Here is a 142,958-nt window from a genome sequence, read left to right on the forward strand (position 1 = left end):
AGCACTATTCCTTCAAAGCTTTAAGGAAAAAATCTCTCAAACTTTTTCTATATTTGAGAAGCTCAAATATAGAAGCTGAACTGGAATCTCTTGACAAAAGGATGCAATATGGGGAGAAAACAGTTTTGGTAGAATTTTGGTTGAAAAACTTGGTTCAGGTCTGTGCTTACTTTCAGATGTGTCCAGGCAAAGTGAACAACACTGGGGACTGTAACTAGGACTCCTCAGAATTATTTCATATTCACATTCTAGTTGCACCCAAGGGCCTACTGGTAATGGAGCCCACCATAGGTTGGTCCACATGCCTTTGAAGAATAGGCAGATGAAGAAAAAAGTGAATTTTTTATTAAGGGCTTAATTTAGCTAAATTGAATTGAATCTGTGCTACCACACTGAAAACTCCAATTGGTTTCCTAAAAGTCTGATCCCCTGTAGCCCTCTAGCTGGGCTGGAAGTGCTGTTGTGTTTCCCCAGCAGAACAGGCTTTCTCTGGCTGACCAACATGCAGCTGCTATTACTTTGTATCTTTTTGGGAGCCCCTGTTTTCAAAAAGACAAACTCAGATGAGGTAATGTGCTCCCTGCTCCTCATATTGATACAGCAGAGGAAAATGCAGGCATGGTGTGATAACAAAGACCTTGAAAGAAGGGACAGAGGATGCAGTACAGAGGAGAAGAATTGGGGTGATGACAAAAGAGGTGCAGGATACCAATGTGGACATCAGCTCTGCTCACTAATGATCAGATAAAGAAATGGGGACATGAGAGCTGGACAAAACAAGTATTAAAAAAGAAGAAAAAAAAATCAATATATGTAAGAATTCTCCATGTGTAGTAAATCTGGATGCAGTGCGGACTTGCAGGCCAAAGAAAGAGGAGTGAAATATAAAATGTTGCTAAAAAATGTATAAACTCTGCTCCATACGAATCTTAGATGGAGGAGGAAGAATATATCAGCATTATGTTCTTCCCTGCAAAGAGAAAAATGGGATGTTTGCCAGGAAGCGTGGAAACTGATTTCAGCTGTATTATTACTCAGATTTTTTCCAGATAATAGTTTTTATTTTTTTCCATCTAATAATTAGGTTTAGGTAAATAATATTTCTCGATTAGACTTTTACGACTTCAATTGTACTAACAGTAAATTCCTAGGTTTGTATATAATACTTGTTTCTTTATTGTCTGTAAGAAAGGATTTGAGTGTAACTGTGCCACCCAGCAGAATCACAGAATCATTTAGGTTGGACCTTCAAGATCATTGAGTTCAACCTTTGACTGAACAACCTTGTCAACTAAACCATGATGCAAAGTGCCATATCCAATTTTTTCTAAAACACCTCTGGAGTGGTGAGTCCACCACTTCTCTGGGCAGCCCATTCTGATGCTTGACAATTCTTTCTCCATTACTTCTCCCTGTGAAAGGGACATCTTCCTGATGTCCAACCTAAACCTCCCCTGCCACAGCTTAAGGCTGTGTCCTCTCCTGTTACTGGTTGCCTGAGAGAAGAGGCTGCCCCCACATGGCTGCAACCTCTTTCAGGGAGTTGTAGAGCGTGATAAGGTCACCCCTGAGCCTCCTTTTCTCCAGGCTAAACAACCCCAGCTCCCTCAGCCACTCCTCATAGCACTCACTCTCCACATCCTTCCCCAGCTCTGTTGCCCTTCTCTGGGCACTCTCCAGCACCTCAATGTCCTCCTTGCAGTCAGGGGCCAGAAACTGGGCACAGCACTCAAGGTGCAGCATCCCCAGTGCCAAGCACAGGGGTACAATCACTGCCCTGGTCCTGCTGGCCATGCTGTTGCTGACACAGGCCAGGATGCTATTGGCCTTCCTGGGCACATGCTGGCTCATGTGGAGCCACTGTCAACCAGCACCCCCAGGTTCTTTTCCACCAGGCAGCTTTCCAGCTGCTCTTCCCCTGGCCTGTAGTGCTCCCTGAACTTGCTGTGACCAATGTGCATGACCTGGCCCTTGGCCTTGTTAGCAGGTGAGTGATAGGCGTGAAAAAAATAAAAGAAAAACAATTAATGTAAGAAGGAATAACTTCCTTAGGCCTCCACCATGAGACATTCTACTGCTCTTCCAACTTGTGGTATTCCATAAGACCAAGCTCCTCTTGTGATGTTTTCTGGAGAAGCCAGCAAGTGAGAGATACCACAGACTGCTACCAACCACAAGTCAATTGGCACAAGGGAAAATTTTCCTTTAAAGCAGGCATCAAGCAGACTTCTAAGTTTCTGCCTCTTCTAGTCCAGTCCTGAACTCAGTGCTGCATCTTTACTTCCTTAAGTAAGGAAGTAAATACTTCCTTACTTAATATGAAGAGGGATGCTGTTATGATTCCTGGAGACTTCATTTGTCCATGTAGCAGCTATGCTCAGTCTTGGCTGTACTGCAGCAACAGCTACAAAACCCAGAAATAGTTTTGTTGGTGTGACCTGTTCTGTCCCAGACCATTTTGCTAAAATAAGCAAAAAGAAAGGCAACTGGTGTAGTGTGTTTTGTACTGCTGAGCAAGGCACCTTGCTGAGACTGCTGCTCTCATTTCTCATACTGTAACCGTCTACGTTGAAAGCATTCATTGCCATTCACCTTTAGGAGTTTAATTTGCATAATCATTTTTTCTTGCAGGGCTTCAGAATTGGCTGATCTGGACTCTCCACTTCAAAATATCTTAACTGTGCTTTTCAATATGCACACAATGCTGTGAGCTAGAACAAAACGATCTTGTTGTGTTACCATAGAGACACCCAGGGTCTAGGAAGGGTTCCTGCTTGAAATCTTACTGTTAAAGGGACAAGGGCTGTTAAAATTTGATGAAGGGCTTAATCCTTGACCAGGCACTGGTATAAATCAGTGCCACCAGGGTGAAACGAACTGGCAGTCCCAATGCAGTGCTTTACAGACAACACCCTCCACTCCAACTGGCCCAAAAGGGGCTGTTGTCTTGGTAGACTCAGAGAAAAAAAATAAAAATAAAAGAGGTGGAGGGAGCAGGGGAAAGGTCTGGGAAATTAACTTGGAAATGTTGAATCACTTTATGCTTTTCCTTCATTTCCCCCCGTCTTGTTTTGATTTGAGTTCTAATTAAAAGGCTTTCCTTTGCACTTAGACAACTCAACTTTGCTTTTTAAGCATACATTTTTTAAACACCACTAAATGAAGGCAGGCATGAGGGAAGGTGCAGGGCTGACAACTCTGCTCTGGAGACTGAAGTCCTGCATTCACAATTAAAGGCAAGTGGTTGGACTATAGCTGCATTCCTGTGTTGTCCTGGAGAAAACAAGATGTGGACTGAGAGGACACTACCTTCCATGACCCTGTAGAGTTTTTAGTGTTGGTGCTGTAGTTGCCAGTTATAATGACCATTTTGTGCAGTGTAGGGAGGAGAAAATGCCTTGCTATGTACATAAAGGGAAGCAGAAGTTGGTTGTGAGTAGACTCAGCAAAAAACCTTCAGGAATTTTTGTTTACTTGGGACCACAGTGTCTGGGCTGCTTATGTGAGCATCAAAATGGTGCTTAAGAGTCCTGCTTGCCAACTTATTTAAAAACTCTGGTGCAAAGTGGAGAGAGACTCTTTACTCTGACCCATGTTAGTTAATTGGTGTTGACCCTGGAGTTAAAATCCCCAAATGAGCATTAGAAAGGGCATTGGTGAACATGTCTTGAAAATTCCACTTCTGTCATTGTCTGACAGTGGTGGGAGGTGCAGATCTGCCTTATGTTATACATGGAGCTATTTTCTAACTCTCCAACAGTGGCTGTTGATTCAATTCCATAAGACATCCTGGCTCTTAAGTCTGGTGAGGGCAGAGTTTAATCCTTCCTGCTGTCCTTAAGTCAGCTCTGATGACTTCTTCCTCTGGCTTAAATCCTGGCTCTGATGGACTCACCTGGTGACTATTTCATTATGTAGAGAATGGTAGGGTCTCTAGGAGAAGTTCTACTCTTTGTCATTTTGCTGTGAAACAAATCCTTTCTGGCCCAGGCAAACGTAAATTATGTACACCGTGCCTTGCATAGGCATCCATGTCATATTGTGCCAGTGCAGGATGTTCAGCAGAGCTAATTTTGTGCACCTCCAGGACACTATTAACTCTTCAGGTGCTCTATACTTTCAGTAAATACTGTGTGACCCATGGCTAGCACTAAGCAACAGCAAGAAATGCTGTCAATAATAGCTTGGGAACTTGCATTCCTGTCAGCAGTGATTCAGAGAATAGTCTAGACTTCTTGCAGGACAGGTGAAAGGAAGATCAGCTGGCATGGGCTCTGAGCAGCTTCCCAGCAGCCTAGAAAATGCTGCAACAAGGAGAGATTTGAGTCCGAAGTGGAGCAGGGGAAATCAGAAATGTTAGCCAGCAGGCCGTGTCAAAGTGCAAGCTTAATTTTGTTCTGATATTACTTCATTCTTATGTTGCTTCTAAACAGAAGACAACATCTGCTGCCATGTGGCTGCTGAGATTTTGTAGGAGTCACCCTTGGGATGCCATTGGCTCCCTGTGTTGAAGGACTAAGTCAGACTCAGAAGATGCTGAACATTTCTCCCATGAAAACACTGAGGAGAGGGTTGAGGTGTATTTAACAGCCATTTCAGTGTGGTGGTAATAAGAAGTACCATCGTGCTTCATAGGGGAGAAACCTTGCCCAAACTGACATTTAGGCCAGTATCATGTATCCCCCTCATCATTGCATAGGTCACCTGTCTCATCCATGGGTACATTGCACTCTGGATACCAAAGATCTGAACTCTCTCTTCCATCAGTCCAAGACAGATGCTTTGCTCAGCTGCAGAGTAACATAGACACTGCTGTGATCCCTGAGCCAAGCAACCATCTGGAACTGGAAACAGCCCTGAAGGTGTTAGAGAGATACCTACACTGCTCTATGAGCTTGGAAAACTGGTGTTTGCTGCATGTGGATCTTCCTGTCCTGTTCTCTCAAACTGTCCTGTACATCCCACGGGTTTTCACCACTAGGTGAGATATCTCTGGCCTTTGTGGGTAACTTTGTGGATTAAAAGTTATTTTTGCAAGTTTTGGATGCAGGCACCATTAGCGATATCAAAATTAAGAGAAGTGGCCATATGTCCACTGGCACAAGGATTTGAGCCTCTTGTGTTTCTGAATTCCTTATCCATTTTCAGTCCTCATTGGAAAAGCAAGTAAGTGGCTGAAAAAACATTATGTGTGGTTACTAGTTGCTAATGAACATCAGAGAGTTAAAAAATGCAGAAAACTGCAATATCTTTTATTAGACCAGCAGATGTAATAAGGAAAAAACCAGATTAGTTTTCAAGCATGGAAGCTCTTCTTTAGGTCAATGTGCCCCAAAGCATGTTGGTATTTTCAGCAACATCAGCTGATCTAGTAAAAGTTATTGCTTCTCCATAGAAGTTATTGCACCTCACATATCTTTAAACCATCACAGCCATAGCAACACTGCTACTAAACAAGATTCTCAAAGACCCATTTTGTATCGCAACTGCAGGAATACATCCACATGAGTCCTAACTTTAGTGTATTTCTTCTCAATTTTGTCATCTATTTATTTTCTGTCACAGCTGTGTGTAATAAATTTCAGCAGTTCTGAGGAAAAAAAAGGAAGAGTGATTGATTTCCATTTTCTGGGCTTTATGGGTTGTGCTACTTAGAAGAGTTGTCATTACCACCATTTGCTGGTGTTTAGTGGAAGATTTAATTCACCTACTGTAATGATTTGGGGAAATGTGTCGATGTACAATTTAGAAAGTTGTTATGTAAATGGCAGCATTATGAAATGCTTTTATATGGATGCAGCATCCCCTGTTTCCTAAGAGGGGTAGCAGCGTGTGTCTGACAGGGTACAATGGACAGTTGTTAACCATAGCAAGAACAGCATGTCCAAAGAAAGATTTAGTCAGAGCCTTGGGGACCAATTTGTTTCAAGCATGTCTGCATGGGCAGGATTTGGGGGAGTGAGTGGGAGATGAAGGATTTCAAAATGTTAAATTAAAAGCTTTGGTTTTGCAGACACCAGAACACTGGATGACTTTGGGCAGGAGAAGAGGGGAGAGAAGAGGATTTTGTAGTTGAAAAGGTTTGCTTTTACTGTGGGAACAGCCAAGGAAAACTCAGGAGATGTAAAAATATGCAAAGAATTTGTTAGATTGTTGATTATCTCAAAGTGCATTGGGATAATCCAGGGTAGGCAGAAATTGCATGAATGGGGTGCATAGAAATTTATTTATTCCTCATACTAGTGTGGAAGCGAGCACCTTGCAGTGCACTGAGCTAAATCAGCATGTCATAGGTACTACCAGCCTGGGATGAAGAAACCAGCCAGACCAGTGTGGCCATGAGGGTAGAAAGATCTAGGGGAAGCAGTGTCTCAGCCCAGCTCCCGCAGTTTTGCTATGTGGCTCCCTGCCCATGAAGCGGAGACAGCAGAGAGAGATGGCTCTTGATGTGTGGGTCAAAGTGGCCTTGGAGAAAGAAACAATGCAATGGCCTACTTCAGTGCTGAGAAGTTTGAAGGTACGCCTAATCCACCCGGGTTTCCATGGACACATCCGTTCCTGCCATCTGGCATTGAAGGAGTGTGGAAATTTGCTTGCTGTTTCAGGGCTGGTTTCTCTTAGATATTCCTATGGTCTCCCTGCGTGGCTGACATGCAAGGATAGGCCATTGCTGTGCCAGGGATCAGGTTATCCTGACCAACACATGGAGAGGGCTCACCCAAAAGCCTATGATGGCCATGCATTAGATACACAGCGCCTGCACTGGACTGCACCTGGTGCTGGACAGTGAGAGCACATCTCCCTCCTGATGCTCCTTCTTGTTCCACTATGCAGGCTTTCAAAAGCTCAAACTTTTACACTTGGGACAGAATTCCCACATAACTAGTCCTGTGGCCAATAGGAAATAAAAAAACTGTGATAGATGAGTTGACAGGGTTATCACTGTTTTTTCTTCTATTTAGTGACCTCTGTTTTGTATACACAGGTGTTCAGCAAAATAAATCCTGGGTTTTGTTTGAATTAGTTTTATTGAAAAGGTACAGACATAGTTAATTGGGTATATATTTGAAGGGCTGTCATATTTCTTCTCAGATAGGATTAAAACAGTTCAATCTGCAAACTCTATTTCGTCTGTCAAAGGGAGATAACCAATTTCACAGACTGAAGTTATTAATGATCAACTGAGTGAATTTTATCCATCTTTTTATATCTTGGAAGGACACCTCACTGAAGCTGATTTTGATCAATTTGTAAGCAATGTCACCTTCAATAAATTCCCATCTGACAATAGATAACCCAGTAACAAGCTGGGAGACAGCAAAGGTGATGTAAGACCTGACATCTATTGCAGCCCTTGAACCCAACCGCATCCCCACTGGATTTTTAGAGCCATGTTAATGCAAAAGTGAAAAAAAAAAGTAGCATCATCCTGGAAAAAAGCTTCCTTTTCAAATTTTACTCACAAAGATGTTTTTCATTGAGACATGAGAATTACATTACTTATCATAATTCTTTCAAAAGAAGAAGGTGGGAGTGGTTTCTTTCTTTCTTTCTTTTTTTTCTTTTTCTTTTATTGTTTTTCCTATCCTCGCCCAGCCTAGCATGAACAATCTTGGAAATATCTTAGCCCTTCAGTTAAAGGATCCTGTGCGTGTTCTTCTGAGCAATGTGCCCCAACTGAGTCCTGCAGTGGTTATCTGCCAGCATCTGATGCCTGGGATATGGCAAAGCACATCTCCTCTATCCATGATGTACTATTCCATCGATGCTGAGGAAGAGGTATAGATGCTTGCTGGTGGGAAAATGGACTGCTAGAGCAGTAAATATCTGTGCTCATAGCTCTAGTGTCCAACAGGCTGGAGTGTGCTGCACTCACTGGATAAATGGTTGGCATAAGCCTAATCTTTTGGGGAAGGCTCAAGGACAGCTAAAGTGGAAATTCAGAGTTCCAGGAACAGTATCTCCTCGGCCACGTCCTTTCTGTACAATCTTCAACCTATTTTTGGAAGTGGTGATAAGGTGAAGAGGGAGCCAGAGTGAGAGGACTGACTGGTGCATCTGAAGATTATTATTCCCTGTGGCTGCTCCATCCTTCTGGAGTGTAGCCACAGATTGTTCTTGCAGTTGCTGCAAGAAGCAGCTAAAGTCACTTGCTGTGTCACTGTGGTTCGTAGGTATGGTACAGTATCTGCTGCGGTGACCAGGTCTGAAAGCTGATTAAAATGCTCCCTGATCCTAGCAGCTTGTATCAGGAGGGAGTAATTTGGGTCCATTTTGGGCAGAAATGCTTCCTCTGACCACCAGGCTCTCAGTTCACATTATGCTCACTGCACTTTTTAGGAAGCACATTAATTCATTTACTGTAGAGGGTGAACTGATCTTTGCTGTTTACCTGCCAGCTGATGCACAGCAGGATGCAAGGAACAGTCCAAAGTGAGCTGGGATGGCATTTGCTAAATGCAGTGTGTCCTTATACTAAAAACCACACTTATTTCCATTAGGTCAAGACAGCTTCCAAGTCTTGGCAGATCAGGAAGGCAGTGCGGCAGTCCTAGGGAGAATATGCAATTTTTCTTGTTTTCACTTGATTTGACTTTGCATCTTTTCATTCTTGGAAGTGATCTGCAGGAGTAAGGGCAGTGACAGGCCACTGTGCCAAACATGCTCTGTGCTCTCTGCCCTTGAGTTTGCTGAAGGAGGTTATGTTTGGCAAGAAACATTCGTGGGCCTTCATTGTAAGTGAATGTGTGGACATACTCATTGTATTCCTCAAGGTGGTCATTGTGTGTATGCACAAGGATGGAGGTTTCCTGGAACTGCTTCTGATCATAAAATCATCGTTTTTCTTTGTCCTTTTGCTTGATGAAAAATGCAGCAAGTCAGCTGGAGAAAAGAGAAGCAATCTGAGAGAGTCTGAGAAAACTTCAATTCCCATATTGCCACAGAATGGGGGAACAGCTGGGCTGTTCATGGCTCTCCCTTCGATATTTTTCTGAAGTGTTATACTTCAGCTGCTTGAGCCTTTGCCAAGAGCTGGCTCCGTAATGGAGCAAAACCCTCTTTAAGTCTGCCTGCCCATGGCAGGGCTGGTGTGAAGGGTGCTTTGTTAGAGTGCTAGAGCTGTCAGAACACCTGTATCAGCAGGTTTGATGTTGGAGAACATGCAGCAGGCACCAGACCAACCTGAAAAGAGGCCAGAGGGTACATCCCCTGAGTCACCATGTGATGCCTTCTCGCCTCTCTGAGCCCCCACCTGCTGAATGAAATCCCAACCCATGTGGTAGTGAGCAATTTTGCTGCCTGATAAGGGTAGGTCAACCATTGCTCCTTCTAAACAGAGTTAGTAGTTTTATTTCAGAACCAAGATAACTGGTAAACCTGGACTGCTGGGGTGACATTTTTACCTAGTCCCCTGATAGAAGTTTGCCAAAGCTTGATGCTGTCCAAGGCAGAGCTCAACCTAGGCTAACCAAGGCTGGTGAGATGGTAGTTAGCTTTCCACATACTGTTGTTATGGGTACCAGCTTGCTTTTTTTTTCATGGTTCTTAAAGAAATTTATGTTTTTCTACCCCTGAGACTTTTCCTTGCCATCTTCACTCCTGGGTGCAGCTCTCCCCCACCCCTCTTCACAGGGGTAGTGGAGCCATGTAAAGGGTCAGAGCACCTTTTGAGGCATCTGAGGAGGCAGAAACCTGAACAGTGCTGAGCAATAGGGTAGTCTGGGCAGGGGGATGCTCCCAGGGACTGTGACTGGTGGGGGTGGGGAGAAGCATGACAAAATGGATTTGCTGCCTGCAGGACGCAAAGGCTGCATAGCTGTGCTTTGGTGGGGAGGAAACGTTGAGTGGGGGAATGAAATAATTGGACATTTGACAGAATTGTTAGAGAGTTTTCCTTGTCAAACTGCTTATTTTCACAAAGCAAAACTACCATGATCAGACTTGGACAGGGAGCTGGCTGTGCGCAAGGTGTCATTCTGTGCAAGCTTTCTGCTTGATCCTTTCCCACAAGCTCATCCTAAATTCATAAAGGGTTCCTTTCCTCCTTTTCTACCATCTACATACACACTTGATGTGTGCTGATTTTCAACTGATTAATATTTCTGTGCAGCCTTAAGAACTGCACTGACTTAAGCTTGTGACACAACTTGTTGGCGATTCCTGCGTTACACAGTATTGCAGTTCCCCAACTCCGAGAACTGCCTCACACCCTTTGGAGATACCTTGGTCGGTTTTACAGGAGTGCGGAATGCTCGTGTTTCCCAGGCTCCTGCATGGCGGAGTTAGGGTGGTTCATACCTTTGCAGTGTTTATACCGTGCGCTGCAGCGGTGACCAGTCCCATGCAGACCATCCCAAATATTTTGCTGTGCGCTGCCGCTGTCGTCTTCAATGCAGCTGTAGGCAGGTTCCGGAAAGAAGAAGCCCCCACGCTGCCGCGATGATCCGGAGGAGCGGTGGGGGTGCAGTCTCCAGCCCTGCGCTCGACCGCACCTCCACACCCTGGCCCGTGTAGCATCCCTACGGATGCAGCGGCGCCGGGTTGGCGGGGAAGGGGAGGAGGGGGGAACCCCCAATTTGCGCGGAGAGAGGAGGAGGGTGGTGGGACGTGCCGCTGCGCGCCGGGACGGTGCCGCGCGGGGGGTGACAGCCGCAGCCCGGCGGGTTGCGGGGGCGGCTCGGGGCCGCCAGGCTGCGCTCTCGGTCCGGCCGCCGCGCCTGCCGCCCTCCCCGGGCGACCGGGGCTTGGGGCACGGCGGAGCCTCGCCGCGAGCGGGCGGTCCCGGGACGGCGGCGGCACCACCGGCGGCGGCACCTGCGGCGGCGGCGGGGAAAGGCAGGGCTCGGCGGCCCGCTCCGCGCCCCTCGCCCGGCCCGGCATGACGCGGCGGCGCCCCGGCGGCGGCGGGAGGTGGGTGCCGGCAGCCCTGGCCGCGCTCCTGGCCCTGAGAGGTGAGTGCTGCACGGGCGGAGCGGGGCGCGGCACCCGGCACGGGGCATCGCCCTGCGGCCGCGGGGTCGCCGCCGCCGGTGCCACGGCGGTGCCCCGCGCGTGGGGAAGTTTTGATTGCGGTCCCGCCGGGGATGCTCGGGAATGCGGCGGCGGGCGAGTGCTTTTGCAGGCAGGCGTGGGGAAGGAGCGCTGCTCTGCTCGGCTCCTTCTGCTGCCTCTGCCGCACCATCCTTCCTACTATTCTTATATATACATATTTTATTTAATCTATTTTTTACCGTGCCGTAAAACTTGCTTGAAACTGGGCTTCACGTTAGGCTCAGTTGTCTGGGCCTAGCCCCTTGGTAAGCTCACCTGTGTGGAAAACTCTGGTCTATCCCTCAGGCCCTGAGGCAGCAGGGAACTTTCCGCAGAGATGGTGACAGGCTGCTCGGAGCCCCCTGTGTCCCCCCCATCCTCTCCTCTGCCTCCTCCTTCCAGGCACACGGCGCACCGCTTCAGCTCTAAGATACGTGCCTGCCCCCGGGGACGTGGAGACTCCAGCACCTCCCGCCCCCTATAGCCCTTCCGAAATAAGGTGTGTTCCCTGGTCTCTGTGCGGAGAGGAAACAAATTGCGTATGACAGATGCTACTCACATCACTTAGTGCATTGCCGGGGAGCACCAGGAGGTGCTGCATTAAGGGCAGCAGAAGAAACTACCAAGTGCAAGATGTTCAGGCTCATCTGTTGATCAGGTGGCAATGCCTCCTTTCAAGTAATGCTAAACTTTAGAGCAGCCTGCTCGGTTATAAGGTCTGGCCTTTAATGCAGACCCCCGCTAAGCAATTCTGCAGAGCTCAGCTCAGCAGTGAGCAGCCCACAGCTTTGAAACAGCTGGGCCACCTTCACTGCTGGGAAACTGGGAAACTTGCTGCAAGAGGTCCCTGAGACAGAGGGAGGACAGTAAGAAACGATGGGATGTCCCATGAGAGGACCAGAGATGTCTCAGCAAGGTCTAGATGAAACCTCCTCACAGTCGGGATCGGGGTGGAGTCTGCTGCTTGGGTGGCTGTGTTGGCTTGTGTGGCTGTGCCGAGCTCTCACTGCCCTGCAAGGCACAGCAGGCTTTCCCCTCTACCCAGGACTTGGTTAGAAACAAGTCTTGGGATGGATAAATGAACTTTTCACAAATGCCTCAGCCTCAAGTGCACCCTGCATTCCTGTCCTCAGAAAATGTTTGGGAGTCTGAGTCTCATGCATTAACTGGAAATTGCACCTGCTGACTTCAAAGAGATGAATTATGGAAAAAAAATAAAGTTTACTAGCATTAAGTTGAAAGAAATAATCTCAGCTTTCATACTTCACACTATTGATTTGCTTTTTTTCTTTTTCCCAATTTAGAAAGCAAGTTCAATTATTTTCAGGTTCTCAGTGCTACAGGTTTTTTTGCCTGCAGTCATTGCAAAGGTGTAAATGTCTATGGAGTTACTGGACTTGCTCCAGTTAAAGGCATATAAGTGGTGAAGTCCTTCTGTTGACATGATGTCACTGCAGAAACATACAACAGTAATCAGATATAAGGTTAAAATTGAAGGGATATTTAATCATCCTTTTAAACATTGACTCAATATTTACTTTTTTTTTTTTTTTGTTGAGGGCACACGGGGACAGTGACATTGGACAGAACTAGGTGTGAAAGCACACTTTTCCATGAAATATTTATCTGCAATAGTGTAATGGTTTTTCTTGCAATTTCCTTTAAGTCTTCATAGTTACCTGAATGAAACACCTATGTCTCAAGCTTGGCTTTTTTTTTCATTTTTTCTTAGGAAAAGTCTTTCGAAGATGGTGGTAGATGAAAATAGCTGTGGTACACAGTTATTTTTGTGGAACACAACATGGCCATATTTTTTGGTAGTTCTTGAGTTTGAAAAGAAAACACTGTAAGAGATAAGGAACAGACATACACCCAGAAAAGCTGAAATTAAATTGGGAGAGTTTTTTCTAAACAACATTTGCAGAAGATTAGTAAGTGTGTTTCTGCTCTGGGCTGCCAAGTATGGTTAGGAAGAGTGATTTTTAAATTTTTTTCCCCATTTTTGAGATTTTAGATTGGTTTAGAAGATAGAAGAAAACGAGGGGTTATATGCAAGGTGATTTCTAAATTAAAAATAAGATTTAAAAGAAGAAGGATCTGAAACTGTAAGAGTGTATAATCAGGCAAAATACTTAATGCCAAGAAAATGAAAGTTGGGGGGAAAAAAGACTTTGGAGGTCATTTCATCATTCTCACACTTTATACCTACAATAAAATAAAATTAGACTTCATAGTGAATGATTGACTTAAGTAAATTATTATAGAGCCATTTTCTTATGTTGTTTTGCAATTTGTAAAATAACAATTATCCTTTGTAACTGGTGCTAGCTGCCCATTTTCTGGGCCTATTATATCCCTGTTTAATGTCTTGGGCCAAGGGCAGCATCTATGTTTTCCCTCTAAAACATTATAAGCATAATAATTTTTTGTGGAAATAATATTTTCCAAGGAGAAATCTAGGAAAAGATAGGAGGGAATTCTCTTTAGAGCTTTGAAACCAAACCTGGGATTGCTAATCAATCCTCCTATGTCTCCAGAAATAGCATCCTGCAAATTGTCAAATGTGGTAGAAATCACACATCGGGTACAGTCAGAGTGCAGAGCTGACGTGTTTTTTAACTGCATGGTGTTTGCATCCTGTGACACAGAACTGCAACAGGTGAGATTTCAGTGTGTTACAGTCCACTGCAGACGGATCTTGCAAGAGCAGGGGGTGAGGGTGCCTGGCTGTAGTGGATTAATGCAACAGCAGGTCTACAACTCCTCACATGACTTTTTGGAGTCACCCGCCTGTCGGTCTGAGGTTCTCACAGCTGAAACTCTTTTGGCCTTGCAGCACCCTTCTCCTACCCACCCGTGCTTCCCAGCCCTGCACCAGGTCCTCAGGCCTAGAAAGGGAGTACTGTGTCAGTCCCTTGCCCTGCCATGCTTTTGCAGTGTTTTTTTGGAACAGATTGCCATTTGTGTCAAGCTGTGTGGTTTTGTGACGTGTAGATAAATCATTTTGCTCGTGACCTGACCTTGGTCCCCAGCAATAGGCACAGATGCATTAACTACTTCTTTTTGAAGTGGGCATCATTCCCTTATTTTGGAAACCAATTCTTTATCTCTGTTTCTTCAGTATTGCCTAAACTGCAATTTTCTTTTTATAAGATTCTGTTCTCTAGGGATCTCAGAGTGCCTCAGGAGCAGCTATATTTAGTTGCTCAGTAGTAATATGGATATACAAAGTATGGTATAAACAACTCCTTAACTTAGGAAACTTAGGAATTATTTTTCCTGCCTTCTTGGGGGAGTAGTGTTTTTATTCTTATACCAATAGTACAGATGGAGAAAGCAAGACTCAGAGAGACCTTGTGACCCACTGAAGGTCAGTGGATGCTGGTAGTAGTCTTGAGTGTCTTGGAACAAACTGTAACCACAGGAGGATGCTTAAATTTATGCAGCAGGTTAAGCAATAATGTAATGGTCCTCTTTAGGGATGTTCACTACTAAATTGTGGTGAGTCATCTATATTTAGCAGGATGCTACTATCATCGTGCTTTTTAAGTAAAGTGCTTTTAACACAGTTTATTTCAAGGAGAAGTGCATGCACTGAAAATCTGTTCTTTGTAGTTTCCTCCTTGTGGAGCATTAATGCTGCCTTCCCTTTTGTAAGTGTTCAGAGAAAAATTTAGCTCCTGGTTGTTTAACAGACAGCAATGTAGCAAAGACAGTTCTCTGGTTATTACTACCCTGTGTTTGCACAGTTATTTATAAACATTACCTAATTGAGAGTCTCCAAACTTACTTTGTGAGGGAAGTCAGTTTGATTTACAGCATGGAAAACTGATGTGTGCAGAGATGAAATGATTTTCTTGCTGTCAGGTAGGACATTTGCCCAGTCTCTCCTTTAGAGAAGTCGCAATTACAGGACTCCTGGTCATATGCCTCCCTACTTTATTCTTGCAACTGTTTCATGCCTTGTGCACCAGGGAGAAAGCACAACATTTTTAACTGTGCAGAGTGAACTTTTAAGTTTTTTTTGGTTTTTTTTTTCTTAAAAGTTTTCATCTCTTTGGTTTTGGAGGTCACTTGTGTCCTGGCTCCTGCCTTTTTTTTCACTGCTTGAGCTGGGCTGCTCTATTTCATCAGGATTGAGGTATTTGGCTTCATTCTAAATGGAAGTGGAAGTCAAATGCTTTGGTGGTTTTGAAAGGAAGTTTTTGAGAGAAATTCCATCTTAGGACACTGATATTTTGTCTCTTTGTGGAGTTGTATTGTTATAATACAAGGAAGTACCCTAAGCAAAAAGATATTTTGATGTGAAAAGTCAAAATTTTTCATACCAAAGATGCTTAAATTGAATGTTTCTGCATTTTTGACTTTTTTCCTCCCTGTTTTTCTTTTGAAACAAAGTTATGATTTTACAAAACATCCCATGTTTGATAAGTTTTGGTTTAGTGGAAGTAACTTCAGTAAAGCTTTAGTGGTTGCTGCTTTTTTATTCTTACAGGACATTTTAAAAGAACAGAGATAAAAACCAACTTGCAGCAATTGGTGGTACCTGTGCACAGTCTTTGCCCATTATTTTTGCCATCTTGACACATGTATGCAAACACCATGTACACGTGCACTGCTCTTGTCCTTTCCTTATTCATTGTGCTGTAGAGCATTGTACTGAAAAAGTCAAGTTTCTATTTAAGAAATACAGCAAATATTTGTTAATATTTGTTTCCCCTTTTGGAACAGTCACTGGAGAAATCAGAACAGGACTAGCAGGTTGAGCTCAGTCCCTTATTATTTGTGCATGTGCAGAGCCACAGCTCTCCTCCTGGCAGCATAGCAGTACTTGTACATTTGCATCTCTGCATGAAGCTAATTTCAAGTGTAATTTTGGTATTATGCTGATCAGATTGCTTATTTAGGGACAAAAACTTGTGCAGTTATTTTCTCATACTCTCATGAGCCAACCTAGCTATGAGAACATGAGCTTCTGCTTCACAAGCATCAGCAGGAGAAAGCCAATGTGTGAAGTCCACTTACTCCAGATACCTCTGGGCTTTGATTTTACCAGGAATGCTGAAGCCAGGAGTGTTGTTTGTGGGGAGGCAAAGACACCCTGTTTGCAATCTGTGGTGCATTTCTGCAGCAGCCTGTCTAAGCAGTCCTGGGCCAGGTCAGCCCACTGGTCTCTGCTGCCATGGCCAAATCTGGATGCTCTAATGGGAGGTGCCAAAACCTCCTCAGGAGAAACTGGTGCCAAATATTTAGCAAAGAGGAGTCTGGTGTCATGTCTGTACTACAGGTTGCCCTAGGAATAGGCTGGTGTATCCATTGCTCTGGACTTCAATGCCTACAAAACCCAAATTTCTCTTAATTTTAGGGTATGAGCACACTCCATTTCCTTGCCATAAAATGAATTAAGTCATGTATTCCTTCTACCAATGCAGAGTGAATAAAGAATCCATCTCCTCCCCTTCCTCAGGCAAGCCCCCCAGCTTGCAAAGCAGCAGATGTAAAACTTGCCCCTTGCCAGGGGCCAGGTTGAGCTGGGCTGAGTGAGCCCCCTGGGCCGTGTCCTGAGCTGGTGCCTGGCAGGGTGGGTGTGCAGTGGCCCAGGACACACTGACCCCTCAGTCTCCCGAGCAGAGGGGCTGCGGGTGGGCTGCAGGCTCAGCTCTCCCTCTGCCCAGAACATTAACAGCTCTGCCAGGAGCAAGTGGGCTGGCACACCCTCTCTGCAGGCCCACTGGGGGGATTACTTCCTAATCCCCACTAATTAGAGGTTGGCTAGTGCCTGGAAGCATGAGGGTATAGTGATGTTATGCTTTTTTCATTCTATTTTTGGGAGTTTTTTTTTGTTCTACCTGATGTATCTGTGGATGTTCCCAGTATCCTTATAAATGCATGGGCCTATGTGATTTCTACTGAGCTCTTGACTTGACTATAGCATGGGTTAATCATTCCTGGTAGTTAATTATTGTCTGTGCTTAGAATAAGTAGAAAAAGTAAAACCAGAAAAGGAAAATGACAATATTTTCCTTATGTCTGGTCATGTTTCCTGCTCTTCAGTTATGCTGAACAACCTTTCTTTTTTTCTCTTGAAAAAACAAACAAACACAAAAAGACCACAAGCAAACAAAACTCACAGAGATGTACCTGTTTCACTTCTTCATTCCCATTTGATAATTTCTTTCTATTTAACTCATCTCCAAGTTAAATTGTCCCAATTTTAACAGTGTTTGACCATTAAGTGTTTTTGATTGATGAATGATGAAACCTTTCTGTGCCTTTGGCATTTTCAAATGTGCCATGCAGAAGTAACCCCAGCAATTCCAGCTGAGGGTGCACTTTCAGTGTTCATGGTGGCATTAGGATACTTCCAGCATCCTTCTTTTCAGCCTCTGCCTTTAGACACCCTGACAGCTTGCTTGCTTCTTTGACCACCGTTGTATGTTGAACAGATGTTTTCATTGAGCCGTTCACAGTGATACCAAGATATTTTTCTCAAGCGATTACATTTGAATTAGAGCCCCATGGTATATGAGTAGTTCAGATTATTCTCTCAAGTTCTTATTACTGTCTGTTTGGTAATGTTGAATTTCATCCTGCATTATGCTGCCCACTTGCTCAGCTTTGTCAGATCCCTTGGAAGTCTCTCTCAATCTTCTTTTGTCTCAGCCAGCCCAAATCACTTTGCCAGCTTCCTGTCTCTCTTCCAGATATTAAGGAATAGATTAAACCACCCCAGAACTGGTTAGAAACCTGGGGGTAATCCCTTGTAATCAGGGCCAGAGCGAGGGCAGGGGGAGAGGGGCTCCCATGCCTCTGAGCCTGGGCACTGAGGAGTGGGGCAGCAGCTCCGGACTCAGCCTGACCTCAGCTGGCCTGAACCCCACTGGAGGCAAGGCAAGGGGAGGAGTTCCCACGCCAGGCAAGCAGGGTACAGGTCTGGCAGTGGACTGGCGTCCTGCCCAGAACAGTTTAGCAGGTGCACTTTGAAGTGACAGAAAATTAATTACTTAGTACTGTCCTTTTCCTTCCAAAATTAGAGTGGATTGCCGGGCCACAAGTTCCCCTGAGCTTGGTTTGTCCCTTATTGTGTACTTTTATGGGCTTAGGGTACTGGGCTGTTTTAAACAAGCCCTGCTGACACTTCCAGGTTAGCCTGTAGCTCCCTTATGAAGAGCCCACCAGCTTCAAGAACCACCTGACCTAGCAAGAGTTTGCTGGTCTTTGCTAGTTACAGCCACTTGAGAAATTTCTTTCTTCAACTGTTCTGCACTTCTGGACTTGTCTCTTAAATGTACTGAAGTGACTGGGTTTTGGCTTTTGCACTTGGCCTTCAGCTTTGTTTTCAGTCCTATCTACCATTTTATGAGGCAACTATTTAGACTGAATCACTTCTTGTTTCTGTTGTTTGGCCATACAATGTGTTCTCTTGCTTCTCAGCAGTTTTTTGTTTAGAGCACTGAGTACCTCCTCAGTGATGATGCTGAGATTGCTTCCACACACCACTGTACAGTGTACAGTGTAACAATTTCAGTTCCGCTGCTTTTGGAGTTATGCTGTTTTGAGCCTTTCTGCTTCTAATTGTTTTTTCTAACATGTAAGAGGCACAATGCAAAATTCAACTACTGTATTTCTCGGAGGGATGTTAAATTTGATTGTGTAGCAGTCACTGTTACTTTGTATCTTTAGATCAGTTGCAGGGCTTAAGCTTCTAAGTGTGCTGGGACAGGTTGTTCCAAGTCCTGCCTATGCTCTTTTAGACGCTGCAGAATTGTAGCCTGCTGTGACTCTTAGCTAATTCCTGCACATGTTGCTGAAGTTGCTATTTTTTTCTGTTTTCTTTGACTTTGTTCCTTTGCTCTCACTCCACACAGTGCAGTTGATATTCTTTACCTGATCAGGAGGCCATTGGGAAATACAGGTTGATTTAGTGAGAGTTTTTTTTAGTTAACTTTTCTCCCTTTTCAGCCTTAGCTATCTAGATGAGATTTGTATATCACCCATTCTGCAGTTTGATGCCTCTGCCTCTTTACCCACACTGGATTTTGAGGCAGGGTATGAGCCTGTGATGAATTCTGCAGCTGTGGGCACACAGACTGCAAGGCATGTTGGACACCGTGTTGGTTGGTATGGCTGTATAAAGAGGTTGTTGCATCATGTTGTAGGGGCTGGTTCACTGCATCGAACCTGAAGTGCTTCTTGGAGTTTTTGCTCCAATTCCACACCACCTGCTCTGACCTGTGCTCCCATGTGGTCTATCAGCATTAGCTGCACCCCAAAATGTTTGGTTTGGAGGTGATATCTCAGCAAATGCAGCCCTTCTTCTTGGTCAAAGGGTCCCTGGGATTTCCTGCATTTAGTGCATCACTCACTCTGCTGCCTCTTACTGCCTGTGCCAGTGAAGGGGGCCTGGTGCTCCCCATGACCAGGGAAGGAGACAGGGATGGGTGGAAGATGGGTTGCTTTAGTGAAGCAGAAGATGATGGAGGGCTTCTGCAGGGCATCGCTGAGTGTGTGTGTTTTCTGGGCTGCTTCCCTAACTGTGTGGTTGATCTTCACTGTTTGATGGGGTTTGTTGTCTGAACATCTCCACGGGTTGTGGAGCTGCTCGTGTGCAGACCTGCTTGGCTTTCTGGCTGTGTGAGCTAGTGACTCGGAGAGGTTGGGAGGACCTTGGCTACTTGGCAGAGGGACAGAATGGCCTCAGTCTGTCTGCACAATCGTCATGTCCTTGGCTTGTCAAGGGCAGCTCTTCCTTTTGCCCCTGAAACAGCTGCTGCGCCCTGGGCCCTTATTACGGGACTCATCCGCAATCAGCGCCTCCCTCTCTGTGCTGGAAATGCCTCGGACACAGAGAGCAGGCTTGTGCATCTCAGCTGCACAGAGCTGCAGCAAGGCTGTGCTTTGCTTGTTCTTTGGGGAATGCTCTGTGCTAGCTCTCCTGTAGCTTTTCTGCATAGTTTCATCTGTTCTCGCTGCTCTCGCCCTTATTCCCCGTGGCTGTTTTGCCTCTTTTTTTGCCTTTTTTTTTGCCTTTTTTTTTTTTTTTTTTTTTGCAAGACTTCATTTCAGCTGCCACATTGACAGCAGTTGTCTGTTTTTGCACTGAATAGGTACAGCACAGGCAGGCTTCCCCCACCCCCCGGTCCCCATCCTCCAGCCCTCCTGCACTACGTGCCCCGTCCCCCACAGGTTCACCCTCGCTGGGAGCTCCAGCCCCGAGCCAGAGGGCTCACAGCGAGGGCACTGCTGCAGGTGAAGGAGGGGAGCTGAGGCATCCCACCGCCACCGGCTTGTGTTGCATCCTAATTGCAAATAGCCCTTCCGGCGTCAGCAGTTTGTGGGAATAATTGACAGGAGGTGCCGGCGAGGTGCTGAGTCAGAGCGAGGTGTGCTTGCCAAGGCACTGCAGCAGAAGGAGTCCGATCGCCTCGTGTGGAGGGAAGCCAATGGACGGTGGGTTTCCTAGCTGCCTTTTGGGCCTCTTTCTTTCCTTTCTCTGAGGCTGCAATTCAGCAGCAGTGATGCTATGCATGTAAGGGAAAAAACAGGGGATTGGGGGAGCTCTTTATTTTTTGCTTTTCCCTTTTTTTTTTCTTTTTTTTTGGCTGAGAGCACTGGGATTAGGGGATGTGGGCTCCATTCCCACCTGCTGCCACTGGGTTTCTGTGCTGTCATTTCTGTGCTCCGAGCAAGCAGAAGGGGTAGAGAACACATGTTGGGGGATAGTGTCGAGAGAGTGGCCCTAGTGACAGATTGATGTCTCCTGGGAGAGGAAAAGCAGCATGTGACATCCTCAGCTAGGCAAGGGGGATAGCTATGCAAGCCGAAAAAGCTGCAAAATAAAATTACTGAAAAGGTGTTCTGTCCTGTCCTTCCTGAGGGTTGTTTCTTCTGCAGTGTCCTACCATTTATTTGGGGATTTGAAATTACTCATTTGATATGCAGGAAGATGAGTGCTCGTCCTATACACATCTAGCACCTGATGGACCTCCAGGTCAGGCTCATGAGAGCTTTGTCATTTATTCCTGACCTTCTTGGATATGGCTAACATCAATGTTTATACCTCAGCTGAATCTGTCCCAGAGGTCTGGATTCTTTCCTTTTTCTTGCTTCTGGGTGACTTCAGTCATCTTTGTCTTTCTCCCTCTCTGTAGCACCGGGTACCTTTTTCCTACCTTGGACTAAAGTCAGTATTTGTTTCACAGTGAACTAAATATATGTGTCTGCTGTGTGCTGCCTTTGTAGGGAGAGCATACTATTTTTGCTTTTAGTAACCACTTTGTGGAAAGTGATGAGGAGCATGAAGACAGAGGCCCATGTATTTTTCAGAACCCTTCCTATCTATGCTGTGCTCTGCCCACCCACTTTTTTAATGCTAATCTTTGTATAATCTTTCTCTTCACTGACTCAGGTAACAGCCCTGTTATCTAGATCACCATGCAGCTCATGGGGAAAACTGAGGCCCTGAGATGGGAAGTGCCTTTTCCATGGTCATGCAGGACTCCCATGGCCAATCTGGGGTTGGAGGCTGCATCTCTTGACTGCCAGCCCATGCCTTCTCCACTGGACAATGCTGCCTGGCCACTGATTTAATCAGTGGCCTGCTGGATACTTTTCATCCTGAGTTTTCGTGGCAGTGGCTCATGGGTGATTATCTATTCTGAGTCTCTAGAGAAAATCTGCAGCAACTAAATCAAATGCAGTTCTTCCCTCATCCTTGTCTTGACCATCTTCATGATGAATATTTTGCTTGGGACCCCCAGAGGGGTGGCCCTGGGGTCACAGGTGAGGGGACTGTGTGTGCAAGGTATCTGTCCTCCTCACCTCCAGCTTGCTGCCTATTCACATGCTGTCTGCAGTGTGACACTGGTGGCAATCTTAAATAATCTGTGCCTTCAGGACACTTTGGAGGAAATCTTTCCCGATTGGGTTCTGCTGCAGGATGAGCCAGGGCTAATCAGGATCAGATCAGGGATAGTTTGGGAGGCCCAGGATGGTCTGAGCTGTGACTGCCCTGCCTTCAAGTTCTGTTTCTGTGTGAGTTTTGCCCTGCATGGTGGAGATGTGCTAGCCAGGGCACTCCTACAGAGAAGAGTGAGTCTGATCCTCAGGCATTGTGAAGTATTTTCTTCATTGCTTAAGGGAACCTTGGTTTCCATTGGGTCTAATGCAGCCCTTCTTCCTTACCCACTCTCTACCCATGGTGTGGCTTCACCCTGAAAATAGAAAAAAATAGAGCATTGTCTGTTACAATTGGGATTTTATAAGATACCTATGGGAATTAAGCACACAATTCCCTCAGGTTCTTTTTAAACAGCCTAGCTGATGTGAATTTATGTTGGCAATAAGCAAGAGTGGAAGCAGTCCTGTCAGCAGAGCCACAGCTATTTTCCCTGTGTTTGATGTAGAAACTGCTGTGGTAAAGCTTATTTAGCTTTGAGGTCTGTGTGTCAGGACCTGGCACTGGAGCCTTCAAGAAGTCTCTGATGTGAGAGGACCCCATGCCCTTGCCTCCTCTGGGGGTCTTTTCAAGCACCCAGAAGGTCTGTGGAAATACCAGTGTGTAATAACACCGTGTGTTGGGACACTGCGCTGGGCTGGGCTGGACAAATGCACCTGACATCCACTGGGCCAAGGACTGAGCCTGCTCTGAGCCAGTCAGGATGATGAAACTCTACCAAACCAACTCTTCTTTCCTTTCCAAGGGGTAAAAATGTGCGTGGATGCTAAGGAGTAGCATTTAATTGCAACTCACTGCAATAGAATTTGCTTAGGAGATAATTGAGAGATTCTTCTGACAACTGCAAGAATCCTTTTTTATTCTCTTTCTCCACAACCAAAGAATGACAGCTTGTATCCGTTTTCCACAAATGGGGAAATTCATGACAATCATTGTACTTTTAATTAAAAATAAACAATTATGATATAAAATAATAAAACAACTGCTGGAGATCAAACAAGCTGAGGAATATAGCTGTCACTTAGAACAAATCAGGAACAAACAAGAAGAAAAAGCTGCCTTCATCCTTGGTTACGAGTGAGAATCCTTCCTGGGATTTTGTTTTCGTGGCTAAAATTAATTTCATAGTGTAATTTAGGTTTCTTTTTGGAATTTGCTCCTCTGGCCATATAGCCAGGGCACAGCTGGCAGCTTCTCTTGCAGCTGCAGGAGGGGAAAAGTGATTCAGGTGGGGATGCTGCTGACCCTGTGATCCAGTGCTGACCAGAGGGTCCCAGAAGGCCACTGTTGTCTCTTGTCAGTGATCTGCTTCCAGCTTCCCCTCTCCCCTTTCACCTTTATGAAAATGTTCACTGTGTGGCTTGTTGGACACAAAGGAGTGTCCACCTCTCATTGTGAATTTATGTGAAATGGGCCCAAGTTGTGGAAATTTCATTAAATTAGTGAACTATGTAAGGCTTCCATTCATTTTGGCTTCACTTGGATTATTCTCTCAGATTTGAAGAGTTTTTCAGCCTTGGAGCTCAAAATCAACTTAGAGGCTAAAATCAGACTAGGTCTCCTTAGCTTAGCTTTAAAAACAGAAATGTATTACACTCAAAATCCATTAAAGCCAAAAGGCTGTCTTAATGCATGTGTGTATATATATAATATATAATAATGCACATATAACTGTACAGTCAAAGCAGCACTGGGAAATGCATATGTTAATGATGCCTTGTTATATATCCTGTATCATTTATGGCATGAATCCTGTATCTTTTATGGCATGAATTTTATAGTCTAAGTGGTAGTAAGATTAAAGGTAGGTGAATAATTTATAGCAAATAATTTATTTAATGAATTCCTCTTCCATTTCTATTTGAAAATTGTTTGTGAACATCCTGCGGTTTCTTTGCATTTTACTTATTTGAAATTACTTACTGAATAGCTTCTACAAATGATATTTGACATGCCACATGCTCATAAGAAGGTTTGTTGTGGTTTTTTTTAACTGTTTCCTAAGAGGGAGAGCAGCATTTTAGCTCCAGGTTTGGTTGCTCAGCAATGATACAAAGTGCAAGTTCATGCCATAGTATTTCACTATCCTGACAGCTTAAAGTAATTGCTGGAATTAAGCAGTTTCTGAAATGTATAAAGAATTAGCTATTAATTTTTAATAATTTTTCAGACTGTTTGTGGGGATAGGCAAGTTCAAAACTCATTTTTGCCAGTGAGTGCTAAAATTGCTCAAAATCTGTTACTTCCTTGTACATTTACATCACTAAATTAGAATAGCTGCGGAAATGAACAGAATGCTCTAAGGTCCACAGTCAGCAGTGTGCTGTGCATATGCCTGACTTCAGGCATATTCCTGAGTAGATGCAAAAGTGGTAGAGTGGCAAATTATGAACTTCAGCATATGTTTAAGTGGTTTTCTGAATTAGGGACCAAAATAAAGAACAAAGCAAATTTATCCTTCATGAAAGTGAACATACAAGAGAATTCTGTTTCCTCAACTGCAATTACAGGGCACTGCATCTTTCAGATGGGGAGCGTGGGGGAGTGATGATGTAAATGTTGAATTAAGTTGCAATATTCCTGATTTCATCCAATACAAGGCAGTTTATTTGATGTTTCTCATACATGTCATTGTGCTTTTTTCTCCCCTTAAATATTGCATGAAATAGCATAAAGAATTAAAAACAAACAAACAAAACCTCAGCCATTAGTTTCAGTTTTTTTATTTTTGTCTTCATCTTTTAAGATTTCTCAGATTTCAGAAAATTTTCCATGTACTTTTATTGGCTTATCATCCCTCTAAGAAAAAAATATTGTGGAAATATTAAATAATGCTTGTCAAAAGTAATGCAAATAGTGCATCACAGAAAGAAGAACTTTCTCCTGGTCTGCAAGGAATAGGTGTGAGTTACTTTAGCATCTTAAAGAACAGTTGTAACAATGTCAGCTGCTGAAGGTCCACATTTTTGTGTGCAACTTTTGTGCACATTGTGGAGAGCAAGCAGCTTCTGAAGTTGCGTGAGACACCCTTCAGCTCTGTAACACAGGTGATGCTTTGTTGGCCTACCTGAAGGCACAGTTAAACAGTTGTTTTTTCGGGTCTGTGGACCAGAGAGACCTCATATTCTTCCTGTTTGTGTCTTTGGGCTGACCTGTGTGGGGTCTCTTTTGTGTAGTAGAGGGTGGAGCACGGCAGTGAGTACCTCACCTAACGTCATGAACCTTATGAAAAGGAAAGTAACATGTTTAAGGTCTTTGCTCTTCTGTCAGAGGAGGGCTTGGGTGCAGGGGATTTGTTTCCCAAGGGAACAAATACTTCTGGGCCACAGGGCCCATGGTCTTACTGAGTTGAAGTAGCTAGCAGAAGAGCACAGACAGCTCAGGAGAGGGTGGTCTGGGAAGCTGGGAAGAGAAAGAGCCATCTCTGGGTGATTGATGATGTGTGGGATGCAGCTGCAGAAACAGGCAGTGTGGGTGAGGAAGAGCGGTTGTCCCTTGTGAGAGCTAAAATGACCTCCTTGGAGCAGAGGGCCAAAGGAGTAAAGTGTTGTGTCTCATGACAGTGATCAGAAATGCACCCAAGCCATGCTGTGCGCCAAACCCCAGACCAGGCATACCACGAAGGCAAGCCTGCCAAATGTGGTCATCAATGTCCATTGGTGCTTGTATGTAAGAAACTTGCACCCATGAGAGGAGGGCTGCTTCCAAAGAGAGGGTTTCTGGACGTCTGTACACATTGCTTTCCCTTTAGGTAATGGTCTGGATCCCAGTGGAAATCAGTGGGAGAGCTTCAGCTTCATGTGATTGGGGAGGTGAGGGAATGTTTGTCAGGCAACAGAAAGGAGGGCTAGATCTGGACTAGGACTGTGTGCTGCAGGGAGGGCTGGGGTGTGCCTGGGCTGTGCATTCCCCAATCTCTATCCCTGTTGAGTGATCCATGCTCCTCACCCACCTGTCCTCCTCCATGTACTGCACTGTGATTCCAGCCCCAGGGCTGGAGAAGATTCTGTAGGAAAAGCTGGCAGTGAAATTCTGAATATTGCACCAACAGTCTTCTCTCCTGTTTCTAAGGCTTTCAGAACATTAATTGCATGAAATACATCCAAACTTATTACTCATCCTTGGCACCTTTTATGACCTCAGTGATGAATGTTAAAACATTGAAATGTTGAAATTAAAAAGCAGTCACCTGTACCAAACAAGGTAAACAGCAAAAGGTCCCAATCTGCCACGTGCTCTAACACACCACAGGGATGCCTTTAGCAGCAAAAGAAGTAGCACTGCATTAGGTTTACAAGGGCAGTGATGCTATACCCACAAGGGCTGTGACACTCATGTCTATGATAGGAATGGCATCAAGGGACTTCTTGAAGTAATTGCATCCTCAGTATTTTGGGACCAGAGCCTGGCCAGCTCAGGAAGGTGGGAGATCAAAGGCCACTTCTGAATTTAGCTCACTTTTGTAGAGCCTTGGGACAAAAATGGCAGAAGAGGTTGGTTTGAGAAGAAGTGTGGCTATGTCTCCATCCAGTGGCTAGTGCCAATGATGACGAGTTGGCATCCCACAGAAATTCAGTTTTATATGGCGCGATCTCCCAAAAGAAACGTGCCAGATGCAAGGCTACCTTCTTAAAGCTGACTTTTACAGAGGTCTAAGATGTGTCTTATCTTGTCTTGTGCCTTTCTGTGTTCTTCTGTCTTCAGTGTTATAAACATAGACTTATTAATAATATCAATAAAAATGTAATATAACAACAACAACAACAACAATAATAATAATAATTATTATTTACTATTTTTCACTCCCGTGGGAAAGACCCTGCTTATGCCAAGTGGTTCTGCTGTGACTCCAGTGGGATGGTGTACAGTTGAAGACCTAAACGGCTGTGGCCATACATCATGCTCTCTGTGTCTCTCTCACAGTCAGCCAGGACAAGTCAAAACAGGCAAAAGGAAAGAAAATAGACAAATTTCCGCATCCATAGCAGCTGGAGTGAACGCCAAACAGATGGGCTCTTCCACCCCGATTATCCTAACCTCCTAAATATAGAAATACAGGCTTTTTTTTTCTCCTTCTTTTCTATTTTTTTATAAATTTAAATTACCCGAGGGGGTGGTGTTAGCTCACGCTAGGGCAGTGCTAACGAGTGCAAATAGAAGTCATCTGCTGACAGAGTCAGATCGTGGCTTCTGCTCATGACTATCCCCCCACCCTGCCCACACACATTTTTTTTCCACTGGAAGTGTGGGGAATGATAGGGGCTGAAGCCGTCCTGTCTGTGGGGTGGGGGAATGTGAGTGTGTGCATGAAGAAGCTTTTATTTCAAATTCTGTCAGTACTTATGCAAATACACAGAGTAAATAAGCACCAAAAAATATGGTTAAGAACTACATGTCCTTGCCTCCTCCTGCAGATGGTTTGGTGAGTAGATGGGGTAGCAGTGCTTCAAGTCACTGGAGGAGTTCACAGCTATTTTGGTTATCATTGCACAAGCACACTGATAGATATGGGGTAGAAAGGTGCAGGATCTGCTTTTTTATCATGTACCAACTCGCGTTTTTTTGCAGCTTGCAGAGAGATTGGAGGGATGTCTTCTGGCAGCAGGCTGGTTGTGCCTGAACAACCTCATCCTTTTTGTTCTGCAGTAGTTGACATCAGCAAAGCAGCAGCAGGGCAGTGCTTTGTGTGATTTTTTTTTGACTTCTTTTGCTGTACTGAGGACTTGGATAGGAAAATTCTGATTTTTTTTTCCAGTGGGGAAACACACCACCTCACCAATGCTGTGTTTTCCATTCATCTTTCAGATTACTTTTGCTCTTTCTTGCCCCAGGGGCTGCATTTTGTACCTGTTATCAGGCTTTTGATCCCTGACCAGTCTTGGAGAGCAGGTGGCAGGAGGAGGTGCTGCCTGCACAGCATAGCAGAGGAGTGTGAGGCTGTGTCTGATCCCTGCCCTGTTCTACACTTGCATGGTGGAGAGTGCACACACCTGGGTCTTGCTTTCCCCACCTCTAGGAAGGGAATGAATGACAGGGGCTTGTTTCTGGACCTTTCAGGATGCTGTCAGGGAAAAACACTGTGTTGGTGCTGTATTAGTGCTATCACTGTAACCATGAACCAAGATATATAATGGGGATAAAGGTTAGGAACAAAACTGCCCTGACTTGGGGCCCAGCCAAGCAGAACTGCAATGTTTTTCCCTTGTCATTATATACAAGGGTGTGTTGTGCTCTGTGGATGTATCTGTGCTACCATCAGTACAGATATACAAATAGACCGTGTGTAAGACTTCAGAGACTCTGTGAAGAGGTTCTTTATCTTATGGGCTGCTCTCCATGTAAGGCTAGCACACAGCTTATTAAAGCTCCCAGGGCTCATTTTGCTTGTGTGCTCATGCTCTCCTGCAGAAACTCAAATAGTTGCAGCCTTAACCCCAGGTACCAGAGTGCCATACATACCGTTGGGTTCTGTAGGATTTGCATCATCCTTGGAGACTTCCCACATACAGGAGAGGTCAACAGCTTTTAGAGGATGCTGGCTGGGGAAAGCATGGAGTTTGCACTGTTGAAGAAGGTCTCTAAGAATAAGTTGATCCAGCAGCTGGGAGGTCGACAGAACTGCAGGAGATCCTGCCTTGGGGCAGAAGGATGAAGCTGCTGGTTTCCTGAGGTTGCAGTTAGCCCATGTCTCTTCAGGGTAGAGTGCTTCTCTTGTTACACTGAGGTCATGCAGAGTGGCTTGTCTGGACCGTGAAGCACACAGATGCTACAGATACTGGGTAGTGAGGTGAAAGCAAATAAATACATCTGAAAGCTTCCCCTGGAAACGGTTTGTTTTAACATGGTGGTGATCATTCCACTAAAAATAAGCCCAGCTGAGGCTGTGCTCAATATTTGCACTGTGTCCCCTAGAGCCTGGGTCAGAACAGGGCTTTGCAGCCTGGATGCAGTGGCAGACCTGTGCTAGCTTCCACACCTTTGCTTAGGACTCAGGATAAGCTCTCACAGCTACTGCATGTAGGGGATCCCAGTGAGAGGCACCTACCTGGCTTTGCAGCAGAGGAGCTTTGGCAGGATTTCTCCACTCTGATTCACGAGTGGCTCTATCAGACCTGGCTGGCACAGCACAGGGGCACTCGAGCATCTCCATGCTGTGCACTTGAGTGTTCCTGAGCAGCAGCAGCTCAGGGGTGCAGGCACACCCATGCTGGCCCTGCACCCTGCCTGCTTGGCAGAGCTGCCTCGCTCAGGCTCCCAGCCCTGCACGCTGGCTCTGTCCCTCGTGGTGGCTGTGCCCCGTCCGTGCTGCTGCAGCCAGGGCACTTGGGGCTGTGCTAACCCTCATGGAGCCACCACCACATTTCTGCACCAGGCCATGGGTAACCCACAGCCAGCTTGGATCCTCCCTAGGGACTCAAACAGCATTTTTAGGATTTAAAAATGTAATGGTACTGCAATCCGAGGCTTGTTGTGCTGCTTGTGTTTAAGGATGCCTGGTTATTTTTAGTTATGTTTTTCGCCTTTTCTTGCCTTAGTTTCACTCTTAATAAATGTTGTTAAAAGTCCCCCTGGTTGCAGTTGTTGCCCCCTGAATAGCTGGGATTTTCATGATTGTTATCCTATCTTTGCTTTGAGGCACTTCACTATTTTGCCAGGTTTGAAAGAGATTGCCTGGAACTTTCCTATCCTTGGATTCTAGCTCAGATTGGCTTTGGATGGAAAATTTTACCCTTCTTTCTCCTATTTTTGAGAATAAGTTTTGGGCGTAAATGGGTTCCTGCATATATGAAAAGGGAAATGTTTTCTTTTGTACGCTGTCTTGCACCATGTTGTGTAGCCAGGCCTTGAAATGCAGCAGAAGGATATCTGTGTGCTTTTTGTCACCTTTGAGACAATCCACATGAATTAGGTTAGATAAAGAGCCTTTGAAAAATCAAATGTGATTGTCCATGTGCTCAGCAGAGGCAACACAGAATTCATTGAGGAAAAAGCCTCAGAGTTTTCACTCCTTGCAACTTCTTTGTGTGAACTGGGATAAACCCAGAGCTCCCCTGCAGATGCCATCAGCTGTCACTAGGAGCAGGGAATGGACCCACGTCTCCCTCACCTGCTTGGGAGACTTCCTTTGTCATACTTGGAGGTGGTGGAGAAGAAAGCCGCCTTCGTCATGTCCAAGGAGAGAGGGAGCTGATCAGGAAGGTGACCAAGGCAGGGGTGCCTGCAGCCTGAGGAGCATGGTGAGAATGGGAATGCACTGAAGGGGTGGGGGGGAAGAAGGGAGGAAGCAAATCCATATGGGACTCAATGGAGAAGGATTCCCTGGGAGTGAGTCACATTAATGGGCTGCTCCCCCAAGCTTTTTCTGCTTCAGAAAGTCACCTCTCCCAGCTTCTCCTGGGGGAGACAACAATCACCCAGAGGGATTGGAACTGGGAGCCTTTATGAGAGATCCTTTGGCCTGATGAGGCTCAGAGGACACGGGGGCAGGATGAGCCTGGGCCTGGCTGTGTCACATTCCAGAGGAACTGAAAAACTAGAAGAACTGAACACCCTGAAAGCCTCCCTAGGGACTCAGCAATTCTATCTTCAGTCTGGGATTTGAGGGTATACCACAAATATAACCTACAGTCACACGTTTATTGTAAAGCCAGTAAACCAGATGATTAAATATAGGATCAGTTTCTGTCTATCCTGGAGGTTGAAAGAATCAATCAGGGAGTAACAAAAGTATGTGATTTATTTATTTATTTTTTTGTTTTAGTACATAATCAGCTATATTTTAGCAGTGCCAGTGGATATGGCAGCTGTTGCTGTTGCTTTTCTGGCAGCATCTGGGCTGAATACCTGAGCTGTGTTGATACTTGAGTGATTAGACAGTTTGTTTATAAACTACCTTGATGAAGGCTGGTACTTGCACCACAGAGGTTAAACAGGAGCTGAATTAACATAATATGAAGGTAATAATGATTAATGATTGCTACATTTGTAACAAGAAGCAGCAATGAATTTTTAAAATTGGGATAGTTTAAATTTCTGTGAAGTAGATTGCCACTTTCATCCTTTCCCTCCAGGTATATTATATTTCTGAAATGTCTCCTGTCCCTTCTGTGCTGAGCCACTGCTTACCTTGGCAGGGCCGGCAAGATGCTTTTGGGGCAGTAGTGCTCTTCCCTGCTTTTGTTATTGTTCAAAAGAGTGGAAGCTGAGGACAAAACAATCTCTTGCCTGGATGTGATGTGTATTTTGTAGCAGCTGTTTAACCCAGCCTTTTGCATAGAAATGACTCAAAGTACCTGAACTTGGGCCCCCAACCTACAGTAACTTAGCAGGCCTTTGCTCAGAATCCATAGTTCAGAGACAAGATAGATGGTGTATTTCAGGGTTTGGGCAGAGTGCCACCTGTACAGCATGAGAGCGAGTGAAGTTCCCAGAGCACCTTCCTCCTGCCTCTCACAGTGCCTGGGGCTGCAGCAGGTTGGTTGGAGGAGAGAGGTGAAGCTGCTCCAGTAGCAGTTGATGGCATGGCATTATCCCTCCCTTCCCACTCATCCATTGTGGAGAAAAGGCACTAAGGCATGTGAAACATATGCTGAGATCACCATGCTTTGTCAGCTCCAGTGAGCTGGATCCTGCTGCTCAGCGGGGTCTGTAAATACTCTTTACTGTGCAGGGAAGCTGTAGGGTCTGGCTGTCCTTGGCTGCTTGCTCCTAAAGCTTCTTACAGGCAGGTCAGTTGCAGAAGTATTTGGGAGACGTCTATTTGCTGCATGGCATTCCTGGGAGCAAGGAGGAAAATTTTCTATTTAGCTTTCCTGGTTTCTTGGTGTCAGATTTTGACAAGACACAGCACTCTGTGGTCAAGATTACTGACCACATCATGAGCAGGTGCAGGCAGACTAACTCTCAGATGGAAAGGGATTTTTTTCCTTAAATCTTTCACCAAGTGATTGTGAATTAAGAGTGAATTATTTTCAAATGGATCATGAATTTAGAGTAAATAATTTTTTTTGAGGTGTGCTGTGAAGCAATCACAGATTGTAAAAGGGACACCAGGCATTGCCTGGAGATAACTGAAATGCTTTCTCCTACAAGAATCAATGGCAGCAAGAGATCCTCCTCTCCTTTCCTGTCCTGTCCTCTAATCTCCAGGTGCTTTACTTCATGTAAGTAACTATTGAATATATGGCTGGTGTGGCTCTTAATTCTTTGGGGAATACACAGCTGGAGAGAGTGTTCATTTCTCTGCAGAACACATTAGTTTCTCCCAGTATGGAAGCGTAGCTTTTTAACCAAAGCAACCTCCCTCCCACATCAGTGAGCCTTGAAAAGATGTACTTTTGTTCTGTCTGTCCATGACATTTTATACTTTTTTTTTTTAATGGTTTAGATAAGGACTTTCTTAGCTACTAGTGGAGTTGGAGAATGACAGACTTCTGGGAAAATGAAGCTTCCCTGTATTTGTCCAAAGTTCTATTTCCAAGAATGTTCCTGTTGTCCTAAGCTAAGAAACAGAGTGAATGAGAAACATAGTGAGCAATTACTTACTAAAGTGGAGGGAGGTGGGCAGGACAAACATGTTTTATTTGTTTCTTTAATCCTTGTTTTTCACAGTTCCATTTTGAATATCTGCCCTGTGGATGACCTAGGCGGTTCCTTGCGAGCCCAATTAAAAACCAGAGTTCAGGGTATCACTTCTTTTTTCTTGAGGCCTGTGATCTTGTCCTGTGATAATTGAGCTTTGGAGCAAGTCCCAGTGAATAACTCCAACACCAAAGACAAAAAACAACACCAAACCCTAATTTTTTGTGTTTGCTCATGACCAAAATAGGAATATGCCAACTAAAGGCCACTTTTAGGTTCTACCTTTTTCCAGTGCCCTGGCTAGACAAATCATGCATGGAAAAGGGATGTCATCAAGACTGGGGAGAAGATTTTTCCCTTCCTGGTCAAGCCTGATCCAGGATGGAGACTGGGATGAGGAGAGAGAAGTTGACCTGAGATGTTTGGCTCTGTAGGACAGCTGCTATCTCCCAGGCTCTTGTTGGAGTTGTTCACCCTGGAGAAGAAAGGGCTCCAGGGGCACTTTCTAGTACCTGAAGTGGGCTACAAGGGATCTGGGGAAGGATTTTTTACAAGGGTGTGTAGTGATAGGGCAAAAGGTAATGGCTTCAAACTGAAAGAGAGTAGGTGTAGATTAGATTCTAGGAAGCAGTTCTGTACTGTGAGGGTGGAGAGGCACTGGCCCGGGCTGCCCAGAGAAGCTGTGGATGCCCCATCCCTGGAAGTGATCAAGGCCAGGTTGGATGGGACTTTGAGCAACCTGGTCTAGTGAAAGGTGTCCCTGCCCATGGCAGGGGGACTGGAACTAGATGATCTTTAATATCCCTTCCAAACAAAACCATTCTATGATTCTACCTAGAATTAATTTTGACTGACAGCAGCACAGAGTAGCAGAAGCTCAGCTGTGAAAATAAAGCCACAGGTTGGCTTGTAGAATTTCCTGTGATTGAAGTCATAATGTCTCCTCTTAATTAATTTAATTCTGGTTTAATTAATTGAGGGTTTGCCTTGATTTATTCGCTTGCTGAATTGCTCACTCAGATGGCTTGTGTGAAGAGCTGCTGCATTTCCTTGCACAGACTGGAAAGTTGTGTTATAATGTAATAATCAAACACAAATTCCTGATGATGCTGCCCCCCTCCTCTCACCTTGTTCCACTCCTCCACCAGGGGAAGAATAATTGAAGAGGAAGGAATGGATCCACAGGTTCTAATGTTTAAAGAAGAGCAAGACATTTCTTGGAACTTGATACCATTTTTGCATTGAGTTATCAGCATGTCTCTGTGCCAGTCTGCTACAAGACCATGGGCACAAGGCCTTGTTCTTTGCAGCTGCTATTCTTCCATGTGTAATGTGGCTCATTTGAGTTTGGGATGTGGTTTTGGGATCATGAGCATGTCAGATGCCCAGCCTTACTGCATGTGCTTCTCACCGGGCAAGTTACACTGGGCGCTCACCAGCAAAGGGTTTTGTTCTCCCTTGTTCTCCCCCTTCCAGCATCCACTTGTGCCGGGTATGTGCCGGAGAGCGCCTCCCCCCTCCTCCATCCTTTTCCCGATCCAAAGTCTCCCAGCGATCTTCTTGTTTGTGAGGAGCCCGCAACTCTCCTCCTCCTCCTCCTCCTCCTCCTCCCGGCTGGGAGCAAGGCCCTGATTTCCATTTGAATAGCAGCCTTTCTGCTGAGGCTTCCCCACCGCCCCGGCGAGCGAACAAGGAGCCCACTGTTCCCGGACACGGGATGTTCAGCCAGCCCTGACGGCCCCGCTGTCCTCAATGCGGCTTTTCAGCCCCTCCGCTGAAGCCCGGGGCGCCGGGCTGGTGGGGGACAGCTCCCGGCCCTGGGCAGCATGCCACTCATTTTAAGCAGTCCCAGCCTGTTCCCACTTCTGCCTTTATGGTCTAGCCGAGGCTTGTTGGGGTTGCAGCTGGTTTTCGTGCGGCACCGAGGTAATGAAAAAAGGAAGGGATAAGTCAGACTGGAGTGGTAGCAGGGGAGAGGATGAGACAGGGTCCTTTGCCAAAGGCTTGAAGGATGAGCGGGATGTGCGTGGGGGTGAGCCCATATCCTGGCCAGGGCTTCTCTCTCCTTAGCTCATACTGATGCCTCAGGTCAAAGCTGACCTGTGCCTTGCTCCTGAAGTTCCCTTCTAAAAACCACATCCTGCCATGCAGCAAGCTCTCTGGATTGGCTTTTGTTTCCAGACATGCAGGTGCACCTCCCAAACTCCAAGGTTTTGGGGTAGAGGCAGGACAGAGGAGCAACACCTGACCTGCCCTGGAACTGCTGAGAGTGGGCAAAGCCTCCTGCCCCATCCCACCACTCAGAGCCTTTGTCAAGGCTGTCTTCACAGTGAACTAATAGTGGGGTGGTTTTTTTTTGAGTTTTTGGCTAATTTTTGTTGAGTTTTCCTTCTAGATGATGCTGGTGCAGGCGTCATGATGGATTGGTCTCCACCCTCCCCCATGGGGAAGCTCCACTTCCCAGCAAGGTGTGGAATAACTTGCCCACTTCTCCTGCTGCTTTTAGCATCCAGGAGCCCTTGGTGGCATGAGAAACCCCAACTGGCAAGCCATGAAGGAGCTCCAGACACTGAGATGTCCCAGGCTGACTGTGGGTGCTGCTTTTGTGAATCAGTTTTTGGTTTTTGGTTGTTTTTTTTTCCCTCTGTGGGCAGAGGTAAGGGATTCCAGGTTTGTTTGTGTTCTTCCCCAGATAGTGTCACACTGATGACATTTAAATTCAGTGGAGCAGGCACAGAAGGGGCAGCAGCAGAGCAGGCTTCCCTCTCTGCTGCTGTAGGAAGAGCCAGCTGGAGCGTGGGGACAGTGATGAGGCCAGGCAGACCTCTGCCAAGGCTGGCAGCAAACAAAGCCCACTAAAACCGGTTACGATGTGTTAAATCGCTAGTTCACAGCAGACATGAAGGAGAAACCTTTCTCTTCTGTGTGTATGGGTAAATTGCTCAGAAGTAAAGGTAATCATTGCTTCTGGTAACACAAATTTTAATGTAGCTGCACCCTTTTTAGCTTTTTTGGTTCTTCCACTGAGTTCTGTTCATTTGTTGCTTAAGTGCTGAGTTCCTGCAGTTGTGATTTCCCTTTTTTGAAGAAGACCTTGATTCAAGCGAGCTACACCTCTCTGCAGCACATAAATGATGGAGCATATGCAGGGGTCTGGAGGTCTTGCCTTTACCCCCTCATCTTCCATCCCATCCGGGCAGCCTGATGGGACTGGTGGTGCAGGCGTGGCACTGAATCCTGCAAGCAGAGTGGGGCTCATTCAGGTTGGTGGTGGAGGCTTGGAGCAGGTCAGAGACTGTTTCTCTGCTGCCAGCAGAAGCACTGGAAATCCAGCATTCTCTACTCCCTGGGCTCTGGGGTTCGTGCCCTGAGTGGTGGTGTGAAGGATGCTGCCTTTATGTCCAACTTTTGGGAGGAGTTATTTGTGATATAAAAGGATGGAAATTACTGTGGAAAGTCAGTCGCAACTTTTTTATTAGAAGAGCACTTCTTGCTCTTTGCTGTGAGGAAGAAAAAGGGATGTTTCCAGATTTCTGTTAGTGGCTGCACGCTCTGAGGCAGTTCAGCACTTGGTGCTCTTTGAGGCTATAGGGGCTGGAGTGCTCTTATGCTCAGCACTTCAGCTGGCAGCCTCCACAGACTTCCCTAGGGAGCACCACGGATGTTCAGAGCTCTGCAGGATCAGACCTTTTATCAACATTACCAAATGATGAAGCGCAAGGCACCCAGAGAAAAATAAGTTTGAGTCCCACTGGAATTCTTGGACTCCTGTGACAATTTTCAGTATGGAAAATTCAGGCAAGTTTTAACACAGCCAACAAATTGTTGAAGACTTTCTGGGGTGCATAGATCCTGCATGAGGGGACCTTCTTACCACATAGCTTTTGAATGCTGCACTCTCTCTTACAGAGTTTGCTCTGGTGCAGCTTCTGGAACTTGTTCAGAGAGAGCAGCTCCAGTTATGTGTAAGAGATAATATGTAATTGAGCTGATATTTTTCCTTCCTTTTATTTTTTTTTAACTCAGTGGAATTTGTTGGGAACTCAAGAAGAGAAAAATACAGATGCTAGTGTTACTGTAATATAAATGTCACAGATGAATAGGTTTCTAAATTGTGACATTTAGGAAATAATATCTTGTCTTTTTTGCACTTGGAGAAGACTATAATTTCAGTGTGAATATTTCTTTGTGTTTTTGTTTTTTAAATTTATTTTTAGAAGACTGTTTTGCTGGGTATTGAGCATATAAAACCCTGAGATGATGTTGCTATGAGAACCTTCAGCATTTCATTTCCAGATTAGGAGTCTTTAGCTATGAGACTGTCACGATAGTTCAGCTCAGCTTGTTGCATTTTAGTTTTATGAATGAATCTAAACAAGGTTATCACCTGGGTGACTTGAGTGACTCTCAATTAAGTAAAAGGAAATGCAGAATTTACCCCCCAAGAAAACACAAACCCAATACTTTCTCTAAATATAAACCCCTCTAAATTCAGCTATAAATATGGTTCTGGAAACAGCTCAGTGTTTTCTCTTGACAGCTGCATTCTGAATTTACTCTTCCTCTGCTGGGAAAGGAGTATCTCTTCATGCTCATCTCTGTGCAGTTCAGCAGGACACATTCTCTAAGAAAAAAACCCTTCCCAAGATGAGCAGGCTCTTCAGCTGCACGGTGATACTTGGGTACTTTGGCTCAAGGTTATTTACTTTTCCTCCCTTTTAAATTTTTTTAAATTACTATTTTTGTGACATTGGCATCCAGTTTGCTCCATTCCCTGGGGTTTTGGGTTTTTTTTTTTGTCTTTTACATGCATAAAGAAGCAGAGCTCTGGGAGCTGTTTGTTGTGCCTCTTTTCCTTTATTGCACGACCTGCAGTGACTGCCATTGAGAGTAGGCGGTGAGGGAGAACAAACAGTTCATGCCTGTTAGGGTTTCATGATTTTGGTAGCAGTGTGCTGCTTCTTTTAGATCCAGGTATGTTTGAACAGCCAGGGAAGGAGAGGTGGGTTCCACTGGCACAGCAGGTGTATTTCTCCAGCACACCCAGGACCCTGGCAGCAGATGCTGCAGGCTGGCTCCCAGCTCACTCTGCCTGCCATGCTGGATGGGGGGACTGGGAAGCTCCCCCCAGCTGGGCTGGCACTTCCAAGTCTGCATCAGTGAAGTAAATTTTTCCATCAGAAGCCATTTCCTTCCCCACAGCACCTTCCCGTCTCTCTTGCAGGGAGGATGCTGTGGCAGCAGCCACTGCTGCATCTCAGTAAGTCTGTGCAGACAACTTGCAGCAAGTCACAGAGAAAATGCCTCCTTTCTGCAGGGGTTTAGTTAGGCTGTGAATTACATTAGCAGAGAGGGCATACTTCCCATGCATAGGGTGGGCATCAGTCAAGCTGGGCACAAAAGGGCAGGAGCTGCAGGGTGTGCAGAGAGACTGAGCTCCCCAAGATTTGCACAGGCTGAATGAAGCACAGCACTTGTAGTGGTGCACCTCCAGTGAGTGAGGTCACAGGCTGCACCACCAGAGCTGTGCTGGACCTCTAGAGAGGTGTGTGAGTGCTCTGGAATCCTCTTAGAGCTGCATCTGGTGTGGGCAGTGTGTGTGCTGCTGTGTGCACTTGTGTGGTGGTCCTGCTGTCCTACAAGGTCAAGCTGTGTTTTAACAGTGTGTGAGGAAATGTGGCATTTGAAAGGTTGCTTTGATGCTCTGAATGGGCTTCATGTTGCCCACTGAGCCTGTGCTGGAAGGCTGCTAAACATTGTGTCATCTGTCCTTGAAATTGCCTCATGAGCAAGGCAGTGGAGATACTGCTGGGCAGGAAGGGGGGACATTGGCTGAGCTGTGTTTCAGGAGGTATTTTCCTGCTCTTTTCTTTGCCATTCCTCACAAACAGTCAAAACAGGAAATGGATCCTCCCCAAAAAGTGCCCTCCTCAAAACCAGTAGCAATTGTAAGGGAGTGTGCATAACTTAAAATGTGCAGCAAAGTGCCTGGTCTGGTTTGTTCTGTGCCTGAAGGCTGAGCAAGCAGCTCTGAGTGAAATTATATACAAATGCACACACTTGTGTGCACACACACAAACACAGAGCTCTGCATTTGCCAGTAAAAGTGTAGTAACCTGCACTCTGCATATGAAAGATCATTTCTGTGCTAAAGGTCCATCATCCAGGGGGAGTTGTGCTGTCAGGAACTACAAAGGAGAGAATCATTGATATATACATTGCTGGAAAACCTGAAAGGTTGCAGAAGCAGGACTAACTGTGCTGTTTAGGCTTCTTTTTTACGTTTTTATTTATTAAAATGCTCTAGATGCAGAGTAGCTCTTCTCATTATTTATAACTGTCGCTGCTGCCTTGAAATGAAACTGCTGGCACTTTGATAAATGTGGTGAAAGCTTGTCTGGTGTCCCTGCCACTTCTCTAAAGTGCCTCCTGCGTCCTCTGCTGAATTGCTGTTTCATCAGTTTGGACAGCAGTGTTCCTCAGCAAATTGCAGTAAAAGTCTAGTTGCATCATCCCATGCTAATGGAAATGGAGCAGGAGGGAGTGACCCTGTGCCATGAGCATCCTGTAAGTGCTAGGCAGAGCAGGAACAGGAGGAAGAAGACAGCCCTGCTTCTCACTTCTCCATCCTGGTCAGTTTGGTGGGATAAAGGCTCTTCTTCAGGGTTGCTGTGAGCATATTTTTCTTTTGCCTTGTCCTGACAGCTGGGATGTCATTCCTGTTTGAATTGCCTGTGCCCAAGGGCAAAAATTAAGTTGTTCCAACCTCAGCCCCTCCTTCCCATCATCTCAATGGCCATGGTGTCAGGACAGTCAACTGGTGGGCTGTACTGGGGCTGTCCTGATAGCTAAGTGCAGGGAGCTTTTAAAAAGCTTGAAGAATGCAAATCCCCTGAGATCAGATAAGGCTAAAATGTTGACATTGAAAAATCTAGTGACCAAAACAAAGGGAGAAAGTTTGTTTTTAACAACCAACCAACCAACCAACCAACCAACAAAGAAACTAGTCAACAGCAACAAAGAAGAAGCCTCTCAAAACCTTGACTTCTCCTTTGAGCAGAGGGACTTGCTCTTAGATCATCTTGCTAAGCAGAAGCTGCACTTGTGCTGAAGCAAGCCTGTCAGGATGATGAAGCAATGGAAATCTTGTCCTACAAGGGGAGATTAGAAGAGCTGGGACTGTTTAGCCTGAGGAAAATGGTAGGGGGAGTATGAGAGTGCTCTGTAAATATGTAAGCAGGTAAACAGTGTGAAAAAGGAAGAGCTTTTAAGGCTAAGGGAAGGTGTTTGCAACAGTACAGGCTCCAATAAATCAATTGTGGTAATCTAGTCCAGGAATTAAACCACAGTTTCATTCTGTTAGGTGGGGGAAGTTTGGAGAGCAGCTTCCAAACAGAACAACTGGAACAAAACTCCCAGACAGGCTTTAAGAGGAGTCTTGATCTGTCTGTGAAGAGGATTGTATTAAGAGGGCCAGGCTCTGTGTGCCAGGAAATTCTGTTCTATGCTGCTTCCTGTATTTCTAGTTAGTCCCAGATTAACTATTCGAGCTTTTGTATGAGATGTGCATAAATAGAAATCATAGATTAAACTGAAAGGTTTGCAACTTCAAACTAATTTGTTTGGGGTGTGTGTTTTTTTGTTTTGGTTTTTGTAATTTGGTTTTTCTTTTTTTTTTTTTTTTCCCCCCATCCTTTCAGGGTGTCCTTTTGACCTGAATATGCCACAGCAGCGTTTCACCCAGTGCCCAGGTTTCCCCTTCCTTGTCCTCAAGCCATCTCACTTTTGTGCAAGCTGTTTCCACCAATGCATAGCACAACTCAGCACTTTTAGGGGCTGAAAGCTATTTACCAGCTAAGAGGGCAAGAGTACAAAACTATTTTGAGCTCTGTGACCCACCTCGGCCAATTGGATTGTGTCTGGTAATCCTATTTGGTGGAGATGGGTTCACGTAACCTGAAATAGTTTCTGGTCTTTGCCTTCACCTCCGGTGCCTACACAGCAGCAGGGCTGGGGTGCCTGTGCTGTAAGACCTGACCTCCAGAAGGGAGAAGGGCAGTTGGAGAACTTGGGCTGAAGCTCCTTTCCAGGAGGTTGTCCCATTTTCCCCACTGGTGTCCCATGGGGTGATGCCCCTGTGCCATGGTGTGAGGTTGCTCTCCACCCCTGTGGAATCAGGGATGGATGTGTCTATCTCTCACCTTCTTATTACAGCCCAGGCATCAGTCTTGGCTTGTCCCTTTGGTGAGGAGCAGTATTTTGGATTGCTACTGCAGCACTTTCATTTTTGCCTGCACTCCCGCCTCCTAATGGTCATGTGTAGCCTGGAATGGGCAGGAAGGAATTAAGTCAGATGAAGAAAAGGACGTCAGTATTCTCTTACACAATTCACTTCAAATGTGTAAAGTATTTCAAAGTAATGAAAAATCTATTGCCCAAATTAGGCCCAGAATAGATACTGCTATTTAGCCCAAACTTTCCAGACAGGATTTGAGACTCTAGGGCTTTTATTGGTGCTGTACCTAAACAGTGAACTTGCAGGATCCTTTTTTACCCCAGTTTTACTTTGAGGAAAGAATTGTGAAGTTGCACTGTCTACTTCAACTTTTTAGCTTTGTACCTTGTTGTCACTTTTAGCCCTGTTTGACATGAGTCTCCAAAATACTGCATTTGCCAGAAGTCATCAAATCATACAGCAGAATTAAGAAAGGAAACCCTGCTGAGGGAAAGGAGGTCCATAATGTGGATTTAGGCAGAGTATTAGGCATAAGAATATCCAAGCCAGCAGGCTGCAGGAATCTAAGCTTCAGTGCTGCTACTCAGGGATTCCTTGAGTATTTGGGATGGGGGTGGACGTGTAAAGCTGAATATCTCTGAGCTTGTACAGGACTACAGAGCAGGAATGTTGCTGAGTTTTGTGATAGCCAGTTATAGCTTAGCTGAGGCACTTTCTGGCCTTGGTTACTGCAACTTTCATCCCTTTGATTGATGGGGAGTACCAGGCACACTGAGCTGGGCTCACATGCCTGCCTCCTCCCTCATCAAAAAGGAACAACTGTGGGCTAATCCCCTGGGCAGCCCCAGTGGCAGTGAGAGATCCTCCCTTGAGGAGTAAGATGAGATGGTCCCTCTGGCACAGCTCCCACAGGTGCTGCTCAGCCATACCATGGGTCAGTGCTGCTTCTGGCTTGTGCCTGTGCTCCTCAAAGCTATCCCCTTTATTTCAAGGTACAAAACTTGGAATAGCAGAGGCATGTTCTCTGGAGGAATGGGAGGAATAGGAAGGCTGTCTGAGGATAAGGTGCAGTCTGGTGTGAGAATCACAGAATATTCTGAGTTGGAAGGGACCCACAAGGATCATCAAGTCCAGCTCTTAAGTGAATGACCTATACAGGGATTGAATCTGCAGCCTTTGCATTCTGGGGTTATTTTAGCACCAGGCTCTAACCAACAGAGCTGTACTCAGGGTCATTTTCCTAGCAAAAGCATAAACTGGAGGTTGTGGCGTGTTACTAAAGCCAGTGTCAGCTCAGGCGTGGGGCTTTTGTTGCCATGGGTGCTGGACCAGGCTGAGCCTGCCTCCCAATGCTGTGTGTGGTGAGCCTTTGTCTGCCCTATGATGCAGCAAAACAATTGGTAAGTGTTGTCAGAGACCAGTGTATGCAGTGCTTTGCACTGCTTTTGACAGTGCTTTTCATCATGGGCCATTGCAGATGCTGAGTTAAGCCTGGCAGCAAACCCAGGAGGTGGGCCAAGTGTGCTACAAGCTAGGGCAGGCTGGGGGAGCATGTGGAGTCACCCTTGTGGAGTCACAGGATAGGCAGAGCAGGGGCAGACTCCTGGCAGTTTCCCTTTCTTTGCAGCACTCAGACTCAGCATTCATGGCATGATGGTTTGATCACTTCAACCTGCAGCTTCTCCTCACCTGCCCTCCTGGCCTGTGCAGCAGCAGCAGCAGCTGCTGCATGGGAATGAAATGCTTTTCCTGCTACACAAATATCCAGCACTGCAAAACTAGTCTGGAGTTTCTCCCATTCCCCCCCCATCCCAGTATCCTTGTTCCTCTGTCTTTTCAGGGATCATGTGAGTTCTCCCAGAGACATTCAGCAGCGACATGTGGTTTATTGTTGCTTCTTTTTTCTGCCTTCTCACAAAGTAAAACCTTTTTCTTCTTTCAGTGTTGGCTCAGCAAGGGCATTGGATTTGGATCCAGCATGAAGATGAGCAGCCAGCATAAAACCTGGGCGAGTTTTTGGAGTAAATAATACACCCAATTCATCTCACTGTGTCATTTGCACTAGATGTCTTGGAAACCAGAGCCTCTGTTGGGCAGGCAAGCCTGCACCAACTGGAATTGAAAGGATCCTTCCAGCCTGAGTGCTGGCAGCCCTGGAGGGATTTCCTTGTAGGCTTTCTCAGTTTACCTGGACAATAGTCATAAGCTTAGCCTTTCTTGCACATGCTTTAATCTCATGTTTCAGACTGTCTGTTAGTCATCCGTAGGGTCAGGAGGGCATTTCTCTCTCTGAACAGTATGGCAGATCTGCTGCAATCTGGTGGGGTTTTTCTTCCTTCTCAATACTTTAGGGCACATTTTATTTTTCAAATTTCTGGGCACTTTTGCCTAAAAAGTTCCTGCTGATGGTGAAGGGAGAACATTGCAGGGTGTCAGTGGAGTGCTTTATGTGCATTCCTATCCCTGGGCACTCTGCAGTTAAAGCAGCACAGGACACCAAGGGGAGGGTAAAATTTCTCTTTGTGGGACCTTTTCATATCAAAATGCCCATTGCCAGGCTGCCAGAAATTATATGGTGTTTCCAGTCCTTCCTTCCTAGGGACTGGGATGCAATTCATCCAAGGACTGGCAGGGTGCTTACAGTCTGTGGTGGGGATCCAGCTTCCTTGGGGATTGCCTCCAAATTTTCCTGCATCCTACTCCAAATGTAGCCTGTCTCCTCAAGCTGCTCAGATCTAAGGGCTGCTGTCCTCCTCCTCCCTCCCTCCCTCTCTCTTCCCCCTGTGAATTTTGTCATTCACCTTATTTAGTTCAGAATTGCAGCAGAGTATTAAAAAAAAAAACAAAACTAAAAATCTATCAATAATATGTGTTTAGAAACAAGCCTCCAGGGTGTTTAATTAAAGCAAATGTGATGGGAGGCAGCCAAAATGAATGTGTGGTGTGTGTGTGTGTGCACAGACAGCTGCCATGGGGGAGCAGCACGTGTGTATGTGTGGGTGAGACAGGGAATAAAAGATCTGGTTAAATGGATCCTTTCTATCCGAGCTCCAAATATAATGTTCTTAAATGAGGAACCCATGAGAAAGCAACAATCCTCTCATGAAATATTGGAGAGGCTTGTGCCAGGAAAAGGTCAGCAGCCTGGCTCTGCAGGGCTAGCACAGCTGTAGGCTGGGGTGGCTGAGAGTTTTGGTGGGGAAGAGACATCCCAGCCAGCCCTCTCCTGGGCACAGGGGCTGGATTTTCCTTCTGGAATCAAGCTGGAAGGCTGATGGCTCTCACCTAGTTTGAAAGACACAAAAGGCAGGCTGGGAGAGGGATGTGTGGGCTTTTCTTTTATCTAGGCTTTGGTTGCTGACAGAAGTGGAAAGAGGAATAGAAACAAAGCTATGAGTTTCAACTCCTGTTTTGTCCCTGGCATCCATAAAATCTATACCTCTTTCCTTCATGAGCTAATTAGCACCTGGATATCATAAGGACCTGATTTTATTTTCTTCTTCAGTTACTTTGGAAGACACAGAGAAACCTAGGTGTATTGGGGGAAGTAATTCTGACCTACTAGACCTGACTTTTCTTTTCAAATCAGTTTCATAGAATCATCTACACATTGTGTCCAATTTTTTTCAGCTTGCGTTCTCTATTTGCCAAAAATATTTAGCTTCTTCCCTTTCACAGCCCTGCAGAGTCCCTTCTCATTTGCCTGCCTCTGCTGCCCCAGAAAAGGGAGGCAGAGGACCCTGGTGCCTGGTAGCTCTCCCTGGAGCCCTCAGGGAGAGTTGCCCTTTTCTGGGAGCTGAGGATGTAAGAGGGCCGTGTGCCTGCAGAGCTCAGTGCTGGCTGCAGTGGGTCCCGCAGCGAGCAGCTCTCCTGCTGCCAGTGGTACGGGGTGTGGGTGCCACAGCTGTGTGCAAAGCCAGCATCATTCTCCTGTGCCTGATGCCCACTTAAAAACAAGGGGGAGCGGAAAGAGGGGTTTTGTTTTCCAGCTGAAATAGCTTCAACAAGTCACGGGCCCAGTCCCTGTCAATGCAGCTGTTGTGTGTGGCCCTGGGATCAGTGAGTGGCTCTGTTGTGCTTGTGCCCCAGCAGCCATCAGGCCCACAGGGGCTCCTCTGAGCTGGGGGCTGGTGAAAACCAGAGGATGTGATGGTGGGAAAGGACTGCCACAAGGATGGTGATTTGCCATCCATTGCAAATAGCCTTGCAGCTGAGAGATGTAGCTGTGGCTGCTGCTGAGCTTCTCAGCCATAGGAGAGCAGTGAGCTGTCATGCTAGCTGAAATAAGAGGAATATTGCATCAAGGTGTTACCTAATGATGGTGGCTTTGTAGTCTATGAAGCCTGGAGTCCTGTGCCTTCTCTGAAATTCAGGTTGGTGAAAAGAATTAGGGTGGAAGGGCCCATCTAGTCCACCTGCAGGCAAGAGCAGTGCAGCCTGTAACTTTACATTAAGGACTTCCAGCTGCACTTTTGCTGTCAGGTTTGGCGACTGAACTGTCTTTCTCTGGCTTCCCAGTGAGCTCTAGACTGCCTCAATGTGTGTGGAGCCATTGAATGTGTTGTGTTGTAAGGGAGAGTGGCTGCTCTGTCGAGATCCTGGTTCAAGCTGCTCCTCCGCGATGCCAGTTCTGTGCCACAGCAGGTAATGCAGGTTCTTATCAGCTCTAATTAATGCTCCTGGCAGTGGTGACAAGTGGCCCGCAGAAGTGTGAATCTAGTTTAAGGAGACTAAGAAGCCAAAAGAAAAAAAAAGAAAGAAAGCCTTCTAATCTGATCCACTATGCTCAGGCCAAGAGATCAGCAAAATGATCAAGCAAGGAAGAGAAACAACTTCTGGCTACTAGATTTTGCATGCCTATCCAGGCCAAGTGCTGGGGGTAACTTTTAAATGATTGTAGCACACTGAACATCAATCTTGTAACAAGCTTGGATAATACCCTCTGGTGAATTAACAAGGACTGCTGATATCTAAGTGCTTTTCAGCTGTGTGTTGCCAGGAATAAGTCTCAGTTCTGGGGGGCCTGAGTCTCTCCTCAATCTGAGTTTAATTCCCTCCCATCTGCTGTCTGCATTTCCCGACGATCCTCGCCCAAGTAGGGCACAGTGTGTGTTTTGAGGGTAGTGGGGACATGCTGGGCTCTCTTGGGCAGACATTTCCCAGTCAGAGAATTTCTGCTGTGTGGGGAAATCCAGGGTCTGCTGTGGTCTTTGTCCCCCCGCACAAGCAACCGGGTGCTGCCTCAGCTGAAACATCCTGGGAGCCTCTGCTGAGGTGGCTCTGCTGGGAGGGCAAAACCGTCCAAGCTTGTGCAGTCTGGAGCAGGGGACAAAGGCAGTCTCATTCCCACCACTGCTGGGAAAAATGGGGATAATTATCTCATTATTCCTGCAGCCTCCACAGCTCCCAAAGAATGAGTAACTGGTGTGCAACAATGCCTCTGCTGTAAATAACGCCCTCAGAACATTCCACTGAAGCAGAAGATGGAGGTATAAAGCACTGTCTGCCCTCAGACCACGCTCACATTCAGCAATGGGACCTTAGTCCACTGAGCTTGTAGTTTTGGGTTGTTGTTTTTGTTTTGATTTGATTCTTTTGGAAGTGGGACAGGGAGCTGTCTGTGGGCTTTCTAATGTTTTATTTATTAAGTCAAGGGCATGGGTGCATATTCAGTTTGCAATGGTTAGAGATGTGCAAGAAGCCTGTGTCACCCTTGTCCCAGATGTGACTGGCATCTTCACTCAGAGGGCAGGAAGGGAGACTTGTGTCCTGGCTATGCCAGTGCAAATCTGGGGAGTGCCACTTATTCCTCCTGGATCTGTCAAAATGAATGTTCCTCTTTTGGCATCCAAAGTGTCCCTGAGATCCTTGTTTGGAAGGAGGCAAGACTAGGGGATAGGAATAGGAGAAGTTTTGCCAAGGTTCATGCAGCCTGCAGAGATCTAAGAGCACTGGATGTCATGACTCAGGTTTATTTTCTTTGCCTTGTTTAAAAGGTGTCCCATAAAAAGAAATAGATGCTGCCATCAGGAGCAGAGAAGTTTCTTTTGTCAAACTTCTGCATGTTTCACTGATCTATTGCTGGTTTGTGGAGGTTACTGCAGTGCTGCTGATGCCTGTCTCATTATCTGTGGGTCCCTGAAATCTCCTGGAGTACATTTGTTGTTTTTTTTCTCTACTTGTTACTCACATGAGAAATATCAGGAAGCCATCTCCCAGGTTTTCCTGGAGTGTTCCTGGAAGACTGAAAAGGTGTATCATTAAGTTTCTTCATCCTTGTCAGAAAATTGCACTGACTTTCAGGAAAGGAGATATTTTGCATAGTGTTTGTCAGGCAACTGGTTTAATTAAGTGCTAATATAAAGCAGAAGGTGAGTTTTCAATGTCCCTTTCAGTTTCCTTTCTCAAGCTTCTATTCTGTTGGTTGTGATGTGACTATTTCATTAGCTCACAGGAGATGACTTTGGCAAAATTAAGAAGCTGAGATCCAATGTTTCTAATGTGTCTTAAAAACAACCAAAGAAGCAGGTGTAAAAAAACCCCATCCATACATTAATGTTCACTTAGGCCTCAGACTATTGCCAACCCAAAAAACCAAAAATCCAACACCTAAGCATCCTTCTCCTGCAGCCCTTCTGGGAGCAAGACTGGTGTTGGCTGGCACATGAGCTTTCTCTGTGCCACCACTGTGCCCCAGCTGGGCAGAGCAAGGTGGGTGTGGGTGCTCCTTGCACAGAGGAGAGCAGAGCCAGCTGCAGGGAGCCAAGGCAGCCCCCATCACTTTGTCCCAGGCTTTGATGTTGACTTGCTACAAAATTTGAGTGTCTCCTTTTCCAGCAGATAAAACTGGGAAGGGTGACTGTTGCTCGTAGTGAAAGGAGGCAGTGTGTGAATTGGTGGGGGTTGTGCTTGTGCCTCTGTGAAGTGCTGGATGGATGTAAAATGTCTTTATTCCCTGTCTGGTCCCAAACCAAAAACCCTGTGAGGCTGTGCAGAGGAGGGATCCCTCTTCCTTGCAGGCCATCTGCAATCCTTCCTGCCAGCAGCCTCTGCTGCTCTCCCTCTGAGCCAGCAGCTCAGTGGTATGTTGGGGCTGGCTGGCTCCGGGCAAGTGGTGGCTTACACAGAGGGTGGAGCTTTCTGAAATCCTGCACCTAACCTCGGCAAGGACAGGCTGTAGCCAAGCAATAAGACTTCTCCATCTTTGCCACACCATCTGTCTTCTTCAACTTTCTGTAATCTTTCAGCTGCTGGATTAGAAATTATCACTATGCAGTGCTGGGCTGAATCCAAAGCAGGGTTCCTCCTTCAAGTGATTGAGGAGAGGAAAGCCTCGCTGAAATGTGGTGTATCTTCCCTCCTCCTCAGGGCCCTTCAGGGTCACACCTGCCCATCTTGGAACATCCTGGAATGGTAGAGCTGGATTTATGCTTTGTGTTTTGATATCTTCCCATGCCATGTGCAGGGGTAGAGGGGATAGCAGCCGTGATTTAGCAGGACAAGTGCTGGGGGAGGAACACAACTGCTAATTTCTCCTCTAGTCTGACCTTTGCTAAATAACATGCTCAATGCTGGTGCACATGTGGAAGAAGTTCTGAGTCCTGCACTTGCTCATTATCAGTCTTTCTGGAATCAAAGGAGAAATTGATCTTTCCTCTGTGTTTTTACAAGCCCAAATATTTCAAGGAGTGAGACAAAATGCTTCCTTCCTGTGTAGTGTTTCTAACATCCAAGTTATCAGTGTTGCCTTGTCAGATGTTTCCTTGCTGCTTAAAACATTGTGCCTCTTCTTTCAGCACCAAAGGCATTCTTTTCACAAGGAACACAAAATTGGGTGGTAAGGCTCAGTACAGAGTGATTGGTGCAGGATGCTGCTGGTGTCACCCAGGCACTGGAGCAGGCTTAGTGCCTTTGTGCCACAAATGCATCCAGGACTCTGGAACACAATAAGACAGCTTTCCTGCTCCTACCCCATTGCTGGTACTGCCAGTTTTGGCAGACTGAGTGCTGCTAGCTTTTTCTTGAGGTTTCCCAGTTGTATCTTTAATCTGGAAGAGTATTTAGGGATCTGTGGTTTAAGCACCTGTCATTGACACTGAGGGTATGACATCTGCCTACCTACAGAAGTGCTGCCATGCCAAGGGGCACAGCACATGCCCAGGGTCCTTCAGTTAGGAGAAGTCAGTGTGCTGGCTGGGATGGTGGGGAAGGAGGCAGTGAGCTGTCTCAGTTGGAGGACCCAGGGAGATATCTGGTTCCTCATGCCAGTCATAAGCCAGCAATATTGTATAAAAGGCTGGTGCAGCTGGTTATAGGCATTATTTTAGAATGTGTTTTATTAATGTTGAAATTTGAACCAGACGAGGAACAGCTTAGTTGGTTATTCAGTACCAGAAGGAATAGGGAGCCATTAAAATGTATCTGGGTGAGCTAAGCTGGGTGCACACAGAGACAGCACATCTCAGCAGTGAGAAGGGGTCCTTTGGTAGCAATTATTTTTCTGACAGAAGCTGCACTTTTGTTGCCTCTCCATGAGGTGCAGTGCAGAAAGGATGACTGCCTGGAGGGTGCTGCTGGGAGGCAAAGCTGTGTGCAGTTTCCTCAGGGAAGCAGCAGTTCCTTTTGTGAACCATTGCTCTGTGTGTGCCTGTGTTAATGGTGCTGAGTTGCCATCAGTGTCATATGTCCCTGCCTCCCAAAAGAACCTGCACTATGGAAAGGGAACAGAGAGGGGAAAGGAAAGATGAGAAGCAGGGGAATTACAGGCTCACAGGGAGGTGATGGGGACAATGCCTACATGAGATACTGCAGGCAGAAGTAAGCTCACTTGACCTTCTATCTGAGCCTGTGGATGAAAGCCAGCACTGGTCTGAAAGCCATGACATTGCTTCAGTGCAGCACTGGGTACAGGCTCATGCTCCTTGCATCTCAGCATGCCAGCCACAGCTGTGCAGCTTCATCCTGGCTGAATCCAAAGCACTGCTCCTCCTTCAAGTGATTCTGCCTGCAATACTCCAGGTAAATATACCCATGGCATTGCAGGTGCCACCATCTGCTTATAACTCCCCCCCTTTTCCCAAAGTGCAGCCCACCTGGAGCCACCAAGTGTGTGTTTAAGGAAGGCTACTCAGGCTGTCCCCTAAATGAGTAAAATGGCTCTAATGTGCACCAGCTGGTCCCATCACCTTCAGATGTAATTGTTTAATGTACATGTTGTACATCAGCTTAGCAACTTGACAGTCGTGCTGTGGCTCCCACAGGAATCCCAAATATCGCAATGCAACATTGCAGCATGACTGTTTCTCCTGAACTGCACCTTTAAAAAGAACAGTTAGGCTGAAGATCCCAGTTTCTGTTTCTCTGCAAGGTTGAATGTTCCCATGCTGTGGACACCTTTGCTGTCCTAACAGATGGCCTGCAGAGTGTCAGTGTTTGGGAAGTCACTTGCTGCAGTGGTTGGAGGATTAAGTTCAGAAAGGGTGGGTTTGCCCTGAGGAATGATCCCCAAAATTGCTGATTTGGAGAGTCCCTTCTATACACTGCAGTTGTTTGCACACAAACCTATCATCTATTCTCCTCCTGGGATTTGCTGTTTATATGGAGGAGAACAAATAATGATTCTTCTGCAATTTCAATGGAAGCCAGGGAGCTTTTAAACAGTCAGAGTAGCTACTGGCATTCCTGTCTCTCTGCTGAAGAAATAGGCTGACTGCTAAGAGAGATGTGAGATGTCACAGTTCCTTTTCATCCGAGGGATGAAAAACACTGTACAGGCATTTAAGCTTTACAAAATCTCCCTGCAAGGTGTAGGAGGAATTTTTTTACAGATAGAGAAACTGAGACAAAATGCCTCGCTGCTGCTTGATCCATTCATTACTGAAAGAATTGAGGACAGAAGTTGGGACACCTATTCATAGCACTGACCACAAGGTCCTCTCTCCCTGTCACCTCGGGAGGGACATAGCCCATGCAGCAGTGCTCCTGGGAGGGCTTTCAGTGTCTACTTTGGTCAGGAGACTATTTTGAAGATGTTTCCCCTCCATTCTTGCAATGACATTGCATCTGACCTGTATTTCTAACAGACATTTTGTTTCACCACTCCATTTCTATTATGTCAGCCTGCAAGACCCATCCATATGCGCTTTGCATTCCCTATCCCTCCCTGTTTTCAAACTATGCCAGTGCACTGCTTACTGGAATCATAAAAACTCTCACCTTGTTTGGGCTTTTTGTAATCCTGCTTGTGGTTCAGTGCTCCCCTTTCCATATGGCTCTGCCAGCTATGGCACAAGCAAAACCTGTCTGTGGGGGAAGGGAGCGGGCTGGGAATGCCCATCCTCTTGGGGACACGGCTGATCCTGCATGTTGTGAATGAGAGATGCTACTCTGCCCTCCCTTCCTCTTCCCTGCAGTGAGCTGACCATCTGCTTACCTTAATGGACTAGAGATTAGCCTGGGGGTTAAGTTATCAACATAATTAACCTAGATTTCTCCTCTACAGCTGAGGCAATTTTTGCTTATCTGCTGCTCAGGTGATGTTGTGAAATTCAGACGGCTCTCGAGGAACAACAGAAACTGGAGCAAGCGGAGGGGAAGACTTTCAAAGTTTGAAATTACTCTGAAGCCCCCAAGGCACAGAGATGAGAGATGATGAAGCTTGTGCAGGTTCTCAGCTATGAGAACGGTATTGAAGAGAAGTCTAATGTATTATTAATACTGCCTGTTCCCTACGTGGAGGGCTTTTCAGGTCTGTGTCTCAAACCAGGCAAGACTCATTACCTCTGTTTATGGAAATTTGTTCCTGAACACATGCAGAAAGCTAACAAATTGAAAATATTACATCCCCGTGTTTCTGTCCAGGTGACTTTTGTCGTGTACTAGTGGGACACTTCCCAGCCTGTGCTCAGTGATTCAGTGACAGGCTATCCTTCCATTCTGCAGTCATGTATCACCAGAAACTCTCTTCATGCTGGCTTAGGATGCTAGAGCTAATGTGACTCTACAGCCACGTGTGGGTGGCTTTTATGCTACATTTTCCTTGACAGTAAAAGATTGCAGTTGCCACTTCAGAGCATCCCTAGCTGCCTTTCCTGCCCTAGATTCAGGCTGCGTTTGTGGATAGTGCTATCGGACTTATGCTCAGGCAGCCTTCCTTTGCAGGGCCCCAAGTTTCAAAGGGCACCAAGTCCCTCCACACACCCCCGGGGTGATCCTGCCCGTGGCCACGGCATTCAGGCCATGTGCCTTGGCACTTGGATTCAGCTGGCCGTGGGTGGGGATCCCTTGCAGAGGCTGTGAGTGTGGGAGCGCTGTCTGACCCATCCCCGCGGGCACTTCCCGTGCCAGAGGACATGCCACTCGACCGATCATTGTAATTACCGTTCTGCAAGCTTTTAATCCCTTGGTTAAATAAAACCAACAAATGATAGTGGGAGTAGGAAACTGCAGCCGGCTGGAGGACAGCCCCGCCAGGAGCAATGAGATGTGTGAATGAACACCCGCATCCTGCCAGAGACACCTAATCTTCCTAATGGTGAAATTAGCATGCAGCTTTGGTCAGAGCCCACCCACACCTCGGTGCTCAGCTGCAGACATCTCACTGGCGCAGGGGCAGGCAAGCTAGAAGGAGTTCAAAGAATAACTGCAATGATTAGGTGCTGGAGGGGAGCCGAGGTATGAAGAAAGATTAAAGCAACCAAGAGTGATTATCATGGAAAATTGGTGATTAAGGGGGGAAACCTAACTTCCTGTAATTTGAGGGGTTTGAACTTGAGGTAGAGGAGCTGATCAGAAAGGTAGCAGGAGGTATACAAGTAGGAGTGATGTAATACAGCTCTGGGAAAGAAATGTAGGTAGAATATCAAGCGAACTCCTAATTACATTTTTTGGTCTGGCTTATGAGTGGCAATGGTAAGGATACGATTTTTTGAGATGCATATATACAGACAGAAAAATGCTGGAGGAGAGACCCTCTAGTAGTAAATTATCCTGCAACAGCAAGGGCTGGGGTGCCTGAGTCCATACATGGTTTGGTACCTTCGCCACATCTTTTTTCTTCTTTACAAATATATATATCTAGGAGGAAACAAACAGCACTAGCACTTGTGATTTTCAGTGGAGACATGTTGCAAATGTTACATTTTCCAGTAACACTTTACCCCACACTGTCAGTGTAAAATCTGTCTGCTGTCAAACTGCAGTGTGGTGTCAGTCCTCATGTCTCTTTGATAAGGTCTGGGAAGGATTTGGAGGACATTAGCAGCACCCAACGCCCCCAGGCTCTGCTTAGAGCAGCTGTCCTCGGTGAAATGGGGGGAGCCCTGGTGGGGGAGCCCTGCTGGTGCCGAGTTGTTTGGAGATAGAAACGCCTCAGACCATGCCTGTATTGATTTTGTATGTAGTGCTTGGTATGGCAAATCAGTGTGCCCATCATGCTGTTGGGCTTGTGCTCTGCTTTTCAGTTAAGGCCTAAAATTGGCAGACCTGTCTTTTTGGGTGGCAGAGACCAGTCACAGTGCAGGGAGGCTCTCCCTTATCTTGGCTGTGAAGGATTTGAGTTTCCTTATGAGGGGTTTGCAAACCCTGTCTGTGCTCTTGGAAGCATTAGAGGACCTGTGGTTGGAGCACAATGACAGGCACCTAATGTGTTTGTCCTTTGTTGTCCTGTGATTGTGCCCATGCAGAAAAGGCAGGATCACTGTCCTGACAGACAGGTTAAGCATTTACTTGAGTGTTTCTAGTGATGGCTGTGCTGCAGCTTTCTTACTAGCTGAAATGATACCCCACCACCCCTCCCAGAAAGCCTCCCTATACCCTGGGACATACATTATACTAGGGATTGCTTCCTGTCTACAGAATCATGGAATCACAGGATATGCTGAGCTGGAAGGGACCCATCACGATCATTGAGTCCAACTCCTGGCCCTGGACAGGACACCCCAAGAGTCACACCCGGTGCCTTAGAGCATTGTCCAAATGCTTCTTGAATTATGTGAGGCTGGGTGCTGTGCCCACTTCCCTGGGGAGCTGTTCCAGTGCCCAAGCACCCTCTGGGGGAAAAATATTTTCCTTGATATCCAAACTAAATCTGCCCTGACTCAGCTTCATGCCATTTCCTTGAGTCCTGTCACTGGTCACTAGAGTGAAGAGATCTGTACCTTCCCTTCTGCTTCCTCTCCTGAGGATCCCAAAGACCACCATCGGGTCTTGTCTCTTCTTGTCCAGGCTGAACAAACCAAGTGACCTCAGCCACTCCCCACAAGGCTTTCCTTCCAGACCCCTCACCATCCTTGTGGCCCTCTTTGGGACACTCTCTAATAACTTAATGACTTTCTTATATTGCAGTGCCCAAAACTGCCCCTAACACTCCAGGTGAGGCTGCCCCAGTGCAGAGCAGAGTGGGACAATCCCCTCCCTTGTCCAGCTGTGGTACTGTGCCTGATGGCCCCCAGGGCACAGTTGGCCCTCCTGCCAGGGCACTGCTCATTCAGATTCAACTTTCCATCAGCCAGGACCCCCAGGTCCCTTTTCACAGAGCTTCTCTCCAGCCACTCATTCCCCAGTCTGCACGCAGAACCAGGGCTGCCCCCTCCCAGGTGCAGACTCTGGCACTTGCTCTTCTTAAACTTCATATGGTTGATCCATGTGCTTACACATTCACCACCTCCCCCACCCTTTCCCTGCCCTGCCTCTGCAGCTGCCTGCATGCTTTCCATAGAGTTTGCAGAGTCTTTTTGTTGGCAGGAAATGTTGCTTTGAATGGGTTCCCATTGCAAGCATCTCACCTCAATGATCTCCAAAATAATGTGTTTTAGCTGCCCATGCTATCTCTAATGCACACAAATTCCTCACCTTGTACCTGATCTGTTCTCTTGCTCCTGCCTGCCTTTCTCTCCAAACCTGCAGGATGATCCCCTAACTGTGTTCCTGTTTTTCACACCAGCTGCCCAAAGGCTGTGACACCAGGTACTAGCATGGCAAACGCTGACATTGTGCCTGTGGTCTACCATGGTTCTTACCTGGGGCAGCTGCTCCCCATCTTCATCATCCTAACACAGAGTGACTCGGCTCCACTGCCCCTGCAGTAACTTGCCTCGCCATAAATTGGAGACCTTTACAGCTGAAGGTTTACCTCCAACATCTTTTTTTAGCTTGCCTGGTATAATTCTCTGCTCTGTGACTGCTTGCAGACAGCACTGCAGGTTTTATTTCCAAAGCAGGCAGCATTGTAATTAAGAGGTCCCAAAATGAACTCAGCCTTTCAATAACAAAGCATAATAAAATAAGCTCCTAACAAGACTGACAGGAGAGCAGTCAAGCTGTTTCAGCATCCATGTAGACATTTTACCTGACAGAATAATAGCCAGTTTCTTTCAGCTGTTAAATCCATTTTCTCTGTTAGGGTCTGTCAGCTGCTGTCACCTCAGGAACCACCAACAAAGGGGTGCATCCTTGTCTTTCTGGGGAGGTAACAGCACCAGCTAAGAGGTAGAAGCTTTCAGCCTGGAAAACTTCCAAACACCTCTAGAGAGGAGAATCCTGCCACTGGCAGGCACTGACTATAGAATCAGATAATGGCAACCAATGGCAACTGCAGGACTGATCCTTTGCCTCCTCCCCACAGGCAGGCAGCTCTGAACAGCTGTGGTGTATGATAGCATGTAGAAAATCAGGGTCTATAGCATTATGTTGACATGGAGAACCAAATTTTGAGACCTCCTGTCTTGAGAAACTGATCTTTCTCTCAGGCAGACTTGTATCAGCTATTTCATAGCCAATGCATACTTGCTACACACTAAAATGTTTGCTGACTTGCAGCTAGGCTGGTGTGCTGGGAGGCTCCATCTCTGTGTTATGGCTCACTCTGGTGCTGCCTGGTCCTAATTTGCTTCAGGAGATGTGATTGAGCTGCTGGTCCTGGCTCCAGCAATGCTTAATGAACCTCTCAATCAACTGGACCGGATAAAATTTGGCTGGGTCTTGTTACTGGGTCTTGCCTTCCTTGTCTGACAAGGTCTAGTGAAAAGCTGCTTGATTGTCATCATGTCATTGTCATCCTGTGTCTGTGAGAGAAGGCAGGTAATTGCCTAAAGAGCAAAGGATCCTGGAACCCTGAAAAAACCTGGACTTCTTGCCAAGGCAAAGGTAAAGACCCTTCCTTGAAGGCATTTCCAAACCCACAAGACCTTGTGGGACAGTGTGGGTACAGAACAAGAGTAGCCTTTCCCCTCTGTGTCCAATCCCTTATCAACTCAGGGAGGTACTGGCTCAGCATCCTCAGCACTGTGTGGCCACCCTGAGCAGCCTGCTTTGGTGAGGATGTGTCTGCCAGCAGGGAGCAACCCTGGACTGATTCTACACCAGGGAACAAAGCTGTGCACAGAGACAGTTCTTCTTTTCACCTGCTCCCTGCCAGGCAATGAGGCACCTCCTTGCCCGGGTCCTTCTTGCAGGGAGCAGGTTGGTGGCTTGGGTCATGCTGGAGGGAGCTGGCAGCACTGGCAGGGACTGTGAGGCCAGGGTGCAGAGCTGTGTTGTAGGACAGTGTGCTTGTGCAAGTGGCTGTCAGTCTCCTGGCATCTCCAGAGTGCTTGACAGCTGGGAACACAATGCAGACAAGGCTTATGTGAAAGGAAGTGACAGCAAGGAAATGGAAACCTCTGGAAGCATACCAGGGAGTGAAGCCTCGTCATAATATACCCCCAGGCCAGATCAGAATTACTTCAATGCAATGATTCATTATTTTTTTTCCTCTGCTTTTCTCTCAGCAAGGAGATGCTACAGATTTTGACTGGTATTGCTGAGTATGTAAAATATCATGTTGCACACTTCAAGGAGATGTTGGCCAAATAAAATATGAGTCCTGCACAGAAAAACTAGTTTGAATGTGAGTTTTCAGGACAGCAGAGCCTTGGCTTTCTGGAATCATAGTAGTTTAGAGTTTGCTTTATTTTGCAAAAGGAACCCAAATACTTTGGAGCTTCTGCTGGTCAACCACAAAGTCCAGGAAGAAGTTTTCCCTAGCACCTCCTCCCATGTAAGTTTATATTTGTTATTGGAGGGGTCTATGTCTTGTATTTTCACCAGATTTCAGACTGACTTTGGTGTAACAAGGTAGGGTGAAGTCCTCTTTTATTAGAGCCTAGATGCCATGGGGGTGTGATAGATCATGTGGTGACCATCTCTCTTTTCCTTTTTACCATACTGACAGAAAAACAGCATCTGGTATTGGTTTTCACTTTCTCCTGAGAGGGAAGAGATGGGAGTAATATCACAGTGGATATGTATGCTGGTGCCACAGCTGTCATTATGAACGTTTTGAGGCCAGTGACTGGTGATCATGTCATGACTGGGGACCAGCATTTGCCCACAGTGGAGCTATGATGGCCAAACAGCTTATTTCTTCTCTGCATTGTGATCTATATAAATCTTGTAGAGCAGAAAGTGGTTATGATCATTTATCATTTGATGAGTTTCAGCTTTGTGTCTGGCAGATACTAATGGAGAAAATGTTGTCATCCAAACCCAAGCAGCCTTCAGCTGGAGTTAAATTACAGCACTGCTGAAGTGCTCCAGATTTGAGAGAGAAAATAATAACAGGTGGGCAGATTATTAAAATACAGTGCAGACAATACCTGGAGGGTAAATATATTCAGCTTTGAAATGACAGTGAAATCTGAGGAGTGTTTTGACAGTGGAGAAGGGTGGTATACATGTGCCTTCACAGTGAGGACCCCTGGTTACACAGCTGGAGAGCTGATACTTTATTTCAGCAACTTGTTTTCCATCATAGAGGAGGGCTACTGGTACCTGATAACTCACAGGCAGCCTGGATGCATCTTCTTTTGCTGTGTTTTGCAATAGGCTTCCTGCAGCATCCCGGGAACAAGAAAAGTCTTTCTGCAAAACTCTGTGTGCTTTGAGAGGCATTGCAGAGGCTGGCTTAAACCAGCCCTGGGCTGCACAGCTTGCCCTGGGTTCCTGTGAACCACCACGTGGCTGTGACCACAAGCAACAGCAGTCCTGCCCACCCCTAATTCCTGAGGAGCAGTGTCACAGCTTCTCTGGATACAGGTGATTTCTCTGTCTGCTCAGGTGTGCTTTCTTCCCTACCTTGTGCACTGGCTCAGCTCGCCCTGGCAGCCTCTTGCCCCATGCATCATGCAAGCTTTTCACTGTCTGTCCTGAACACACTTCAGTTGTTTGTTCTGCCATACCTTTACTTCACTGCCTGGCTGGGGAAGACACAATCATGCCAATAAAACTGATAAATTGCCAAAGAGGGTGAGATACAGTTTTAGTAACTGGCATAACAGTGAATTTGCTGACCTGGCACAGGGAGGGGAAAGGGAAAGGTTTGTGAATTAATTACAGTGCTGAAGCAGTGCTGAGGAGAGCCTGGCTTTCTGCTGGAAGTGGTTCAGTTACTTGGCTGAAGATAGAGTCCAACTGCTGTACACCTGAGGAGGCTGCAAATGCACAGGGTTGAGAGTCAGGGCTGCTCAAGAGGTGGGCCTGGGTGCTGTAATCTGCATTGAGACCACCTGCAACACTCTGCCCCCCATCCATGACTTGTCACTGCTTCCCCTGTACTGGCATTTTAAATCACACCCCAGAACTGACCCTTTAGAGAGCTGCACAATTTCTGGGGCTGATGTGAAGGCAGTGTGACAAGGTGTGGGCAAAGTTGGGATGTCAGCAAAGCATGACCCAGGCTGCTTTGACTCCTGTTCCATACGAAGTCCTGGTTCTAGCTCTGCCACTGACGTGGACAAAGACAGGTCACTTCTCCATGCTATGGGCAGAGAGGGACAAACTGCTGCTGTGGTCAGTTTTGCTCACGGTATCCCCAGATGCTTTCCAGTAGTCTGGAAAAGTCTGGTGCTTGCCTTGTTTTGCAAAGCTAAAGCTGCCTCTGGAATGCCCCAGCCATGCTGTGGTGCCCTGTCCCACTTGCAGGGCTGGAGGAAGATGAAGATCAAGCATGGATCTCTCAGCCCTGCTGTTTTCTCTTCTGCCCTTCATCCCAGGCACCAGCTTGGGGAAAACTAATAGGTAAGTGTCTGTGGTGGAGCACTGAACAAAGTGGCTCCAGTTCTTCCCAGTTTTCTGAAAAATTCCAGAGGAAGATACAGAGGGTAGGCAAACTTGGTACCATAGGAAAGTTGGAGGCTCAGAGGCTCAGCAGTGGGTGTTAGTTCCAGGAGAAAGGCAAATGTTGAACAGAATCTCTAGAGATTTCAAGTTTTATGAGTCTAGAAGGGAGAGCATCTCTTTCGAAAAGTGTATTATCTCTGAAAGTAGAAAATAATTATTACTGTACCGGTGTGATAGTTACCTATCATGTTTACAAATCTTTGTTGCCAAAGGAAAAATATTTCAATACATTTTGAATACAAGTTGCCTCCTTAGGGGCCACCTTATCTCTGATATACGACTGATTACTTGGCCAGAGAAAGGTTATTGCAAGAAATAGACTTGACCTTTTAAGCATACAGCTGAGATTTCCAGCAGGAGTGAGCACCACACTTTCTAAATGAATGTTTTAGTAGGCAATGAAAGCAGAGGAGTGCAGCTAATTAAAGATGTATGTCGGAGAAAATAGATGGAATAATAAAAGGTAAACAAATATTAGAGAAGACAAACATATTGTCAAAATAGAAGTCAAAGCCAGCCAGCAGAGAGAGGGAAGAGTCCTATGTGGGACAAAAGCAGCCATTTTGAGAACTTGTGCTTAGCATTAAATTGCAAAGAAATACAAAAATAAAATGCAATTATGACTATGCAGCTGGAGGACAAAGCTATTATGATGATGAGGCAGAGCCATTGGTAACTGTATGATGAGAAAATGCAAAAAAAACTTTCAGCCATCTGGTCAAGCCTAGTACTTACACAGTTCTCCTTGCTAATGGTCCTCACATCAAGTATGTGTTGTAAGGCTGCATCCTTAGCAGTATTTTAAGACTGGATCTATAGTAATAGGACGTATGACCAGACATGCAACCAAATGCACACAAACCTCTACATTTCTCATCAGCTTTTGAGGAGACAATCGTGTCTGGTAGAGAGTTCAAATACATTTTTTCCTTATTGGTATTTGTCAAAATTTCTTTGGCTTCCAATACATCTGAACAGAATCTTCCCTGAGCTTGGTTTCTGCCTTTGCTGTGCCTCCCCTGTAAAGTGAATATAGGTTACTGAGCAAGTATTGGCTTACTATTCCTACAGTCAGATCTGTGGAAGGGCAGTGGGGGGATTAACATAGGGAGCATGTAGGCACCTGAGCGGGAATTTAGCCTTGGCTCTGGCTCATCACTCTTAATATTATTAAAAAACAGGACCTCCAATGACTAGAAGTGATCTGGTTCTCAGCTTTATCTCTGGTCTGAAAGCCAAAGTCTCCAAAAGCATGGCTCTTCTGTGGGAAGCCTGGGCTTGCAGAGAAAACAATTTGCTGGCAACTCATCTTGGGCAGCATTTTATTTTTTTCCCATGAAGGTCTCCTTTCTTTGCTATGGGCTTTTGCCTGGTCAGGCTCAGTGACTGAGGGAGCAGTGGGAGCCTAACTCTGTGAAAGCTGTTAAGAAAGGGTGGTTACAGGTTTCTTGTGTTTACAGGGATGATGGTTTTTGACATGCCTTTTGGTGCATCTCTGTTTGGGGAGGACTGAAGGAAGACCTGATGTTAGAGAAGAGGGGATTGAGTGTGGGTTGGAGCAAAGCAGTTCTCTGAACTTGAAGGTGGTGTCACCATTGTCACTGTTGTTGGGAGCTCTGGGGCAGAGCAGGGGATGATTTCAGTCACAGCATCTTCGTGCATGTCGGTGAGATGCCCATTCAGAGAGACAGGATTGCCTGGTGTGGTCTGACCTCTGTGGGCCCTGCTGAAGGAGGTGAGGCAGTGTGGTGGAGGGCTGCTCTAGACTGTGTAAGCACTTTGGATTCCAAGTGATGGTTGCTCAAAGGCAGCTGGTACAAAGGGCTGCCTGGCAGCAGACTCCCCATGACAAATGCTCACTGGCCACCACCAACTCAGGTATTCCCAGGGCTGTTGTGGAAGGAGGTTGACTGAAGTCACGTGTTCAGTGCATGGGGACCTGCCCTCAGCCTCAGCAGGTGCCCCAGGCCCCCTGGTAAGGCAGGGGCACAGCTGCTCTGAAAGGGTCACTGCCTTCTAATGCTGTCGCTGCTCTGCTGGCTGCACGCTGGGGACAGAGAGGAAGAGGAGCTAACAGTTTTTGTTGACAAAGCTGTCTTGATACCTGTGTAGATCTATAGGCAGAGTTGCCTCAGGAAAGATGAAAAATTAATGGGGACATTTTCACCCTGGCTAGCTCACATGCCATTTTAATCCTGCTGCCAACATGACAGGCGTTTCTGCCTGGGAAGAAGCACCAAGTGAAATCCAAATTGTTTGACAAGGAGCAAAACCAGCTACTGATGGGGCCTGGGGCAACAAATCAGTTTGTAAACACTCTGCTTTGAGGAAGGTCTGTACACAGATTTTGTTTGTATGGTGGCTTGGACCAAGGTCTAAAAATCTCTGAAGTGTGCACTGTCTTCAACAGAAGGCAGTCTCTGATGCAAATGGGGACAAATGGACTGGTAGTGGGGAACAGGTGAAGAAACCCGTTTTATTCCAGACTTGGTCTGTGTGCAAAATAGCACCTGTGTAATGGAAGGTATGATTTGTGTAAGTGTGCAAATCTTCTGTCTGTTCCTCTGGTTGAAGGAACCTTAGCTGGTAGGTAGCAGGCACAGTGACAGCTATTGCCAAGGGAAGTGTCATAAAAGCAATGGCTGTTGGATTTCACAGAGAAATGCTGAACAATGTGCTGAGGTCAAAATGTGGGATGAAATAGAGAATTAATTGCTTCTGGGGAGCAGGAGAAGTGTGATCTATGGGTGCAAGAAAGCTAGAGCAAGAATTAGTAAATGAATCAAGGTTTGCCCAGCCCATGTAGTTCAGGTTCCAGCACCATTTCCCACAGAGCTCTACCTGGGAGCTGTGAGGTGAGCAACCAGTGAGTGCGCCCCAGGGGTCAGGATGAGAAGGGACACGCTGCTCTTCATGTAGTCCTCCAGTAGTCACTGTGTTATCACAGCCCATTCTTTGTAAGCCAGGCAAAAGAACTTGTCCTCTTTCCAGAGAGATCAAGCCTGAAATGTAAAAATAGTCCGATTTGGACTGGAGCTTAAACCTAAAGTGATTACATGACTTCTATTAAAGCAAAAAGCAAACAAGCAGCAAACCCTATTTTCCTCTGGTGATTACATAACTCACAAATCAGATGAATGGGCAGTCTTCAAAGCCATGGCCAGAGGAAAACACCTGTACAACTTGAGCCCAGTGGCTGTGTGCTGCAGGAACTGGTGCTCTGATGGAGGCTGACCCTTGTAAGCACTCTTCTTGCCCTGCACGTACCTTGTAGCCTTCTGCTCCTTCTCTCCAAGGGCATGTGTGCCTTCTCCCAGATATATTTGGTGGCTTCATAACCTCTTCTTCAGTGTGGCATTTCTTACTGCGCTGCTGTCTCCCTGCTACAGGGTATAGAGTTGCTCTGTCAGGCACTTGGGACTTGGAGGACTGCAAATCTACTGGTTTTGCCATTGCCTGTCAGCAGCATGGGCAGCAGGGCAGCTGTGTGTTGTACTGAGAGAAGTAAGAACAGCAGAAGAGGTTGCATTTACAGACCCTGCCTACACACTGTGCATGCTGCACACACGGTGCAATGCTCCTGAAGAGCCTCACAGACATGTGATCTGAATGGCAGACCAGGATTTCTCTCCAAAGAACTTCAGTAAAAACTTGTGTACTTACTGGGGTCCTGCTGTGGGGAATTCCTATAGTACAAGGAAGTTTACTTAAGTGAGGGTTACATACCCCAAATGATGGTGTTCTTGAATCATCAGCAGCTGAGAGATAGTTGTGTGTTGTGACTTGTGCTCTGTGTGATTTCTCAGGTGCCTTTGTCCTCACTGCAGGTCATCAGTCAGTCTCTCAGCTGGAAGTTGCTGATGAGCGTGCTACATATTTTTGTAAATGCTGAGGGTGAAGGATATGGTCTTCCATCTTTTTGATACATAGCTTGAGGGCTTTGACTTTTTCCTAGCCTGAAATCCTTCTGGAAACCTGGCTTGTGTAAAGCCATCACAGAGTGGCAGATTTGAGTTGCATATCTCTCAACTCAAGACCCTCCTGGCCAGGTGTCCAGCAGGTTTCTGACCCCTCCACCTGGTAGAGTGGTGGCAGAGGGAGTGAATGATTTCCCATCAGCTTGCCTGCTGCTCTGGAAGTAAAGTGTTGATGTGGGGAACAGCATTGCAAGGTGTGTTCATTAAAGATGGATGTGGGAAAGATAGGTTTTTAGGGGGTAATGGGTATGCTGGGAATGTGTAGGTAAGGCAGGGAGTTGCAATGTCAGTAGAATTATGAGCAGGATCTGGAGGATGCCTTGCCTGCACTGCTGAATGTGTTGGGTTATGTGCAGGAGTGGAAGCAGCACTTGGGCTTTAACCCAGGCTGGTAGCAAGGACTAGGCTCACATGCCAGGTCTGAAATGTGTGTGGGGCTGGGACAACAGTCACAGAAGAGCTAAGGATTACTCTGCAGTGAAGGTACTTGTCTGGGAGGGAGGTAAGGGGCTCTGGGCTCCCATAAGCAGCTGGGTTACTGAGTCAGAGACACTGAGAAATAGAAAGCTGAGAGTCCAACATGGTGCATGTTGGGAATGGGATGAGCCCTTTGCCCTGTGCTGCTGTCCTGTTATAGGATTTCTTTCTTGCACTTCTGCCTCTTGAATTCATATCCTCAGGCTGCTTGCTTTGCTAAAAGTTATCAATATTCTCCTAAGAAAGGGGTTGGGTTGTTTCCTATCTGGGGACAGTTCACAGTCAGAACTAAGTAGAAAAAGCGGCTCCTTCATGTGAGAGCATTGGGATCCTGCTCCAAGCAAAATGACCACTGCTTCACACTGTGTAGGAAGGCCCCACTGCCAGCCCCACTTGCCTGCAGGTCACAGGGTAGAAACAGGAGAGAAAAGCATACATTAGAGACAGAGCTGGGTGCTTGAGGGTGTGGTGGGGACTCCGAGTTTGCAGCAGGTTTTCTGCAATGATTTGGAAAAGGCATTTGCAATGTTTGCTGTCTGGGGGGCAAGAAGACCTATTTGTACAAAGAGAGGTGACCTAACCCCCAAAATGTAACTGCTGGTGGAGTTAACTCCTTGACCACTATAATAATATCCAGCAAATATGTGAATGCACCAAGTCTTAACTGTCTCTAATGTATTGCTGAAGTGTGAAGAGCCTTGTTGTCTCATGCTCTGCTGCTACAGCATCCTGACAGCTCCTTTGCTTCAGAGACTTCTTGTAAAGTCATTGATAGTTACAATGGAAGGGGGGGCAGAATACAGGAAGGAACCAAACTAAAGCATATTTGATGTAAAAGCACAAGTGAACATAGATACCTTGACCCTGAGTGTGTGATTCTCATTGCATTCCATTTGCTCAAGTCTTGCATTTAGGTGCCACGGCTGCTGCCATGTCAGCCTGGTCTCATGGCCCTCAGCTGCTGCAGAGTACACTGGGTCTGCCTGATCCAGTTTGGCACCTCTGAGCCCTAACACTGGTGGTGCTTTGAAGCTGTCTGGGGAGGGAAGCTGCCTGTGGAGAGTGTCTGGTGAAATTTAGACATAATCCTGCTTCCTGTAACCCAATCCATGAAAAGGACTGTGTTTCTCCAATGGAAGGCAGTGCCAGCAAATCCTGGTGCTCAATCTAGGCACTCAACTTTGTTGTTCTTGAGGTATTTAAAGAATCCTGCATTATTGATCATGATATCCACTGGTACTGGATCCTCTACACAACTTGATTGCTTCAGCAATCTATGCTTATTGCCACATTACAAAAGTTGGTTGTTTTTTTCCTGAAGAGCTCTACCTAAAAGTGTACCCTCTCCTACCAAATGATGCATCTCATTCTCTGTGCCTGAGATGCATTGCACAAGTCATACCTTGATTGTCCTCTTCCAGGTTATTGGCAAGCTTTCTCCTTCTCCTCTTCCCTCGTATTTCTTGGCTGCTCTGTTATATATGTGAAAGTGCCTTCTGTTATGCTAGACCTGCACCGGGTAGTGGAGCTGATCCATCACTCTGCTGGGTCTGGTACATCACACACAAATTATACCCAGAGTTACCTCCCTAGAGTTTTATAGCTTTTTTCCCTTTTTTTTTTTCCCCCTTTTTCTTGTTCATGGTCTCATTGGGTTTTTCTGCATCCATGGTCTGTCCCAAGGTAATGCAGAGCAGCTGCATCAAAAGGGCTGCAATTACAGGCGAGCTCTGTCTCTCGCAGAGCAGATGTAATGTGGGATTCTTGTCTGAACCATAACGGGGTGTTATGCCATAGCCAGGGCTCCCTAAGAAAGGTGAGGAACCAAAACCAAGATCAGGCTGAACACCCCCAAGGTTCCTGGATGGAGGGCTCCAGACCACCAAACTGTCCCTTTCGCCAGTTCTTCCCAGTGTGTTAGATGTGATCAGTCTTATCATCTCTGTAATCCTGCTGCCTTGAACACTGTTCTGCCATCCTGCCTGTGCTGTGTGCCTTGTTTGTCACGGTGCTGTGCTGCACTGCAAGAGCTGCTCAGGTAGGGTAGCCCTCTGGCCTGTTCCTTGTGCTCTGCTCTAGAAATGCCTCATCTGCTCAGGCAGAGGGAAGGCTTATCTTTTTTTCCTAGTACATCAATGGTCTTGTAAAAGACTTAAGTGACTCTGTTCAGTGGTGCAGAAAAATGGATTCTGTGTTTTCTGTCTGGTGGCTCTTGCTTCTTTTTAGTTTTCTCTGAGTCTCATTCTTTCCCTGTGTCCCTCTGGTCTCCCAGTTTGTCCCACTCCAAGCCATGCATAATCAGGGGGCCTTACTCTTGCTTCTGCTTTCTCCCACTGCTTCCCTCCGTGTGTCTCCCTGCGCTTACACAGAGACATGCTGTCCTCTTGGTCACCTGCCTTCACCCAGTGTCTGGGGCAGGGTGCTTAAGGACAGTGGCTCCTTTTTCAGCCACACCTGTCCAAGGAGCCTGGCCATCTCCCAGGCTTCATCATGTTCATCTGCCAGCCCAGGGCTGCCCTCACCTCTCTTGCCCTCCAGGAGCCTTGAACAAGTCTTCCCTCCCAGCAGTGCCTCCTGGGGTGCTGTGTACATACCAGCCACCGAGTCTGTGTGGACCTGGCAGTGCTTGCACGCTCAGTTTCATTTTCCCTGTGATGTGGCTGGAACACAGGTGCCCTGTGTGAGCTGCGTTCCAGCAGTAATGCTGGCTTTGCTGGCCTGCAGCCCCTGTGGCAGGCCCAGGTTGCCCACCCCACAAACACGCCGTAGGCACTACGTGTGAGCAGTGCCTGCCAGCGCTGCTAAAGGGCTCCTGGCACGCTTGGCCTGACTTGTGTGTAGCAGTTCAGCCTGTATTTGCTGTGGTTTTTGAAATCTTTCAGGAAGGGCCGAATGAAATCAGTTGGGTTTGGCAGTGAGACTTCTCAGCCCTTCCTTCTGCTCAGAACAGGGGTGATGTCCATGTATTTTTATCCCCACTTTGATGTTGAATTCCATGTCTTTATTTGGCTCGCCGTCTTCTTCCCTCTGCCAGGACGCCTCTGGCTGTACCTGGTTATATCCAGCCCTTTGGCATCCATGCAGGGATTCTTGTGAGGGTGGTGGCCACCCCCTCGTTCTCCACCTGTTTCGAAGATTTGGGGATAGGGTGGGGGTGAGAACTTGGGTAACAGTTGCAACTGGTGGATAGAGTTAATCCCTGGAGTCTTGAGCATCTCCTGTTTTACTGGCCCGCCTGGTTTCCTGCCTCCAGCCCCTGCCCTGTTGGGGTAAGGTTACTGAAGATGGAGGGGGGTGAGAGCCATGGGGGGAGTGAGTCTATTCTGAGGAGCTGGGTTTGGTTACCACTCCAGCACATGGCATGCCAGAGACGCTTGGGTGTAGCTGGCAGGGAACGTGTGGTACTGGGGCAGGGGGCAGGAGCTGCACCATGGGAGCAGGACAGCATGGCCAAGGAGCTGCCAGGCTGCAGGACCCATCTTTCTTTACCCAGATGATTGCAGAGATTAAATGTGTCAAAGACCAGGAAGCAGTGGCACTGAAGGAACATACAGCAACTCATCTATTAACCTTAAATTATTCCTTTTCCTGAACCCCCCACTACCGTGCTTCCTTGGCAGTGAGGGAGAGGATACAGATCTGTTTTTTGCATGGATAGCCATGGTGAAATGACTCATCTGAGGATGTGGGGGGTTTGTGGCACAGGGATGACCAAAGCCTGGGTCACAGATGGCCTGGTAGATCTGTAACTTATCTGCTAGATGGTAATGTGTGTTGCAGAGATTGCTCGCAGATACAGTATTTTGGATATCTACAGATAATGATAAGGCATCATTCACATGTAAAGTGCTGTTCAACCCACTTTATAAGTCCTTCAGGTACAGAAGCTCAGTTTGGAAAAAGAGACTTCATGGCCCTAGGAGGAAGGCACAAGGCAGGGATATGATGAGTTAATGTACTCAGCTTGGGCTTGCTCTGATTTCTCTGTGCTTGCTGGTGACATATGGGTGAATGAGGACAGTGCTGCACCTAGATGTGTGTCTAATGTCACTGTGCAGTGTGTGGGCATGCCTAGAAGGAGCTTTCTTATATCAATTTGCATCTGTACCTTCCTGGTACTTACCCTTCTTTTATAAACCTTTAAAGAAAATGTTTTTTCACCTGCTGACACATAAAGAAAAAGCTCATTTGGGAAACTTGTCTGCCTGCAGGTTCTTGTCCTACATCCCACACTCCTGCAATGCTATCTTCTGCTGACATCCCCAGGATCAAGCACCACAGCACTTGCAGAGAGTGCACACTTCTTCAGGCACCTCATGCCCTGCCAAAGGATTCCACATGACCACCCCTACCCCTGCCCAAACTGTTAACACTGAGCTTCTTCCTACATCTCTTTTTACCCTTAGAAATATCCTTTGCTTTCTCCTTTCCTTCCTATTTACTTGACCAGGTACTGGCAAATGTGTGGCTTTGGGATCTGTGTGTGGTGGTTGACTCCCTGGCAGGAGAAACCGGGCAGGTTTCTCTATCTGTTGAGTTGTTACAACAGTTTGTCACAACACAAATTTACCTATCTCCTCAATGTCACAAATCTTACAGGAAAGAAACCTTGGAGATGTCTACTGCTTTGTTAAATTTTCTGACCAGCAGGTTTGAAAACGGTGTGGGTGACAAAATACTGATGTACACCCACACAAACTCTTGGTGTGATCTCAAGAAATGACATAAGTGTTATATATATAGACAGTAATCATAGCTCTTTGTCTTAAAAGCAAGACCATATCTCTAATTTGACTACCAATCAAGTTTTGTAATTTTTCTTTCTAAATTACTTGTGCATTAAATTATTAAATTACTTCTTCTAAATTACTTGTAATTTCTTTCTAAATTACTTGGTCTTTTCTGAACTCCTCTGTGGTGGATATTTAGTGGGCAGTTGTGCTTGGACCAGTGTTCTGGTCTCACTGCTGCTGTGGTCCTCTGGCTTGGTGACCCCACACATCACATCCTTACCTAGCTAGGGGCCCAGTGGGCCAGCCCCCATTCCCCAGGCACATACCCTGTGTGTGGGTGCTCCAAAGCCCATGGCAAAATATCTGTGCCTGTTTGTCCTTGTTCCCTGCCTGGCACAGCACGTGCAATTCCCATTTCAGAGGGATGTAGAAGTGCCGTATGGGAAAGCATAGCACTGTTTAATGAATAAAAAGACATTTACAAAACAACAGGGTTTGTTGTGGCTACATGCAGACTTTACACCAGACAGAGATGCCAGCATTCCTAAGAATCACAAGCAGAAAGACTATTCACAAGCACAGTCAGCTGATTAATTTATTCACTAACAATAATTTTTATGAGCAAGTAGTCTTGAAAATAGAGTATTTAGGAAATAAAATCAATAGTCCTTTTTAAGAATTCTGGATCTATTGGTGAAAGGGAAGTAAAATTGTTTCATACTATTCATTATGTGATGCTTGATAAAGTGCAGAGGAGTCATACTTTCTCAGTCTGAGCATTTTTTATATATTGCCTCAGTAACCAGAACTAGAGCTGCTGTCTTGCAGCTATTACTTATTGTGCTGTTTCAAGAGATAGGTTCAGCTCTTACTGCTTCTTTGTCGGCAGTCTATCAAAGTTTCATATTTTTTCCTCCAGATTTTTTACCTATGACATTATGTGGTTCTCCCGTGATGGTTTTTTTCCCTACAGGATGCTACTCTGATGTCTCCTGCTCTCTCAAACTGCTGTTGTTGGTTTTAAAGCTTTCCTACTTTAGCCCCTCATTCATGTTTTTACCTTTTTGTGTTCTTTTCCTCAAATACTCCACCAGTTCATCATCCAAACACATTTTATTACAGTCTCAGTCCCCATTTCTGCCTCTAGATATCTCCCTTTAAAGTTTTTGTCTGTTTGCAATGGGTTTCCTTTTCAGTCCTGATAGAGCTGCCTCCTTGTCCTCGTTTTTTTTCCAAGTCTGTGCTCTGGCATCTTACACTAACTTCTTGTACCCTGTTTTAGCTTAAGACCTCTTGGAATCATATTTTACTCTTAATGTTACCAAAGACAGTGGTTTCACGGGGTCTCTAAGTGCTGCAGTAGTACAAATGCATATTTAAAATTCATCATCCTGCTAGGGCACATTCCTGATGTCCTAACCTAGCAATTCCCTTGCTCTTATTGCGTGGGCTTTTCAAATGCTGTGATAGAGAAGTATATTGTAGTCACTTAGCAACCAGAACTGGCTTTTTGAAAGCAAAAATATTGGTTTTGTTTGTAATTTTGGTTTCTGGAACTTTAAGAATTGCGTGCCCAGGAAATCAATGCAGTGTTTGCAGGGTTGCAGAATGAAGGTGCTGTATTGGTTTATGGGCTTGTTTGCACACTTGTGTGTGTGCATGCTAACCTGCTTGCTCTCCTTGGTTATAGATGGGACAGGGTATTCTCTTGTCCTCTTCTTTTGTACCTGATTTGTGAGTGTTGCTGAACTCTGCTTAAACAGGCAGTCAGTGAGAGCTTTGGTGCTCAAAAATCTGGAAAAATCCGTTCCTCTGCTGCAATGGATTTGCAAAAGGCTGCCTCCAATGCATCCCCAGCTGTGAAAAGTTCCAACTGCCCTTTATTCAACAGCCAGCGCTTCCAGCTTTGTCCCTGGCAAACTCTGCAATGCAGCTCCAAGTGATCAATGCAAAAGATTTTGGCACAAGAAAACTAAAAGTGTGGGTACAGCACAAACCAAATTGAATTGCAAAATAAAAGAGCTCAGGCAATTCTCCTGATTGTATTATTCAGCTCCACATTTATTTAATTAAACCCAGGCATTTTCTAATTAAAACGCAGCCCCTGCAGGATTTCCCGCTTGCCGCCCCGAGGCGGGATGCGGCGGGCAGGGCTCGGGGCAGCCTGTCCCCGGAGATGGGGGTGGCCTCGTCCTGTCCTGCGGCCACGCTGCTGCGGGACAGCCGGGGGACGCCGTGCCCGAGGGGGTGCCCGCGGCCCGGCCCCGGGCTGGGACACACGCACGCATCATCCCGCTTGCAAGGCAGCGCACTGCCCTCTAATGCTGCTCCCCGGTAGTGGAGGAGGGAAGCCTCCGGAGGGTGCCCGCTGGAGGGAGGGAGGGAGGGAGCCTTGCCCAGGCTTCGGGAGAGAAGCGGATGTTTTCGGTCCCGCGGGGAGCGGGGACGAGCAGGGCACGGTTTGGAGGGACGCCCCGAGGCCAGCGGAGGTGTCAGACTCTCAATCCCTTGGCGAGCCTGCTGGCCCTGCCTTGCAGAGGAGCTGCTGTGGTGCCTTCTGTACTTACTTGACACGGGCTTTTCTTTCTGCAAGTGAACTTCTCACAAAATTTGCTGTAAAAGAGCTCCAGGTCAGAAATGTTGCCCCGGGGCTTTATTTATAGCTGTGACCTGTCTTAGGTGAGGCCATGGCTTGAGCTGCCGCAGAGGCAAGGCTGCCCTTTGTCAGTGCTGCCCTTTTTGCTCCAGAGAGGCATGTCCAAGCTGCACACTGCAGTTATGTCAGAGATGTCCAAAATTACCGTATCTTGCAGATCTTGTGGAGGGGATTTCCATCCCTTTGAGCCTATGTCTTAACAGAGGAGCAGGATTTGCTCCTTCTGCTTCCTAGAAGTGAGTGCCTGGAGGTGGGTTTGCCTTTGCTTTCTTTGCCAGGGTGCCACTGGGTACGGGCTCCGGTGGTCCTGGCAGTGGGCTCCCCTTTTGGAATCATAGTTTGCCACAGGGAAATCAAGGCACCAGGAAGTGCTGCTGTTTTAGATGCTGGCCTGTGGGATCCAGGCTGCAGCACAGCAGAGGCTCCATGGAGCCATGGTGCTGGAAAGGAAGGGCTGGAGGAAGGCTGCAGAGGTGGGTGGTGTGGGGTGACCTCCCTGTGGCACAGGAAGGAGAGGGTGTGGGGCAGAAAGCTTCTGCCAATTAATGGAGTTCACTGTTTTCCTGACCTGAGGGCAACTGGGTACAAAGCTTGGCTGGGAATGGCTCATCATAAGACTGTCATCAGTTGGTTTAAGTCAATACCAATTACAAGGTTATTAATTAAAAAAATGTGACTGCTGTGAATAATGATCGTAACCCTTTATTTTCCAGATAGTCACATTTTGAATGAATTAGAGCTCTCTACATGCACTGACTGATAAAGGCTCTCCTCCATTAAACATGTGTTTTAAATGTCATAATAGCATCTTTTTAAGTGTTAGGATTGATGTTTTTTTCTTCAGGATTGTGATTTTCCAGCCTTGAGGAATCTTCTTTGACTCAAGAGTCCCTATTCATGCATCTTCTGCTGTCTAAGAAAACATAAAAGTTCCTTCAAATACATGAAAGGGTGAATGTTCAATCAGGATTGAAACCCGCCTGGTGTCATCTCTTATCTCCAAAAAAGTTTTCTGGCATTCCACTAAGTGTTCCCATGCTTTGATCTGTGGGAAAGAGATACTAGGGTAGTCACCATCCTTTACTGGCACTGAGGTCAGAGCTTGCTGCTCATGTTATTGCATATGAGTCCTATTCTGGGGTCAACCTCCAAACTTCTGGCTGCCACATCCTGGAGGATGGAGCTTGGGGCTGACTGCTCCACATGAGGACTGATGTGTTTGCTCAAGCAAGGCTACACCTCTGGGAGTTTCCAGAGTGGCCTGCTGGACCCTTTTTTTGTGTTCACAGAGGGGCTCAGCCTCCAGGGGAAGAGAGGAGTAGAGGGAGACAGTGAGAGAGCTACCTGTACACTGTCTCATCTTGTGAAGCAGCTGGTGTTGCCTTATTTCTGCTCTGCACCTGAGGCTCAAGAACAAAGAGCTGCCTGGCTTTGGTTTGTGGTTCATCAGCCAAACTTAGGGACAGCTCCAAAGTGAGCTGTCCCCTACCTCCAAACCTCCACTCTCCCTACACCTCTAAGGCAAGCTCTGAGCCTTACAGTGCCACTCAGCTGTGTCTGGAAAATGCTGTCCCCACCCTTGCTGACACACTACTTGATGGATTTGGGGGCATGAATCCTTCTCAGGGACGCACGTAGCCCTGGCTCCATCACCGCTGGGCAGGACAGATGTGAATCCACGTGCATCAGTGACGCAGGCAAACTGGATTTGGCCAGCTGCCGGGGCTTTGAATGTTCTTTTTGGGGGAGGGAGGGAGGGAGGGAGAGAGGGAGGGAGGGAGGGAGGGAGGACAGGGAAGGGGAAAACCTGCCCCCTGCCTGCTTCTGGTACTGAGGTGCCTGGGGAGGGAGCAGGGGCTGTAAGCAGAGGAGGAGCCAGAGCAGGGCTGCTGCTGTGCCAGGAGATCCTTTCCTCATTTGATGGCAGAGACATAATATTGTAGGGCCAAAGCACAGGAGCCGGCTGGAGCTGTCTGTCCTTTTTCTGCATCCAATGGATTTGCGTGCATCTGGGGGTGATGCTTTGTTTTTCCACCCTGTGTTTTTTAGTAATAATCCCCTCCAAGGTTACAGAGATATCATTTGTCAGGCAAGCCAACAGAGCTCTTTCTTACTATGGGATTACATAAGAGAACACAGGCTTTATTACCATTTTAGGACGTATTAGCATTGTGGATTATTTCCATAGAGACTGAGCGCAGTGGCAGCTTTCACTCAGGGTTCCCTCATCCTTCCTCCCCCCAACATTTTACTTTTAAAAAATGATATCCATTAGTGAAAAAACAAGCAGGAAGCATCCTATGAAGCCTGGTCCATGATCAGTGTTGTATGTAGGGGGCTGACACAAGTGCCAAGAATGCATTGCAAGACTGCTCTCAGAAAGAGGGATTTCAAGGAGACGATGCAGAGCAGCAAGAAAGCAGACATGCCTTCTTCATTCCTGCTTGTCTGTGTGCCTCCATGTGAGGCTAGGGAGGGCTGCTGCCCCTGCCTTGGTCATTCTTTGCCTGTGGAATCATGGCAGGTTAACTCAATGCTTCATGTCTCAATTGAACAGTCTGTAAAATGGGGAGGTTAATTATGCTGGGGCATCCTGTTGGCCATGGTAATGCACGAGACTATGATTTATCCACAGCATCATTTCTGTGACAAAAGCCAGTCCTGGAACAGCTGTCTCACACTGGCTGTGAGTCTTTTGAGCTGCCAGTAGAGTAGGAAAAGAGTGTGGAGCATCGCTGTAAATAAATGCAACAGCACATTCCTTCCTTGGAAAAGCATCTGGCTATACTTTTAAGTCCTGCATTTCTGATGCATGCTGTAACCAGACTGTGGGGGTATCTCCTCTACAGATGGACTAGCAGGGGATATTTTAGGTCTTTTCTCTTTTCCTCAAAACTTATGGAGAACAGAGATGTTCTTCTTGAGCAAGTCTAAGGGATCACTGAACTGTAAAATTTGGAAACTGATTTCTTCCTCTTCGATGTGCCTCTGCTACAGCAAAAGTGTTGGCACATCTCATGGCCTGGCAGACATGGTAGTGGGAAATTTCTGGCCTTCTTATGTGCTGGAAGTGTCTGTTACATGAGGGGGCTTGTCATGAACCTTAAACTGCATCGTGCAAAGCTGATAGACACAAGTGCCAAGGCAGATGCCAGCTCACTTGTCAGTAACTGGTCTCCATGTCTGAAAGCAGTCTTTTGTTTCACTTCTTCCTGGTCTTTTCAGGGATCATAAGTCATCTAATTAGTGTTTCTTCTCCTGATGCTGCTCATATATAACCAGTAACATGGAAGTTTTACTAGACTTGAGCAACCCCCAATTTAGGGAACACCTGCAGTGTTTGCACTGCAATAATATGTCATAACTGTCCCCCAGGGCCAGTCTTACAAGATAGCAATCAGAGAGCTTACTTGTGTCCAGGAAAGAGGCTGCTGCTCTGTTTCTTGGATGCTTCTGTTCAGATCCATGCTCTAGTGTGTCTGTGTGCACGCCTCTTCCCTACCAGTGGGAAGTGAAACCAGTGGGATCTGGGTTGCAAATGAACTCCAGTGACAGAACAGGTCTCTGTGGAAGAGGTGCTTTCTACAGGAGAAGCAAGAACTAAATAAAAATTCACTGAGGATCAGTCATTCTTGAGGATCAGTCATTTCTGAGTGACTTGCTGAAGAAAGGCAGGGAATTTGAGGTTGTTGGAGATGTGTGGGAATGTCCTGTTTGGTTCTATGATGGCTGCTGTAGAAACTCACATGAGTTCCTGGACAGGCACATACTAGACAGTTAAAGGAAACCAGGCTTCAGATATTCTGCTCAAGAAGCTTTTGGTTCCTCTTTAGAAGAATAAGTTTACCAGAGCATTGAGAAAGTAGATGTCCTGTTGTGACCCTGGCAATTGTGTTGTTTCAGTGCTTTATCAGCACAGTGCATCCTTACCTGGGATGTTACTCTGAAAACCTTGATATTTACCTGTAGGCTAATTGCACCAGAGTTTTGGCTTCTTATCTGTCATTTCAAAGAATTAGTTATATTTCTTGCCATTAATAAATATGCTCTTTGCTGCTGTAGAGAAATGTGTCCAAGAGAGGAAAAAGAAATAAAGTGAAGTTCTCATTTTTGTGACCTGCTTAGATTTACCAACTTTTTTTTTTACCAACTTTACTTTTTTTCACCAACTTTACCAACTGTTCTCTCATGGACCAGTCTCATGTTTTCTTCTCAACAAAAGGACCTAAAGACCCTTTAAAGCCCTCAGGGGACACAAGTTTCTAGCTAATGAATTGTAGCTGTGTAAGTAACAGGATGCTTTGCTCACACAAAGTAGAAGAAGTTTGGATCTTTAAAGATTTTTAGTTGGACTCTTCATCCAGTCATAGGACACTTGTTGGCCAACTGAAAGTGTCCTATAATCTTTACTTTCTATAGAAGAGACCAGGTGTGATGTTTGAAAGACTGAGTCTCTCTGTTAGCGTTTGGAAACATATAACCACAAAAATGATCATATGTCAGTGCTTTTATTAAGAGCTTTGGGTGTCAGGAGTATTCAACTCAAATCTGACTCCGACCATACATCCGAGATGAACATGTTTTTATATTCTATCGTTATATAACTTTCTTGTTAATTATTAAACTTATATTGTTCTATTGTATACATAGATTTCAGTCAAGCATGGCTTCTCATGGTTCCCCCTTAAATTTCTAACATAGTTTCTCATGATTCTTCTTATGATTATACAATAATTATATTTAGTTACTAAACAATCATCACATCTAACAATTATAGCATTTATCATACTGCTTACGCAGGTGCAACACAAAGCCTAACATTTCAGAGTCTATTTTAACATTTTCCCAGGTCCCCACTATCATCTCAGTCCTTAGAGAAGTGCATTTACAGAAATGTTTTGTAATATAAGATGTCTTATCCTGGCCAAAGTGGGCTATTACAGCAGACCCCAGCAAGGCAAAATTGCTTGTGGGAAACAGCCTAAGGAAAAACTGTTTTGGCTGGAATAAAAATCCCTGTGTGTTCTACTCTGAACTGGTATGGCCTCGCCTTGAATATTGTGTGCAGTTTTGGGCACCACAATATAAGAAGGATGCTAAGCTGTTAGAAAGTGTCCAAAGGAGGGCAATGAGGATGGAGAAGGGCCTTGAGGGGAAGCTGTATGAGGAGGGGCTGAGGTCACTTGGGCTGTTCAACATAGAGAAGAGGAGACTGAGGGGAGAGCTCACTGCAGTTACAGCTTCCTTGTGAGGGTGAGAGGAGGGCAGACACTGATCTCTTCTCTATGGTGACCAGTGACAGGACCCAAGGGAATGGCCTGAAGTTGTGTCAGGGGGAGGTTTAGTCTGGATATTAGAAGAAGGTTCTTTCCCCAGAAGGTGTTTGGGCACTGGAACGGACTCCCCAAAGAAGTGGTTACAGCACCAAGCCTGTCAGAGTTCAAGAAGTGTTGGTGGCTGGAGACTTTACCCAGAGATCTGACTTCCCCTCAAATGAAAACAAGACAGAGTTTTCTTAGGTGAAATTTGCTACAGTTCAGAAAAGAATTGTTCTAGGATGTTCCTATCAGCCTGTGGAAATCACTAGGGAATCCCTTAAGTATCAGATCCTAGACATGCTGCTCTGCAGGGCTTAGGGCAAGCGCTTTTCTTCATGGCAGCAACACCAGCACCCATACACTGCAACACCTTGGTGTGATTCTTGAAGGTTTTAGGTATTTGTGGATGGACTGCAAGGGTTTGTGCCTTAGACTGATGACTGACAGAGCAAACCTGCAGGCCTATGCAAGCAGTGGGGCTGGCTGCATTTCTCATGTGAACAACATGTGCTCTTCCAGGAGCCTCAGGGAAGGGCACACATCTGAACTGGGCTCTCTGTGGGAATGATTAGTATCTGTTTATCACAGCTACCATCAAAGCAGAGTAGCAGATAAATAAAATGGAGAAGAACCTTCTTTCTACCACAGCTCCAGGAGTTCCTTCACCTCATATTTGCTCATTCGTGTGGCACAAATCAATTTTCCTTGATGCTTAGCTGGGTTGCATCTGCAGAACAGCACGGAGATGAGCAGGCATCGCTTGTGTCTCTTGTGGTCCTCAAACGCTCTTTGAGCTAAGTTCTGGCTGCAGATTCTCCAGTGTCTGCAGCTGCTGAAGATGCAGGAGACATCCATCTCAAACCTTACTACCCAGTGTCTTGCCTAAGGCACCTAACTTCGGTGCAGTGGGAAACCTGTGAAAATGTTTGTCAGTGGTGGAGGGTGATCCTTGGGGTAGTCCCATTAACCTCCATCGTTCTGTCCTGCCCAGGAGCCCCGTGCACACAAACTGCTGCCTTGGGAGCCACAGGTGTAACTTAATTCTTGCTTCTCTTTGTTTTTGTTTGATAAATCCCTCACCAAAGTAAGTGTGCATGAGGACTTGGGGTATGTTAGATGGGCTGCATTTAGGCTGTTTCCTGTGTGGAAATAGCACAGTAAAGCTGATGTGTCCTAGCTGCAAGCAGCCTTGCGTAGCGTAGCATGTGGACAGAATTGTTCTTTTTTATAAGTCATCAGACTGTGCCTGCACAGGGCTCTAAAAAGACTATGATAACAGCTTAATTTCTCTTTTTCTGCTCTCATGGTTTTAGGGGATTAAAAAAGAAAGAATTAGTTGAGGGGCACCTGGTCATGCAACAGTCCTGTGGTGTGTTGGTATGACCCCTGTGTGAATCATGATATACTCTGAAAATTTAAAGAAGCTTACCCAAAATGAAATTCCTTATCTACTGACTTTGTGTGGTCCTGCCTTCAGTTCCAGAATGGGAGACCTCTCAGGGACCATAGCAACCACTGTGGAGCAATTTTGCTTATCTTCTCTAAAGAATGGCGGGTGTGATATTAAATTCCTTGTGCCTGCATTGTATTGAACCCCCAGTGTTCTTAAAAGTTGCCTTTCTTAGATACCTGTCCTTATTTAGTGTTTTATTGAGCATTGTATGTATGGTGCATTTGTACTTGCCACACCCCTAAGAGGTGCTTCATTGCTTCATGCTTCACTCTGTCAAATAAAGATAATTATTCATCTTTAGGCATATTATAGGGTATTTGGTAGTCTGAATTTCACTCTGCATGGGCTTGCCTCTGTGTTGAGATCTTCTGAACTGTGCCTGATTTGATTCCTTGGGAAGGCAGTGTGATTGCTCTTCCAAGTGACTTCCAGAGTCACGTATATTGCTTGTAGGACAGAAAGAAGGAACCTGAAGATGAACCTTCAGTCTGAGAAAAATACCCTAATTTCAGAGTTATCCTCTGTTTCCAGGAACACTGACACCAACATTTCAATTTGTGGAACCCAGTTACTCTTGCAGCAAGAAGAAAAATACCCTTTGACTTATAAATTGAGCACACTTAATGGGGAGCAGCACTGGAGTAGTGATTATTAATAATTATTTGCATAACAATAGCCTTTCTTCCACAGATCTCACAAAGCTGGGCAAACATGAATTAATTCAACCTTGAACTACCCACAAGGGAGGATGAAAAGTATCATTATCCACATGAACAGTTTCTCTGCATGATTTTACTAATTATAGTATAGCACTTAGGTGTTGTTATATGTGCCATGTAAGAAGGTAAATAACATTTTACAGAGAGAACCAAAGGCATTTCTCACCCAATCAGACTCTTTCCAGCACTCACACTGTATTTTCTCCAGCAATGGGCAGAATTATTTTGGCAGAAGGTGAAGGAAATGGGCAGCATAGGCAGAGCTATAAATAGGTGAAATGCCTTGCTTATGCCCTGCAGGAGTGGGCCTTTCAAAGAACTGGATCAAGATAGTAACTCAAGTTGCACACCCTGTACCATACCAGAGCAGCTTCCACCTTCCTCTGTCACTTGGAGGGATCTCATTCCTGATCCTAGCAAGGCAGTGCAATGCAACCCTCCCAAAAAGGCTGTGCTGTTCCATTAGCACTGCCTTAAGATTTAACCAGGTTGGTCCAATGAGGTGTGGGAGCACCTTCTGCTTTATGATGCTTTGAGTGTTAGGGAAGCAGCTACTGCCTCAAAGCCCTGGGGAAGTGCCACTGAAATATTTCCAGCTACCTGGGAGCCTGTGGGTATTCCTCCTTCCTGGCATCCGAGACTTCCAGCAAGGCCTTTGCTGTGCTTTTTTCCTGCTAAGCTCATGGAAAATAGCTGGCTCTAGGTTTTCCTGAGGACAGCCCAGCAACTGGGCATGGCGGCGTCTGAAATAAATATAGTTTTGGAGGAGAGTTCATTTCCCCTGAATTAATGCAGCCTGACACAGAGCGCAGGAGCATGTGCCATCTGGTCAGATCTGCCTTGATTTTCTGAACAAGGGGGAGGGTAACCAATACTTTTATGAACTGTGCTTGCTGCACAGGCGAAAACAGTAATCCCCTAGGTACTGAAAATGAGACATGCTAATCTGAAATTAAAATGGGTAAACGCGCACAGGCCCGGTAAGGTGGTGAAGATCAAAACCTTGTTCTCTTTTTATCTTGAGAAGCCCCAGGCACAGCCATGTAGCCCACCAATTTAAAATTAGGTGGTGGGGTAGCACGCTGCTCTTGTGGGGTCAAGCTTGTTCCCTGCACACACAGGGTGTAATGTAATTTCCTTCCTCATCCCATGATGTTTGTATGTTCTCTGCAGAGATTTCACTCCTTTATTACCTGTCCATGCCGCTGCTCCACCCCGGGCCTGTTTTACATTGCCTTCTGGTGCTGCTATATAAATTGGGCTGGAATATGTCCCTCTCATTCCTCCTCAGCTAGAGAGCAGACATTTAATTCTACTCTAGCCTGCAGTCCTGCCGAGTGTGTAATGAAATGGCCAGGTTTGGTGGATTCTCCATGGGAGGGAGTCAGCAACAGTCCAGCGGTGTGTTGTACTGCAAGCTGGGATGCTGGAGGAGATCCTCATCTCCTTCCTTGTGCTGCCATAGGAGCAGGGCTTGTGTGTTCATGAGCCATGGGCGAGGATTCTGTGCAAGCTGCTGCAAAGTTCAAGGCAGCCATGTGTGCCCTGCAGCGATGGCTACGAAGTCATGGCTGGCTGTGACTTTGGTACAGGACGGGCTCCTAAGGCCAGCTGTGCTGGCCTTAATTTGGCAGATAATGGCTGAGTAACCCAGAGGCATCTGTAAGGCAGGAAAACAAAGTGTTTGTCTTGTTTTCCTAACAAAATTGTGCCCTGGCTATGTGCCTTTCAGACTTTCAGCCATCACCCTGCAGTACAAAATAATGATGAGGGCTCTGAAGCTGTTCTGCAGATCAGGTGAGGCTGGCCTGCGGTGCCACCAAGAGCAAAGAGGACAGCAGGGATGTGGCAAAAAAACTGCTTTCACATGCAGCAAAGCACTGAGGGAATCTGTCAAGGTGCAGAGAGAGATGCAGGTAATAACATCCTTTACCTGCCTGAGGTTTGTAGTGCCTGCACTGCTTAAGGATAAAACCTGTCATCCTTTCACATATGCTTGGGATGAAACAGTTATGGGCTAACAGAGACCAAAACAGAGGCAAAATTGGGGTGCAGAAACAGCAGAGGTGGTCATTGCGGTTTTTTCTGGGGGTGTTTGCACACATTCATGGCCAAAGCCTCTGTAAACCTGGAATTCATGTCACCAAAATACAGCCTTGTGCCTCCCACCTAAGGGGTCATTTTGTCTGCTGCAATTAGGTCTTCCCTTGGAGCTGTGGGTACAGAGCACACAGAGCCAGCGTGCACTGCTTGGTGTTGGGGCCAGCCCCAGTTCATGTGGATGTGAGGGCTGCAGGAAGGGGAAAAATTGGAGGTGTGTTTTCTGTGTGGTTAGTTCAAGGAGAATATTGTAGCTCTTTTGGCCAGGAAAGATGTGTGAGGAGAGGACATTTTCCTGTGGTAGCTTGGTTGTCCTTTTTCCCTGATGAAAAGCAGTAGCAGTACCTTGATGTATTCCTTCCATTCTAAGACGTAGTAAAACTTGCCTGGCTTTTTAGGGGAAGCTGCATTGCAATGTTTGGGTAAAATATGCTATCAAAGAGGGTGAAGCTTTATCTGGCCTGCAAAATCCAGTTAAAGGGTCAAGATTGAGGTTTAACTCGTGACAGAGAGATTCTGGCTCAGAACTTTCCATTGGTTTCAGGAGTGCTGGACTCTGATCATCTGTGCAAGGGGCCTGTTTCTATTAAGATACTGTATTTGTTTCTCTCCTGTCCCCCTCCATCTTTTCTCCTGGAAAGAAGATACCTCCAAAATCAGGGAACTTAACTCTTCTCTTTCACTTTCTTTTTCCTTTAGCTCTCAACCTTGTTTTTTTTTTTTCTGGACCGGAATGCCCAATACAATCATGCAAAGGTCTTTTATTTATGTTTGGCTGGGAGCTGACCAGATGCCCCAGCCTGTGAAATAATCACCATCTGTTGATTGTAATTGCAAGGCAAAAGCCAAAAGCCTGGAAGGTTTTTTCAATGATGTATTCAAAGAACTGCAGCTTGACTTTTCTGAATAAAAACAAAAGCTTGTGCTTTAGGTCAGACCTTTTTTTTTTTTTTTTAATACTTCCCCACATGGTGAATGCCTATGAATAGCTCTGCTACTCATTCCCTCCTTATCAGAAGCAATTTGGCTTTGAGCTTTCTGGGTTTTTTCACTGCTGTCTGAGAAGGTGGCATCATTGCTGTGCCCTGGTGCATTGTGCCCCTCATCTGCAGCTCGGCACTTTGATGGGGAGCACGCTTGTCTGAGGTCCTCCACACACTGAGTTTCTTCTCTCCCTTTTTTTATCTCTCTGACATCCTGCCATTCTCACATCAGTCAAAGCTGTCTCTAGGGAAGAAGGACAATGCCGAATACTGCAGGTGCAGTGAGAATCAATAATTCATTTAATCATAAATTAATAAATGATGATGCTGCTTGGGGAGAAGGGGAGGAAAAGAATGAACATTAATAAAGTGGTTTCCAGATCAATTCCACAACTCTGAGACACTGAAGGAAGGCTCCAGAGGGCCTGAACTTGGTAATTGTCAAGATCTGTAGGAGTCCCTCAGTACCATCATTGCTGTTGCTTGGGTTTAATTCAGCGATACGCCTGCTGTCTGCCCCCTCTCCTGCGGAATTTGGAGGCTGCAGAACTTCGGTATTCGCAGGATGCAGAGCAAAATGCCTCTGGGTGGGGCAAGTGAGCCGTATAGAAGTTTTTCTGCCTGCTGGATGAAAGCTTTGCAGTTCCTCAAGTGCTTCCGCCAGGCATTGAGAGGAAGGCAGATCTTCACTCCTAGCCCCCCAAGAGCTGAGCTTGCTTCTCTGGGACCACGGGGTGCAACTGAGTGCTGTTCCCACCGGGTGACCTGGGAATACTCAATGCTGTGCTGCATCTGGCCTTGCCCAAAATACATGGTGGTGAATACATATGTGCATCCCATCTGCTTGACACTGCGGCATATGAAGGCAGGGCAAGCCAGGATTTAGCCATCAGAAAATGAGGAATAAATTTAATAAGGATGTTGAGTGTATTAACCTCCAGAAGACACCTCTCAAACAGGCAATGCCTATTTGTTCCACTAAGTGGGCAAAGACTTCCCAAAGCACTCCATTCTGTAGTATTGGGCATAACAGGCAGCCAAATTTGTCACAAGCTGCCACCAAGCTCACGTTTTTCTCCGGTGGACTCTGTCCTTCCCTGTGCCTGCAGTAGTGCAGACCTTTAGCAGCAGCTCAGCTGAAGGCCCTCAGGGCTGCTGAGCACTATTACTCTTGTTTTCTCCTTCATTGGCTCTTAAGTAACATCTGACACGGGGGTTGGATTTGGCTTTTTGAAAATACCTATGAGCCCAAGGATGTTTCTCATGCATTAAGTGCTCTGTCGGTCTTCCTGCAGTTTGAGCTGACTTAAATTTCTATGAGAGATGAAAATGTTTATTTTTGTCAATGTCCAGAAGAGGTCAGGTCTGTTTATGCAGTGCTTAGAGAAATTCAGGAACAGTGTCCCTCTCCCAGCCCTTCCTATGGTCAGCAGGCATCTGGAAACATGAACTCCCTAGGGGCAGGAGGTTTTTACTATGTATTTGTATGTCACTGTACTAGTAATGGTAATGAATAGTGGAATTAGAGCCTCAGTATCTCTTTTATGTAACCATGCATGTTGCTAATGGGCATTAGATTAGCCAGAGCTGCTCAAACACCCAGCAAGGCTGCTTGCCTCAGTTTGAATTTTGCCCAGTGCTTGAGTGCTGGGTAAAGTGTCTGCTTTTCCTAGAAGGAAGGAACAAATTGATGCAGCCGAGGGTGCTGTTGTAGCTTGGGAGCTGGGATCTCAGACAGAACACCCCCCTTGGTGCACTGCCATGAGGGACGGAGGAGGAGGGCTCAGCCAAACAACACACCCCCTCCGAAGCCCTGCCTACAGGGGCCGTGCAAAGACTGGGGGATAGAGAAAGGATCTCCAGAATGCTCTCTCTGGATGCAGTAGTATCTATTTTCTTTCTGTGCTCCTTCTTTCCATTTTGTTGAGTTATTTCTGATTTAAACTGATTCAGAAGCAGAACAAGGCCAACCTATTTCCTGGTGTAAGGTCTACCTTTTTTCTTCCTGGTTTAGTCTCATAACTTCCAGTCTCCAACCTCCTCTCACTCTGCAGTGTTCACATGCATCAAGTACATCTTACAGTTTACTGCCCTAGGGCTGTTCCTTAATAAACTGTATGCATTTAGCCCTGCTTAGACTTCTGTGCATATTCTTCCATGTCTGTTTATCAGTCATTTCTGATTTTTTTCTAGTTTGCTGTTTATCTATTGGTGATGAGGAAAAAATGATGGAATTAACCAAATTGAATCCTTGGACTGGTTGTGTTGAAATGGTGTGGACACTCTCCCCTCCCTTCTTTCCTTTGCTGTGTTAAGATGCACTTCTACTTCCCACTCAAAATTGCCAGAGCCTGATTTGCTAATGAAGCACATCAGGAGTTTTTTATTTTCTTCTTTTCTGTAACCTCAAGTTTCAGGGAGTGAAACAGTTTCTATGCTTTCTCCCTTCTGTTACATATCTATCTTTTAGATTACTGCTCTCCAGAGACATTAAAGATTTCCCTTTTTCTGTGTTGATGGGTTCAGTTTGTGGCTTTGGTAAGTCCAGATGCAATCATCCTCTGTCCCACTCATGCTACTCTCTGCTTTAATTTTCAGACCATTGCCCTCACATGCTCAATTTTAAGGAGCTATGTGTTCATCGAGACCCTCTTTCTTTGTCTTCCATTATATTTGTAATTTCTCTGTAGGGTGGCAGCTGCAAATTTCATGGACAGTTAGTGTTGTTTTCCTGTGACACTGTTTTAATAAGGCCACCATGGATGAAAACCCCTTGGCATGTCATTTTTCATTTTCCAGTCCAACAAAGCATATTTTCTTTTGGTACCACTGGCCGGTATTTTGATCCATGGGCTTTTGGTTCCAGTGGGGCAGTGTCTAATCCTTCAAATTCATAAAGCTTCAAATTCTCTTCACTATCTTTCCTCTGTATGCTAATGTGTATGTGTATTAAAAAGCAAAAGATTTTAACTTGTGTATTTAATGTGATTTTATTCTTTAGATTCCTAATGACCCTATGTATTTGTTTCATTATTTCACTAAAGCTAGACATTGACTTAAAATTAAATATTGCTGCCTTTATTCCTTATTGAAAATCTTTATTATGTTTGCTTTTTGGCTGGTTTTGTGGAACCTCCCTAGCTCAATGTAAATTGTCAGATTATTTGTCACTGGGATAATACGTTTGTCAATGCCTCACCATAACAAATTAGGCCCCTGATCCTGAATACATTTATGCAGGTGCTTATATGTATAGATTGCCTAACATTCAGCTCTATATTAGTTCTGTTGATGTGAAAAATGCTTTTAAAAATGTCTCTGTCTTTTCTGGATTAAGTTCTAGGATGTTGCTTGCTTTATTTCATTTGTGGACATATAATTCTTCAAGTTCTTTTTGCTTCTGCTTTTTTAAAACTTGCTTTTTCTCCCTCTTTTCTAGTCCAAAATTCTTCTCTTTATTCTTATGGCTAGAGACAGATTTACAAAAGCTGTTCAGCCATTTCTGAACTATTCATTTCATCCTCATCCTCACTTATTAATGAACCCACCTTCTTTCTGGTGCTGCTTCTCCTCCTGATGAATTTGTAAATCCCTTCTTATTCTCCTCAATGCCTTAGGCAACATAAATCCATTTGCTTTTTTTTTCCCCCTTGCCCTTATCTCTTCCTTGCATCCTTAACTGGCAGTGGATATTCTTGTTTAGTCACAACCCCCACTTCCATTTGCAGCAAAGGAATTTCTGGTGATTTTCCTAATGAAAAAGCATCAATAGGAAAACACCATGCTGTACATTACTATATGATCTGAAATATTTCATTTAAAAGTTGTGTGTTGTGGAGCTTTCTCAGGGTCAATTTATGTTGCAGTCATTGCATAGCAAAGCCAGCATTTTGGCTTAAGCAAAATTTCTTTGCTAAAATTTAAAAGTGCTCACCATGGCTTGAGCAGGGCAAGACAGGCAGCAGAGCAAATGGGAATTCCTCTGCTTTCTGAGTGGTTTCATGCACTGTGCTGTGTTGACTGCTCACTGCAAGAGCTGCTCTCCTTCCCTGGTAGGAGATATAGAGAAACCTCCCTTTCTAAGGGGAGTCCTTCTAACCCAAAGTGTGTGGTGGAGGTCTGGGAGTGTTTCAGCCACTTGCTGCTCAGGAGAAGGCAAAGAACTAAGAGGAAACCTTGGCTGAAACACTGAGTGGCTGTAAAAGGGGAGAAGAGGCAGGAGGTCGTTCCATCCTTAGAAGCTCCACTTGAAGACAGGCGGGCAACAGTGCTGTGTTTGAAAACAGGTGTGGTGGTGTGTGAGGTCCATCAGCATGTTGGGCAGGCAGAAATGTCCCATGACCTCTGTGACTGCTGCCACCAGAGATGGCAAACCTGCCTTGGGCAGCAAAGCTGGAGAATGTCTGGTGAAAGAGTTTTTGCACGAGATCTGGGAAAAAATAAACCTTGAGGCTAAATTTAGAGGCTCATTAGAGAAGACCACTATTCAGCCAAGGCTGATATTGTGACCTGTAAAGAGGCCTGGAACTCAGCTCATGAGAATGGGGCTGTACCACTGACCTGCCTTATGACCTCAGAAATGTCTCTGCCCATGTTCAGTTTCCCAGTCTCTTAAAACAGGGACAGTGATGCAGGCTTACAGGGCTTTGGCAAACTCCTGACTGTGAAATGCTCCAAAAAACTGGGTAGAAATGGAAATGTTTCTTTCTTTAAGGGAGTCAGAGTGAAGCTTTTTGTGGGGCAGGGCAGGAAGAAGTGGATTGTATTTAGTGTTTCCCACCACATCTTTTTGGGATGTTCTGACCAACCTTTCTCTCTCACTTCCTCCCTTTGTGGATGCCATGGAGAGCACCTATGCACAAGCAGAATATAATGAGATCATGAGTTCTCATGTGACTCTGAGACCAGAAGCCATTCTGTCTTCATCTTCCCAAATCATGGTATCCTTCGCACCATTCCTGGACATGGACAAGTCAGGAGTCACACAGAGACCCAAGGAGGTGAAAAAAAAAAAAGAAAAAAGCACAAATATGCTTGAAAGCAGAGTTTGCCCTCATAGACCCATACTTTTCCCATACACCCATACTTTCCCCCTTCTTCTGTGCCCCGCAGTGTTGGGCTACACGAGGGTGGGGAGTCTGCCAGAGTTCTGGTCAGTATGTTGGTTATTTTCTCAGAGGAAATGTCTTTTTGTTTACATGGGGAAGAGAGAAGCTTAGAGAAGAGACCTGGCACAGAGCAGTTGGGATTTGGTTAATCTGCTTAGAAATACATTAATCAGAGGATCAGATGCTGTCAACAATACTCTTTCCCCTCACTCTTCCCCCTTTCAGTACCTTCCTCATCACTGCTCCCACTGGATCCTATTCCTCACCCTCCTCCCTGCAACTCTCATCTCCCCTGCTGTGAATGCCGGGGAGTAATGAAGGACAAGGAGATTAAAACAAAATTAACAAATAAAATATAAATCCTAGACCTAAATGAAAATTAAAAATGGGTATTCAGCTGTTTATTTATTTCCCTAAAAATAGCCTTGTACCCCAGCCAAAATAAATGTAGCCAGGATTTCCCTGGGAAGTTCTGGCGAAAACAGTCAGGTTTCGAAAGATGAACAACCTGTGGAAATTGTGTCTGTCTGCTTTTCCTTTTGATTCCATCCACATGACATTATCATGGCATTATGACAGTGACTGGAGAAAAGACTACTCCATCCCTCACTGCCTTCAGCAGAAACTGCAGGTACTCAGCCTCTGGCTGTCATCTCTTGTCCAAAGATGAGCATCCATAATTGTCAGCAGTCACAATTTAGGGGGTGTTGTGATTAAAACTGGAGCCAGGCAGTTCGGTTTCTCTTTGGACAGTTGGGACAATAATACACACAAGGACATTACCTGTAGAGGGAGAGGAGCTCTGAAAGGAGTTGTCACTGTCAGTGGCACATTGCTCAACATCCTGTTGCTTTTGCCTGGCCTCTGGGGAATTGGAAAGGAGGCTCAAAGGTGGCATTCCATGACTACATGAAGCCAAGGCTGAGGCCAAAGTTGTTGCTTTCTGAGCTCTTTTGTAGCAGAATTACTGTTGTCAGAAGAGCTTTTGTTCTACATGCACTGTTTTCTTCTAACATTTTTGTTTAATGAATTTTTCAAGAAAAGTACAAGAACAAAAGACATTGCAGTGAGCAAACTATCAGTACCAACTGGGAGATAAAGAAAGAAAGTAGCTAGCAGTTACTATCTACTCTTAGTATTTGTTTTTTTCTGCACAGACTTTCATATTCCTGGGTTTTGTTCTCAGATGTGCAGCAGTCTATTTCATTCTCTGTATGAAGGTATAATCATAGGCAATGCAGGATATGTGGTGTAGCTTGCTTAATTTCAAGGAAAACATTTCAATTCAAGGATCTCCTGACCTCTGAGCCATTATTTTAACAGCATTACAGTTGCATTAATTTTGGAGATTTTGCAATCCCATGTTAATCCACATTCCATTGAAGCCAGTACACAGACACCCATTGTCTTAAGCTGGGGTTGGTTCAGGTCATTACTCTTCAAATTGTGCTAAGGGAAAGGATGAGAATAAAGGGAAGGGTGCAGTGGTTATCAGAGCTCAGTTTCTTTTTGTGTTTTCATGGGTGAAGTAAAAGTGAAGTAAAGCTGTCTTAGAAGGAAATTGAGGTGGTAAATATTTTTACAGGAGAATGGGGTATTTTTGAGAGGGAAGGAGGCATGAGGAGAACACGAGGCTGCTGCCTAAGGGTGCAGCAGTACATGCCCCAAATAGGAACAGAATGTTTTGGCCACAGAGATCTCAGGGCTTTATCTGTTCAACAGGAAGATGTATCCTTGTGCCAGTTCCCCTTCTCAGTTCCCTCATGCTAGAACACTGCACTGAAGAGAAGGTGAGAACTCATCTCTGGTTCTCTTCAGTGTGTTTTAGAGGAAGATCCAAAGGAAACAGTGCTGTTTATATAAACCCATGAAGAGATGCACTCAGGTACTTGAGGACATGTGAACCCCATTAAAGTCGGTGCAGCCCATCTCTGCTTGGCTTGCCTCCTGTATTCCCCCACCAACGTGACCCACCTGCCAGCTTAATGTGGCTGCCAGGCTGGGTTGTGATGTCTGCTGGCTGTGTCCTGCAGGTCCTTTGCAGGCCTCTTTTTCCCAATGCGTTTGTAGTGCTGATCTCATGACCTGTACTGTAGTGTGAACTGTTGGTGCTCTGGGACAACACCTTCAAAAGATCTGGGCTTGAGCATTGGACTTACAAGCAAAAAGTGGTCATAAGATATTCCTGATCGCCGTGTCCAGACCTTGTGCCAGTAAAGGAGAAATAGTGAATTAGCATGGTCACAAATTCTTGTGCCTTGACTTCCTGCCAGCAGGTGGGAGATAAGGATCCAATAAACCTGTCAGAGATGTGTACCTTGGACAGCAGCCCCACACACATGAGGTGCTCTGTTACTTCTGGTTGGGAGCTGGGGCTTTGATACCTGCTGGTTGACATTATAGCCCTGAACCAGTGTGTGTAGGGATTTTGTCTGTATGGGCAAAAGAGGGTGAGATAACATTGCTGCTTCTGTTTTGTTCAACATGAGTAAGAATCAGAGGGACTGCAGTAGCCCAGATCTCACTGTGAGCTGCCATCAGGAAAGCATACAATGTCCTTTCCAGCAAGGCATTCTTGCTGGTTTTAACATGCTACTTGGATTGAACCTAGTACAGACACTGTTGCAGTGTGATTTCCTGTTTCACCTATCCCAACCCCTCAGGTGTGCCAACCTCTCCTTTCCCCTTTGCCCTCCTGCTAAGAGCTGTCCATCAATCTTAACATTGCAGCAAGGGTGTCATGTGGTTGGCAGAAGTTCAAAAGATGCCCCTCAGGTCTGGGCTCATTGGCCTGTCCAAGTGTCTTTATCCCTTGAGCCTTCCCCTCCTCCCACCTGGTTGGTGCCTCACCTGTCCCTTCCCCTTCCCCTGTCCCCGGGGCTTAAAAGGAGACGGGACCATGCGGTCTGGGTTCTGTTGGGAGCTGTTACAACATTCAGAGGTCTGTCATCCTGGAATAAAACTCTGGATTAAAACTCTTTGATAGAATCCTCTCCTTTTCTCTTCACTGTCGCCTGAACCTTTTCCACCAAAGGTAAACTGAGTTTCTACTATGCCTGGATTTGTTGCGAGTGCCCAGCTGCAGCATCCAGCCAGCCAAAGGTATCTCTGAGGTGAAACACCACAGCTGCAGCCTTTGGCCCAGCAGCAAGGGTCAGATGAGGCCAGGCACGTCCCACACGGAAATATTGGGATTTATATTCCATAAGACACATGCTGTGTCTGCTGAGGACAGATACTTGTGGGTTTGGAGCTAGCCTATATCTCAAAAATGTTGTGGGGAGCTGCTACATGTTTTTTCTTGGTAGGTACTTTCTTTGCCATGCTTTTTCTCTGTCTGACAAAGCAGTCTCATCCACTGCTTTTTTCATCCTTTTAAAAGCAGTGCCTTTGCTGGGTCTTGTCTCAGGCCCCGTGATTGGGCTACTGGTTGGAATTTGGGTTACAGCAGATATTCCAAGAAAGAAGTCTTTCAATGAGGAATCTTTTCCCATGTACCTTGTCCTGGGAGTGTTGTGAAGGAGGTGGGAAAGAAGAGTTGCCTCCATTCTCTTCCCCTGCCCTGGGTGTTGCCATTGACGTCCTTGCTCATAGCCAAGACCTGATATGACAGAGTTCACAGCCTGATAAGCTCCTTCTCAGGCTCAGTGTTGTATGTTGGTGTGGATGTGTGTTGCTGGGTTGAGAAGGGACTTTGGAAGCGCTGGGGTGCTTGTCCCTTCCAGCATGGCTGCATACAACACATGCACTATTGATGAACAAGCTGCAGGTCCCTGGCAAAGCGGACTTCCTATACAACTATTTTTTTTTTTTCTGTGACCTCCTTCACATCTCCAGGAGAGTGTCCCTACAGTTGAAGCATGCAGAAGCTTGAGATCTTGGGGCACCTTTTTAGGCCCGTGATATGTGGATTGTGGTCTGGGACACAGGTGAGCACTATGTAGATAAACTCTAACAAATAGAAACTCAGTTATTTCATTCAGCCACTCTCCAAAAATAAGAGCGGATTTGGGGCCAGAAGTTCAGGCACCACGATTCTGGTCTGTGTGCTGCTTAGCAAAGTAGCAGGCTAAGTCTCAGTCAGCCCTATACCCTGCATTTAAAACTGCTTGAGATGGGATTTTCAGCCTCCATGGAGCAGTTTGTTACAGAGCTTGGCTGTTGTCACAGCTAGATAGCTAGTCAGAGATCTCGCTGCAAATTTTGTTGCTAATAAAGATGATTGGTGGGGAAAAGAGAACTATCTTTATCATGCAAATTAAAAGCGTACTACATTTATCTTTTAGCATTTTTCTATCTATTTTTCTTCTGTTTCTTTTCTGCCCCTTTGATGTATCTCCCCATCTCTACCTCATTTCCTACCTTCCTTCTTCCATGATTATCACTTTCTCCTTTCACAGGGAGCACAAAGAAGCATCTGCTGTGCTTTTTGAGTTCGCACTTAATCCTGCCTGAACTCCCATTATGAGAAGGCTCCTGTCCCTCTGGTACCTTTGTGCTTGGTACAGATGAGTATGGCAGAGCCCTGCAGAGGGTCTTGTGCTTTTGGGATGCTTCCCAGGTAGTGCCTCCAGCCCCATCTCCTTCCTCGCTCAGTCTTAACAGCTCATGCTCAGATGCTAATGTTATCACTCATTTCTTCCAGCCTGATGGATGGAAGATGGATGGAAGTGACGCCTGGAGCTTTCAAATATGTTCATTAATTAGGCCTCCTGGGGCGTATTCTCGGCTGACCACTCAGTGCGCGTATGCGGAGCTGGCGGATGGGAGGAGAGGGCATGCCTGGCTCTGGAGCATACGCTGTGCATCCTGCCTCTTTGCAGGCTTGCTTTAACAGTTGGTCATTCCTTAAAGCCTCATCCCCCTGCAGAACTGGAGAGAGCCTGGGATGCCTTGCAGGGGCAAAGAGACACAATCGAGTTTGACAGGATTTGCACCACAAATTAAGTGCTGAATGTTCACGTTTGACACTCCAGTTCCATGGAGCTTTTGGGTAGCCCTTCACAGAGAAATCTGTCAGAAACCCAAGCATCCAGAAAGCAGGGGGAAAGCCACTCTGCCACCTCCTGTTTTTCACTTCTCAGAGGATGCAAAACACCAAATTGGTGCTGCATGGCCTTGTCAGCTCTAGTGCACTGGGGAGGAAGGTACTGTCATGGCAGGGAGCTTGCACAGTGCCCTCCCTCCACTGCCATCCCACACCTCCATTCTTGCTGTTTCATTTTAGATGAAATGGGGATGTAGCAGCAGCACCACCATTCTTCTTGATTGATTAGAAGTAAAAGTATGAACAAAACTCATTTAATTATGGTGAGCCAGGAATGTTCTTGTCAAAAGACTAACAGAAGCTTGGTTTCATATCACAGATTTCCCATTTCCAAAGGTAGTTGTATTTTCTCCATCTGTCCTCTGTGGTTATGGATTATTGCTGTATGTGCTGTCTGGAGCAATGCTGTCTTCCAGCCTAGCAGAAGTGCTTTACTCCATTGTTGTATTGCTTCCTAGAGCCTGGAAAAGACTTCACCTTTTTATGACTTGGGTACAGAAATACATATCAGTAGGTTGTCCTATACTGAGAGCTGGGAAAGCAGTTCTAAAAAGCTGTTCCTTTGATGGAAGTCATCCCTGTATGGGCAAGCCTTGTGCCAGTCTCGGTACAGCACAACATCCCACAACAGCATCCTGTCATTAGAGTTGAATTCCTTCCCTGTGGCCTGTGTTTACTGTCAACATACAGAACATTCCTGTGGCAGCAACAACAGACAACTCCTTCTGAGCTTCTGTGGTTCTAGGATTTACCCAGTGTCTTTTTCAAACTCTTGGTTCTTCCTGCTCAGAGACTACTCTTGTCCTGCTGTATTGTTCTTTAGCTATTCCACATCCTGCTTAGAAATAAGCAAATTATCTGTGGAGATATGGGGCTCTTGCAGAAGCCTCTGGTGGGAAGCCTTTCCATGTATCTCTGTGGGCTGTGTGTATTAAGCCATGCTGATTCACCTCCGTAAGTAGCCACAAAGTGTACACTGTTGCATTTATTCCTCTCTGCTCTTCAACAAATGTTTTCCCCAGGGTCATATTCTAGCTTGCAACCTATCTCTGGGAGTATTTATTGTGTTCAACCTGCATCTAGGCCTCAGAGTAAGCCTCTGCTCCTCGCATTGGTCTCTCTGCTTTTTCTCCTGCTTTCCCTCAATACCACACACCCAAGCAGCACAAAGCACTCTTGGGCTGAGGAGACACTGCCCCAATTCACAGCCAGGCAAAAAGAGTCAGGCAGTCAGATGTACTGCTGGGACAGCTGCTGAGATGGATGGAGAGGTCAGAGGCTGTGCCTACTCCCCTTCCCCTGCCAGAGGTTACCCTCAGTTCAGGGTGTCAGCGTGGCTGCCTGCATTCTTGTTCTTTATGAATGCATTCTTGCATTCTGATCCTCTCAGTGTGGCCAATGGTAGAAAAGAAATTGCTCTTACCCATTAACCAGGATCTTTTTGCCCAAACTGTGTGGGAGAGAGAGCTATTACACCAGCAGTTCTACTGGCAGTCTGAGTGGGAGGCAGAGGGATGAGGAGTGAGAGGGATCCTTCTCTGCATCTCTGGGAGCCACCAGCCACAGGAGCAGATATGGCCTCAGCAGGAGTCACTACCCCTCTTCTCCCAGCAGGTACAGACTGCAGAGCCCAGCATTCAAGCCCACATACACATTTTTCAGTGGCAGGCTGGACTTTAACGAAGTAACTTTTGGCTTTCTGACTTTAGGCTGATTTATCTTAGCTGGTTTTTATGGAGTCTGAGAAGTAGCCTGCAACCCATGAAAGGCCTGTGTACCAAAGGCTGGAAACCCCTCCTCCACTAGGCAAATCATCTTCATGTTTATGTGAGTGTGTTCAGCAGCCTCTGCCTCACATTGTCATTTTGAACTGGAGAGAGGTGGTGTGAGCACTCGCAGAAGGCAAGGAAAGCAGGTCGGATGAATACTGTCGAAGCAAATTCAGGCTTATTATTCAAACAGATGTTCCTGAATATATTTTGCCATACTTGCAGAGTTTTAATTGTAATTTGACTTGATGGGCACATGAGTTTAAAAGTAGAAGACTGAATTTATGGAAGGAGAGATGATTTGGAAGATGAATTACCAAGCCAGAAAGTGAGAGTTCATGTCTGGCTCTGCCCAAGCATGGGCATCACCTGGGCTCATTGATCCTTGTCTCCGCTGGGTCCCAGGGGTGCTCAGATCCTACTGGGAGAACACATCAGCATCCTGAGCAGGACTGTTTGTGTGCTGAATTGTCTGTTCATTCATAATTATTGTTTTCTTTGCTTTACACTGTTGGCAAATATAGTGGAGATTTGCCATTTTTTATCCTCCTGCCTATCACTCCCCTGTCCCCAAGTCAAGGGCTCTCCTCCTTTACTCTTCTGCTTTCTCAGCTTCCATGGGAAGCTGTCAAAACCTTTCATGGTAGCACTCCTGTGAAAGCAGGTGTCTGTGAACTTTTGGTGATACAATGACTTCACTGCCTGGTGAGCAAGAGGAGAATCTGGGAAAGAAGCCAAAGCATGATTCTACTACAGTGATTATTATTATTTCCATTAGCTACTATGGCAGGAAAAGTTATGATAAACAAGGGAGAGATAAGTGCGATTTGTAGGTGTTTAAACCCTTCTGTGCATTTTTTTTAAATTTGTTTCTTTTTCTCCCTGAATACAAACACTGATTTAAAGCTAGGAACAAATTGCTTCGTTTTCACCCAGAGCCTGGTGATATTGGGGGTGCCCACATGTGGGGCAGTGCAGCCCATGCATTCTCACACTGTACCTATCACACAGCAGGTAGCAGCCCTTACTGCAGGTGAGATGTCCTCTCCTCTGACAGCATCTGGAGTGTCAGAGAGGCATCAGCACCTCCCTGAGGGGGACAGTCCCCTCCAAGAGTTGTGCTGGCTGCCCGTGCAGCTTCCTCACCCAGGAGGTGCGTGGGCAGCGCTCACCTCAGCTGCCACTGTGGTTCATCTGGCCTGGACCCAGCTGGCTGCAGGTGAAGGCAGCCTCCTGAGGATGGTCTCAGGTGGAGGATTTGGACAGAAACGAGCCTGAGAGTGCAGAAAAGAGTGTAGGAGAGATGTTTTGTGATGGTAATTGCTGGCATAACTGTGATGAGGCAGCTGTTAAAAACAGTGATGCTTAAAGAGAAAGTTTTACCCCTTATGGTAAATGACGTGGTAGCACAGACTCTAGAGATGGAAACCTCCTGCTCAGCTTCCTGCAGAGCTGTAAGGCAGCAGCTGATAAGAGAGCCATGGCTCCAAAAATACTTGTGGAAAATGCAACACCTCTGCACATGCTGCCTGGTCCCTTGGTTCACCCTCTGGGCAAACAAAAAGGAGCACAAAAAAGTAAGTAAAATTCAGGGCTCAGCCTTTTCCAGCTCTTGGGAACCACAAGTAGGTTTCTCTGAGTTTTAAGGATACCTGGGGAGAGCAGTGAGTACCTGCTCTTGGCTTCAAGAGAAAAGAAAGAGTTTGGGGAGACTTCATTATGCAGAGTAGCATTGATCTGAGATTTTAATAATGCAGTGGACTTGTAAGTGTTCCAAACTGTGAGATTTTTGAATTAATTTTTAATCCATGGTTTAACATTAAAGATTAACGCGTGTTTCAAATTTCAGAAAGGGAATTCACCCCTGAAAGGCTAAGACTTTCTTCAGTGTCTTCTTAGGATTTTGTTCTGTTTTACTTTTTTTTTTCCCTTTTTCTCCCTGCTAGGTGCATAAAATATAAAAAAAATAGATTAAAAAACCCCAAACCAACAAAAACCCCCCAACAAACAGAAAAAAAAAAACCAAAAACAAAAAACCAAAACAAAACCAAAACAAAAAACCCCAAAAACAAAGGAAAGGGAAAACCCAACACACCGACTGTGGTTGGGGAATTTTCAACTTGTTGTTAAACCAGTGTCCACTCGGGCTCTTTCATATTAATGCTGCTCTCTGTGTTTTAGACTTGGCAGGAGAAACAACATCTGTGTGAAAAACTGAGCCAGCTGTGCAGAAAAAAAATGTTAGTTCAGAGCATTTGTGTACTGTGCTGCTTGGGCATAAGCAACTTCTTGCATCTGTTACAGAGGGAAAATTTGCAAAATGTTTTCCTGAGACTTTTACTTTAAAAGACAAGGGAAGCTCATAGCAGTTTTATGTCTGCAAAAGTTAGCAGCTGTTGTAAAAGGGAATTCAGGACATCATGGGAAGGGAAGAAGAGAGGGCAAGCATAAAATCAGAAGGCACTGTGGGGCTTGGTCATCTGGGGTTAACTCCAGATCTTGGCATGAGAAAATAAAGCGGAAAGGAGGGAGCTGCATTGTCAGGTACAGTAACAGCAGCGTCTGCATTCCCAAAGTCTCCTTTCTGCATTGCAAGCATGTTATGATTGTACTCTGTGTTTTTTGAAAAGCTGCTCAAAGGGTTTGGAGCATTTGATAGTTCTGTGAGGGTGCCTGCTTTGTTCCTCCCAGCCTGGAATGCTTTGGGCCAGGGCTGCTTGCAGAAAATGTTTGCTTATAGAATCATGTTGGCCTCCAATAGAGCTGAACATAGTGAACCTTCTTGGTTATTCTTTTTTCTCCTTGATAAGATGTGTGTTTGTGTGTTAATTTGAAATCAATACTAATACTTAGTACAGTGGTGGAGAGAGTGATTAATAGGCAGAGCAAGGCCCATGAATCAAATTCTAAAGTCCTGTTCCTGTCTTGCCATTGACCTGCTGCATGGTGTTTGGGTGAGTTATATCCTCGCTTCATCTTGGTTTTCCTCACTGCAAAATGGAGACTCTGCATTTCTTTCTGGCATATTTTAGAGCTACCAGTGCAACTTTCTGCCATTTGAGTTTTTCAGCATGATGCTGTGTACACAACTAGAGGGCTGGCACTGGCTGGAGGGGAAAGTGCAAAGCATCTGGGAAAAAATCAGGCTCAGTGATCTTGGCTTGGATGCTTAGAGCTGCAGATGCTTCAGCTCCAGGTACATGATGAGCAGGGAGAGCCTCTCAGCTCTGGGATGTGTTTCTCTTTGCACATGCCAAAAGGACACGTAGCAGATGGACAGCAGATTTGTATTAATCTGGCTGTGTACATTTCATCTGTTGGTCCTTCTTCCAACATACATCATGGGAATGATCAGCCCAAATGACTGGAGTGTTTGGAACTGATTTATAGTCAGCAACACTTGCACCAGAGCTTTGGGTTTTGGTGCAGACAGGTTGAAAAGATTGCGCTTCCAGAGGGCAAAGAGCATGGAGTGACTCTCCTTCTGGGAGAGGACTGCAAAGTGCTTAAATTGATGTGTTGCTGTGGCTTTTGTGTGGAAGTCTCTGTGCCTGACACTCTCCCCTTAAACCACATGGGGACCAAACTTCACATGGAAACATCTACAGCTCCAGCACTCTTGGTGTTCCCATGAGAAGATTGTGATGGAGTTGTTTGTAGCTAAAGCAGGTAACAAACTGGACATTTATTGCAGGGAAGTCCTAATGTACCCTCTCTGTTTCATTTAATTTTCTCATAGTGAGAGATCAGGTCATGTAATGGAAGGACCAAAAATCAGGTCCCAAAATTTCCGCTGGGAAAAGAGACTTTTCACATGATGTTGAAAGGCCATAGCATATTAAGTATGCATGTGTGTATTCACTGCACTGGTACTGCATAAAATTATGCAAAGTCAGAATTTATGTAATATCTAAATATATGGCAAAAGTTTAAATGGATTGAAATAAAGTGTTCTTACCTTATTGAACTGAAGTGTCCCAATATTACCATAATTAAATGAGGAAGTCAAAGCAATTCGTTTTGTCTCTTCACTCACTGAAAATGTCATCAAAGTTGATAGTCTTACAATCTATTTTGATTTTAATGAAAACTCTTCTTTTCCCAGTGGAAAATTGTCCTTTCACAACCTCTTTTAGACAGCTCAACTCATAATCTGAAACATTCAATTACTGACCTGACATTTGCCAGAGCAATAGACAAATTTGAGTTTTCCTTTCTTTCAATTTAAATGAAAAAGACCCTGCCTTTTTTTTGGTTTCCTTTCTGTTTGCTTGTTTTTAATGATTTTAATAATTTTAAATCCAAAGTAGTTTGGGATTAATGAAGTTTAAGATATGGAAGTCTAATGTCTTTGAATATGCCCATGTAAACTAATTTCAATCCGACTGCTTTGCTTTAATCAGTCTTGTTTGGAGACAGGGAAGTTTCATGGTGATTTTCCACATTCTTAAGCCTTAAAGGCTCTCTCACCTATGAACAAGCTACAGGAGTTTTTTTTTAAAACCCCAGTTTGGCAAGATACTCAAACATGTGCCTAATTTTAAACATATATTTAAAAATATATTTCCACTGACTTACCTGCCTTTAGTGGAATTTCTAGGACATATCAAATGCACCCAGGCATCAGTGTCTGGTTGAGCAGCCCTGGCTCCAAATGGGCTCCTGCTGGCCATGCAGGTGGCAGCTTTGGTGAAGCAGGACTCAGTCAGGTCACAGAGCAGGAAAACTGTTAAGGCAGCTCAAAGTTGTGGTGAGCAACAAACTTTGGCCAAGTATCATCACTTGCAAAGCTTGTGCACTCCACAGGTTGAGAGCATTTCATACACAGGACACAAAATGGGTGTGGAAAGCAGATAGCCAACTTGTTGGCATGGGCTCAGCCAAAACTTATGGTTTTCTGGACCAGATCCTTTAAGAATTTGATACTCACCCTGGTGACAGTCCCTCCTGACCTCAAGGAAAATGGGATCAGTCTATTAATGAAAACTTTTCCTCTCAGAAAGGGCTTGGGAGGTTGATTGCTTGGGGGTTGCTTTTATTTTAATATATTAAAATATTTTAAATTCTATTTTTCAAATATTTTAAAATATTTAATTTTATTTTGTTGTGTCTTAGGCACCCCTTTGTTAAGAGGTGACCCCACCATAATCCCCCAAAGGCTAGCATATGCAACCATGGAGTGATGATGATGCTGGAATATTTGAGTAACAGGGGAAGACTGGTGAGATGGCCCTAAGAGGCTTTTGGAGGAGCTCCCCTGCATTTGGCTTGGAGAAGCAAAGCCATTTCTTCGAAATGATTTCCAATCCTCAAACCCCACTGCCCACAGTCCTCTGAACTTCCTAAGCCCCAATACCATCTTTCATTCTACTACTGCAGCCCCACACTGCTCTCCCTAAAGCTCTCCTTCCTGAAGCTGTCCTCATCCCCTCTCTCCAACCTGAACTTGGTCTGGCCCAGCTTAACCCCACCCTTGCAGGGAACTTCCTTGAGGACTCCAGGATGATGTCAGTGGTGTCTGCAGGGAGGGAGACAAGATGCAGCATCCTGGATCTTCACCCAGCCTGTGTTTAATAGGGCAAGCCCTGTGCCTTTTTTGTTCATCACCCTCTGCTCTTCCTCCTTTTGGAGGAGGGTGGACATAGCTCTTGATGCTTTGGGTAAAAGCAGTTGGATGAACCATAGGCTGGGATGCTTGCACTGGAGTTTGACCTAAGGACAGTTGTCTGCTGCTGCTGCCTTTCCCCACCCCATGAGTTATATATTCCAGCCTGCCCACCCATTCATCCTGCCTTCCCCTGTGCCAGCTCCCTTCACTGGACTTTAATCTTATTCCTTATGGGCTCTGTCCTTCCCACTCAATATACCATTGCATATATTTAAACCTTGAGTTGTTTTCCCTTATTAAGCAGTTTATCACTGTTGCAATCTTTTTTGTATTTTTTTTTAGCCAGGAGAGAAGGAAGAAATTTATTCTTTTGACCATAAATCATTTACAAAGCTGCTGGGCTGTTAATGTATTTTTTATGTCTCGGCAAACAGAAAATAGAAGTGAGTGTCTTAGTAAAGCTTTGCCGACCTGTTTTAATTTCAGCTTCCTAAGCCTGACTCTCTGTTCTCCAGTCTTGGGAGCAGGTCCATTTCTCTTGTAGAGGCACCAGTGGATACCTTCTCCCCAAGGAGACAACGCTGCTGTGTCAGCAGCGTCACGTGCTGGTGCCTGCACTTGGCACTGATCCGCAGCGTGACACATCTCTGCTGACTGGGCTGTGCTGGGAGAATACCAGCAAAGAAATGGGATCAGGGAGGGTGGGAACTCAAGCCTATTTCTGCTTTTAGAGCCTGGCAAGAGCTCCAATTAGATGCCCACTCTGGGGTAAGCATGTTACATGCAGCTCTCAATTCATCCCGTGCAGCCTCAACCTGTAGTTTTCATGCGTGAGCTCAGGTGTGGTTACAGAATACCCACAGGGATGCTTGAGGATGCTTGCAGGGACAAGGGCTGCCCATGGTGGAGCTTCCCAAATGTTAAGAGCTGGCTTCAGTGAGGTTTTGCAACCTGCTTCATGAAAATTAAGCCAATGTGGACCTTCACTGCTCTCAGTCAGCTCCGTGCATTTTCCCTCTTTCTGGACACATAGATACCAATCTTTGTGTAAAAGGTGAATTTTCATTTCTGGTGTGCTGTGACAAGCAGTAAGATAATTAAGAGGAGGGATGTGAGAGGTTTATGTTGGTATCCCAGCTAGATGAATGGGTAAGTCTGCAGCTCAGAGCTGTTGCTGCAGGCTTTTTGCAAACTCAAGCTGGGCTTCTTACCTTAAATGTACTTATAGGAACATTTGATAAGCTTTCATCCCCAAGTCACTTCAGCTAAAGTAACTGGCTGTGGTCATTTAAAATGTTCCCATTCCTAGACATCCATTACTGTAGGATGATGTCTCTGCTGTAGCAGTGAGCAGAACAGGACAGTGTGTCTGCAATGCAGCTTCCCCCCCTTATGGCAAAGGAAGTTAGAATGTGCCCGCACCTTCCTCAGCAGGTTATGCTGCTTAATTCCTAGCTGTGAGGTAGAGGAACTGCCTCTTTTCAGCTTTTGCTGGCTTTGGGGCAATAACTTTGTGTTGAACAACAATGCAAATAGCAGAGGATGACATCTTAAGTTACTGCAGCAGGATTCCCCAGAGCTGATCTATCACAGGAGTAGGGGGATGAAGGAAAAGGAACTGTGTTTTCCAGTTTTTGTTTTGTAAAAGACAAAGGATAGAGAAATAACTTTCTGTGCTCAGTTAAACTCTTGCTTTCCTCCTTGTCTGTGCCTGCTATTTGGAAAATAGTGTTTCAGGCATCTTTGAAGGACCTGAGGAGAGGGAAATGACTGGCATCCTGTTGCAAGGATGCACCACTCTGTTTGTACCTTGGGTATCCTGCCTTGTGTGGCCTTCAGCTGTCTTCTGTAGACAGACTGCCTGCTCCTGATTTGCCCACCTGAGTCCCAGGGTATGAGTCATTGATGACTCTGATTCTAAACACAGCCAGGGATGGACAAAATTGACACCAAATGGTCCTACAGAGTGGGCTGAATTAGCCTTACCCACCCGTCCACTCTCAATTTAGGGGAAAAATGAGTGAGCTCTTGAGTTCCTGTTCCCCCCTCTGTCCCCTCTGGCCTTGCTCATCTGCTACAGCAAAAAACCCCCAGCCTCTGAAGTGCAGCTGCTCCTTGAGTCCTCTGCAAATGCTGTGAATTCAAGGACTGCCAGCTCAGATGGCAGCAGTTTCTGTTTCCAGCCAGTGCCGCATGCATCTGGGGGAAGTGTTAAACTTCCCATAATGTACTTAATAGTGCAACACTACACCATGGAAAGGGGATTAACGCATGCCCTGTGCACAGCCATTGATTAGTTTCATCCTAGCTAATGTCATTGTAGACGCTATTTTTGTTCCTCTCAATGTTCCTTTGTATTTTTATAATCTTGCTATAATACAATGCAGTTGTTTTTCTGCCTCTAACTTGCACACATATTGCATACAAGGCAGCAGAGATAGATGCAAGGCATCCATCCCAGCTTGCTGGAGCTGCAAAGGTGGCAGCTCTCCTGGCAGCTTCAGCAAGGCTTGATAGAAGTACATAAGAGAAGCCTGTACTGGGATCACAGCAGGAATCCAGGACTGAGGAGGAGCATTTGAGTGATTGGCCCCATGGAGGCTGCGTCTCTAAACCAGATTTGAGTTCTTGTTCCCATTGAGCACATGCCAACAAGCTGCTCTATCACTATATTCTTCTCACTGTTCAAAAACTTCTTCTGCATTTCAAGTCTGTGACTAATTAAACAGAAGCATTAAGATCTATTGGAAAAGCACAGTTCAGGTGCTCAGGGAGCTTAGCATCACATGAACTCTGCTACCTGGAGAGCATAGCCCCTCTTGATTCCCCTAGTAGGTTCGAGTACTCAGCAGTTCAGCAAATCAAACTCTTGAGGTCTAAACCTGAGCACATGAGGATCTCACACTAATGGGGACCCTCTGAAGATACCTGAAGTTGTCTAGCTTGCTCAGCAGGATCCAGGGGGTCTGTGCCAGAAACAGGGAAAGAATCAAATTCCTCAGTATGTCATGAGAGCCCCTTTCCCACCTCTGCACGAGCTAATCCAGCTCCTCTGACAAGGACATGGAAGGGAACAGACACAATTCTGGAAGTATGTGCAGCTGAAAGCTTTTCTGCCATTTTTATTTGGGTCAGAGTCCATTCTTCATCCTGTCTATGGCTGCAGATTGGGGAGGTCAGCACAGGGAGATATGCTCTATGTCATCCCAATCAGTCAGTTGCTTGAAATCTTCCTCCCAGCTAGCCTGCAGAGAAAGACTTTTTTCCAAAAGAGAAGATGGCAGGGGTGGTAGTGACTGCTGCTCACCAGTCAGCACCTGGGGCCACAGTGGAGTGGGTCAGCAGGAATTTTCCCCTGTTAGTTTTCTGTCTAGTTCAGGTTATAAATGGCAAGCAAGAAGGGTCAGTGTGATCAGCACAGTTCCAGAGGTACTGAACAGCTAGTCCAGTTCTTGGCAAGAAACACTGCAGGGCTCAACTTCAAGGCTCTGACACTGTGTTTTCTCCCTGGATTAGTGTCTGCTAGCCTGCATATCCTACAGGTTGGGCAGCAATCCCGAGATTACTCTTACTAGTGTAAAATGGATCTTTTCACTTGGGATGCTCTATGCTTAGGGGATGACTTGATACCACCAGCTGTGTCTGATGGTTTCTCCAGGGATAAAGGTGCCTATTGATCTGCATTTAACAGGAATGCTAACACTACAAACATCTCAGAGGAAAAGTTAGCATCAGTATAGTTTTAATACCTGTTTTACAGAGACCTTGCTCTAAACCATGCTAGATGGGATGGTTTTCCTGCTATTTCCTCCAGTCTGTCCTGCAGAGCCAGCAAAGATAGGAAGGAAAATGTTGGAAATTATTTTGCCTTATACACTGTTCCATTGTCTCCCACAGGTTACTATCCTATTGCTAGACCTGTCAGCCACTTGCATAACATGTGCCCTCAAACTGGGGCACAGAAGCAATCCCCCTATGAATGTCTGGAGCAAACTTTGTCCTCTTGCTGTGAGCTGGCAGAGGGGCTATTGTTTGCTGGAGCCCTTCCTTCCTCACTCTATTTCTCCCACTATTATTGTTCCATGGAGGTTTCTACCAAGCATCCTTCCCAGGAAAATTTGTGCTAGGGCACCTTGGAGCCAGGATGCAGTCTACTATGACAGTGTGAATCTGTCCCAGATACCTGCCCTGCAGAATGACTTTGGACCTGGAAATTTTTCCATGGTAGAATTTCCTTAATGAACTGGAAATAGTCTAGCTAGGCATAAACTCAGATCTATGCTTCATTGCAGTGCTTAGTGATGTTGGTTCCTCAAGCAGGGTGGAGTCTACTGCAAGCTGCCTCCAGGCACTAGGCTGGGTAAATACTGTATTTGGTTAGATAGACTCTGAACTAGCAAGTGTACCACGTCCAGAATGAAGCAGGATACACAGTCCCTGGTGAGAATGGGCAAGACCAGTATTCAAGCATCTTGTTGAGCAGCCAGTTTGGATGCTGTCACATCATGCTGGATGACTTTAGTGTTTTCTGTGTTTGCAACTGCAAGCCAGGCTCCTTCAGGGGCTTTTGAGTGTTTGCTGCAGAGGCAGGTCCTGTGGCAGGTGTACTGCCTGCTTCTGTTCCTGTCCCCTCCTGCTGTGAGTCACTCCTTCCTGGGCTGTAGGTTTTGCTGCTGCTCAGCGCGTTGGCTTGGCAGTGTACCTCAGCTCATTCAGGGTGGAAGACATTTCTCTTCTTTAGCACAGGGGGTAGCTTTGGTCCCAGACTCAGAGATGTGAGGCAGGCAAAAGGCACAGCAACTTGTCTTTTCCTTTCATCTCAGGAAAAAGACTGCTCTGCAGTTTCTCCCTCCATTGCCTGCGGTTGCCAGATGGAACACTGTGCTTCTACCCTATTCTGCAAACTTCTGTGTGACCTCATCTTTGCCTCTCTAACAAGGGACCCAAAATGTCATACTGCCAAAGGTACCTTCCCCAGCATGTGGCAGCAGGATTGCTAATTGCGCTGGGACAGGCAGGAGCCATTCCAGCCATTCCCTGGGTTTTGGATGCAAGCTGAATCAGCTTGAAGCTTTATTCTCATTTTCCCCACAGCGACACACATTCCTGCACATTTTCCCTTGGGGTCTGGAGATGCAGAATGCACACAGTTGAGGGTTTCTTTCATCCCTTTCACACCTTCTTCCCTGCTTCCTCCCCTGGCCATTTGCTTCCCTGCTTTGCCAGCACTGCAGAGCGAACCTGTACTCTGGTTTCTACCTTTGGGTATCAGGAGTTTGCTGTTAGCAAGTGCCAAAAGCTGCTGATTCTGCTGGTGATCTCTGGAAGAAAGGTGTGTCAGTGACTGGGAGCTGGGAACATTTTTTTACAACTTAGAATGAGTCAAAGTGCTTAGATTTATCTTTCAGTTTCACTGTATCTGGTATATTCTGAAAGCTCTGTGAAACTTGCAACCCTTCTAGGGCAGCTAGAAAATGTAGCAGCATCTGACTCCTCCTTACACCCATGAGGGAGGGAAATGTGTGCTGTGGGACTGTGTCCTATGTGCTTGTGTCATGATGTATAAATTACCTACATTGACTCCTTCATGCTTAGCAGGGAGGGAGCTGGAAAAGCAGCTACTTGGAAAAGCAGCAGCAGCAGCAAGCCATCAAAAATGGAGTCAGCTCTGTTGCCAGAATAATTACTTGAGCCTAAAAATGTGAAGAAATTCTGAAAGAGCCTCTGCAGCCAAAACATTCTTCTGCTGACTGGTTTGCTGATAGGGGACAGAAAAATGGAGCATCCCTTCTAATTAGTGATGGGAGCTTGCTGCCTCAGGATCAAAGGAGAACACTGTTTGCTGAATCAAGCCAAGATCAAAGTGTCCTATGTACAGGAAGGGCCCATTCCTCTTTCTGCTGACAGTGGTGTACCCTGCTCATCCTCTGGGCATGCTGCTTACAGGGCTGCTTAATTACTAAGTAAGGAGGAGACTGCAGTCACAAGAGAGGGTGTAATGGCCATTGTAATCCAATTCTGAGAGATGATTTGGTGGTGATCGATTCTTTGTCTCTCTGAAGTCATTAAACTTCTGAATGCTTAGAAAATACCTGGATTGTGTAACTTTGCAGAAGGAGACTTCTTACAGCATCCTTTGCTTGATTTTTCTGACCTCTTATGTGTAATTTGACTTAGTAGTCTGTATGTGTGTGCATATATCTATATTTGCATTTATATCTACTCAAGGGAATTGAAGTCCTCATTCCTTAGGCTGCATTGAAAAATCCTTATCCCAATAGATATGCTAAATTTGAAATCTCTTTTCCCCTCTCTCCTCTGCCTCCCTCCTCTTGCATTAATACAAACCCACATTTTTGCAATGCCCAATTTTGAAATGTTTAAACACGAATAATCATTTGGTTGAGTTTTCCTAGCAGGTGTCACCCTGGGCATACAGGTTTTTAAGTGTGTGTGACTTTGTGTACATCCATCTGTGTTTTGGGCCATGCCTGTTAAATGTGTGGAAGAATGCAGTCACAAAGATACTTGCATAGATGGACAAGTGCATGTGTAAATGTTACACTTTCTGGTAGTCTTGAGATGGTGCAGCTTCTGAAGAGGGTTTGGTCTTTGCTCTTTCAGCTGTCTCACTGAGAAAGGAAAGCCTGCCCAGTGCTGTGCTAACACACCACCCTACCTCCCTGTTCATGCTGCTGGAGGAGGAGTTTGCCTGCCTTTCCTCATGCCTTGTTCAATCTTCCTTGTCAGGAGTGGCTGTGTGTGTTTTTCCCAGCTGTAGCCCTGCAGGTGCCACTCATCTTAACAAAACGAGTCCTAAGTGCCACCTGCCTTGTATACCAAAAGAGCCAAAAAAGGGCCAAAGAGCAGTTGCCATGCCCTGGGCTGCCTGAGGTAAAGGCAAGCCTGAGGAGCTGGCTTGCCTGGTGGTTTAACAAGGCAGAGATAGGACAGTGTGGGGTGTGTAGGGGGGTGCTCATCTTGCAGGCCAGGTTCAAAGAAGCTCCCCTTGGCAAGAGAAATGAACGGAGAGCTCAGCTCCTCCTTAGTGCTTCCCTGGTCCATGACATTCAAATTAAAAGGGATGCTGTGGTGCCTTGAAAGGAAAAGGAGACAGGGTGGGCTGTAGGGTGTTGCAGCATAAGAGCGGGGTACTGGCAGGGAAAAGTGAATATGTGCTTTCTTTCATCTTTAAAATTGCTCATGAGTACATTGCAAAGTTCTCAAATGTAGCAAACAGTATTTTTACAGTGAATAAATTATGCATGTTCTATTTTTGTGTTTTTATTATTCTGCAGGATGTTTACAATCAACTAATAATAAATATTAGGAGTAGGAAGAGGGTGATTAGAAAACCTCATCATCTTGATGACTGAGTGATTGATGTAACCAATCCTGCAAAGCAAACTGCAAAGTCTGACTTTTCCAGAAAATTGGAACACTCACACTTAAGTATTACTTTTTCTGAATGACAAAGATTTGAATGTGTGAGTTTTTTATGGAAGGGAAAGTGGAAGGGATAAGGAATGAGGCTGAAAAACACACAGTGCTGTTCCAAATTGGATGAGTAGTTTCTTTTCTTCTCATGGAGAGGATCTCATTAAATCTACACTCAACACAACAGAAGAACTTCCTGCACCATGTTGGAGAGAGAGGTCAATCCAATAGATGTTCAAATCATTGTGACTCCCTACACACTGGTTAGCACATTCATGATGCTAGACTGGATAAGTAGTCATGGCAAGACAGCCTTCAAATTTCAGCCTGCAGAAAAGACAATTCCTTGTTGGAGTCACATTCAGCAAGAGAGATCTCCAAAGTTGCATGGATCACTTCTGGGCTTTGGGCTACTGCCACTGCCTTGCCAGCCAAGAGAAAATGAGGAGTCCAAATCCATTCCCAGCCTGTTGCCCACAGACACAGCTGGAAGGCAGATGCCTTGTGATAAAGGTGATGCTTATTACTGGTTCTTCCAGTTATTTACTTCTGCTTGCTACTGACAGACTTGCATAGGATATTGATGGATTAAGCTTCCACCAGCTGTTTCTTATCTGCCACCTAATTCTCTGAGATGTTAGCACTGGAGAGTAACTGTTTCCCTAGGGGTTTCCAAAACATTCCATATTTTTAAGTATGTCCCAAGACAATGAGGAAAGTCAGACTCGGGGTGCTTTTTTCCCACAAAGTAAGAAACTTGTGAACTTCACTTGAAGAGGTTAAAGTGAAATTTTGTCTGACTGTGTTCTGAAGCATTTCTGAGTCTCCCTGAACTACGTGGGGCTTTTAAAGGTAGGAGATATGGATGGAGGAATGGATGTTTGGAAGAGGCAGCTGAGTATTTGCCAAGTCCTGGAGTAGTGCAACTCTGGAGCAGTCACTTCAAACACCAGAACACATGGAAGGCTGTTCAGGTGCTAGAGTCATTGGGTTTGTAGTGTCTGAAGCTCAGCACTTCCAGGCTCTGGTGCTGCACTCCTACATTAGGCAGTCTGGGAAGGATCTCAGCAGACAAGCATGTGGGGACACTCACCTTTTCCTCAGACATCAGCCTGTTTGATATCTTGGTAGTTCAGATAGAAAACTCTTCTCATGAAGCATTTCACCTTCAGCAAACCACTGTCTTTTGGCAGAAAATAGAAACTTTGCAGGCAGCCCTTCCTGGATTCATCAAGAGAATAGGGTGGTCTGCAGACAGCACCTGGATGTTAGCAGTATTCTGCTGTTCCCTTGGAGCTTGAAAACTCCTTGCCTTCTTCTCCAGCACCCTCCCACATGCTTTGAACAAGAAAATGGTGAGCTGTCATAGAGAGACATAGCTTTTTGTAGTCAATATTTTGACTTGGTGGAGAAAAATGGTTTAAAGCATTTTAGTGCTACTTAAAGTGATGGTGGAGACCCCTTGGTTAGTTTCATTTGACAAGATTTTGGTGGTAGGAACAGAGGTATTTCCCTGTGTGACTTGAGTCTTAAAATGGCAGCCTTGAGCTGCTGTACTGGGAAGCTGGGGCTTATCAGGCTTTCATCTTTGTGCAGTCTATGTGGAATGCAAAGAAGTGAATGGTGGAAAATAAATGAGATTTGATGAGATCCTCCAGTAGCAATAGTAACTTTTCATCACTTAAATAGAAATGATTGGGCTGGAAAATATTTCAACTTTTAACCGTTTAAATTAAAAATATTGTTAAAATACTTCTGGTCTTGCTGTACTTTATGAAGCATAGAAGTGGGAGGAGAACTGAGTTTCTTGGTTAATATTGCAGTTTCTTTTTCTCATTCACTGGTGTTGGGTATCACTAAGAGTCATGGGTTTGAAAACATATCTCTTTCTCTTAGAGACAACTTGGTTGTTCTTATAACCCTTTAGCTGTTGCCAAAAAAAATCACTGCTGTTCTCAGAGGCTCTGAAACTAGAGTGCCCACACTTAAAAGGACCACATATCTACATTTGTCTGTAAAAAAATGTCTGCATGAGAGCAGAGTGATCTATGAGGAAGGAAAATAATTCCTTTTAGACTGATATACGGTACAGCTGTGTAGGAATGGGATACTGTGTTGTGACCTGCAAGTGTGTGGGACCATCTGCAGTGCTTTGACCTGTGTCCTTCTCCTAAAATGCTTGACTTGTGTGTCCCTCTCTTTCCAGGTCTGGTGTGTCCCCTGGAGGTGTCAGTCAGTTCAGGGAGTATCCAGGTTGCCCGAGGCCAGACAGCAGTTTTGCCCTGCACCTTCACCACTAACGCTGCTCTCACTAACCTTAATGTCATCTGGATGGTTATTCCTCTTTCCAACGCCAACCAGCCTCAACAGGTAGGCCTTTTCTGACAGGAACAGGTACTTCCTTGGGGCTTTCCTGTTCCCCACCGTATTCTGGATGTAGGCCCTCTACAATGCTGAGTCCACGGTGGTCCCAGAACTTCATTGTCCCTTCACTGCTGAATGTGCTCTCTGGGTATCACATGAATCTGTTTTCTTCAATGTTTTGTTAACAGATGCACATTGTGTCCTTGTCCAGATGTGCAGCTGGGGCAACTGTATGTGATACTGTTTTGCTGCCCTGGGCCCCTGGTGGTTTGTGTGTTCAAAAGAGCACGGGAAATGTAATCCAGGTTTTGGTGCACTGGATGTGGAATTTGGAGCGCCTGGGAGTAGCTGCAGCTTTAACTTGTGAAATCTATGTAAAATGTCCTCTAACACATAACTTCTCATAGACTCATTGTCCCTTTTACTTCCCTTCTTGTTTTTTCACTGCCTGTAGCTTTTGCAAGTGCATTCATATGAATACTAGCAAATGAGAGTATATAATGGTGGGCACAAGAATCATAACCTGAGATATGCTGGCCTGTTTTTTGCCCACATACTCTGACAACAGAAGAATGCCATTTTTCTGAAATACCTCTTGGGTCACACTGCCCTGATCACATTTTGTATTCAGTGTGAGAACCTGCACTGAAGAATACTTGCTCCTCAGGGACTTGGTCTGAGCGCAGTCTGACTGGCAGAGGCTGTGCAGGTTCAAAGGTTGCACTGCCTGTCATTCAGCTCATCCCAAAGATCTTCAGTAAGCAGTGTCAAATCATGGCAGGATCTTACTGATGGAGACTCAAAACGATACTGTCCACAGATGTTTTTCTTCAAAGTATTCAGTGACCTGCAGAGAGCCTCTGCTTCTGTACATTGATCCTGTCCAGGCAGGTAATGACTATCATATGAAGGAGGCTGGTATTGCCAATCCAGCTACACCAGAAGATTTGGGTACCTTTCTGGTCTGTTACCTTTGTGAACATTTTTATTGACGTAAAATGGGCTACAGAGTGTGTTCCTGTTTTGGAAAAAACACCATTGCTAGGATGTATAATGAGGTTTGCTTATTCAGAGACCTTTTAGTAACTGGTCCTTTTGGCTTTGGAAGCCCATGTTTTGCTTGCTGTTCTTCCTCCTTGCTCAGCTCCTGCAGAGTGTTGTTTGAGCCTTCCTTTCTTTTCCAGGTTATTCTCTACCAAGGGGGTCAGATCTTTGGTGGTGCACCCCAGTTCTATGGGCGAGTGGGGTTTGCTGTGACAATGCCAACCACCAGTGCCTCCATCTTCATCAACAACACTCAGCTGTCGGATACTGGCACCTACCAGTGTTTGGTCAACAATCTTCCCGACCGAGGCGTCAGGAATATTGGAGTCATTGGACTTACTGTCTTGGGTGTGTTTATTGGTATTATGGGGTGGGGAGGGGGGAGTGGGGCAGGGACAAGGGGACCTCTGTGCATGACACTGCATCATGAGCAACATGGTACTGTGTGCTTTTGAACCCACAGACAACCTGTGGTGAGAAATGGGCTGCCTTGTGGATACTGTGACAGTTTGTAGGGCGCATAGACTTCATATGCAGGCAGTGTGTAATGAAGTTTTAAAACGTGGTGGAGAGAAAGTTTTTGTGGTGGTATTGTGATATGGAGTTGCAAAGTAGCAGGAATGAAGTACGAGGGTATCCCAGAGGGCTGAATGGAGCGTAAGGGGTTTGGTGCATAGCAACAGGAGGAGAGAATGACTTTATATCTTTGCTTCCTTTCCATGAAAACTGTTAGTTCTAGGTGCTCCAATGATGCTAAATACTCCAAAGTGCATGCCATTATAGGGATATGAAAGCAAAACCCAATCACAGTAAATTTGTCTATAGTTCTGTTAACTTTCACCACCCTTGCTATCTCAAAGACAGAAATATTCACCTTTTTTTCAAGGGAGGGATCTAAAAGAACTGGGTCCTGTGAAAGTCAGCAGTAGTCTGTAACCCTGATGGGCTGGTGGGTCAGGAATCTTTGTGTGAATTGTCTCCCCCCAAACCATAACGAGTTCTTGTCTGCTGCCTCCTTCTTGCCCCCTTGACAGCTCATGCCACTGTCCTTGCTTTCCCCAGCAGCACATGTCCAGAGTGAACCTGCATTCCACTGTTTGGTCACATTTCCTGATTTGCTATCACCTTCCCCTCTTCTCTCGCAGTTCCTCCTTCTGCCCCGCTTTGCCGAATCCAGGGGTCCCTGGACGTGGGCAGCGATATCACACTGACCTGCAGCTCGGAAGAAGGCATCCCCCGGCCAACATACCTCTGGGAGAAACTGGACAATGTCCCCAAGTTGCCCCCAACTGCCACACAAGGTGCTCATTCTGTTGATTATCCTCTTATTTCCCAGGTGGCAGCCTGGGCTGTCCCTTGTCTGAGCTGCCAGAGGTGGCATGGCTCATTGAGCATCTGCCATCATTTGCAAGGTCCCTTTATTGGAACAAAGATTCCTAAAGCCCACAGTGGACGGGGTACCCTCCAGAGGCCACTTCAATTTTTGTGGGTTTTTCTGGTCCAGACACATGTTTCCCATTGAAAAACAAGGATTGGGTCAAATGGAAGAGAGAGAGAGTGATTTCTAGATGTTGGCATGTGGCTGGAAATTTCAGCTGCCAACCCACCCGCATTTTAAACCAAATGAAAGACTTATAGAATGGAGTCAGGGAAAAGAGAGGCAGAATCATCCTGGGAAAATACAGCCAGCTTCTCACAGTTCTCCATGAGGAACTGATGCCACAGTTCTCCAATAAATTACTGCCAGAGCTGCTTTTCAGATGTATGGAGAAGCAGGGCTCTGATCAAACTGGTGTTTCCCAGCCTCAAGTCCCACTCTTAGGTTTTCTTAGCCTAGGTGTCCTGATCAAACACTGATAGCTGTACTTTTGCCCTTTATCTTGCTGTATTTTAAGAATATGCCACCTTTCAGTTTCATATAATTCAGGAATGAGGAATATTGGCAGAGCAGGAGACGGGGAGCCCAGAGATGTGAGAGTAGGGGGTCTGCAGAGCAAGACTGAATTCAACAAGTAGATCTGGGTATAGGTAATTTTGCATCTCTTTCTTCCCCGTTCTTACACAATGCTGAGAGTCCCAAGCATTTATCTGCAGAAATTCCTCTATAAGAAGAGAAAGAAACATGTAGTGTAAGCTCCTTAAGGCCTAATCTTGTCTCCGTGTGTGTATGTGCACGCACAATGCTTCCATCTAAAGGTTATTTCCTAATTTATTTCTCTCTTAATAGTCTCACACCAAAATTCTCTATTTGCTGGCTTTGCCTTTTCATGGTTTTCCTCAAGCGGGGGAGGGATTTAAATCCTTCTTTTCTCTCTGACTAGACCAAGTCCAGGGCACTGTCACTCTCCGAAATATCAGCACTGTGTCCTCAGGTCTTTACCAATGTGTGGCTTCAAATGCCATTGGAACCAGCACTTGCCTTCTGGACCTGCAAGTCATTGCACGTAAGTACTTTTCCAGGGGAGGCTTGGCCACCTGTTTCTGTCTTGTGACAGTAAGGTGTGTAACCATGTTTCCTGTGAGCCACCACACGCTTCTCTATCAGAAGACAATCATGCCCTGGAATGGGAACATTGCCTCTCTCCCCTCCCAAGCCACGCAGTTTCATGTGCTTACAGATGGCCACAGCCCATCCCTGATTTCTTCTTCATACTCTGTTCAATCATCTCCACAGCTCACCCACGGAGTATCGGCCTGATTGCAGGAGCGGTGGCCACAGGTGCTGTTGTGCTCGTTGTTTGCATTGTTTTGGTGGCTGTAGCACTGTTCTACTGGAAAAATAAACACAAAGAAGAAGAAGAGGAGGAAATTCCCAATGAGATAAGGTAAGGGTCAGGGAAAGCTGGTAATGGGGGACCTCCAAGAAAAAGCTGTAGCTGACAGGAGTGAAATTGGAAACCTCATTTTTGTTAATCCTGGGTGTGTTCCCCCAGGTCAGGTGTCCATATATATCCAGAAAATGGAGGGAGAAAATGAAAAATGGTAACAATACATTGTCTTTTCAGTTTTGCCTTTAATGTCTTTAATCCTTCTGCCAGCAAGAGGGATGGGACTTCATGTTGTTAGCTCTGTAGGAGAGTGATGTGGTGGGAATTCTGACCCACAATGCCAGACAGTGCTATCACTGCCAGCAGTGATAGCTAAAAAAGCTTTGGAGATACAGCTATGATATTCTCCGGTCACAGAGGTTACAGTCACAGCTATCACTGTCTGGCACTACCTGACTTTCTTTGAGCATGGGTCATTTGCCTCAGTGGCAAATTTGGCACCGGGAGCACACAGGACCTACACATAGGTAGGTCCTGCAGAGAAGGACGAGTGAACAGGCCATGGAGCAATGCTGATTCACATTGGTGCTGTCCTTCTCCTTGGATCGATGACCCCAGCATGGTAGTTAATGGGGTGGGGGTGTTGGACAAGTGGGCCAGTGTCCTCCATATGCCCTCACACCTTCTTCTTCCCAGAGAGGATGAACTGCCACCCAAATGCTCCTCTGCCACAAAGACGTTCCACGCTGATGCGTCCTCATCAGAGAACGACACCCTCACCTCCTCCAACACCTACAACAGCCGCTACTGGAACGACCCCAAAGCCAACCACGCCACAGACTCCTTCACCCGCTTCAGCAACAGCAACGATGCTCACCAGCCCCCCTTCTCCCGCTCAGGGAGCACGAGTGCCCGCCCCGTCTATGCCAATGGAGGCCACCCGTCCCCGGCTCCCCCTAAGACACTGGTGGTGACGGCCAGCACGGCGCCATCGCCTCAGGAGGTGATCCGGAGCAATGGCTCGGTCAGCAGGAAGCCACGGCTGCCGCACACCCGTTCCTATGCAGTCAGCCAGGCCACACTGGAGCGCATCGGGGCTGTGCCCGTCATGGTGCCCGCCCAGAGCCGAGCTGGCTCCCTGGTGTAGGACCGTGTGCGCGGCTGAGAGCTGAGCAAGGGGCCTCTCATCCCCGGTGGGGCGAAGAGACCCTACTCCTTCCTGAAAGGCAGCGAGGCAGTAGGGGGGTCACACACTTCCCTCTCCACCTGCCCTCCCCTCTTGAGGCTGCTGCCAGCTGGTGGGACAGCCCTGGCCCAGCCACTTTCCCCCCAGCTGCTGGAGCTCCTCGTGCCAATGGACGCCGCAGATGTGCCAAGGCCAGAGGAGCAGGGAGGTCGGGACGTGCTCCCGGGCTGCTGGGCCCCAGCTGGGACATGCACTGGGACCTGACCCTGGGGGGACCTTTTGCTTTTATTTCCTGTTGGTTTTGTTGGGGACTGATTCCATCCATTTGGGTCTTTCAGGGAGGTTGGGGAGATATATATATATATTATTTTTTTTCCATTGTTGTTGCTGTTTTGTTTCCAAGAGGATGATGACCTGTGTTGGGGCAGGGAAGGCTGCGCAGCCCCAGCTTCCCATGGCCTTGGCTCCACTGTTGGATTAGGGAGTACTGTGCACTGGGGCTGGGTGTGGGGAAGCATGGAACAGGCTGGAAGGGCGAGATGAAGGCACAGCCACCAGCCCAGGCAATGGGATGGTTGGGTGAGGGTGTGGGCCAGGAAGCATTTGTCTTTATTTTTTGCAGTTCTTCCCCTCACCTCAGCACACACAGAGACACACAGGCACACACACACACAGACACAAGCAGATCCTCAGACTGGGTGTTTCTCCTGCACTAGGTTGGAGTGCCACCAGAGCCCTGTTTATAGCTGTGGAGGATGCAGCCGTCTGAGCATCTTCCCCTGAGACACTCGGTGCAGGGCAAGGCTGCACCACTGCTGCTGCTGCTGTTGCTGCTGCTGCTGCTGCTCTAGGGCTTGGATCTCTTTTTTTCCTTTTCTTGGGGTGTTGCTGGGATTATTCAGGAGGCAGAGAGAAGCAGAGTGGTGTGATGGAGCACCAGGCAGGTTCATGAGGCATCTGTTGCTCCTAGGCTGCTCTGATTTGGGGCAAGTGACTTCAAACCCCACAACTTTGATGTTTGCATGGTGGATTTTATTCATCAGGCTATGCAGGGCTGAGCAGCATGGCAGGGCTTGAAGCCTTCACAGAGAGGCATCAGAGTTTTCATTCTTGCTCTCCCACGTGCACAGACATGTTAGCAGGATTTGTTTCCTGCTTTAGAATGCAGAGGCTTAATGAAAGCCCACACACTATCTCTCTGCCTCCCCCACTTCCCTCAACGTCCTGGGACTGGGTACTGGTGGCATCTGCCAGTGGCCCTGCCATCTCCTTGCAACCTGGCAGGTGGTTGTGGCTGGCACCTCTACTTTTTTCTATTGCAACTAAATAGCCTTAATCAAAGCCAAGAGTTGAAACCTCTGAAGGAATCTGATGCCATTTGGAGGGCTGGACTGAGGGCTGGGATTTCCTCTCCTAGAGAGCACTGGTTCAAAGAGGCCACGCCTGAATAGGGGTTTTGGCCCTCCTGCATAACACCAAGCCTTGCACAGGCAAAGGCAGCAATCACCTCAAAAAGCACCAGAGCCCTCCCAGGTCTGCTCTTGGAAAAGCAATGTGGGGAGTCACAGGTGACTTCCATAGTTCTCACATTGGAAAAGGGTCTGTTTAAGCCAACAGACTCTTCCTCATCCCCACTTTCCTTGTCCCAGCACGGCTTTACTTTCCCTAGCAGTGCACAAACCTTGGGCAGGGCCTTCTACCTGAGTAGTACAAATGCAAGCACAGACTCTGAGGAAGAGGAGGGAGAGGTGAGGGCTGGGTTCCCACTGGACACAGTGGCTTTTTGGGAGACTGGGAGCTCCCAAGCAGCACTAGGTTTGAAGCTTGGCTGAGATTTTGTGCCTTCTTTTCTTAAAATAAAAAAAAGGAAAAATGAAAGAAAAAGGAGATAAAAAATCCAAAATCCCTTCTTTACCCCTCTACAGCACTGCATCCAGAATGTATGCAAGACCCCCAGGTGGATACTCTGTGTGTGCACACATTTCACTGGTGCAGTCCTGTTTCCTCCTGCCTGTCTGCTCTCTTTGCTGCTGGGTGGTAGGATTGATGGGGGAAGAAGAGTGGCTTTAGAAACCTTAATGGGGGAAGGAAAAAACCCAAAACAATCAAAGAAAAGCCCAGACACATTCTCTCTGCTTTTGTAACAACCCCTGTGTGACATTTACAGGAACACTGCCCTCAGCAGGTGCCCTCCTCTACTGGGAAAGCTCTTCTGGTTCCTACCCTCCATAAGACTGTTTGCTCCTCTTTCTTTGTTCTTTCTAATTGTATAAAATTCAATAAAATTTTATTCATATAAAAAAAGGATTTCTGCCTGCCTGCTGCTGCTTTTTTCTTCCTCCTACCTAATTCTGTAACTACAATGACTTTGGCCATTAGTACTTCTCCTTGATGTGACTGGCAGTAGGCAGTGACCATGCAACCGAGAGCTGAATGTTATTAGGCCAGCCTATTTGGTAGTGAGCTCTGGTACTAGAACCATGTTTTTCTCATTCATAATAGTCTGACACGTTGCCCTTGAATGTACAATTTCCCAGGCTTGCAAGGTCGCTACTTCTCTAGACAAAGGTGAGTTTTATTTTCTGTCTTTTGGCAGGGGACACCCTATGCTGCTTTGAGTGATGTGGGAAAATATTTTTATAATTGCCAAATTTTGCTCTTGTATTGGTTTTCCAATCAAAACCATGGCATGTTTATCCCAGATTCAAAATCTAAGGCAGTCACTGATTTTCTTGGGCATTTGAATAAGTTTGATGGGGGAAAATATTAGGAAAGAAACAGAAGTGCTGATCCCCATAGACAGAGCATGTGAAGTTTCAGTGTCTGAGCATTCACACTCTCAGAGCATTAGGGGACTGCAAAGAATACACTTAGACTGTATCAACAGCTGCTACCAGAAGGTTATAATTGGTTAGGGCAACCTGAGGTTTTGTCAGAGATTTTGCATTTTTCTCACCATGTTTCATTTTCCCTATTCCTTCTCTAAAATCTCACAGATATTCTGAGAGTGATTATTAAAACCAGAAACCTGCAGATCCAACAGCAGTGGTAACTCAGCCCTGCTGCACATGCATCATGTTCTCATTCCTGGGTATTTTTCAAAACCTACTTCCAAATGCTCTTGTAAATGTGTTTTCAGCTATAGACCTTACTGTAAATAAGACAGCTGCATTGCCATTTTCAGGAAGTTGTCATAGGAATCTTAATGTTTCCATTTATCACCTTTTGATTGTGCAATCTTGATGTGACATTAATAGCATCTTCACATTTTATTCCCATGATAGCCCTGTCAGTATTCTGCTATACTATCCATCCCTTGCCACTGGTTTGCTCCTTACATCATCTCTCTGCATGTCTCGTTCATCCAGAGCAGGATTTCCTAGGATGCAGGATGGTTTGCTAGGTTTGTGCAGCACCTGGAATACTGGAGTTTTAACTTGTAAATTGTGCCTAGTGAAGTGTTGCTGCAACACAAATAACTGAAGAAAACAATACCAGTTAGATAACTTGATAATGCTCCAGAGTTTTAATTTATCACTAAAAGTCAAACAGAGGTTCAAGCTATTGCAGCAGTAAGTGAAAGTCACTATTGAAATGGTTGAGTTTGCTGACAGCCTTCAGTTCCAGATGTGCCATAGGGATTGTCCATCACATACCATGGATGTTACTTTAAATGTTGGTACCTATGGCTATGTCACCTTCTACCAAAGAATATCAGAAAGGTACTTGTTCTGAAACAAGGATTAACTGCACTTTTGAGTGCTGAGACAGAAATAACCATGAGAGGATGCTTCACACTTTAGGAATGGATATCTTTTTAGAGGCTGGTGTAGATGAGAGCTCAGTTAAAAATATTTGGGAAAACTGGTCTGCAGACTGCCAGAAGTTTTTTTTTAACTTACGCAGCTTTTGGACTCATATCTGCTGATTCATCTGAACTAAAAAAAAATTAAAATTATTCAGATGCATGCACTTCAACACTCTTGCTGAAACACAGATGAGTTTCCAGCGGAAACCAGTCGAACAGATGGTATCCTGTCCAAAACTGCCTGGTTTCCCTATGAGGATGGGGGATGCTCAGGACATCAGTCTTTCTTCTTAGGCCCTCATTAAGAAGACATCAAATCAGGGTAGCCTCAGATGACACCCAGGAGGTAACTGGGTGATTGATGGTACTGGGCAGAGGAAATCAAACAGATATTTTTATATTGGAGGAATGTTCATGATTATCATGGTTTCATCAAGTACACTGGTAAGCTCTTGCACGTTACTGGATTTTTCTTGAAAGCAACATTTGGCATCCCAGCCTCATTCACTTCGGGCATGCAAGTGTCTCTCTGTGTCTGCACTCTAACCCGGATCTTTGCAGCCATGGCACCAGGTTTATGAGCAGGTGGATGAATCTGTGCAGGTGTCTGCCAGCACCAGGTGAACCCAAAATGGTTCAGCAGATTCTCTTATGATGGTCTTGAACATTTCTAGCTCGTGGAAGACTGAGGAAGTACATGCCTTTCACAAGCTCACTTCTGAGCAAACCCAAGCGCTTACGTTAACTTATGACCTCTGTTTAACAGAGGCCTGGAGCAGAGCTGTTGTCAGGTTTCTCCATGACTGAATTGCCTCTCTTTCTGTGCTTTTTCCAAGGGCTGCTGGCTATTCTGCCTGCAGCTTGTTTTCCTGATGCCAGCAAAGCAGTGGTCACCCACTATGCCCTTGTTACAGGTCTGCTCTTGCCATGAGAAAGGCAAGAGGTGCTGGTGAGGATCAGGAATATGGGTGTTGAGCGAGGGAATGCAGTGTCACTGAGCCCACTGAGCCATGCCTCTTCTTGGCTGGGGAGTAGATGGACATCAGGGACAAAGCAAGCCTTGAAAGCAGGGAGAGTGAAATGCTGTGGCTCTTTTTCTTCACATTGCTTTCCTCCATGTCTGCCTCTGTGCATTGCATGTGCCTGGAGGATGTTACTGAGAATTACCAGGTCTGTGACCTCCTAAGCAAGGGAGGGCACATGTAAGGCATTTCCTGAGCCTTGGCACTAGCTCAGAGCTCTTGTTGGCTGGTGGACAGCACAGAGAAAGGTTTCCTTAGGTCACCTACACAGCCATGGAGGGGGAGTGGGAGATAATATGTGGCAAGAGCTTTGGACACGTGAATGCTGTTTTTTAGGGAGGAGAAACTTGGTAGTCTTGGGACTTCCTGACTCTAGAGCTCTGGCATATTTTCTTTGATGTGTTTCCATGGACAACAACAGCTAAAAAAGCACTTTTCCTTTCCCTGTAGTAGAGAGCACTGCTGATGTGCAGGAATGGGGCAGTGTGCATGGCTGAGGATCAGACTCCTCACTAAGCCTTCTAATGCCATTTTCTGCTTGTTGTTTGTTCCTGATTTCCTTCTTCCTCCCACTTCCTCTGTAGGATGTTTGAACGAGAAACTGGGTTGGCAGGAAATTAAATCTATCCATGCAAAAACAAGCAAAAAACCCCGAACCCCAGAAAACAAACTGCAGTAAAGAAGAGAGATTAAGACGCAGCTTGCGTGGTTGGCTGGCAAGTGATGCTTTAGCAGTGGATGTAGCCTGGGTCAGGTCCTGGATTTGGACTTATTAAATCATACTTGGGAAGGGATGATGACTTGCTTCCAGTCGATATGCTTTAATGGGAAAACTGATGTGGTACATGCTCAAAGAGAAACATTGGCTCAGGGACTGGACACAGTAAAGCCCAGAGGCTCTGTAGTTTCTTGCTCGTATTTAAACCCACTATGTTTGGTAGAGTCTGCCTTCCTGGATGCTATCAATATCTGCAGAATTTCTCTCAGGTAGCTAATTTTTCTTGAATGATCACAAGACCCTCTGGCAAGCAATCACCAGGTTGTTGTCCATGTGGACATTTCAGACAGGGAAAAGGTGTGAGAACTGGGTTGCAGCAGCACTCTTTAAGTGTGGCAGTTTCTAAGGTTGCAGAATGGCCCAGAGACTTTTTTAGTGCTTGACATCACTGGTACAGCCTTTCCATCTGGGATCCTCTACCCTCTTCTTAGATTGAGGCTTGTGGCACATTTGCCCCTGTGCTCCACATGAAGGACCAAAGGCAGCAGGGGCTGGAATTAGCTCCATAGAAAATCCAGTGTGACTTTAGACCCTCAAAATTAAGACTCTTAGGGATAGAAGCTATTACAGAAATGTGCCATGGACAGAAAGCAGCTCTTTTGGCTGTGGTTTTCTGCTGGGACTAATTTGTATAAAATCAAAGACTAACTTTTGGTGACACAAACAACAGTAATAGGTGCACAAGCACACAGGTCTCCCACCAGCTCTCTCCAGGGGGCACACAGCTCAATGGCTGCAGACTGCAGTCTGTTCCTGCTATCTGCGAACACAATCTCCACAGTTTTGTTTGCCCATCTTCCTGGTGTGTGAATGCATCCTCCACTTGCTCACCCACACTCGGGGACACGGCCGGAGGTCGAAGCACGACAGTAAAGGGTGAGAACTCCCCATGCTCTTGCTCAGCCCAGTCACCCAGGGCACGCATCCCGTTTGTTTCCCGGGATAACCTGTTGCGTAGCTCCCAAATCGCGGTGCCTTCCGCCGCTCCTGCCGTCATTCCACCAGTTGCACACTGGCCAGGCAAAGTTGGTTACTTCTGGGAAAGCAGGCGGGGACCTTCGGGGCGATGTCCGCAGAGCGGCTGCACACTCTAATTCCCTCACCGCCGCCGGATTTGGGTCACAAAGATCGCCTTTTTTGGTGGCTCTACACTGACATCCTCTGGAGGGATGCAGAACTTCAGCCACTCCCGTTCGCTGCTGAGTTCGCCTGCACATGGCTGCACCTCCTTCCAGCGCCCGGGCGGGCTTTTCCCCCCTGTGATCCTGCAAAGAATAAAGTGCTCTGCCCCTGGAGTATGAACACCTCTTCCTTTTTTCTCCTGCGATTGTCTCTCAGGATATGCTCTCCCTACTGCGGTACCTGCTATGCTGGGATGAAGAGGCTTGAGTACTTTGTGTCCCAGGAGCAAATGGTCTTGAGCACAGCCTGCCTTTAGCTTCCCAGCTCCTGCTCTTGTTATGATGGCCCGTGGTTCAAAGGCACGGGAAAGGGCTGGTGCTGGGGCAGTGCCAGGGAACAGATGGGGCACAGTGTAAAGAGCTGCTGCCCCCACATTTAACTGTACACACCAGTGCAACTGGCTTCTTATAGGCTCACAGCTGGCTTAAATTTGTCCTGCTGCCCTGCTGAGGCTGAGAGGAGCTGCCTAGCTGACTTTTCTAGCTCCTTCACACTGGGGCCATGCTTCAGAGCTTAGGAGAGCACCCAGTGGAAGAACCACTGCAAACTAACTTTTATATCCCTGCCAGCCAGCTCTGGGGATTCAAGGATTTACTGTCCTTGTGAAACCAGCAACCATATCCCTGCTCATTAATGGGCCCAGATTAGTTGCAACAGCAAGGACATGCAGAGTTTGGGGTCAGATATGCGAGCAAAGTACTTGCTCATGCAAGTCCGGCGAGGCTTTGGTTCAGAAGGCAAGGTGATTACATGCAAACCTCCCAAGTTTGATTTTCTTTTCAGCTATGTGTTGATGGAAAGAAGGAAACATGACCCTAATAGATTTTGGATGTGACTAAGACTCCAAAGTGTTTTACTTTACAAAGAGCCACCTCCAGACCCAGGCAGAGGACTCCCGGGATATTAGAAATCAAAACTTTCTTCCAGATCTGTGTTTACTAAAGATGGTGTATGAAATAGTCCAAACCACATTTGAAAGTTTATCTACTCAACAAATACTGTTTTCCTTGAAACATAGCTCATAATCAGGATTTCCATGTCATGCCCTCATTTCTATTCTTGTCGGTCAAAACAAGAACTTTCAGCCCATGGGGCTTTTCTGGTAGCCTTTCAGCTGAGTTTTAATATAAACATTGTGGCCCCATCTGTTCCCAGCACACACCAGACCCACAGGAGGTCTGACCTTTCCTTCAAGTGACATGAAGTTCCTTGTCCACTGGCTGGGAGGGAGCTGCAGCTCCTGACGGCTCTGTCATATTTCTAAGCACAGAGTTCAAGGTCTGCATTAAAATTGATCAAATCAGTCTCTGCCTGTTTTAAATTGGTTCTTTTTGGCCACAAAGGATTCTTGGACTGTAGATTTCTTTCCTTTTCCCAAGGTTTTTGGAAGTTATCTGTGACTGTCTATCTTGTAGATATAATGGCTACATATTTTTGCATCGTATTTCAGTTCTCATAAACAGAAATCTCAGCATTAGACTTTTGTTATTCAGAGCAAATCCATTGCTTGTTAGAGTGAAGCACAGAGGAAAGGAAATAGACCTCACGAATGCAACTGCTGCACAAGGCATTTGTGGGAGAGAACAGTTGTGAAGTTGTTTCAAACATGGTCACTGTGATTCTTCCCAATGTATTAATTTCTTTCATGTCCTTTTCATTGTTCATTTAAAGCTTTTGGTGGATTTTCTGCTGCTAAGCCATACTTAATAAGCAGGCAGAGTATTCCTTTTCATACTAACAGATTACCTTTAACACTCACTGCTGCTATTGAAGCCAATGCTATTCCATTGGGAATCGCTCCATTCCTACCTTTCCTCCTGTGTGTATCAACAATAAGATCAGGGATAAAATGAAATTGTGGTGTGACTTAGAGAAGCAAAGATAAACCTCCACCTGAGAGTGGCACACAATGAAATGGAGCTGTTAAACTGATTGAGTTAACCTGGGGCAAAGCCTGATGTGTGTGTGGGCGTGCATTTGGGGCTGAGAGCAGGGCAGGTCACTTTAGGGGAAATGAATGAAGGCAGCATTAAGTTAACTTGCAACAAGAGTATTCACCCACAGTAGCACCCCAGTGTATGGAACACTGGTTTGCAGGCCAGGTGGTACTGAAGCCATAAAACACCTTCATTTAGTTAAGCCAAGTTATATTCACCAGCCAGTCACATCTCAGCCACTAGGGAGTTAAATTCAAACTCCTTTTTCAAGCTTAAATATAACTGTTCTTTAAATAATTCTTTACTTTGTAGGTATGTGATTTATATCCTTTAAGGGAAGGAAATTACTCAAGAGGATAGAAAAAATAGTACATTAAATGAAGACAAATACATCGGGTGCTCATGATCCAGCAAACGTGCTGCTGGGGTTCTAGTCAGATCTGGGTTTCACTCTCAGCTTGCCTTTGACTTGCTGCATTACCTGAGGTAAGTAGGATTGCAGGCACCCAACCTGGGGGGGCCACAGCTGGATGCCTGGAGTGCATGTCAGAGGCAGACCTGGTGGTTAATCTGGATGTAGGAGCCTGAGAGTGAAAATATTAGCTCTGGTCTCACTGAGACTTTTGTTCCCCAGCTGGAAAATGAATATAATCATAAGGAGCAGGAATGACAATGACTTATAAAAAAACCCCCCCATATAATCTACACACACATGCAGGTGTGCATGTGCACACACAACCCCCCGAGGTCTGACCTAAGAGGTACAACTATATTTGATCCCCTGCTGAAGGATGGTTAGCTTACTCTTAAAGATCTCTGCTCAGAGAGTCCACAGTCTTAGTAGGCACAAGGATAAAAGGGAATGCTTCCAACATTGGTTTTGACTGACTGCCTCATAAGAGTTTTAAATATGAACAATAATCTAACATATTTCTTCATATGCACATTGCCAGCTCCCAGGGTAACTTTGCCAGAAGCTGCAGAGAGGATATGCTAGGAATACACAGAACTCTGTATTTTTCATTGATTGGCACTCAGAGACTAGGATTTTCTTTAATCCTAGCCTGTATTTTCAAGGAACTGCCCAGTTCTTTCACCTCCTCTGTTGGCATTGCAGCTCTTCAAAGTAGGTGACCAGCCACATTCAATTTTGCTCTTGGGAGATGGGAAAAAGGATTTACTTCAGTTGTAGTAACCTTTGCATATCTGATGGCTTCATCCAGTGGACAGGAAAGTTATGAGGTGGGGGGAGGGGGCTGGTTTTATTTAGCACCAAGCAAACCCAGTCCCAAAGGTGTTCCCTGAGCACAGGAGAGCTGTGTAGTATCTCCACAGGCAGGGCTGGGGTTAGAGTACATCTGGCCAGCAGTCTTATCACTCTCAGGTAGGAGAGCTCTGGGCTCCCAGCTAACCCCAGAGCCCTCCTCAAGCCTCAATGGAAAGACAAACTTGCTTTGCTAATTGGAGAAAAAGAGTAAGTTATGGGTTTCATAAAAAAAAAAAAAAAAAAAAAAAAAAAAAAAAAGGGTTTCTGGTGCTCTCTGTAGAAAATAGAGACCATTGGCTCTCTGTTGCATGTTTGGCTCTCTCATGTTGCATGACCTTGAAAGAGTGACCATCCAATGGTTTTGGGGAGCAGCAGATGCGTTTTAAGACTTGCACTGCTAACAGACGGAGCACTGCTGCTCTTTGGAGTGGCACAAATCCCAGTCTTCTCTGTAAACTGATGTCAGGACTTTATCAGTGCTGCACTGGTGGCTCAGCTTTCTTTCAGGATGCCAGGTAGAAGCATCAGCTATGTTTCCTGGGCTGCTCCTGACAGTGGCAGCAGCACTAAGGGATTCCCACCATGTTGGCTATTTGCAGTCATGGAGTGTGCTCAGGGTGAGCTGGTGAAAGCAGCTGCTGAGAGCCTTCACAGTGAATACAGTGACAGCCACAGCACAGACAGGGGCAGCTGCATCTGTCTCAGTGCTGTCCCTCCTCATATTCCCAAGACAGCTGCCTTTTCAAGCCATTTCCCAAAGGCACAGTGTCCTACTCTCTCAGCCTCCTGCTCCCAGACCTAGGCCTCTCTGGTTTTCTCTATCTCTTCCTCTCTTCCATCCCTTTATCCTCTCTTGGTGTTTGCCTCACACGGAACTTTTGTTCCCCACCTCAGTTTTGCCTCTCCTACTGCTGAAAAGTGTGTTCCCTCTCTGTGGAGTCTATTCCCTCTCTTCCAATCCTTCTCTCTCTTCCCTCTCTCCTACCACCTTTAGTCCTGTCCTCTCCAATCCATGTGGCTGAAGCCTCTGGTTCAGTTTCCTTTTCCTCACTCTGGCTTTCAACTCTGTGGGTTTTTACTTCACCCTTCCTTCCTCTGTTCATCCATCTTCTGTCTCCTACCAATTATCTCCATCTCCCCCAACTTTCCCAGTTGTGTGGTGAGGCCCAGTTAGCCCTGTGTGAGTCTGTAGGCACTCAGGTGATGGCTGGCAAGTTGCAAAGATGAGTTCAGTAGTGACTTCGGTGATTTTACCAGCACTCAATGGCTTTGTTTTTCCATCCCTGCAGAGGGCAGCTTAGTCTTGTCCACACCTCTGTAATTCAATGGTGGTGGCAGCACAGCTGGCAGCGAAGGTGGTGCCTGTGTAATAGGTTTATCCCTTGGGTTTTGCCCTGCCTCCACGGTGCAGGGCTTCTGTGTGAATCACAGCATCACAGAATGACTGGGTTGAAAGGGACCTCAAAGATCATCTCGTCCTAACTTCTCTGCCTGTGGCAGGGACACCTCCCACTAAACCAGGTTGCTCAAAACCCTATCCAGCCTGGCCTTGAACACTTCCAAGAGCAGCCACAGCTTCTCTGGAAAACCTGTTTTTGTGTTTCACCCTGCTCACAGTGAAGAATTTCTTCCTAATATACAATCTAATTCTAACCTCTTTCAGTTTAAAGCCATTCCCCTTTGTCCTATCATGCCATTGTAAGAAGACCCTCTCCATCTTACTTGTAGACCCCCTTTAGGTACTGGAAGGTTGCTACAAGATCTCACTGGAGCTTTCTCTTCTCCAGGCTGAGCCACCCCAATTTTTTCATCCTGGCTTCACAGGAGAGGTGTTCCAGCCCTCTGATCCTTTTTGTGACCTTTCCCTGTGGACTCGTTCCAACAGGTCCACATCTTCCCTATGTTGGGGACCTCAGAGTTTGGCACAGTATTCCAGGTAGGTCTTGCAACAGCAGAGTGGAGGGGCAGAATCACATCCCTTGACCAAATGCTGATAACAGCCACTGAAGTCCCAAATGATGAAATCTGCATCCAAATCCACCCCTCCTTAGAGGGATGTACATGAGCTACAAATAGCCTTCATGTCACCTGTAGTTCACCAAGGATAGTAAATAAAAGAAGTAATGAAAACAGCCAGCCCTGTTCCTGACCTCCCCTAAGGCTTAGCAGGGAGGCCAGATAGGATGTGGAGACCAGCTGGCCTTGTGAGCTGGTACAGGGTGCTTGTGCTAGACAAGGAGTGAGCTGAGTGGGCAGGAGCCGGTGTTTGGAAGACGCTAGCCATGATACTGTATGGACAGTCTATGCTACGTGGTTACCTGTGGACAGGGAGCTTTGGTCTCCAAGGCTGCCAATCAGCCTCAACTATCAACCCATATCCTTTCTGCAAGGTATCAAAACCAGAGTTTGATGTTCAGCTGCCAGATGAAGTTTATTTTTTGGGGGATGGGGGGGGGGTGGGGTGGGGTGGGGAAATATATATATATATATATATATATATATATATATATATATATATATATATATATATATATATATATCTCCTTGGACAGAAAATAAATCTCAGTGACAGGAAATAAATGGAGGGCGCCGAGTTGTCACTTTTAATAGACCGTGAAAATGACGATTTCTCTCTGGGTCACCTCTGCAGCCCCGCAGGGGCTCCCCCTGGCCCGGCCGCCGTGACCCTCGGAGCTGAGGGTGTCCCGCAGAGCGGAGGAGCCGCAGGCCCGGTCCGAGTCCGGGGGATCCCGCAGTGTCCGGGGGATCCCGCAGGGCACAGGAGCCGCAGGCCCGGTCCGAGCCCCCCGGGTCCCGCAGAGCGGATGATCCAGCCCGGTCCGAGTCCGGGGGATCCCGCAGGAGCCGCAGCCCGGTGCGGTCCGGTCCGGTGCGAGCCGCCGGGGCCGCTTGCGGGCCGGGACCGTCGGGGGGCAGCAGCGCCCAGCGCTTGGCAGCGGCGGCCGGAGCCCTCCCGGCTGGCGGCGAGCTGCAGCTGATCCCCACGGCCCGGCTGCGCTCCCAGGCCCCATCGCATCGGGATGCGGCGGTGACGCTTTAACATGCAGCATATGCATCCCATTTCCCTATCCGCCCGGCTATTTGTAAACCTAATTTAAGCGAAATCTCTCCCGGCTCTTATCGTTTCGCATCGCTCCGAAGGAAAGGGTGGGAGGGGGGAAATGAAATCAAATAAGAGAGGTGCTGGCAGTGCACTTTTTTCCCTTCCCCTTCTAGTACAATAGCTTTGTAATCATTCATTTGCTGCGTAGGAAGGACTTGGCACCCTTGGGTGCAACCTTCATGTCTTTTAGGGCCAATGTCAGAGAGGAAAAATCGTCTAGGTTTCCTGGAAAGGGGTGAAGGAGACTGAGTAGCAGATGTACTTCCAGCTGGGATCCATCACGGTCCTGCTTTGGTCGGGAGAAGGGCCTGCCTGACTGAAGGGCTGTCCTGAGCTGCTCCAGGCTGGGGTGGCAGCAGGCAGTGCACAGAGGGAACAAGTGGGATTTTGAAGAAGTGCACAATTCCTTCCAAGTTATTAAAAAATGTCATGTGTTTTGTTTGCAGAATAGTTCAGTTTGTTTGTTTTTGACAATACTCACAGCTATTATCGGGGAGCAGGGGAAGCAGCCTATGGTGTCCCAGCAAGTAAAACCCATGAAATTTGATTAAATTTTACAGTTAGAAAGGTAAAATATTTTACCTCCATAAATTCCTACCAAAGTAGTTTTAACCAGCTACAGGTTTCTCCCTGTCATTCTTCCCTGCTGAGACGCAGCTTTGCTGTTTAGTGTTTAACAGCTGCTGCTGCAATACAAAGGAAAGTTTAATTTTCATCCTAGGTGAAGAACTGTTTTTTTTTTTTAATATATTTTTTCTCTTTGTTTGTTTGTTTCTTATCATGATAAAAGTGGTAGGAACTTTTAAAGATAGAAAAAGGCCATGGCAGTTTTTGCAAGGAGTTTAGAGCTTGCTCTTCTGAAGGATGCCAGAAGACTGACAGTAAGAAGAATGAGAGGGCACATTTCATGTGTTCCTTTGTAGTTTTCTATTCAGTAACGTCAGTGAGTTTGGAGGAGCAGAGAAATGCTTGCAGGTGTCTGAGAGGAGACCTTGGAAAGGCAAACCTCTCATCGAAGGAGTGACTTGCAGAATGGCAGAAACAGCTTTGCAGAAGGGATCAGGAAATTGGCTTTGGTCACAGGAGCCTTTTGGAAGAGGAAAGAGACTACTCAAGAGGCTTCAGCAAAGCTGCTCCTAGAAAGCTGAGTGAAGACAGAGGTGCAGACAAGTGGGTGGAAGATGGGCTGTCAAGGGAAGGGCAAAATATGTCAGAGGGACTGCAGAGAGGAAAGAACTGGTGAAGAATGGTTTTGGAGGTGTTTTGAGCATAAGGATGAGAGAGAGGATAATGGCAGAGCATCTTGTAAACACTGAGGCTCCATGTGTTTCATGGTCAAAGCTCAAGGTAACACAGGTCCAGAGATGGGTTTGTTATCTTGTATACATTCTGAGGGGTCTGCATCAGGTCTGCTTTTTTCATACAATGAATGCAAATACCTTTCCTGTGGCAGTCTGGAGATGTGTATAATTATTATTCAGCCTGTAGCAGACCTTCTTTGAAACTGACTGGCAAAAAAAGAAAGATGGTAAAAATTTGGTATGACATTTCCATGCAATATTGTCACAGCAAATACGTGCTTTTCATTGGAAGGAGCATAAATATTTTTCATCATAAAAAGAAAAAAAATTAAATTTTGGCATTTGTTTATTGGGTTGGGCTATTTTTTTATTGTTCCTCTTTCTCCCCATCAACTTGTTTTATTTCTTCTGGCTTTGAGTTTCTTGACATAAAGTCAACATTTTCTCCATCTGGGGACATTTGCTATTCTCTCCTAGCTGTCAACATATCTCAGCTGAGAAGGTCTCTGGATTTTCTTCTCCACTGTGAAGATAGCTACATGGAGCAATTCAAACCTTAGAAATGAGAAAAGAAGCCCTACAATTAGCATTGTTGCATTAGCATTGTTGTATCAACCACTGGAGTACTGAAATCTCAGTGCACCAGTGGTACTGAGAGGCACACGTAGCCCCTGTTGTTGTCTGCCTGAGGTTTTAAGGGTCTTGCTGCCATGCTGATGAGGAAGCAGGGCCAGCAGGTGCAGCTGGGTGGCTCTTTGGAGCCCCTGTGTGAGGAGCAGCTGGATTTGACAGCACTGGCAGCAGCCTGCAGCGCAGTGGTTTGATGAGAGGAGCATCTGCTGAAGGCAGATAACAGGACAAGAGAATCCTGCAGCCTCGCTGAATGGTAACTCAATCTTCAAGCTAGTGTTTGCAACACAGTGTGTTCTACTTCATCTACTTTCTTCTCCAGAAAGGGTGAAGGGTGCTTATGGACACCCTGGAAACATGCTGTATGGATTAACCCACTGGAAAGCTGTTTGGCAAGAGGAAGCTGGTCTGGCTGCAGCTCAGAACTCACCCATGTTACTTCATTATGAGTATGTTAAGTATGAAATAATTATCCATCTTTCTTGGGTAACAGCAGAACACAGGGAGATGTGTGAACACTGTAGCCATTTTCCTCATTGTGTCTGGTGGTCACCCTTCAGGAAGGAGTGAGGACAGCAGTTCTGACCCTTCACAACCATCCAGTGGAGTACTCCCATCCTGACTCTATACAGAACAAAATCAACTGGACATCCCTCAGTTCTTTCCCCAATCCATTGCTCTGGACAGCTTAACCTACCCAGTCAGATTAACTAGGCTGATTCCTCCAAGGGCTGAGGGAACAGAGGGAGAAATTCACTGTGAATATTGGTTCATATTTGAAAGTGAATTTTCATTCAGAACAGAGCCACATCCACATGACTGCTGCAGCTAAACCAACCAAGCATTGAATTGAGACTATTCATAACAAACTGTCCATGAATGGCCTGCAGGGCAAAAACTATCTGCAGCAGAAATTCATGGGCAATTTTGACTAATGAATGAATTTGGGAATTTGGCTTGCAGTTTGCAGACAATTCACAAATAGTAAAAAAATTGCCATATGAAACTTATTGAATAAATGATTTACAGTGAAATATTTGTTCAGCTCTAATCTCTATAACATGTATAGTTTATGGTGTTAGAAAGCATTTTAGGATTAGCTGTGGGAGCTATATGTCAATGAACAGTCTGTGAAAAAAACCCTTTCTGTTCAGAACAAATATATGAAAAACTGCTAATGTCACCTGCTGCAGAGGGAGCTTGGGAAAGAGCGCATGCTTGGGAAAGGACACTTGGGTGCCAGCAGTGTCCCTGGGCTCTTCAGAGGAGAAGTTAAGGCTTGAAATCAGTTGTTCTTGCTGATTGCAGTAACTGAGAACAAAAATGGGGCGGTGACCTGTGTGTGGGAGCCATTTGAGAGTCATTTTGCTTCTGCAATGATATTCACTGAGACACTGAGCTGTGATCAATTTTCACCAAGGTTGTAAGAAACATAACTCAAACCTTGTTATTTAACAAGGGTGTTTATATATTAGAGGTACTAAATGCTCATCTGCCTGGAAGTTCTTTGCAGGTAGGTAAAGCATGACTTTGCCTTTAATCCATAGCATTTTAATGCTGCTAATGCTAACAAGTCTTGCTGGGAGAACACTGGCTGCACCTTGAATGAATATGCTTTCAGGTTCATGTGGAAATGTTCCTAACTATCCTCTCTGGTGGGCCTCTGGATTCTGTTCCACACTGCATTGCCCCATTTCATGACCAGCCTTGTCCTTCTGTTCATGGCCTCTCCTGCTGCAGTGTCCCTTTGGCCGGGCCCTATCCATGTCTCCAAATGCTTGCCAGCAGCCCTGAGTACCTGTTTTCCCTGGTGAGTGGTATGGAGTGGGACCAGCTCAATGCTTCTACATGACACAGGCAACAGGAGCTGCTCCATACCTCTCCTTTGCAGCAGCAGGAACTGGCTTCACTTTGGCAAAGCTGGAAGTGGAAGTGACTTCTGAAACTCATCTGACAGTGGAAATAAGGTAACTCAGAAAATGCTGTTCCAGGACAAAACTGAAAATGTTTCTATTTCCTGTTGGAAATCCTGGACAGCCCTTCTGTGTGCACTTTCAAGTAGTGTGATGACCAGCTGTTTGTTAAGTCCTCCCTGCTTTTTTTTCCCCTGAAGTGCACTGAAAGCTTCTAAACTGAGTCTGGCTGTGGGGAGGTACACCATGCACAAAGCCATTATATGAAGGGAAGCAATAGAAGCAGCTTGCATGGGATTCCATTGGAAATTAATGAGTTTGGTGTGGCATTTCATGACAAGTGTCTTCAGGGAGTAAACCTCATCCAATGGATGTGAGTTTGTGCTGCTCCTCTGTTTCTCACAATATTATCAAAGATGGATCTCACCCTTCTCTTACAATCACTGGCTATAGTTGCTCCACATCCCACTTCTGTTGCTGTTCCCTGCTTGGTCTTCCATCCCTTCATCCAGCCCCTGTGGCTCAGTTGCTGTATCTCCTCCCCGGGCTGCTCCAGATACTGGCTTCAGGTAGGCATTAACTAATCCAGAATGTTCCATAGCAGACCTGTTTATGGTAGCAGTAGAAATAAAAACACAGACAGTGAGAGCAAATGAACATTGGCTCATACTCTTGTTCTTTGCTTTTAGTAATGTTGACATTTCAGGAAATAAATGGCTCAGATTTGACTGTGAAGACATTTCCAAATGCATGGAGGTTTTAAAGCATTTGACTTTAGAACAATTACTGTTAAAGTCTATTAATTTTGTGGCATGATTCAGATGTCAAAAATAGAGAACTCACAGCAATGATAGTACTCTATTTTGGTACAAACAATGCATAGCAAAGCAGCTTTCCTGGAAGTGCCCATCTTGCAAATACTTCTTTTCAAATTCTGATTCATCAAGAGGAATAGGAACTGGAGGAAACTATCCTGAAGCCATAATGGAGAATTCTCAAGTTAAGAATGATCTTAATAACATTGTTCTCTCTTTTTACGGCTCACTTTCATTATTGCAAATCAATGTTTCTAAGTGAATGTCTTCTGTTATCCTTAAATCTTACCTGGTGATAAAGCAAATTTCTGAATAATAGGACACGCATTCAGACAGTGGAACCTTTTTGGGCTGCTTTGTCTTTATTTAAGCTCAGGCTGGCAAGCCCTTGTTTCATCTGCTGTCCTGTGTGTGGCACTGTAAAGTCGTGAGGAAATCCACCCTCTACTGCAAGGAGCAGGGCCTTGGCAAACCCTCACAGTACAGGCTCCTGCATTGTGAGCAGACAAGAATTGCCATGTACCTCTTTTGGGAAGGGACAAAGGAGCAATAGAAGAGAAATCAAGAGAAAGCAATGCACTGAAAACATGGTGCAGACTGAGGACCTGTAGAAACGCAGTGAACTCAAAGATCCATTCACAGAAGTGTGGGCAGGGCTTCTTTAAGTTTTGTTTTTCCCTAGTACTACACTTAAAGAAAGCAGGACCCTGGACAGAGAGTCCAGAGGGCAGTATTTTAATCAGTGTTCTGACAAATATGAACTATGGAAAAATGTTGAGTGAATTTGGGTTAATTAGCCTACAGAGAAGAAAGCTGAAGGGGGAAGGTGATAGCAGTCTATTAAAGGCTGCTACAAGGGAAAAAGGCACTAAACTGTTATTCTCATCCATTGTGGATAGGACAAGAAATAATGGGCTTAAATTGCAGCAAGGAAGATTCAGGCTAGAAATAAAATGGCCAAGGCAGTGAAAACCCAAAATTATTGCCTGGGGAGAGTGTGAAGATTCCATTACTGAAAAGCTTTTTAGGAGCAGATTAGGTGGGCATTTGCCATGCATGGTTTAGTTCTAGTTCATCTTACCTCATAGAAGGATAAGGTAGAAGATGGTGTCCTGAGGTTCCTCCATGCCCTTCTACTGTGTGGTTCCAGATGTTCCTGGCATTCAGTCAGCTCCATGCACAAGTTGGAGAACTGGTGTAAAAGGCAAGAAGAAAATCTTCTCACAATAAGAACACTGATTCTGTGCTCCCTTGTGCTGTGCTATGTTCTCAAATGCCTATTGAAAGCACACTCAGGTGGGTTCCCTTCCAGTGGTGGTGGGATATAGGTGTTAGGGGGAGGACTGGAATCATGGACAGTTGAAACAACAGGTGTCTTCTGCAACAAGAGATGTCCTGTCACATTTATTTTCACAAATAGATAGGGTGGTTCAAAATAGTTGGTCAAACTAAGCTGTTAAAATCATGCTCATGCTTCAAACATTTTTCAGATTTTTTTCTCTAAATCTTCTTTGTCTTGATCCCTGTTACAGTTTTAGTAATTCCTGAAAGTCCTTTTCCCCATGCTGGTTTATGCTGTTGCTGATCTTTCTCCTTTTAATCCCAGGGGAATTAACCAACCAGTCCATCTTAAAGCCACATAGTTCCTCCTCCTCCTTCACCCTCCCTCTGTTCTTTCAGCCTGCCCCTCAGAGACTGCACTGTCCTCAACGCTGTCAAACCCTGACAAAACCAAACAGAATAAATACTCTTTGGTTGCTGTGCATTTATGCCCCAGTCGTTGCCTTTCCCCTCAGAGGAGGAGGGCTGGGCATCTCTGACTGTTTCTTTGACCATATGGTGACACCATCTCTGTCTTTGTCAATTCATGATGTTCAGAAAATATTCACTTTCTGCTCCTTCCCAGCCCCCAAGGTCTCTCCTGTGCTGTCCCAGATGTTATGCAAAATACAGCAGGCATTTATCACACCAGGCATGCTTAGATGATTTATAAGGCAGTGCCACCTGCCCTTCAGTCTCCCAGAAACATGTGCTGCTGACATTCTACAAGGAAATGCCTGTTCCTCCAGTCTGAAGGGCTGGTGACAGGCTCTGGAAACCAGGTGGGCTGGCTTTCTTGTACCCCAAGGAAGAATGATGGAAGAGGGAAGGAGGACAGCAGGTAGTTTGCTGAAGCTACAGCAGACCAGCCCCTGTGCATGATGCTCCTGAAATCACGAGCCTTGATTTCCAGGCCTCCTCACACTGAGGCACAACCACACACCTTCCTGGCTGCTGCTGCCCCAGCCTTCTGGCATGGCCCCCTGCCTGGGGTAAGTTTCCTTTGGTTCCTGTGTGCTGAGGTGTTCTTGCTGGCAGGACCTGACACCTTGTTTTTGCCACCTGAACTAGGTTAGCAATGACCTGTTCTTAGAGCTAAGCCAGCTCCTTCAGCCTGAAGTGGGGATGGGATTGCTTTCAGCATCATCTCAGGCAGCTGATCTGGCCAAGCAACACTGTCTTCTTGGCTGCAGCTGGAAGAGGATATGGCATGCAGCCCTGATATTTGTGCCTGTGGAAGTGTCACCAAACACAGGCAAAAAGAGCTATGAGCTTGATATTATTTTAAGTAAGTCCAATAATGTTTTTACCTGATGTGTGAAGGAGAGAAAATAAGGATAGAAAATCATTAGCCTGTGTCTACACAGTCTTTAGGCATCTTCTGTGCAAAGCTATCAACAGGCTAGGTGAGATATGTTGCAGTTCTTCCCACAGGGAGAGCTCTGAAGGCAAATTTCCCCATGCCTCCTGAGGAGACAGAGCTGGTCATCCATGCCTGGTAGGGCCATCTTACTGCCTTAGTCATGATTACTTCAGCTGAAAAGCAGTGCTCTGCCAAGAAAATATGATCCCAGTTAGTGTCTAGCCAAAGTAAATAAACAGTGAGTCCTGCTCCTCACTCATACTGCTGTGGTATTAAAAGCCTAAGGAAAACCTAACTCCAAATCTTCTCACATCGTGGTTTCTCATGCTTGCATGCCATCACAGCCCTATTCTGTCTTCTGATGGCAGCACCCATTTGTGTGGCCTCTATTTTATCAGACAATATTTTAACAATAGTGCTGGAAACATTCACAATGTCATAGGAGATGAAAACTGGAAGTTTATCAGTTCAATCCCTCCTTGGCCCCATATTTCTTGTATATCTGACATGAAACTCAGTATGTATTATACCACAGGATAGAGAGCAGAGCAGAATTGCCTTAAAATGCTTGAATTGTAATGAGAGTGAATATGGAGCCCCCCACATGGCATGAGGTCAGCCTGACAAGCAGTGAACATGCACTTTGTGTCAGAAAATTGTATGTAAAGCAAATGAAAAACAGAGATGGCCTTAGAGTGGATTTCCTCTGAGTATGAGAACAAGCCCAAAAGGAGAAGAAAGTAGGTGTAGAAAACAGGCAGCTCCCTCTTTCCTTGTGTTCCTTTGTTTGGAGCTAAGCAGAGGAGTCCAAAGGTTAGGTATGGGTGGAAAATAACATCTCCCAGTCAGAGACAGGGAGCACTTGAGAGGAGACAGCAGCTTATCATGACAGCCCTTGCCAAGGTTTGCAGAAAGCACTCTGGGTTTGGGCCACTGGGGTGGGCTAGAACCTATCTGTGCACACCAGCTTTGGGTAGTAAAGTTTATGTACTGCAGTGACCTCTTCTCACAGCAGCTGTGCTTTTTCCTGCTTTCAGTTAACATCATTGTGAGCTCTGCCATCGTGACATTTTACAGCAAACACCCATCTGCAATATTTCCTTAATGATGAGAAATGCTAGATTTCAGTCCCTCTGTTTTCTGACATGAGTAACAATGCTTCTTCCTCTGGAGCAGAGGGCTGCAGGCATTGTATTTTATTACTGAGGCTTTGTGTTTCTGGAGGCTGTTGTTTGGTTAGACTCCCCAGTGATACAGATTTGCCAGGATTCCCTTAGCTGTCATCAGAATTTATAAAACAAAACCCCACATGACCCCCAGTGACAGGTTGCTGGGATGGGAAACCTCTGTTAGTGCACAGAAAGCAGGTAAATAGAGCTGGGAATGCCTCTAGAGCCCACTGCTGTGCCAGAGAATGGCTGTCTCCCAGACTCCTCTGCATGAGCAAAGCAACAGGCATTCCTCAGGGAGACAGGTCAGCATCTCCATTATCCAGTGTGCCCATCAGAGGATAAATCTCCACCCTTTTAATTTCACCCTATTCTTCATAGCTGTAAGACCTTTATTCCTCCCAGGACAATTATTCTTCCATCAAATACTTGTAGCAGGTTAAGTATGCTCCTCTGGGTATAGCTAGGCAGCTATACATATCTAGCTCTCTTTTCCTCCCCAGGAATCAATTTCCCCAGCCCTTTAATAATGTTTACTGCTATTCTCTGAATCTGTGCAGTTGCTGGTATTTTGCATTGGTTCCCATTTATCTCTGGGCTTTTGATGAGCTGTAAGGTTTCATCTTTGCCCTTTTTTCTACCAACAGAGAGGCAATCTAGTGAAGCAGGTGACACTGAGCTAATGGCATTTTGTGACTATGATTCTCTGCCTCCTTAGGCTGCTGGTTGATCTCAGAGATCAGTTGCTTGTTGCAGCTTTTTTCATTGGGTGAACTTTTTTCATTGGGTGAGACAACAGCAGTTCCCTCTCCTGTGAAGTTCCTGGAGACCTGCGTGTGCAAACATGATAGAAACACAAAAGTGCACAGCTGTTATTGCTACCTGGAGGAGTGGCTGGCATGGGGAGAGGGGTTCTCAGGCAGAGCCCTGCCCAGCCTCCTTCACACACCCACTCACCAGCAGAGATGCATTTGTGCTCCCTGGAGTCCCTCTCTGCTGTGCAGCTCACGTCTGTCTGAGCTGTGAAAGTCTCAAAGGAAGGAGGGCAGCTAAAGCTCAGGTTGGGGGCAATTATGTTGCTTAACAATTTCACCTCCCTCTGATTCTTCCTTGTCAGTGAGGAGCCAGCACATTAACTCTCAATAAATTAAGTAATTATGTTGTGTTTTAATCTCTCTGTAATATTTCACTGTTGAGTTTTCTAACAGAACCAAGACTCTTACTGGCAGCTTTTTCTCCTTACTCTCCCTGGTATTGGACCCCTACAGGAGCAGCTTGGTTTCTCCTAGGATCTTGGATGCTAGCAAAGTGCTCTGCTTGACTTTCTTCCCTGCCATCTGCCATCCTGGCATTTCTTGGCCTCAGAACCACAGATCAGATTTCACCTTAATCAAATTACAGAGCACTGAGGTGAGAGCTGTGGTCTCCAGGCACTGTGACTTGGACTGAAGTGGGACACCATGGGCACAAGGTAGCACATTCCTGCCAGTGAGCTTCCTGGTGCCAGTGCACAGAACGTGGGTCCCTCCTGGACAGGACCTGAGGGAGAAGACAGAGCAGCTGAGAGCTGGGTGGCTCTGCTTTGCCAGAAGTGTTGAGCAAACACTGCTGGCTGCCCAGCTGTAAGGAGCTGACTCCAAGCCTCCTTACTCCAGGCATCCTATCAAGGCTGATATGTGTGTGCCTGGCTGGAGAGGCATCATCAGCCAGTGGCAGAGACAGGGCAAATATGTGCCAATGGATGTGAGGCTGGATAATGTGTCAGGCTGAACACTACAAGCATCTTTTTGTGTCAGGGGAGATGAATTGTAGGGGAAGGAGCTTGGCTTCTTTTAGAGTTTGGGGAGGGACTTCTCTTCAGTGAGCTGTTCAGACACATGTTATGGTTCACATTGTTTGATGGCCAGAATTAGACTGAGATGAAATTCTGGTCTTTCATTTAGGATGAAGGCACTTTCCCACGTAGTCACAGCTACTCTCCAGCTCTAGCAGCTGCTAAGACCCACACCTTATTCAATTATTATTTATTCTGAAGTGGAGCAGTGGCCGGTGAAAAGTGAAACGCCCAGGCTAGATAAGTGTCCAGCCAACCTCCAGCCAGTAAGGCACTTCCCCAACCCGGAGTCAGGGGCTTGTGCCTAAGGCGATGTCAGGCCTTGCGGACGTGTGGCCGCAGTAAAGAGCTCCGAAGTCGCAGGATGAAATGAAGAGGCGACCCTCAGTTTCTTCGGGGGGGTGGTTTTATTGGTAGGGAAACGTGCAGGTTCGGTGGAAGAAGCTGAGAGCCCCGAGGCAGGGAAAAAGCCTCGGTTTTACAGAGGGTGGGAGGGGTGAAAGATAGCAAATCAGAGAGGGATACATTAAGGATTGGCATAATCGGAGAACCCATCAAACACAGTTGCGGGAGGGACCCTGGCCCCTAACCCAATCACTCGACACCCTGGCCCGAACTCTCTAGAAAAAGAGGCAGGGGTGTCGAGTGACAGGCAGGCTGCCAGGGGTGGGGAACAAGAAAGATACATTTGGTAACCAAGACAACTGGGGAGGGGTTTGGGGATTGACACAAACTGGTAACAGGGCAGGACCTTCTGAGAGAACAATGGAGGGAAAACTGAACAAGCATAAAACACACCACAACACTGAAGCTACCCAGATGTCTGTAAGTACCCTGGGCTGCAGGCAAATACCCACGGTCTGAGGGCTAGGACAAAGAGCTGAGGACCACCATGTGAACACTGAGGAAGAGGAGGGAAATCCCCACTTCCTCCCCTCTGTAGGTGCTCACAGAGCATGGCCCATGCCTGAAGTCTGCTGTTCTGCACAGCAGGCTGGGAGCAGGTGAAGTGAGAGGTGAGAGGTGAAATGAGAGGTGGGAAGTGAAAGGTGAAGTGGCTGCACAGTGCAGGTGCACAAGACATGCAAGCAGTGAGGAACAGGAGGGTGAGCACAAGGCCATGAGTGATTAGGAGCCAGGCTGGAGAGAAAACTTAGTTAAGGGTAACATGAAGGAAGTAGGTCAGGGAAGTAGGAAAGTTCAGAGCAGAGCTGAGGAGCAGGAACATTACTGAGGAGCAATTTGGCCATGACACTCAGCAATAGCATTATGTATTGTTACAATACTGTCACAGCTTTTAGTCAAACAGAAAAAAGAAGACCAGAGGCCTTAAGATCTAGTCCTAGCCCCAGCCACAGACCATCCCTTGGGCCAGGCCTAAGCTTCATGTAGGTTTTGGCTGGAACTGTGGTTAAGTAGCATTGCAGGAGATTTGATGTTTAGATGTATGGTATTGTCACCGTGATATTTTCTGAAAAATCCTCTTTGCCCAGGATTTTCTCCTGGGAAGCTGAGAAGCCTCAGAGAGGAATGAAAACAATAATTATCTGATTGCTTTGGAATGTGGTCTGGAGATAGTTTACCAACAGGTGCATATTTGATTGGTTCCATGTGAATTGTTTTAACTTAATGACCAATCACAGCCAGCTGTGTTGCTCTCTCTGAGTCAGTCATGAGTTTTTATTATTCATTCTTTTTAAGCCTTCTGATGTATCCTTTCTCTTTCTTTAGTATAGTTTTAGTATAGCAATATAATGTAATATAATGTAATATAATGTAATATAATGTAATATAATGTAATATAATGTAATATAATGTAATATAATATAATATAATATAATATAATATAATATAATATAATATAATATAATATAATATACATGGAGTCAGATTCTCATCTCTCACCTTGTCCTGGGGACCCTCACAAACACCACAGAGTGTCATAGTACATCTAGACTAGTGGAGATGCTTACATGGACAGAGGTATGTGCAAGGAGAAGTTGTAGACCAGATACCCTGGTTGTGCCTTTTATATATATAGATTATGGGCTGTGTCTCCAGGATTGTTTCATTTCAGGGATGATCTGTCCTTCAAGGTTACTATGTACAATGTTCATTTTTTCCCTTTGTTCAGTGGCTATTTTGGAAGCCATTTTAGATGCCACATTCTCCATTTAAGTTACAGAGGGCAAATCTAGGCACTTGCATGAACATTTGTGATTGTAACTTGGGAAGAGAAGGAAAGGTGAGGTATTGAATGATTAAATCCTTGAATGATTAAATCCTTGACTGGCACTAGTTGCATGTGAGAGAAGTTGTGGTGAGAGCCCAGGTAAGTGTCTGTGGCAGACCTTGATGGAACAGTGTAAAATGCTACAACTCTTTAGGCATACTTAGATGAGTGTTTTTGGGTCTCAGCTGTGAGGGCAGTCCTCTCCTGGGAAGGGCTGTAACAAACAGCAGGAACTGCCATCTCCTTCGACTGCGTTGGCTCAATCACTAAAGAGCTGCTAGTGTGTCAGTAAAGGAGAAAATCTCTGCAGATGTGCCATAAATATGAATTTGTGATCATTTGGCTTCTGCATTCCAGCAATGTTGAAATCTTTGTTCCTCAGCACCGTGTGGGGTTGTGGGCTGTCCACACCAGCAGTTTCACAGTTGACCACTCAAGGCAGCTTGTGAGAAAGGAAGAAAGAGTGCTGTCACACTGTTTAAGAAGAAGGCACTATTTTCAGTTGTCACAATCCCCACTGAAGAAAAGGTACCAAAGCTGAATGGTATAAAATTATATGATGTATAAATATCATACCCAGGCTGCCCTGGGAGCTGCCAGCTGTTGTGGCAATGGTGATGCTGCCTACTGCAGGTGAGGTCCTGACTTTGCTCCTTCACAGGAAAGATGCTTGCCCTTGCTTAAATGTTTCCTCAAGATAAGAGCAACAAAGGCTTAAAGGTGTGAGCAGCTACTACTTGAGCAAAGAAGCTGCTCTGAAGCAAAAGCTGCTCAGAAAACTGACAGGAATAGAAAATCTGAAGGAACCCACTGCTGTAGTGCCTGGTACCATAGGTGGGAGTGCACTGGGCTATGGGAGCTATTGTTCCCTCAAGGACACTGGCGTACAGGGAAAGTGAAGGGCACCACCTCTTCAAACTGTTCCTTAGGAGGCCATGGATCCCTGTTTGGAAAGATATGCAGCTTACTGGCTATCTGCTGTAAACTTATGAGAGGAGCTGTGCTTTCCTTCAGCACCTCTCACTTGAAATGTTTCCAAAATTACTGACTTGAAATATGAAGCCATAATCTGTTATAGGTGGAATCTGGGCACAAGAGAGAGGCAAGGTGCCCAGCATGTTAGCAAGGATTACAACCCAAAAATACCAGTCACACAATCTATCCAATCTCATCTGAGAGAAGGGAGACAGACAGGGAAGGCAGATATTTGACAAAAGGTTTTTTCTGAAGCAGTGAGGTGATGTTTAGGAAGGGATGCTTTTTAAAAAGAAGGCTCCTAATATTTTCTTCTGTTCAGAACAGGCCATATCCCTTTGCCAGGGAATGCAGATGCTACTTAGCTAGAGAGATGAGTGACTCGGGGAAAAATCATCACTTGTTTTCCTGTTTAAACAAAGATCCTTTCTCGTAATGATAACCAAAGCAGGAGTCAGCATCTCTTGGCAAACAAAGTGACATTAAAAGCATTTGCTGGAAATGCTTTCCACTTTGTTCTTGAAAAATATCCAGAGGATATTGATAGAGTAGAATAGGACTCTGCAGCAGGGGTCCAGCTACTGTAATTTGAAGTTTGGGCGGGGAAGACCAGAAGGGTGGTGAAGAACCTTTAGTGAGATGCAGGAGTTTCTTCCTCTGGGAAGCTTCGTATATTAAACCCACTAATCACTGGATGCCATCTGGCAAAATCCAAAGACAGAAAATAAGCTCTTTCAAAATATGTTTAGAAGCTATAGGGATACGTCATCTCTGTTGGGGGGATGATTCACCAGCATGGGATAAGAAAACCACTGGGGAAATCATCCCTAGCATACAGATGAAGCCAGGAATAGAGCCCAGCAATGTTGCTTTGAACACATCGCTTCTTTGCTCCCATGGGATGAAGGCAGCAGCAAGGACTGACAGAGGATTTGCCTGTTCCTCAGAGAGAGCAAGTTGTGCAAAGAAGCACAAATGGTTTGCATCCTGCCTGGCTTTGGGCTCTGCAGCTCCTTCCCAGTCAGCCCATGGGGTTGCTTTGGAGGCTGTACCTGGCAGCAAGGTATCCTGTTGAGTATGGGGGGCTCCTGTGGTCCTTCACAGGATGGGAATCACAGCTCCCCTCTGCCTGAGGCTGCACAGCTTGCACTGTGGAAAGTGGGCATGGCAATCCTTCAGGCTGTCCTCCAAGGCTGGAGGTGCAGACAGTGCACACTGCTGGACAGGACTCCAAGGCCTAAGGTTCTATCAGAAAGAAGCAAACACTTTTCAGGAGCTAGTCTGAGATGAGTTGAACTCCCACCAGAACTAAGGCTTGTCTGTCAGCTCACTGACCTCTCCCAAAAGAGCAAGAGTTCCTTGTCACAAAAAGAAGGGCAATAGAATACTGCACCCAAACCCCGTTGAAACAGGAGATGAAAAGAAGAAAAGAATAAACCAGAAGTAAATCCCAGTGTTTTACATATCCTTGGAAAACTGTCAATTCTGGTGGTAATTAGAGTAACTGAAAAAAACTATTTAAGAGTCAAGGCAACTACTTTGCTCACTGTCTAAGGGTCATCCCAACTTCCTTGGATCCATTGAGACTTACAACATTTATAAAATCAGAAAAGATTCCTTGGCCTGTGGATATCTTACAGAGCATCAGTGCAATGAAGGAAGGTCTTGCCTTCTGCCACAGAGGCTTACATGCAGATGGGACTCTGTGCTGATCAGTTGTGTATTGAGACCTTGAGTGTACTCCTGTGGCTTAAAAACTCGGACCAGCCTCACCTGGAGACTCCACTCAGGCACCCTCCACCACTGGGCAGGGCTTTTAGGCTCCAGCCCAGACTCTCAGTCCTGGCTTGGGACTGTGCCTCTCATTTGAGAAGACACTGTGGGTATCTTCAGCTTTTGGCTCATCTTCACTTGTGGAGCAGTTGTGTTTTTGTTGTCTCCTGATTTTAGGTGAGTGACCTCAGCCTCAAGGAAAAAGGGTGGGAAAAGTATTTTGCTAACTTCCTCAGCAGCTGATGACCATCTCTCCCCATCCCCCCTCAAAAAAAAGTTATCTATGTATCTATGCATTATTGCTTCTCTTATGGAAATGAAGGAATTCAGAGAAAGTGAGCTCTAAAAGGAAATGACAGACAGATCTCCAATTTTTCCCATGTGGAAAAGAAATGTCAGGCTTTCTTCTTTATTCACTTGTTTCTAATGTTTCTAGTGCCAATAGCTTGAACAAGTCTGCCTTGCAAATCAGGAACTAGCATCTGACCTCTCAAAGAAAGAAGCTGAAATGAAGCATATATGTGAGTATTAAAATGTGTGGGAAATCTGCATTGCTTAATCTGCATTTGCTCCTGCGAATGAGAAGCTGGCACATTTTTGTAGTGCCACTAACCTGTGTAACTCACTGCTGTGTGAGAGCTTTGGGGTTGGAAGCTCAGCAGAATTCACGAGGTGAAGGGGTGTTAAAATAGCCAGGGAGTGTATACATATTTCCATTAGACAGGTGAAAAGTGCAAATGGGGTGCAAACCTTCATGCTTGAGGGTGTCTGCTTCCTGACAACCGAGTGCTTCATGGAAGAAACTT

General features: G+C 45.9%; 1 protein-coding gene and 1 long non-coding RNA gene across 4 annotated transcripts; one reads left to right on the top strand and one right to left on the bottom strand.

The window, feature by feature from the left end:
* Nucleotides 1-7,441: 7,441 nt before the first annotated feature.
* Nucleotides 7,442-10,438, bottom strand: LOC139592918 (uncharacterized). The gene is made up of 2 exons (XR_011680139.1): nucleotides 10,300-10,438; nucleotides 7,442-9,183 (listed from the first exon to the last, which is right to left on the bottom strand). It is a non-coding gene; the product is annotated as an uncharacterized lncRNA (long non-coding RNA).
* Nucleotides 10,439-10,820: 382 nt separating this feature from the next.
* IGSF11 (immunoglobulin superfamily member 11) lies at nucleotides 10,821-116,015 on the top strand. 3 transcript variants are annotated; one of them, XM_071433320.1, is made up of 7 exons: nucleotides 10,821-10,952; nucleotides 108,553-108,716; nucleotides 109,895-110,102; nucleotides 110,900-111,055; nucleotides 112,076-112,198; nucleotides 112,429-112,579; nucleotides 113,219-116,015. In XM_071433320.1, exons 1-7 carry the CDS (start codon nucleotides 10,880-10,882, stop codon nucleotides 113,667-113,669), a joined length of 1,326 nt encoding a protein of 441 aa, XP_071289421.1. In that variant the 5' UTR covers nucleotides 10,821-10,879; the 3' UTR covers nucleotides 113,670-116,015. The 3 variants fall into 3 exon arrangements, with proteins under 3 accessions (XP_071289421.1, XP_071289423.1, XP_071289422.1); XM_071433322.1 differs by lacking the exon at nucleotides 10,821-10,952 and adding an exon at nucleotides 11,404-11,530; XM_071433321.1 differs by lacking the exon at nucleotides 10,821-10,952 and adding an exon at nucleotides 20,458-20,481.
* Nucleotides 116,016-142,958: the final 26,943 nt, after the last annotated feature.

This window comes from Agelaius tricolor, unplaced genomic scaffold, assembly GCF_023055355.1.
Source record: "Agelaius tricolor isolate 1412-34295 unplaced genomic scaffold, bAgeTri1.0.p SCAF_9, whole genome shotgun sequence".
NCBI classification, from domain to species: domain Eukaryota; kingdom Metazoa; phylum Chordata; class Aves; order Passeriformes; family Icteridae; genus Agelaius; species Agelaius tricolor.

Coding starts and splice junctions, on each gene's coding strand:
- IGSF11 (XM_071433320.1), top strand. CDS start 10,880: ATGACGCGGCGGCGCCCCGGCGGCGGCGGGAGGTGGGTGCCGGCAGCC. Junction 10,953..108,552: donor CGCGCTCCTGGCCCTGAGAG/GTGAGTGCTGCA, acceptor CTCTCTTTCCAG/GTCTGGTGTGTCCCCTGGAG. Junction 111,056..112,075: donor GCCCCCAACTGCCACACAAG/GTGCTCATTCTG, acceptor CTCTCTGACTAG/ACCAAGTCCAGGGCACTGTC.